The sequence below is a fragment of the Camelus bactrianus genome, chromosome 11, assembly GCF_048773025.1.
Source record: "Camelus bactrianus isolate YW-2024 breed Bactrian camel chromosome 11, ASM4877302v1, whole genome shotgun sequence".
Taxonomy (NCBI): Eukaryota; Metazoa; Chordata; class Mammalia; order Artiodactyla; family Camelidae; genus Camelus; species Camelus bactrianus.
Genome location: NC_133549.1, coordinates 58,357,384 through 58,501,562, shown reverse-complemented (window position 1 = coordinate 58,501,562; position 144,179 = coordinate 58,357,384). Strand labels below are relative to the sequence as shown.

At 41.8% G+C, this 144,179-nt stretch overlaps 1 protein-coding gene across 3 annotated transcripts; it reads left to right on the top strand.

The window, feature by feature from the left end:
• The first annotated feature begins 29,731 nt into the window (after positions 1–29,731).
• Positions 29,732–135,523, top strand: CCDC6 (coiled-coil domain containing 6). 3 transcript variants are annotated; one of them, XM_074374051.1, is made up of 9 exons: positions 29,732–30,589; positions 79,302–79,451; positions 97,232–97,360; positions 112,562–112,665; positions 114,506–114,666; positions 118,799–118,955; positions 121,361–121,461; positions 122,944–123,016; positions 130,046–130,176. In XM_074374051.1, the coding sequence occupies exons 1-8, from the start codon at positions 30,278–30,280 to the stop codon at positions 122,976–122,978; spliced, it is 1,149 nt and encodes a 382-aa protein (XP_074230152.1). In that variant the 5' UTR covers positions 29,732–30,277; the 3' UTR covers positions 122,979–123,016; positions 130,046–130,176. The 3 variants fall into 3 exon arrangements, with proteins under 3 accessions (XP_074230152.1, XP_045374706.2, XP_074230151.1); XM_045518750.2 differs by lacking the exon at positions 122,944–123,016 and adding an exon at positions 131,202–135,523 and having other exon boundaries at positions 29,774–30,589; positions 130,046–130,170; XM_074374050.1 differs by lacking the exons at positions 29,732–30,589; positions 122,944–123,016 and adding exons at positions 46,003–46,147; positions 131,202–135,523 and having other exon boundaries at positions 130,046–130,170.
• Positions 135,524–144,179: the final 8,656 nt, after the last annotated feature.

Here is a 144,179-nt window from a genome sequence, read left to right as displayed (position 1 = left end):
TCACAGAACCACAGAACAGAGGATACTAGGAGACAGGATGACTAAACACAATGTGGTATCCTGAACTGAATTCTGAAACAGGAAAAAAACAGTGGACAAATGAATGAAATTTAAATAATTCTGGAGTTTAGTTAATTGTAAGTATCAATGTTGATTTGCTAGATGTGACAAATCAACCGTGGTAATGTAAGATGTTAATGTTAGGAGACACTGGGTGAGAGATATGCAGGAACTCTGTACTATCTTTATAATTTTTCTGTAAATCTAAAGCCTCTCTAAAATTGAAAGTTTATTTTTAAACATTTCTGTTCATCAAAATACATTAAGGGAAGGAAAAGACAAACCATTAACTAGGAGAAAATATTTGTAATAAATATACCTAATAAAGAACTCAATTCTTTAAAAAAAATTCCTTTACATATATACCATATAGACATATATAAAACGTGTGTGTGTGTGTGTGTGTGTGTGTATACACATACATAAAGCTTCCCGCAGTATACCATAGATAGGGCAGTGGATAAGTCTGCCCTGGGTACAGACAATAAAATAGTGTATTATCTGAGAAGAATGTAAAAGCAGTAATAAAACTGACTAAAAGTTGGTCTGCACTTTATTACCACGCACTGGAAATATCAAACAATGTCATAATAAAACATTCATCTAGAAAAAACATCTTTTGTTGGTGTAAGTTCTGAAGTTAAAGTATGATCCACAGACCTGGAGTAACCTAAGATCCTTTCAGAGAGTCTATGGGGTAAAATGATTTCCATAGTAATATAAAACATTATTTGCCTTTTCATGGTGTTAACTATGTACCCTGATGGTCCAGAAACAATAGTGAGTAAAATTGCTGACTCCCCAGCACAAGCCATGGCAGTTGCACAAATTGTACTAGTACACTGTATCCTTTACCACTACACACTCACGATTAACAGCAATAACAAAAACCTAGCCTTACTTAAAAATATCCCCTAATGAAACAGTAAACATTTTATTAAACCCTGACCCTTGAGCACTCATCTTTTTTGTGTGATGAAATAGAAAGAAAAGCATTTCTGCTGTCTCAAGGAAAAGCACTTTAGTGATTATTTGAATTGTGAGCTGATCTAGCCACTTTTTTTAATGGAACATCATTTTTGACTCAAACAAACAACTTATTAGACTACTTATTCAGACATGGTTATGTAGCAGGCATTTTCTGAAAAATGAACAAGGTGAACCTGGCATTTCAAGGAAAACAACCTAAATATTTGCTACCTAAAATTTGAGCTTTCAAACCAAAATTGAATATTGTACACACCATGAGCCTGAAAGCTTCAGTGGGTTTACAGGCTCTTCTAAGGACGTCAGTGGTGATATTAACAAATGTAATGTTTTTGCTATTATAAAACTAAATGTGTCAACATTTAGAAAAAGCTGCATCAACTCCAGGAAATAATATTCTCCAAACCACCAAAGCATAATGCTACAAAGTCATGCATGAGTAAAAAAGATTCATTTACAATGTAAGATAGACCAACAGATTTTATTATAACTTTATAATACTAAAATTCATTTATGTGGTTTCAGAACACCATATAACCAACCTGTAAGAAACTACTTCCCTTGTCAAGTTTTGGTGTACCATCAAAGAAGAACATCTACATTATTTTTAAAGGCTATTAAAATACCCTCTCTTCTCCAACTATGTATTTGTATAAGGCCAAATTCTTTTCAGATACTTTAACTAAAACAACATACTGTAACAGATTGGATGAAGGAGCACCTATGAGACTCCAGCTGCATAAATGTAAAATGATGTCATTCTTATCATTAAATTTTCCTTTCTTTTGTTTTAGAAAATTATTTTTTATAATGTATATTATGTATGTTAATATGAAGTGGACTATGTATTCCTAAGATGAAAATTTGCTTTTAAAATAATTATCTAAATTTTTTATCAGTTTTAATTTCTAACAGGGTAAATATCAATAGATATAACTCACATAAACAAAAGCAAAAAGCTCAAAAATTTGTAAAAGTGCAATGAGGTCCTGAGACTAAAAAGTTTGAGGACTGCTGTTCTAAACAACTGCCGCTATTACTGTTGAACTTTATAAATATGGTTAAGTATCAAATTAGTGTTATTACCTTCCCTGTAATGAGCATTTTATTCTATGTGGAAGTTCATCCAAACAACTTCACTTCTGCGGTTAGCTCACTACACACAGACTCAGCCACGTGCAATCATTTCACAAAGTTCTTAACTCAGAATCATTCAAGCTTACTTCATGCATAGTTCTTATCTCCACCTCTATGGTACTATATATTCCTACTTTCAAACAGTGAATTGAAAATAGAATGATAGAACAGTGATCATAAAGACAAACAGAAAAGTTACTTCAATTCTGTAAGTCTACGTGACCACATGGAGCTTTTATCTGTGTTTAAAGTTTAAAACAATGAAACTGTGAACTGTCTAGTGTAATTTTTTTGTTAAGACTGAATTTTAATCCATATGTGAAATATTTTGCTGAATTTTAATAATATCTGTAAAACTGTAATGTATTCATTTTAAATTGTTCATTGTGTTTAACCTAAATAAAGAAAATAATTATTTTTAGTAATTAATTCATTATTATTGTTGAAAATAATTTTGTCACAGAGGAATGGTACACTAATAAATGATCCTCTTGGGGTGTCATATACACTAGGTTATCACTGCTAACACTGCACTGAATGATGAGATTGGCTGTTTTCCTCCCAAGTTCATCGTCAAGAGCTTGTTTTTTAAGGATGTCCATAGCACCTTTATTCATGTGTCCTCTTTTCTGTCTGATTTTTATCTCCCTCAAGATTATGACTATGAGATTCACCCATGTTGTTGGATGTACCAGTAGTTCAATTTTTCAGTCTTCTCAAGCTGGTGTCATTTTTCACAACTGTGATCATGTCAATTCTTAAGTGAAGCCACCTCAACTCCTTATGCAATTAGGTAATTATGTGCTCTTTCTGTGGTCTCATAACATTTTGCAAGTATGTAACTCAACTAGATCACTTATCACACTGAAGTTAATCTATCATCTCTTTTAAGTTAGAGAGCTGGGGGAACCCAACTCCTAGCTCAAGGCCTATTAGTTAGGGTTCTCCAGAGAAGCAGAACCAATAGGAACAAATCTATATCTATCTTATCTAGCAATCTACACACACACACACACACACACACCCCTGGAGACACAGAACCAATAGGAACAAATCTATATCTATCTTATCTAGCAATCTACACACACACACACACACACCTGGAGACACAGAAAAGCTGATGGTAGAGTCTAAAAGCCTAAGAAGGACGAAGACAGCCAAAGGTGTAGTTCTAGACCAAATGCCTCCAGGCTTAAAACCTAGGAAGAGCCGATGTTTCAATTTAAGACCAAAAGCAGGAAAGAACTGAAGTCCTACCTTGAAAGCAGTCAGCCAGGAGGAGTTCCCTCTTACTCAGCCTTTTTGTTCTATTCAGGTCTTCAAATGACTGGATGTGGTCCCCTCACATTAGAGAGAGCAATCTGCTTTACTCAGTTTACCATTCACTGTTAAACTCATGCAAAAACACCCTCACTGAAACACCCAAATAATGTCTGACCAACTATCTTGGCACTCTGTGGCCCAATGAAATTGACACATAAAATTAACTGTCACACTAATTAATGTTCCTTTGTGTTGGCCTTTGCCATTAATATTTAAGAAGAATAGACGTGTAAAGATCATATTTATTGAGCAGAATAAAACAGGGCTAATGAGAGGTATGAGGATTCGAGTTTCACTTCATCAAAGAGATAACTTTTTACCTGAGGACTAAGGGATGAGTAAGATTCTGATAGGAGAAAACCTGTGTGGTGGGAGCAGGATCTCACAAAGAGAGGAAGGAAGCAGCCTCAACCCAGAAGGAGCTTTACCATTTTGCATTTGGATCACATCTGTAGAGCAATCTTTGGCTAAAGAAGGTTCCTGAGATTGGTGCTCAGGTAACTAAACACATAAGCTGCTACTCAACCTGGGGAAAATCCAAAAAATTTCCAGTGCTGGAATACCCACTGTTGTTATTCTTAAGGATCAGTCTTGGCTCTGAATTAGTTACCATGGAGATCATCTTATGCTTATCCTTAATGATGTCCAAGAAAACCCAGGGAGATACCTATTCAGAAAATATCCTAATGTATGGCCTTACAGGACTAGGTCCTTTGTAGAAAACAAAAGCAATGTGTTTATGCAAGCATGTGGAAGCCAGGGTTCCTTGAAAATACAAATCTTGATAAGTAATTATAATCACAATTTATGTTTTTTTCACTTTTCTGATTTCCAAGTAAAACATACCTATTTTAGAAAACTTGAACAATACATAAAAACACAAAAGAGAAACTTAAAATCACCCTTAGTCATTTTTGTCCTTCAATGGTGGGCAAGACTATAAAGTACAAGATGAAAGCCTTTTCCTCCTCCCCTCCAGTCTCACCAACCCTTTCCCTGAGATGACCACTTTTATCAATTTGGTCCTTATCGGTCCTACTGATTTCTCTCTCGCTCATTCATTTATCGATTCAGGAAATATTTACTGAGTGGGCACTTTGGGCCAAGCGCTATTCTAAACATAGCTGTTTCATTGGTAAGTAAATCTAGTAAGATCCCTGTTCCTATGGGTCACACTGTAATGAAAGAAGACCCACAATAAGCCAGTAAACAAATGAATAAACAGAAAAATACTAGCTAGTAATAAATGTTACACAGGAAAGAAGATGGTAATATTATATGAGACTACACTGTGAAGATAAAATCAGCCCAGTGAAAACTGAGAGAAGATACAGCAAGTACAGAGAAGAGTAGGGGGGGAAAGATTTAAGGCAAACACAGAAAGGCAGACAGTGTGGCTCCAGAGGGTGCTGGGAGTGGAGGGAGAGAGGTAAGAAATGAGGTTGGAAAGGTGAGCCTGGGGCACATCATGGAGGGCTTTGTCCGGAGGACAGCGTCAAAAGAGTTTGCCTTCAAGTGACGAGTTTTACCAGGGACTGATGTGCTCTGATCTGTATGTTTTAAGTTTTCACTCTGGCTTCACTGTGGAGAATATACTAAGAGCAACGATTCCCAGTATGAGGTCCACAGACACTCCCAAGAAGTCCATAGACAAAATTCAGGGGGTTCATGATTGTGAATGGGAGAAAATTACCTGGCCCAGCCCCTTAAAGGAGTAAAAATCTCAAGACTCTTCTATTTCGTCTGTCCTCCAATTCCTCTTCCCAAAATATCAAAATGACCCTTTCTGGTTTCTGGAATGCCAGAGTGGCAGGATTCTCAACTTCATAGGAAGGCTCTTTTTCTGAGTTTGTCTTTGTTTTTGTTTTTGTTTTTTGCTTAATGTAACAGGGAAGAACAAATCTGACTCCATATTAGAGCTGTTTCTTTTACTTTAACCCTTGCATTCTATTGCTTCTGCTACAAATTAATCACTAAAGGGATGTTGCCTATAAGATTAAATTACACATAATGGCCCATCTCTGGGAACCCTGTCTCCCAGGTAATCAGAGTTAAGTTGAAATACCTTTGTTTAGCTCATAGGAAACATCCTGACAAGGCCCACCTGTGAATGCCTGCCAGAAGGAAGAAATTAACACATCCCCTCCAGAGGCTGATTCGGACCAGGAAATGTTTGACTTTACTCCCTTCCCTTTCAGTATAAAAGAAGCCTGAATTCTAACCCAGGCAAGACGGGACACTAGTCCATCATCTTCTCAATCTGCCAGCTTTCTGAATAAAGTCACTATTCCTTGCCCCAACAACTCATCTCTCAATTTACTGGCCTATTTTGCAGTGAGCAGTACGAGCCTGGACTCTGTAACATTAAGACAGTGTTTAAATCTAAATCATCTCGGAGGCCTACCAACTTAAACGGCGTAGATTTAAAGACAAACATAGACTTATGTAAAGTGATCAGATTGAGTGACTTTGGGGTCCAGGTAGAAGAGGCCCCACAACTTGAACCCAGTACTTCCCATAGTCCACCTCAACTCATCTCAGATTCTGGTTCCCTGCTGCCAACTGCAAAAGGGAAGCAGATGTTAAAAATACCTTATAATAAATAAGCCAGGAAAATGGGACATGGGAAGTACAGCTGTAGAGAAAGAATAAATCAAATAATTCTTGAAACTGTTTGCTTTAAAGTATTTCCCAAACATGGGTACTAGTTAAATATACAAATTCCTGTGCTCCATCCCAGACATGTTTTTTTCTTAATTTTTTTTGGGGGGGGGGGAATTAGGTTTTTTTTTTTTAATTTATATTTTTACTTTTTAATGGAGGTACTGGGGATTGAACTCAGGACCGTGTGCCCACTGAGCTATATACCTTCCCCTCAGACATGCTGACTCAGAGTATCTAAGAGCTGGGCCCAAAAATTACCTCATGTGATTATAATGATCAACCAGTTTGGAAAACACTATAAACATCTGTGGGGAAAAATCTAGAAGATCCATGGAACACAGTGCTTAGCAGACCCAGACTGAGAAAACACAATCTTCCTCCTTACCCCTCATACATGGTTTTGGGACACCCTTAAATAATTGTGGGCATTTTCATTGGCAGATTATTAGAAGGGTGACTAGCATATAAATAAACTATAAAATTTATATTCAATAAAACCACTGAGGTTACTGACATTGAAAAAGAGAGTGACTCAATTTATCTTTCATTGTACCCTTAAAGATGTAAAATTACTTCTTTTCATGCTTCCAGAACAAGTGGACTCTGTTTAGTGTAGCCAAAGACCACACAATTTATTAAACGACATTTGAAAGCCCTCATAAAAGTGATTAATACATGTACACTCAGAGTTCTGAGTACAGTCATTTTTCATATAGTCTATTGTTTCTACATTCGGAGAACCAACTTGTATTTGTGTGACTTCTGTAGGTGAAAGGTCTGTTTTTCAAAGGAATCACAGAATATTAGAGAATTAGAGCTGGTGATCTCATCTGGTCCTATGGGTTTAAAAGTTATCCATACAGTTCTGGTTCCAAATTCACATCTCTAGCTCTGACTTCCCCACTTAAAATCAGATTCTTATATCCAGCTGTTTACTTGAAATCTACACTTACTTTAATATGCATCTAAAACTTTACAAGACTAAAACTAGACTTCTGATCTTCCCTGGCAGCCCTCATTCTTTTCCATCTCAGTTGATAACACTTTTTTCCAGTTGCTCAATCATCCTTGATTCTTGTTTCTCACTCCACCTCCATATCCATGAACCAATCCTTTCTACTTTCCCTTACTATTATATCCAGAACCTACCCACTTCTCAACGCCTTCATTGTAACCATTCCAAGCCACCATCAGTTCTCCCCTGGGTAAGTACAGAAACCTTCTGACTGGTCCCCTTTGCTTCTACCTCTGCCCTCCTTCCATCGACTTTTAACACAGCAGCTGAAGGGTTCTTATTTGTGTGTTTCACTTCTTTATTACAGTAATTTTGTTCAAAAATACAAAGGAAAAGCATAATGAAACCCCACACCTACCCATTACCCAGCTTCAACAATTTTCAATGCATAGCCATTCTTGTTTCATCAATATACCCATCCATTTTCTCTCCATCACAATGGAACCCTTATTCAAACCCTCCTATGACATTCTTATTCAAAATAAAATCCAAAATCATTTCAGCAGCATTCAAGTGTTCTCAGTCTCCCTCATCTCTCTGCCCTCACTGTATCCTATCACATTAGTTCCTAGCTATTTCTCAAACACACCAGGATGCTCCTCTCTTGAGGCCTTTATCTGTATTTCCTCTGCCTGGAAGGCGCACTCCCCGCCCCCAATACCACCCCCCTCACCCAAGATATTCCCCCTGGCATTCATGTTTTCTGTTTTCTTCAGGTCTTTACTTATAGACAGCCTGGTTTTGCTGACTGCCTAAACAGGGGAGGATTCAAATATTCCTCTGCGATTTGAGTTTCCTACAAATTGGCAGCTGAGAGTTGAGCTTAAAAGTCTGCACTGTTCACCCCTCAGCTACTCATCCGTCTATAACTACGTATATGTGAACTTCCATACAGCAACTTTTACCTAATGAGATGCAGCTATCCCTTGTAAAAAAGGCACTACCATCCTCTCCCTGGGCTGACTAACTCCGTTGCGTGTAGGCCAAATGGTGATCAACATATGTACTTAATTAAAGAATGAATACATCCAATCGTTCCTGGAGGTCAAAGCAACTCATCTGTCGGCCACAACAACTTTGAATTTTATTCTTAGTGCTGCACTGCAGCCCGGTTAAGAGTTCAGTAAATGCTCTTTATTATTAAAATTGATTTTAACAGATAAAAATTGGTTGTAAATACACTTAACAACACTGAATTGTATGCTTTAAAGTGGTTAGAATGGTTAGGTTTTATGTCATGTGTATTTTCAAATAAAATAAAATAAGATATAAAATAAAATAAAATAAACAGTGGGCTCTTCAGGAGGCCAGAACCAGGCACGTAACCTTCACCGGGCTTGGAGACTTCCACTGCCCGGCAAATCCCACTTGTACCCCAGAGATTCAGGTGTGCGCAGAGTCAACGGCCTGAGGCCAGCCAAGTCCCTCTTCGCACCTGCCTCGGGGATGTGCCTGGACTCTGAGTGTGAGGCCTGCGTGTTTACTGACTCGTACACGCATTCATTCATGTACTGACTCACCAGTGTGTGACTCCAGCGCCCAGGGGAGAGCAGCTCAGCTACGAGGCACCAGAATATGCAGCAGGAGCAAAGGCATCCTTCCCGGCGTCCTCGAGGCCCCGGTGCCTTCTGGGACTTGTCCAGCTTGGCACTGCGCCTGCGCGGCTCGCTGCCCTGCCTCGCTCGCACCGCTGCCCCGCCTCCCTAGAACCACTGCCCCGCCTCCCTAGTACCATTGCCCGCCTCCCTAGAACCACTGCCCCGCCTCCCTAGAACCACTGCCCCGCCTCCCTAGAACCACTGCCACGCCACCCTAGTACCACTGACGCCAACCTAGAACCACTGCCCCGCCACCCTAGTACCACTGACACCTCCCTAGTACCACTGCGCCTCCTTCAGGGTCTGGGGAACCCGAAGGCCCAGCTCTGACTCTGACACCTCTCCTACTCTCCCCCTTGCATGGAGCTCTGACCTCTTTCTTATGTTGCCCAGGCCTTCTTCAGGCCCTAGGGCAGCAACGAGACTAGTCCTCTCTTTCTACAGCGTCCAAGCGCCATCTCTTAACAATGACCCTTCCTCCTCACCACTTTGGCCCCTCCTTGGATTCCGTGGCTGCTTTCCTAAAGGAGTCTTAACGTCTTTTAGAGCATTGGATGTGGCAAGCATGGCGATATGTGATTTACATGCAGTCTCATTAAATTTTTAATAGAATTTTAACTAATAAATTAGAAGTCATCTACAGTGATTTCAAAGGCAGCAACTGTGGTAATATGAGCTCAGATTTCCGGAGTACCGACAGCGGTCTTACGAAAAAGAGAGAGGGAGGGAAGGAAGGAAGAGAGAAAGGGAGGAAGGTAGGTCATTAGAGTTAATATTTTTATAAAATGTGTGTGATGAGAGGATTTCAACAGAGTGTATGACAAGTTGTATCATAATGTTGTTTTGACAAAACGATGAAGTTGTGGTTTGGATTGGGGTACAGAGCAAAGAATATATAACTCCTTGAACCAGTACACCTGGAGAATATTCACTCAATTAATGGATGGTAATTGGTTAACACTGAACACTTGCTATGGGCTAGTCACCGGACTAAATGCTTTACCTGCTTTAATCACATTTAATCCTCCCTGAGACTCTATGGGAATATTATTATTATTTCTCTGTTTTACAAATGAGGAAGCTGAGGCACACATTAGTTCAATGACTTCCAATGATTCACACAGCTAGTAATGGATAGAGAAGGGACTTGAACTCAGCAAATTCCTATCAGCGCACTTAACTGCCATGCATACTGCCTCAACAGTAACGTGACTGGAGCACTCCATCCTTATGCACTCCCAACTTTTATTATTCATTTAAAGATAATAGATGGTGTACTGATCAAATTTAAGCACAACCTGAAGCAGGGAGGAGGAGCTAAAGTATTAGAGAGATCAGAGCCAGGATTCAAAATTACCTCAACAGGCTTGTTTGGTGCTAGAACAGGTAACACCTGACATTTGCAATTTAATGCAGGGTTTTTCAAACTCAGCGCTGTACACTTTGGGCTGGATAATTGTTGCAAGAACCTATCCTGTGTACTGTAAAATGTTTAGATCCTCCCTGGCCTCTACCCACTAGATGCTACTAACAGCCTCCAGTTGTGACAACCAAAAATGTCTCCAAACACTGCCAAGTGTCACCTGGGAGGCAAAAGTACAAAAGTGGTTAAGAAGCACTCATTTGGTCTTTTGCTACATATTGTTTTTATTTAATTCCCATAATTCCGGTAAGTGACAGCTAGAATTGAAATCGAAACCAAAATCATGTGATTCTGAGAGTCATGCTCACATTAAGGTGAAATTAAGTAGAGATGAATGTAAATTCCTGCACTGAGAGCCAAACAACCAAAACATCAGCCCATGATGAGAGAACGCTGAGAGTTCAGCACATGTGGAAGGAAACATGTGTTTAAATGAGGAAGGACTAAATAATTGTAGCAAACATTTGTTGAGGGCTTACACTTTTTCAGATAGTGCTGTGTGCTATGTGCACAAGCATATTTAATCCTCACAAGTAGCCCCATGAGATAGATAATATTATTATCTCTGTTGTAAAGTATCAGGACATTGAAATTTAAAGACATAGCATAGCACAGTGGCAGTGGTAAAGTGACAATGCCATGACTGAAATTCCAGCAGTCTAACTCTAGAGTCAATGCTCTTAGCAACTAAATATACTTCTTACACACACACACACACACACACACACACACACACACACACACACACACACACACACACACACACACACACAGGAATCATCACTATCATGTGGCTGGGAGAAAAGTACTAGGGTATATTTGTTACTGAACCAAACTTGGGTCCTCTCACCTACACACAGTAAAGCCAATCTACTGAGACTGCGTTGTAGTGAAGGAAAGTGCAGCATTTATTTTAAGGTGCCAGACAAGGAGTCTGAGGCAGCTGCTCAAAAAACCCGAACCCCACAATGGGTTTCGGGAAAGAGTTTTTATAGGCAAAATTTGGAGGAAGGTCTGCAGGGTGTCAGACTTTCCTCTGATTGGTTGCTGGAGAGGTAACAGGGTGGTGCTCCAGGAATCTCAGTCATTAGCCTTCTGGCTCCAACCAGTCTGGGATCCACACACCTGTACTCAACCTGAAGTTACCATCCTCCACCTGGGTGGGGGCCTACTTCCTATAGAAGAACTCAGATTTGTGTTAGATTGTTAGGTATACCCCTCGAGAAGGATCCAGGACTCTGCCCCATGGCTGCACTAGCTGCACTATTGTTTCTTGACTGCCTTTCCCTTGTTTCTTTGTTCCCTCACTCTTCTCATCAGTAACTGAATCTGCCCTTTGGAACTCAGGGAAGGTCTAGGAGGTTAAAACTCTCTTCCTACAAAAACAAAATGAGGGGCACGGAAAGGCTTTCATGCCTGGGAGGGACCTACAGGGTCCTGCTCCGTTTCAGTCCCTGTTTTTCTTTGATACTCCTCAATCTTGAAGGGAACAAGTATTGGACAAGAAAGCGAATGATGTTCTGGATGGAAAGGTGATTCATAAATTTGGCAGAGGAACTCAGATTTAGGGGGCTTTGGTTTCCTATTAATAGGTGTCCAGAAAAAGAGAGGTTATGAGACAGGAGGGAAGGAGGCAGGGCACAATCATTGAAGGAATGACACAGCAATTGAGAACAGGACAAACTGGTTAGAACCAAGATGTCAGAAGGTTCAATTTCTAGTAGACCTTGAGCCTCAGGGAGCCAAGACAGTTCCGAGGCTGACCTTAAAAGATCAGAAAGTGGGTGCAGGGGACCCAATTCCTAGAAATCTCTGCCCCTTCCCCAAAGTAGTTGGAATAATCCTACTCATTAGCATATGAAATTCCTGAGCCCATATAAACTAACAGATGAATGCTGAAGAATTTAGAGGTAAACAGATATGTTGTCTGCAACTTCTTTTCAAATGGTTCAGCAAAAAAAAATTATATACATGTATATATATACAAACAAAAATGTAAAATATATTTTAAATGGCAAAATATTTTTGAAATTGCTGAATATAAATGATAGGTACATGGGTGATTATTGTACTATTCTTTCAATCTCCCTGCATATTTGAAATTTTTATGATAAAAACATGGGTGAAGTGAAAAAAGCTTCAATTTTTATTTCACTTAGTTAGATGTATTTCTTAAAATAAAAACAAAACTTACATAACTCAATCTCCTATGTCCATTTGGCACCTTTTCCTGTACTGCCACATTCTTTCCCAAACAGAAATATGAAGAAAGCATTCTTCATAAATTTGCTGCTGTAAGGAAATACTGTACCGATATTGCCAATGTCATATGTTGTATCTTTTTTTTTTTCCTGTGAGGAATAGGGAATTCAAGGCCTTTAAAATTTTTGATTAGTACTTTCCTGGACAACAGAAATGTATTCCTAAATGGTTAGCAATTGCAGAGAACCTTAAAAAAATTTCTTTTAAAAATTTGGGGGAAAGAGAAAGAAAAGAAAAAATAAAGTGCTCACAGTGAACAACCTGATAAATCAAAGGGTTAAAGGCAATTCTTCAGATGATTAACTTCTCCAAAGAATTCTCTTTCAGTTTTGACCACATAAGCATAATATCAAAGGCATGTTTGATTCTACCTAATTCTTTCTGACAAACAGGTAGAAATTGATTGATGCATGTACATTAAGGAAATGAGATCGAACTCCAGCCTATAGTCTTCCCTGGAGGTGAGTCTGGTGACCCACCAGACTCCCATTGCTTTCTTTTTTTTTTTTTCCAGTGCTACTTGAGGGGGAGGTGGAGATATCCTTTGCTATTCTATCAGTTTTGCTGTAACACTTTCTTTGAAAATGAGAATTTATTCTACTGCAATTGATTTATTAGGAAATGATTTGAGCATAATGCAAATTTTGGATTTGTATGCAGTTTCGTCTGTGAAAACACTAGGTGAATGTAGGAAACTGCACCCAGCCAAACTGCACTCTGAAATTACCTGTTTACACTGAGGCCATGCTTGCCGTGATCTCTTTCCGGCCAATGACTAAGTGCAGCAGAGATCTAAGGCAGGCCCATTCACCTTGGATCAAAAATTCCCCATAGAGTTTGCTGAAAGTTTCTTAAAATTACACTGAAGTCTAAGACTTTTCCTACCCAACTTTCCTCCCTCCTCCTCTCCACAAGGCCTAGACCTTGCACTGCTGTCTGGCAGTTCTCCTAGCCTTCTCCAGCTTTCTTCCCCTTTTTCCTCAGATATTTTCCCCAATAAATCTCTTGTTCATCTTATCCTGTCTTCTCCTTTATTTGTTGGAGTACTAAACCTAACACAAGAATCAATGGGGCTGTACTCAATGAGGAGAAATCCTCACTGCATATGAACCAGGAGACACAAGTAGGAATGTTCACAGCAATGTCTTGAGTGATAACCAAAAAAGTGGGAAAGGCCAAATGCCCATCATTCAGAAGAATGAATAAATAACTGCAGAATAACATACAGATCAACAGTTTATGCCTATAAAACCGAAAAACTGCAGCAACACACAGTATGGATGAATATTAGAAAGGAATACTGAGTGAAAAAAAGCAAGTCACAGAAATATAAATGTGTGAGGTATACCCTTAATAACTAAAACTAAAAAATACATTGCTTAGGCATCTGCGGGAAAAAAAAAGAAAAGGCTATAGTTTAAAAAAGAAATTGGCCATGTAATGATGATAATTGTTGAAGACAGATGATTCATCTGTCTGACCAACCACTATACTCTCAAATGAATAGGAAGTCCATTGTACAGTCCATTTGGAATCTGTGTTAAAATTTCCATAGTGAAAAGTTCAAAATGGAAGGAAGGAAGGAAGGGAGGAACAAAAGAGGGAAGGAGGGGAGGAAGAAAGCAAGGGAGGAAAAGATAGAATAAGAAACCTGGTTGAGATGGTCTCTCAGGCTCAACAGACCCTGCTTTGTGATCACTGGTTCATCATATGAGAACATCATTTGTTTTAAAAACAAATGAACTATGACGCCTTCCTTTTTGTATGTGGCCTTGAACAATACCCATTAGCACCACCCCTCATTTCTCCCTTCCTCAAGTCCTTGGAAACCACTAAAAATCTACTTTCTGTTTCTATAGATCTCCCTATTCTGGACATTTCATAGAAATGGAATCATATGGTGTGTGCCTTTTATGCCTGACTTCTTTCATCCAGCATAATGTTTCCAAGGTTCATGCATGTTGTAGCATGCCTCATTCAGTTTAATGACTGAATGATATTCATTGTATGGATAGACCACATTAATTTAACCATTCAACAGTTCATTGACATTTGGGTTGTTTCAACTCTTTGGCCATTATGAATAATAATGCTGCTATGAACATTTGCATCCAAGTTTCTGTATGAACATATATTTTCAGTTCTCCTGGGTATATACCTAGGAATGGAATTGCTGGGTGATATAGTGACTTTATGTTTTGAGAAAGTTTTTGAGAAACTTCCAACCTGTTTTCCAAACTGGCTGCTAATTTTACAATCCTACCAGCAATGCATGAAGGTTGCAATTTTTCCACCCCTTCCTCAGCACTTGATAATGTCTATTTTTGTTTGTTTGTTTGTTTTTGTCAGTGGTGTGGAGTAGTCTTTAACTTCTTTCAATAACGTTTTTATAGTTTTTAGTATAATTCTTGCACTTACTTTGTTAAATGTATTCCTAAATATGTATTCTTTTTGATGCTGTTGTAAATGGAGTTATTTTATTAGTTTTTTTAAATAATTATATTTTCATTTTTTTAATTTACTTATTTTATGGGGGGAGGGTAATTAGGTTTATTTTTAAATTTATTTTTAGAGGAGGTACTGGAGATCAAATTCGGGGCCTCCTGCGTGCTAAGCATGTACCCTACCGCTTGAGCTATACCCTGCCCCTTATTAGTTTTATTTTTGGATTATTCATTACTAGTGCACAGAAATACAACTGGTTTTCATATATTGCTCTAGAAATCTGCAAACCTACTGAACTTATTAGTTGTAATAATTTATTAGTAGATACCTTATGATTTTCTATATAAAAGACCATGTCATCTGAGAACAAACATGTTTTTATTTCTTCCTTTCCAATCCAATTGCCTTTTATTGCTTGTTCTTGCCTAACTGCTCTGGCTACAACCTCCAGAACAATGTTTCAGAATCAATCTGAGTGAGCCTATAGGTTAACTGGGAAGCAGTGCTTCAGGCTTTAGTTTGGCCTTACTTGCCAGGGTTTGGCTGGATTTGGGTGGGCTTGGCCACCTCCTAGCTCTGGATAGAGGCTCCAGACTCTAGCCAGTAAGTCGGGTTTAGGTCTATTCCACATCTCCACATTCTCTTTGAACCTGCAGCTACCAATGATTGATGGGTCACAGGAGGGCAAGAAACTAAGCCCAAATCATGAAAACACCTTTAAGCTCTCTGCTCACGTAATGGGACAGAAGTACACTCTGCTCACGGAGAGAGGGTAAGTGCAAGATAAGTAAAAAAGCGGTGGATGTATATTTTTATTAGAGGGGAATGAATAACTGGCACAAACAGGCCCCATTTAAAAAAATATATCTTGGCATAAAGATGGTTTGGGGGACAGGTTAGAAAAAGACCATTCTATCCATGGAGCATTTTTTTCCCCTATGTATGTATTTTGCATGGGCAGTTTTTTTCAGGTCTATTATTTAATCAAGTCAGTTCATTCTTTTATGTATTCATTCATTCAACAAATATTTACTGCTTTTATCAGGTTAACTGCCTTCACATAGCTGTCTTCCTACAGGTTCCAGGAATGACTCCCTTGCCCCTTCAGAGCTAGGGTGGCAGGTTCCTGCACTACTTTTTGTGTCCTTTACACTCAACCCACCTCTGTACTGTTTTTATTACACTTTCCTCAAATTATCCCAATTTGAGACAATTTATTTCTTGCTGGAACTATGACTGACAGAACTATTCATGGTTTCAAAATAATAATAATGCCAATGTAAATTCTAAAAATAAGATGACTCAGAATGGACTTTCACATTTATTGTACTTCCTTTTGTCCCAACAATACATCCTTCCAGGAATACACAGCCAAAACATCGCATTTCAAAGAGCATTACGTTTCTATGGCTGCCATAACATGTTTTCACGAATTTAGCAACTTAAAAACAACACAAATTTGTCATCTCACAATTCTGGAGGTCAGAAGTTCAGGCTGGCTTGGCTAGTTTTTCTCTTTCAGGTTTCACAAGGCCAAAGTCAAGATGCTGGCCAGGTCGGACTCTTATCTGGAGGCTCTGAGGAAGAATCCACTTTCAAGCTCATTCAGGTTGTTGCACAAATCAGTTCCTTGTGAATGTAGGATTGAAGTCCCCATGTTTTGCTGGCAGTCAGCATGGAGCCTTTGTTAGTTTCTAGAAGCCTCTCTCCAGTTCATGTACGTAGCCTCTCTAACCCAGTGTCAGCAACAGTATGTTAACTTTTGAGGGGATTAGAATCTCTCTGACTTCTCCTTCTGCTGCACATCTTCTGTTTCTAGTCAGAGGAAGTTCTCTGCCTTTAAACATTGTGTGATGAGATTGGACCACCCAGACAACTGAGGATAATCTCTCTATTAAAAGTTCATATTCTTCATTGTATCTGCGAAGTTCCTTTTGCCATTTTAACATAACATTTTCACAGGTCCAGGGACTAGAGCGAGGACATCTTTGGGGAGATACTGTCCTGCCTATCACATATAGACATTTAAAAAATTCTCTCTGCGGTTGTGCCACCAACTTAATATATAATTAGGATTCTTTATTTCAGCTATTTTTTAAAATTTTGTCTCAAAATAATTTTAGACAGACAAGAGTTGCAAAGACAGTACAAAGGATTCCTACATTCCTTTGTTTCAGTTTTTGATTTTCAGAAATTCATTTTAAAATTAATTATTATTAATTATTTTGTTTTTAATTATGCATTTACATTGTTCAAAAATCAAAAATTGTATAACCACGTACCTTCTGAGATTTGTCTTTCATACCATTTCATACTCATGTTCTTTTTCTTCCCATTAAGAAACTACTCTCCTCCTCTGTCTGATCTGCTGATACTCCTCATTGCTGATACATCATCCCTCAACCTTTTTAAACTGAGACAATTATTCTTTAGAGGTTTCCTCCCTCTTTCCTCCTGTGTCTTCTAGCAAGAGCGGGGGAAAATATTATGATGAAGCTTAATGAAATCTGCTGCCCAAGTAGGTTAGAGGCTGGCAGAGGCTTCAGATGGAACATTCAGGGCACTTCCCTATTACCAGCCACACACCCACCTCTCCTTGAAATCACTGGCTATCAATAAAGCTTATCAGAATTACTTACACTCACTGTATTCCCTATATTCTAAAACACCATCAATAGTACAACCCATCATTAGCTTAATAACATTTTGAGGGGAATAAAAAGAATGCCTCCACATTAAATGAACACATAGATTATAGGGTACATCCCAGTTTCAAAAGTGTAAAAAGTGCAATATAAACATACATCTTAGAACAGGGAAATATGGTTCAAATCATGTTGTCATTAGCTTAGATCCATCCTGAAAAGTGTCCTCTTTCTTGTATTTACATTCTTTTCTTTTCAGATTTATCAAGGAGATACCACAGCCTGTACCTATCTTGGAAATATGTGTTACAATACTTTAAATTAAATACAGTTGATTCTTGTTATTCATGGTAATTATGGTTAATGCTGTCTCTGCAAATGGTGGATAATTAGCTGTTGGGGCTCAGAGCAGGCCACCCCAAGATATACCATAATGGCACATTGATTACTTTGATTTAAAGTTACTTGAGAAACAGCTGGTGGGAAAAAAAAATTGATACAAAAAACACTCTGACTCCACTCTTCCTTCTGAATGCAGGAAATAAATTTCCCATATGAGAGATTCCTCCCTGTACCAGGAAAATAGAAAGCATCCTTACCACCAGAGGCAGGGAATCCAAAGCTAAGAAAGGTGTATAAACAAACTTAATTCTTCATTAGGTGGCTACCCTAAGAACAAGCACCTTTGTTAAATCTTCACAAATAATTGTCTAAAAGTGATATATAAATAGTCTGCTTTGGTCAGTTCAGGGACCTGAGATCTCTGTGGGTACAAATTAAGTTGGTTTTTTCTCCTTTTAATCTGTCTGTGTCAATTAATTATCAGACAAGTCAAAAGAACTCAAGGTGGGTAGGGGAGACATTTCCTCATCCCTCACCTAGCAAATAAGCAAGCATTGAATTAGGAGCTATTGCTCCCAGCGGAAATACAGATTTAGGTTCCTGTGAGCTTCTGGTCACAACTTTTCATCATCAATACATAACTTTGCTTTATGTGTATTTCTCTTTAAAGATACCTTGTTTAATATACACTGTTCATTCATTAACATTGAACTCATGGCCAACAGCACTATAACTCATGCCTGAAGGCAGAAGATCTAACACATGTTATTTCCCTCCGCCAAGGTACCACAGCCTTTTTGGATGCTTGAGGTCATTTTAAACAGTGAGATTACCAACAAAAAGCACACAAATGCAAAACATGAGGCACTAAACAGACCATGAAAAGGACACTTCTTACCCTATAAGAAGTGAAACAAAAAGGTGGATTGTTGCCTTGTTCTGCCTCACTCAGCTGGGAACATGTGTATCAAGTGACTCAAGTTTTTTGACACTGTGTATTTCTGCCAATGACCAAAACAGCACCACATGGATTGATTTTGAGAGTTACAAATAAATTTTAGAGAGTAGGCACATTCACAAATACTGTCAACTATATTTTAAACACAGAAAATTATTGATCAGCCTGGCATGCAGGATCCAACCTTACCAAATCTTAACATTTTGTAACATTTATATCTATGCTTTCTATACTTATTTTCTAAGGAAATAAAACATTACAGACACAGTTGGAGACCTCTTTATCTTCTCTCCCTTCCTAGAGGCAACCACCCTCCTGAATTTGGTGTTTACTGTTACATACGCCTTTTATAGACTTAGTATATATGTATATATTTACTACATATGGTGGTATTCACAAATGATCATTGTTTTGCCTACTTTTGAACTTTCTGTAAATTGTATCATCTGTACTATGTTTCTGCCGCTTGTTTTGTTTCCCCTTAACATGTTTTTGAGAATTACCCATGTTGATACATGTTGTACTAGAGAATTTATTTTTCTTGCTCTATAGAATGAGTTTATCTATCTGCTTTCCTGCTGAGGAACATTTATTTATTCCTAAGGATTGCTCTTTGACACAATTCTACAAAGATTCTGTGAGTGTCTCCCTGTGTTTGCATGCAATTGTTTTCTAGAATGTACACTAAAGAATGGAATTGCTGGATTATAAGAAACGTGCATTTTCAACTTTACTAGCTATTACCAAATTTTTCTCCACTTTACGTTTCTGTCAGCAGTGAGTGAGAGAAGAGAGTTTTCATTGCTTCATGTTCTCACCAACACTTGCTATTGTTAGATTTAATTTTTGTTGCCAATTTGAAAGCTCTGCAATCTCACTGTGGTATTATTTTGGATTTCACTTACTTACTAGTGAGATTGGGCATTTTGTTATTTGTTTACTCACAATTTGGTTTTGTACTTCCACTGAATTCTCTATTAATAGCTTTAGCCTTTTTTTTTTTCTTAATGGATTGTCTTTTTTCTTATCCACTTGTAGGATTGTTTATATATTCCGATATTAATCCTTTGTCAGTTATATGAGATGCAAATTTCTTATCTGCTACATGTAGTCTTTCAGGGTTTGAGGCTGATAGGGGCTCTGCCATCTTCAATTTGGATTCTTTACGGTAGCCCTGGGGTCACCATTACAGTTAGTCATAAAGGAAAAAATCATGAAGGACTGCACTTGAAATGTTTTATTCTCCAGGTGTGACAGTGGAGTCTATCACTTTCACTTATGTTCCACCCTGGAGAGTAGTGTCAGATGCCCACATCTAACTGCAAGGGAGACAGAGATAGGAACAATTTCGGTGAATAGTTAGCAGGCTAATAGCATTTAACTTTCTTTTCTTCCTTCTTTCTTGCTTGCTTGCTTTCTTTTTTTGTACTGCCCTTGTCTGGTTTTAGTGTCAGGTTTATTATTCTTATAAAATAGTTCAGGGTTATTTCCTTGTTTTTCTATTTTCTGGAACAGTTTGTAGAAGACAAGTCTTATTTGTTCTTTGATTGTTTGGTAGCATTTCCTTATAAATCTTTCAGACCTCAGGGGAGAGTTTTCTGAGGGGAACATTTTAAGCTTCTGACTCAATTTATTCAATGGTTACATTCAGATTTTCTATCTATTCTTGGCAAGCTACTTTTTTCTACCAAAAAAATGTACATTTTTTCTAAATTTTTAATTTCTTGTCATAAAATTTCTTATAGGTATTGGCCCCTTGTCTTGTTTTCCTTGCAATCTTACTGTCTGTCTGGTGTTTTGAAACTTTAGCAGCATCCCACATGTTTAATAGGTAGATTTTAAGTTATCATTATTATAAATGTCTGTTAATTTTTTATATTTAATTCACTTCTGACCCACAATTGATTTAGAAACTATTTTAAATTTCTAAATATACCTATTATTTTAGTTATATTTTATTAATAATTTCTCATTTAATGACATTATGATCAAACTTGATACTGACTCTTTGGAGAAGCAAGAGATGATGGTTGTTAAGAGTATATGCGCTATAATTAAGAATTTTATCCTCCCCTTCCAGTAGGAACTGTATACTGAGCAACCAAATAATCTCAGCTAATGAGAAAAGTCTCTTCCTTGAAAAAAAGAATGACAGCTAATATAGATGTAGAGGAAATGACAGAACTAGACAATTTGGAATCCTTAAAGATATCACTGTTCAAAACTAGATCAACCATAGATGTTGAAACCTTTGGGTCAAGTGATGATGGGAGACAAGATGACAGCATATCCATTGCCAAGATACCACCCCACCAACTATCTGCTGGGAGAAAAATGTAAACGATAGCATGGCAATGGTGGAACCCAGCTGTTACCTCTGTAACTCAGTGATCACTCTTAGCATCCATTTTTAGCCAGCAATCAGACATTATGTGCGTCCTGATGTCCTGAAAAGGGAAGCACACAGCATCATCCATGAAGGATTCTTGCTAAAAAATATTTAACCAAAATCTAAACAAGCTTTAGACCTAAATTCCTATTTACAGGACATACAAAGGGCAGAGAAAAAGATGTTAAAATAATATCTAAAGAAAATATTGGGCAAATCTAGAAGTGGGATATTGGACAATTATTTTAATGACGTGAAGAAGTGATGGGAGGGCTTTATTGAAATAAGAGACTAGAGAGACCAAAACAAAGCCCCAAAGACCAATATGTGGTCTTTGATTAGATCTTGATTTGAATGAGCCAGCTGTAAATGACATGCTAGAGGCAATTGGGAAAAATCTGATATCGATAGAGTATTGTATGATATTAAGAGAATTGCAGTTAATTTTATTAGGGATAATAATGGTATTGTATAGTGTGTATTAGGGCTAATTTTTGTATTGTGGTTATTTAGAAAGTTATTTGGAGTGAAACATTATGATGTTTCTATTTCACTTGAAGATGAACATACCACTTTCCTCCTTAGAAAGAAAAAGGCAACAGTCTGATTTATTTCCTACAGGATAAAATCCAAACTCCTTTCTCTGGCATAAAAAAATGCTTTGACTCTGGTCTCAGTTGACATCTCTAGTCACTTACTCTTACACAGTTTAAGTTCTGACCTCACTAAATTTCTCACAATTTTTTGCCTCTACCATATTTTTTTTCTGCTCAAGATGCCCTTCCCTACCTTCTCCATGTAAAACTTTTAATTGATGCCCATGTGCATGTGCACATTTGCACATATATGCTCCCGAAAACCAATGTTAAGCATTTTTAATGGTGGCAAGCATTGGTGATTATAAATATATAAAATACATATAAAACTGGAAGGACACATATCTGTTGTGGAGAGGAGGCTGGGAATCAAACTGTGAGTGGTTGTTAAGGGGACTTAGCTGAAAGGGTTCTATGTCTTTTTGAAAAAAGGAAAACACTGGAAGAAATATGACCAAATGGCAAAACTTATAAATTTAGGGTATTTAGAATGTGTACTCCTGTGTATCTTTTAAAATTTGCTCTCTCTTAAAAAAAGTGCATGTCTGCAGACTGCGTTAGTTTGAATTGCAGTCCAATTTACCAGTTGATGAACTGGGGCAATTTTATTAATTTCTTTTAGCCCAAGTTTCCTCATTTTTAACATAGGGATAATACTAGTACCTGCTCCAGTAGGGTTGTTGTGAGGGGTAAACAAGTTAATACATGTAAAACACCGAAGCATTTAGCCAGTGCCTGGCACAGAGTAAGCATCTAATAAATATGAGATACTACATGTTGAGACCTGCTTTATGACCTACTTCATTGTCAGTTTGGGTAAATTGTGTGCCTGAATAGAATGCTTGTTTCATAATTGTTAGCTGCAGGGATACACATACACACACACACACACACACACACACTCACAATTGATCAAACTTGTTAATTGTGTTCAAATCTTCCATCTTCTTTTTAATTTTTCATTTGCTTAATCTTTCAACAGAGAGATGTGCTACAACCAGATACAATGATTGTGGACTTGTCCATTTATGTTTATAATTCTATTAATTTTTAACACATATACTTGAGACTACATTGCTAGGTGCATAAAATTTTAATTGTTAAAATGTCCTTGCTATTTGTTTCTTTAGTTGTTAGGTTTCTGCTTTCTGTTACAGTTGATTTCTTTGAGGGGCTTATTTTAATATGGTTTTTTTAATTGTCTTTTGGTAACTTTTTGTGTAATATACCTTTTTTCATTCTATTACTTTTAATATTTTTAAGTCCTTAATTTTAATATCTTATAGTCTTGTAAAAATATGGCTGAGATTTTCTTTTTTTTTTCTAACCTTTTTAAACAGATTAACTCTTTTTATAGGTAGGATCAATTATAGTTATTATGCTTTCTCATATATTTGTACAAATTTCTCTTAATTTTGTGTTAAGGTGTGTGATTTCTATTTATTCTGATTTTCTCTGTTCTCTTTTCTCCTTCTATTTTTTTAACTCTCATAGTACGTTGATTAAGCATTTTCTGTTCTCTTTTATTACCCTCAACTGATTTGGAAGTTAAAAATTTCATTTCTATTCCTTTAGTAGTTTGCTTTAAAATTTTAACATGCATTATTCAACTTGACAAAAACATAAGTGAATCATTATCCCTACTCTTTTTTGAACATAACGGTTTTAGAATGCTACTAATTCTTCTCTACTAATTTCTCGTCTTCCAGTATTTTAGTTCTTCCCAAAATAGTAATTATTATTATTGTTTTTAAACTCTCATTATTCCTCATCATATTTTATATTATGTAGTCAGTGTTTGTTTAAATTTATACACTTTCTTCCAAGTTTCTTTGCTCATGGTTCCTTCCTGTATCTTGCTCCTTGCAGTAGAACATCTACAAATTCTTTCAGCTGGACTCTGTTAATGGCATTGTATTTGTCTTAAAATGTCTTTAATTGAGTCTTATTCTTAAATAGTTGGATAGCTGTGCATACAATCCTAGTACAGTTATTTCTCTTAGCATTTTGATGGTATTATTGCATTGTCTTCTCATTTCTATTGCTGCTATTAAGAAATTTGTTGACACTCTTTATAGGAAATCTCCTCTCTTTTCTCTCTCGTTTTACGTAAGATGGTTTTTAATTTTATTGCACTTGGTCTTTAGAATTTTTACCAGTATATGTGTGAAATTCTCTTTTGATATAGCTTGATTTTTGTTTATCTTATTCCATTCTCATTTTACCTCCTGAATATGACCATTCAGACTTTCTATCAATTATGGAAAGTTGTCAGCTGTTGTCACTTTAAATATCACCTCTCTATTCTTCCTCTTTGTTTTCTGATTCTTGAATACCTATTAAATGTATGTTGGACCTTGTTCTTCTATCCTCTAAGTTTCCTATGTGCTCTTATAACTTTGTATGTCCCTATGCTGCATTCTAATTTTCTCAGATTTATCTTCTACTTTGCTAATTATCTCTTCAACTATGTCAATCTGCTAAATAGTTTAATTCCTTGAGGGTTTTGAAATTTAATCACTTAAAATGAAAAACTGCTCAGGTGACAGTTCAGATATTCCTAGTTGAAAGGAGACAATGCCAACAGAGTGAAAACAACGATCAGATAAGACCCCCCTCCATCTTGGTGTTTGGAACAAAACAAAAAGGACACTCTGCATCCACAAAAATAACTAAACAAAGCACTTGACTAATATGTTGACTACTGCCTCTCTGCCAATGATAATTCTAGCTTTTCTTTAATTCTCCTGTTTTTTAGATAAAAATTATCATTACTCAATCACCAAATTTCCTCCACTTCTTGACAACATCTGATGCAGAACTGACCCCTGCTTTCTTAAACCCTGCTTAGAACCACTCAGTTCAAGCACAAATCCTATAGTAAATCCTTCCCACCATTGCTCTGGTGTACATTCTCCTTTGCTATAGCAAACTAGATAAAGCTAGCTTTTTTTTTGACTGTAGATATGTTCCTGGTCTTTGGAACAACCTTTTTAAGTTCCTAATGTCCTATTTAATAATTTTGTGATTCTGACTGTTCTATCTTCAATTCTGATTATGTTTTTTTCTGTCTTATGCTTTCTATTTCTTCTTTTATGACTCTAGTTATTTTAAATATATTCAATTTTCTCCAATCCAACTCTATCCAACACTTGTCTTAACTGAAGTTCTAGGGATACCATCTCATTTATTGTTTGCTAATTTTTTTCAAGATGGATTATTTCTCTGTGTGTTTTGTGATTTTCAGTTGTCATCCCATCTTCATTTTGAGACTGCTTCTAGAGTGAATTTGTATTTGTTTCTGCCATGTGACCTAGGGATATTACTATCCCTATGCCAACTGTTTTTCATCAGTTTATTTTTTTGGTTGGAGTTTATAGAGTACAAATACTCTTTTGAAATATGTTTGATGAGATTTGACAAATTATACATTTGTGTAACCATCACCACAGTCAAGATATAGAACATTTCCCTCACCCAAATAGTTCCTATGCTAGCCCAACTTTTAAGATACTATAATCATTTGGGGGATTTCTGGACCATGTATGTAGTAGGAGGTATACATGTGAAGCTCTGAACTCCATGAGGCTTAAGTCTAGATTATAACTCTTCCAAAGAGATTTTCTTTTAAACTCTGAATCCAGTTTAAGGCAGACGATCTTTCTTGTTATCTTCCTGTTGGCTGCTAGGAAGACTTTCCTCCTAACCCAGCCTTTCAGTGTGGTGTAGCTCTTTGACACACTGACATTTTGTAGGTGTCTTAGTGACATCTTCCTGCCTTGTATGGACCCAGGACCTCAAAATCCTGTCCCTGATGGGCATTAAACTAAAATGTCGTGATTGAGAAGACCTATAATGTTGCTGTTTCAGTTTCAGCTGCCAGATTACTACTCTAGTTTATAGTGTTCTGCCCCTCCTCTTTTTTGATTCATGCATTTTATTGAAGTATAACATACATATAGAAAAGCACACAGGTCATAAATATATAGATTAATGTCTTTTCAAAAGTGAACATACTTATGTAACAAGTACCCAGATAAAGAAAAAGAACATTACCAGAAATCTCCTAGTATCCTTTCCAAACACCATCTCTATCCAACGAGAACCATTATTCTGACTCTTAACATCATAGATTAATTTTGCCTACTTTTGAATTTTATATAAATGCAATCATACAGCATATATTCTTTTTTGAGGCTAGCTTCCTGTGCTTATCATTATCTTTGTGAGGCTCACTCATATTGCTTCATGTAGTTGTAGTTTATTCTCACTGCTCTATGTTATTTCATTGTATGAATATAACTGGATTTATACTGTAGGTGGACATTTGGGTTTTTTCCAGTTTTCCTATTTGCTTTTAGAGCCTGGGATTTCTCTTTACTTTCTTTCAAGCTCTGATGTGTATTTAGTAAGATTTAAAAAGCATTTCCTGGTCAGTAATTCTGTATGATCCGTGTTTTAGGTTTTGTGGACTGCCAAATCTTCAGACATGTAAGTTATGTATTTCATTTTTCCTGTCGGTCTTAATTTCCTAAGTTCTTGATTCTCATCTGATTTACTTGAGCTGATGATATTTCTTTAGATTGCCATTTGCAGAAATGGTTTTGATTCCTGTAAACAAATAATGAGCGAACACAAATGGGAGGACAGAGTTGAGATATGTAATTAATCTCATAGCCTTGATCTCTTGCCTGGGTCCAAGGCTACTTGGACGTTAATAAGTGTAAACTATTAAAAAGGCATATTAAAGAAGTGAGGTGGTTGAAGACAAGCAATTGTGAGACCTGGATGTGGTTGTTTGGGTCCAGGGTCTCTTGGCTAGTTGACACTGGGCATTTGAAATGAGAGGGAGCCTCTCTTAATGGCCCAGATGAATGTTATCCAGGTGTTCCTAGAAGAGTCACCCCAAAGTGGGCCTGCTTTTGCCTTGCAAAAGTAAATTTTCTAGTTCAGTGTTTCTCAAATGTGGGTAATTTTGCCTCTTATGGGGATATTTTGCAATGTCTGGAGACATTTTTGGTTGGCATGCTACTGGTATCTAGGTAGAGACTGGGAATGCTGCTAAACATCTTACAATGCACAGGAGACCCCCCTCCCCCAATGAATCATTTTCCAGCTCCAAGTGTCAATAGTGCCAAGGGTAAGAAACCCTGTACTAGACCAAAGGACTAGACTCAGCCTCTAAATCAACAACTACTTAAGTAAACACTATCAACTGCCTTTCAAGAAATGATAACACCACTCTGGCACATTCTTCTACGATACTATACAAATTCTGACACTCCATGGTAACCAGCCCATACTTGGCTCACTCTGATTCTTTTAACAATTGTGATGGTGGGTTCTGTAACTACCAAATCCACTCAGAGTTTGAATGAAATCACTTGTACCTGACATTAACATACCTAGATATATATATAGCAATTTATTTATAGCCATTAAAAATTAAACATGTAATTGACTACACTTCAATTAAAAAAATTCATCATGATGATCATAGAATAACAAAAAATTAAACAACAAAATTTTCCTATGATATATACCTTTATTTTAACTTTAGTATTGGAAGTTCCAAGGCCATAGAGTAAATCAGCTGAATGAATGGCATTAGACAAAATGATTTTGATGCTGTACTTTGCAATCAGACTACAGGTATTCTTTTCCTTTGTTATTATAGTTTTGCAGCTTGAGTTTAGGCCAAAGAGGGTAAATTTCATTATTTCTCCAATGGAAGTGATGATCTAAATTTGTCTCTTCTTCCTCTAGGCAGCTTATACTACCATTTATTCTTCTGATTCATTTCCCCCAGAAAGCTGAGAAGAAGTTTTATAATGATGTTATTGGTCTTGTAACTGGTGTTTCTATTGTAATGCTATTACTGAACCAATGTTGTGATAAATGGTCTGTTTATAAGGGGAATCACTTTTACAAGAAGTAGAAAATTAGACACGCTTCTGCTTTGCAATAACAATAAAAACCACAGTGAAAAAATATTCTCCAGTTTATTCCCATCTGTATCAGCAGGGAGGCTTTAGAAGATGGCTTTCCCCCTAAACTCTTCTAAACACTGTTATTGCCTACAAGTACCGTGTCGAAATGCAGTTTTCCTCCAAATCCTATTCAAGACCAATCCATTTTAATTTACCAGAACGTGGGCCCTTTAAGAAAGTCAGGCACTTTAAACCCCACCCATCTGCTGACTTGTAAGTCCTCTTTGAGGCAGTAAGTTGGTGATAAAGCTAGCAGAGAGCCAACTTGCCCCCTGGTTTGCTTGGAAGGACTGTTTCTATCGAAGTGAGCTCTAAAAGTGGAAGGTTTAAGATACAATGGGATACAGAACAATAGAAACTTGTGCAGTGTGGAAGCCAGACTGGCTCTTAAGATTCTATCACGGTGCTGGATAAAGTGAAAAGAATGCTGTTAAGTTTGAGTTTCCCCCTGTGGCACGACTCCCTGCTAGCTTTACTCCTCCATTTCACCTAGCAAGTGAGATTTCCAGAAACTGTTTCCAGTTTAATGAGCTCCTTGTCTGAGGTAGCAGATTCCCAAAAGGAAAAGTCAGGGAGAGAAGAAAGTTTCAGTGAAAATTAAACTGGATCACTTCTAACAAAATTATTTACATTGGCTATGTATTTCTGAGGAGCAAAGCCAACTCTTTTTCCCTGCCACACCAACAATGACTAAGTTCAGAAATCCACTAGCACTAAACTAAAAAATAATTATGAGAAATTTGGGGTTTAATTGCAGTGGGCATTTTGGAGCTGTCTGCTAGAAGCAGCCATGTTGGTAAATGATAATGTCGTTTGAAGCACTTGGATTTTTAGTTTATTCTGAGGTACGAGTTTCCATTAGCCATTGAATCATTAGGTCAAATTTAGATTAAAAGATAATGGAGGTGTTGGAATAAAAGTCATTAAAGCCACCTCTTTATCCTTCCTAACACATAAACTTTCTCAAAAACGCAAAGCAAAGGAAAAATTTTTACACCCCCCCCCCTTTTGTTTTTATCTGTTTGTTCTTCCGTTGACTAAGCTTGGATAATAGAACAGGTCTGGTCAGTTTCATTTTCTGATTTTTATACATAAGTGAAAGCTGTTTTGTGTCAACAGAGTAAAGTGTTTAGAATCATTTCACCTGCTGGGTCAATTTCCTGTAAGCCTTTGTTTGGGAAGGGAGAGGGGAAATACCAGTTGTGATTTTGAATCAAAACTTCAAAACCAGAACCCCGGATTAGGCCACATTAGAATAATTAATTAGTTTTATTTTTGACTTATTTAAGTTTTCTAGGCGTGGGCAAGATAAATAGTAAAGAATGATGGTTATGTTGTGTTCTCACTCAATCATCACTATTCGTGTAGCATAATGCTGTCTGCAGTTACCTTGGGAAACTGGCCTTTAAAGAAGTGTTTTAATCCACAAAAAGTGTTTCTCTATCTTTTCTTTTTGGATTACATAAATGTTTCTGTCTTGATCCTATTGCGAGACAGGTCCTGGCACTGTCTGCAAGATGCAGAGAGAAAAAGAAAAAAGAATTGCACATTGTTTAAACAATTGGGCGCTGTGTGGTTTATGAGATTATTAGGAGGAGGAGTAAAGAGGGCGGTGTGTCTCTTCTGCAAATTTTTTCTTAACGAGGTTAACCTGTGGCCGCAGTCTCATCGCCCCACTCGGCTCCTTGCAGGGGAACTTTCTGTTCTGTGAGCGCTATCCAAAGCTTCCCAGTCAAGCTCACCGATATTAAACTAAAAGGGCTGCGTGTATGTTTGAAACAGACAGAGGGAGACAGGAGCACACACAGTCGGCGGAAGATGGGGCCACGACTCGGGCAGGGCTGGATGTTGGAGCCAGGCTGACCTTTCCACGTGTCCCCAGCACCTGCGAGGCTAGTGGGGCATTAGGTTTCTTTTTCCCAGGAGCGGGCGCGAGCCCGGAAGAGGCTGGGCGGTCGGGGGCTTAGGTCAGGGGGCTGGGAGGCCCTTCCTCGGAACACGTGTGGCGGGCTAGCAGCTGGTGCGGAGGCTGGCCTGGCCTCTCCGCATCGCCGGGGCCCGCGCGTCCTCGGCCGGGCGGCGGACGTCAGGAGGCGGGAGGCGGGAGGCGGCGGCTGCGGCGGCGGCGGCGGCGGGCGGGTCTCGGAGCTCTCGGCCAGCTTTGCAGAGCGGCCTAGCGAGCACGCCAGGCCTGGCTGGAGAGAGCCCCAGTGCAATACTGCCCGAGCCCGGGCGGGGTCTCTGTTCTCTGGCAGAGGAGGTCCCTTGGCAGCGGGAAGCTCCCTCTCTTTCTCTCGCCGCCGCTCCGAGTCTGCGCCCTGGTGCCAGGCGCCCAGCTCGGCGCTCCCCTGTGCTCGCCCGGCGCCCACTCATTCGCAGCCCAGCCTTCGCCGCCGCCGCCTCCCTGCTCCTCCTCCTCTCCTCTCCCCAGCCCGCCGCGGCCATGGCGGACAGCGCCAGCGAGAGCGACACGGACGGGGCGGGGGGCAACAGCAGCAGCTCGGCCGCCATGCAGTCGTCTTGCTCATCGACCTCGGGCGGCGGCGGCGGCGGCGGTGGCGGCGGGGGAGGTGGCGGCGGTGGGAAGTCGGGGGGCATTGTCATCTCGCCGTTCCGCCTGGAGGAGCTCACCAACCGCCTGGCCTCGCTGCAGCAGGAGAACAAGGTGCTGAAGATCGAGCTGGAGACCTACAAACTCAAGTGCAAGGCGCTGCAGGAGGAGAACCGTGACCTGCGCAAAGCCAGCGTGACCATCGTGAGTGCCCCCCGGGGGCGCGCCGCAGCGCCAGCCTCCGCCCACCCCCGGGAGAGGCTGCACTCCCGACCCGGGCAGCCTCCTGGCACCCCGAGGCTCCCGAGAACCCACAGCGAGCACACTCCCTGCCGAGACCTGCTGGCCCCGGAGGGTGGGGGAGAGGGAGGTGCCCCTTCGAGGCCACGCGGGTCTGCCCTCCCCGGGAGGTCCAGGCCCCTTGCGGGGTGCGGGAGGAGTCTGCTGGGACCACCACCCGCGTTCCCTTTTCGCCTCTGGGGAGGAGGCCCCTCCCGGGCCGAGCTGGAAGCTGGCGGCGTGGCTTAGGGGGCGGGGAGGGACTTTTTTCGGTCCTAGCCTGCTTGAGGGGTGCGTCCAGAATCTGGGAGCTCTAGGCTGAGGGAGAGGGAGGAAGCTGAGGCCTGTTCCGGGGACCTGACTTGGGGTGCGGGGGGTTGCGCAGCTGGGCTGGGCACTTCGCTGGCATCAGGACGGCGCTGGCTGGATCGCCCGGGGAGGGGTCGGGAGAGAGTGGCCGGGAATCCGGGAAGTGGAGTTTTCTGGCCAGGATCGAGAGGGAAGGGCGGGTACCGGAGCTGATGCTCCCACCTCCGTTAGAAGTCCTTTCCCTGGGTGGGGAGGTGGCGGCGGCGTTATTCAGCGGGGAGAATGCAGCATCTTATACTGGCCTGGACAGAGTGAAGGGTATGAAGTCTGGACAGGCTGAAACCAGGGTGAAGGGTATCGACTGACTCCCTCGCTAAGCAGGATGTACGTGGGTTTGCTTCATTGGTGGTGGAGTGGCTAGAGATATTTTGCCTTGGAGTCCAGATACTTGACGGGAGAACAGGCTGTCTGTTCTGTTTCCACCTGGTCCCCAGAGGCTCCCCCAAAAAGGATAAGATTAGGTGTGTAGGTCTCCCTCTTAGTGTAGCAGGCCTTTAGAAAGGCCACTGTTAGCCGTGATGAAGCGAAACATAACTGGAAAAAGTACACTGTGTGCTCTCACCTAACATCCCTGCCAGCTAGCCACATCATTAACATGCAGAATCCCCATACAGGCAACTTTATTCAGATCAAAACAGTTTCCCAGCCAGGAGCAGGGAAGAAAATGAGAAATCGAGGGGATAAATTGCCATAGCTGCTACATATTAGCTGACTAGACTGAACCTTCAGTTGGAGAAAAAGTCATGAATTTGGGGATGGATCGAAAGTCACACTCTGGAAAGCAAATGGGGCGAGTTAGGGTGCCCCTGTGGCAGGAAAAAGTCTTCAGTGGGGGAGTGAGTGCGTGTGTAGGCTCCCCCAGTGCTAACTCACACTTGGGCATTGGATGGCATTCTGAATTTGCTTAGAAAGCAGGTTTCCACTGAAGTTTCAGTGTGATTGGCAGCCTGAATAGAAATTGATTGTTGAAAGACCCTTTGCATTCTTAAGTCCAGCCCTACTGAATGGAATTGGAGCAATATTCACATGTCCCCAGACTGTAATGTTCCCAAAGTGCCCTTTTGGTAGGAAGGGGAAAGAATGTGCAGAGGCAGCCACTTCCAAGACTCTTCTGTAGCTTTCTTGCCCAAGAGAGATGGCTTTCGTGAGTAGGGGTTTGAGAAGTGGGGGAAGTTGGTTGAAGCAGTTTATTTAAGGTTGGAGTTAGTAAATGAGAGGGTTAGTCTCTTGGAGAATATGAACCACCAAAAGTTGTAAAACTTACGTGAAACAAAATCTCTGGCCTCTTGCATAGAGTGAGCAATTCAGGCTGTATTTGTTTGTTTGGGAGGGAAGACTGGGTTGGGGGTGGAGATAACTATGAAAGGGTTATCTGTTTGACACTTGACCATACTATAAGTAGGTCTGTAAATTGTACATAAACACGTTGGCTTTGCATGGACAAACACGTTCATTCCTGGTGTTTAAGATCAGAGACCTCTGAACACTTACTTGGCTTGAAGGGTGTGTTAAAGTGGTGGCTTTCTTAGCACTTACCGTCAACTAAAACTGACAACCATCCCAATGTACTTTGTGAAATGCTCTGTGGCCTCACTGAGTCAAATTTTAAAGTTGTTTTAGATGACTGCCTGTGTGTACCGGAAGCCTCTCAGTTCTTCTTTAATCTCTGATTAATATATTCAGGGAAGCAAATAAAAGTGCTTGTGGTTTACTTAGTTCCTCAGTACTTGGCAGGTGTTACTAAGGCAAACACAGAGGAGAGATTCCTCTAAGCTTTTGAGAGTTTTGTTAAAGTTAACTAACTGACCTAGGACCCACATTGTGTTGAAGAGGGTGTCATCTCTGAGACATGTCATTTGGGAGGAGAAATGTGTGTGACTACATGAAATGGGTCTATGGATATAAGGGCTCCATAGAACAACACTGTGTCATAGGTGTGTGTCAAGGTGAAGCTGCACAGCCTGACAGTTCTAACTGAAACATAGAACCCTTGCTGGTAGCTGCCCAGGAAGTTTGGGACAAGGGCTAGATACACAGTTCTGTGAAGGCCTTGCTAGATTTTTCACTATTGTTGTTTATTTGAAGAGAAGATCGTACCATAATCCTATTACGACTTGCCTTCCTGGCTCTTCAGTTCTTCTAATTATAATATTAACCTTCATGTTTTTGAGCACTAAAGGTGATTATGGATGTCCTTCCTTTTCCTTGACCGAGTTCAGGAAGGTACATTGTTAATCAGCCATGCCCTGGGAAGAGAGAGGCGCCCTTTTATTTTTTTTTTAAACAGACTATATTTTAGAGTAGTTTCAGGTTGACAGTAAAATTAAGCAGAAGGTACAGAGATTTCCCCAATACTCCCTCCCTTTCCTCCCCTCCTCTGTTATCAACATGGCCCACCTGAGTGGTACATTTGTTACAATTGATGATCCAACATTGAAACATCACCGTCACCCATAGTCTCTGGTTTGCATTAGGGTTCACTCTTGGTGTTGTATATTTTATGGGTTTGGACAATTGTGTGATGACATGTGTCCATGATTATAGTGTACAGAGCTGATGCAGGGCCCTACAGTCCCCTATGCTCTGCCTTTTCATCCCTCCCTGACCCCTGGCCTCCACTGATCTTCTTAATGTCTCCATAGTTTTGTCTTTTCTGGGATGCCATATAGTGTAGCCTTTACAGGTTGGCTTCCTTCACATTTACATTTCCTCCATGTTTTTTTCATAGCTTGATAGTTCATTTCTTTTTAGCCTTGAATAATATTCCACTGTTTGGCTGTGCCACAGCTTGCTTATCCATTTACTTACTGAACAACTTGGTTGCTTCCAAATTTTGGCAGTTACGAATAAAGCTGCAGTCAACATCTGTGTGCAGGTTTTTATATGGATGCAAGATTTCAGCTCATTTGGGTAAATACCAAGGAGTGCAATTACTGAATAGTATGGTAAGAGTATTTTAGTTTTGCTAAGAAACTGCCAAAACGTCTTTGAAGTGGCCGTACCAGTTTGCATTCCTGCCAGCAGTGAATGAGAGTTCCTGTTGCTCCACATCCTTGTTAGCATTTGGTGCTGTCAGTGCTTTGGATTGCGTCCATTCTGATACGTGTGTGGTGATATCTCATTATTGTGCCCTCTTTTTTTAAGCCAAGTCCAAAAGCCGATAGAAGTTCTTAACCAATGGTCATTCTTGTCTCTTTTGGTATGTGGGTATTTACTGTGGTCAAGCAACCCATTTAATAAAAGACTGGTTTCATGGGTCTGTGTTCTCAGTACCTGTATGACAGAGGTTAACATCAGCTATGGGGAAGAAACAATTGTACGAGGCCTTTCATGTCTGTAAGTGTCCGGTGTTACAGCTTGCCCCTGGTGTGTTTTGTTTGGGTTAGAGGTGGAATGGAATGTTTTGAGTGATTATCCAGTTTCTCCTACTAAATCATCAGTGGAACCAGGCTGCTGATTATAGATCATAATTTCTTCTTTGGAGTGGAGAAAATAAACAAAAAACAAATAGTCACACTGTTAAGTAGCTTTGAGATTATTAGGCTAGTTCTATCTGACTTGTACTGTGGGTTAAAATGTAATTAGAGATGATCTGATTCAATGTCGTGGGAGGTGTCCAGGGGTTGTGGTCTCTGAGAAGGTGAGGAATTGTATTGGTGGGCTGTAATTGAATGGCTTCTAAGTTCTGGACTAGTTTCTCAGGGTAAAAGCAGAGTCTCATACCTGGCGTGGCTAGTTCTCTAAGATATGTTTTCTGTACTGGTTCAGACCTTGAGCATGTGTGTAGTTCAAAACTAAAGGCCTATAATAAATCTTTAGAATGTAAGTCTCTTTCTATCTGTAAAATTAGTCCTTCATTATAGAAATTTATGAAAATGCAGATATATAAAAGTGTTTTGAAGTTACAGTAGAAAAACATGTTGGTATGGCATGGTTAGAAAACCTGGCTATTTTAAACATCAGCAGTGTAATGATTTCATTAACCAGTAAAAGCCACCAGATAGTTAATGTTGTGGATTTTGGATTATTTGCTCTGAAAGCCTAATACACTATTTTCCATTTTTTAAGACTTCGTTTTGGCAGACTCTATGAAGTGATCAGATTGACATTGCCCTTGTAAAAAAGGTATCCCCTGTTTAAAACAATAAAATTCTTAAGATTCTTATGGAAACACCAAACTTTAGACACGACTTTGAGAAAAGTATGACCTCACATACAGGTCTAATTAGACACAAGTCCAGTCTTCTTGAAGAGGCTATTAGATTTCTTCTGTGTGTTTTGTATTATCTGATTAAAAAAGGCATAAAACCCTAAAGGAAGTTGGGGCAGCCTTTTATAGTGCTTTTATTTATTTTGCTGAGGATGAGTAATAGTTCAGAGAATCACCGTATCTAGATTGTGGTGACTCTTGTTCAAGACCAAAGACACTGGTCTCAAGCAAAAATCTGAAGTAGTCATTGCTCTTCAGAAACTGCAGTGGCTCCCAGCGCCCCTGGATGCAGGTAAACGTTCTGGGCTGTCCCAGGTTCTGCACAATCTGGCCCCAGCTCACTCCGCTCACGTTCTCGAAGCTCTCAATCAGCCGAATGGCTAACTTTTTGGAGTTTGTATAGGTTTCTCTGGTTCCTCTAGGATGCACCTCCTGCCCTCAGTTGTTCTTCCCTACTCCTCCCCACCTTCTGTCTTGTAAATCCAAGTAGATCGCGCTTCCTCTTGAGCCCAGTGTGCACTAGGTACTGCCTCTCCGCCAGCCACACACTGGGCTATGTGCCCATTTGTGAGACCTCCCCAGCTTTGACCTCTTGTCACATAGGTCTCCCCTTTGGAAGATGGGAGAGCTGTAAATTCCTTTAGGGGCAGAATGTGCCTTGTTCACATCCATCCCTCAGTGACTGGCATGCAGTAGACACTCAAGGGTATGTTTGGTTGACCCCAGACCCCATTGGGTGATGAGGTGTTTTTATTTTTTTACTGGGTGAGAATGGCTGTACTGTCTCCTGACCATATACTCATAGAGCCACTCTCCTGCATGTGTCCTGAACAACAGCAGACACCATCTTCACCATAGTTGGATGGTTGAGTGGATACACTGTATACTTTGGGGGACCACTACAATAATGTGTCCCATGCCTTTGCCTTCTAGCTAGGGGTGATGTTGTAGGCTACCTTGTAGCATATACCTAGGCATTTATGATACATTTCACCACTAGAAGGGGACAAAGTGTCTTTGGGTTCACCTTTTCAAGGGCTTTTGAGCAAGACTTAGGGGAAAAAAGGTGGTGTGGCTCTGTTGGAAGTGTTCAGATTTGCCAGCTCAGTTTTGGTGATGGTGACAGATCACTCCATGTGTTTCTTACAACTTTCTGTAACATTGAAATGCCCCACAGCCGCTTCTGGGAAACCACTCTGAACCATCATGGGTCGGGGGATGCACCAGTGCAAGTACCAGGCATCTGCAGGTACCAGACATCTGAATCTCCAGCAGGGGAAGTATCTGCAAACAGGGTTGGGAGACTTGCTGCATCCTTGTAGATACCCACATGTGGCTTGCAGAGGGGAGACTAGGGGTTTGATACAGTGTCACATACAGTATCAAACGGTCCCCCCCCCCGCCTTTCTTTAAATCACATCTTACAGAGATAATTGCACTTAAGCCTACAAATGCTAATCTGAGCTTTTAAATTTATCCAGCCAGGCTGAGCAAGGAATAACAGTCATCCTCCTTGTTCCCTCACATACTTTTCCCCTCAGTGGGTAGGTGTTGCTTTTTGTTTTCAATCACAGCGCAGTTGCTTTTAGATAGAGGGAACGATTGTCAAATCTGGTGAAGTAAATGTTCACAGGTTCGGTGTGTTCTGCTTGGTGGTGGTTGAAATTTTCCTGACAGGGAAATGAATGCTCTGGAAAATGTTTCTAATCATCAGGATCTTGGAGTGGTATTAGCTTGCAGACTCTTCCTACTTCCCCGAGGCTGTCAGATTTTCTTATCTTTTATGGATGTCAAGCCCACAGCTGTGGACTCTATCCCAGTGCTCCTACCAGTAAATTGCAAACATCACTTTGAGTAGGTGTTTTCTTTTAGGGAAAAGAATACTTAAAAAAAAAAAAAAGAGTTAATAATTTGATTAATGGTTACTTAGAATTTACTACCCACTTACTTAATATTGGTCCCTAGATTTGACGCATGGGGTGCAGTTTAGTGATTAAAATTCATTTTAATACTCGTTAAACGCTGGGAAATTTTCTGTGATTTCCCTCCACTCCCCTTGCCTCTTCAGTCAAGCACCGAATGACTGACGTGTGATAAATACAGCCTGAAACAGGCAGAATTCAACCTACAAGCGCTTGTGAACGGCCCACTGTGTGCCACATCCTCTGAAATACGCAGAAGGAATGTAAGGGCTTCTCCAGCAGCCTTGGGAGGATTACACTGTGATTCAGCTTGGCCCTGGCTGCGTGCTGTAGGGAATTCCAAGCAGAGAGAATGGTCCTTCCTTCTCCAGCACTTCTCAGCCCAGAGAGCTGTGAAATGCAGAAATAAACCCAAGTGGAAGCAAGAGAGGGAGTGGTGCAGGGGGTCCAGGGAGGCTGGTACCCTCCACCTTCCTAAATGCAGTTGGTCTCTCTCCTGAATACCTTTAAGGGAAACAATGTGTCATGTTCCCTCCCACAGTTTAATTAGCTTGTAGTCTGTTTTGTAAGACAGGGATGGGGAGAGCTGTTGCTCAATTGGTCTGTGTCCAGGTGGCACGAAAGGCTTTTTGTTTGTTTTTAGTTTTCTTTTTTATGTGGTGATGATTGGAAAGAAAGGTCATTGATGTTTTTAATTTCATAATTTACATCTGTCTGTAGATCCAAATTATCCAGGTTTTTTTTCCTCTATTCCTGTGACACTCTGAGGTCCACCCATGTTCCTTTAACGGACATTGTTGGCTGGAACAAATTTCTTAAGTCTTTAACCCAAAACTATGTGAAAGCAAAGTCTCTTTCGTTAAAGTTAGAGATATGAGTTTAGGGGCAATTTCAAACTCCTGTTTTTTAAAAAACCAGCGTTGATTGACGGGATAATCCTCGGTGCATCTGTTCCAGATCAAACCAGCCTCTGTGGGTGCCAGGTGTGTGTCCTGAGTGAGCTGGTTAATACCCTCCGGGGCATCTCGGGGCACTTGGGATCAAATGAGGCCAATCGGTACTGAGGAGGTTGGGATATTTAGCCAGACAGACCTAGGTCATAATTCAAAAAAGTTTTCCATAGAAGGAAAGAGGAGAGTGAAAGAATGAAAGCAGCATGGAGTATGGGTGAGCTAAGGAAAGTTCTTAGAAATCTAATGCCGGCATTAAACCTTTCATGTGTTTCATTAGTGAACAGTCTGGTGCTAGGAAGGTTTTTGAGATTGAATTAGAAGTGCTAAAATAGTCCTGAGAGAAAAAGAATTTATTTAGTGTTTAATTATAGAAAGAGCATCTCAACTCATGAAATTATTTGCATGTAAGCTTTTTTTTTTCAATTATCCTAATATACCAACTCAAATAATAACTTACTCTATTGAGATTTTTGTTTTTGTTTGGGCTTTTTTTTTTCTTTTTCTTTTTGGTTCTTTACTAGACAGGCCTTAATTTATTTAAACAAAGACATTTGGTGGGAGTCAAAAACATTGTATCTCTGCTTCGTTTAGTAGCTCCTGATTATAGAAACACTTAAATTTGAGGGGAAAAAATCGGCTGGATGTTTTTAATGTCTTTGTTAACCAAAGAGTACAATTTTAAGTATATATGCCATAAAGTAGAGGTTTGGACTTCAGTTTCAAATCACTACCTGGTAAAGTGCCATGTTTTTTGAAAAGTATATTAACTCTTTCATATCATTTTAAGCCTTGAATGCATATAGCTTATTATCAAGAAATACCTTAGGTACCCAGAGAAGAGGGCTGGTGACTTTTTTTGCCTTTTTTTGTTTGGTGGTGGTAATATGTTCATGACATAAAAGTTACCATTTTCACTTTTATTTAAGTGTACAGTTCAGTGGCATTGGTTACAGTGTTGTGCACCCATCACCACTGTCCATTTCCAGAACTTTTCATCATGTCAAGCAGAAACCCTGTGTCCATTAAACAGTAACTCTCCATTTCCCCCACCTCCAGCCCCTGGTCACCTCTATTCCTAGTGACTTTCAAACATTTTTATTTTTTTTTAAAAGGAAAAGTTTACTCTGATCTACAAAAGCAGCTGGCTGCTTTATACTACCTGGTGTTGAAGTTATGAGTTTGGACCTAAAGCATTTTAACTAAAGTGCTGTTAATATCTTGCTCCAGCTTCAATTTTTCTTGCCTGTTGGCTGCCCCACATGTGGTTCTTTTCTGTCCAATTCAATGAACATCTCTCGCACCCCAGCCCTGGGCTCCGACCATTTGTCCTAATTTGTCTTTAGAGTAAGCACCCAGATGTGGAGAACTTTGGGAGGGACTAAGCCACAGTGAGAGCCTGTTTTCTGGAAAAGAGAAAGGACTTTGCCCTAGCACCTCCTAGGTGATGGTTGCTACTGCTGCTTTTTTTTTTTTTTAATGAAATCTTGAGTTTAATTTCCTTGATAGCCTTTCAAATAAACCATAACTTAAGAGAGTCGGAAAAAGAAAAAGCTTGAGGAAATGAGTAACAGTTCTGACTTACCAGCATTACTCTCCTTGCAGATCATTGTGTTGCTGTGGTAACAGGTGATGTTCATCCAGTGCTTACTCTGGGAGAGGTACTGTTGGGAGGGGTTTGCATGCGTCCTCTTACTCAATCCTCATCACTGTCCTGTTTGGTGTACTACTGTTATGCATAGCCTACGAACTTGAAAATTTAGGCCCAGAGAAGTTGTGTAGCTTGTCTTAGGACGCATGGCCATCACGGGGGCTGGAACTTGAACTTGGGTCTGGCCTCAGAGTTTAAGTGCAAGGCTTACATGTACATTAATTTATGAGCAGCTTTATCTTTGTCTTGTTGCGGGCATTTTCCTCTTGGTTGTTCTGACACTGTTCTGTTCGTTCAGTTAGAGAAGTCAGGGCTACCCCATTACCACAGCAAATTCCCAGGATGCCAGCCCAGGCCTAAGGGAGTGTTACCAGGGTAGCAAACTCCCTGCTTTGGAAAAGAAACAACGATAAAGAGGGTGCCTTCAGCACATGGGGGGCGGTCTGTGTGCCCCTTTCTGGCTTTGTCATCCTCCTTGGTCTATTTTCCCCTGTGCCCTGTCCAGTGTTCCCCAGTAGGTGCCACTTCTGCTGACAGCACAGCCATCTGGGCCCCTCTCCCCTACATCCCAGTCTGGAGCCAGTCTCTTTGTACTTATGTTATAACCTCCACTGTCTGACTACGGCAGTTAAGAGTGGGTTTTTTTTCCAACAGATCTATCATTTACCTGCTGTATGCCAGGCACTGTGTGGACCCTGGACACAAGTCAGGAGGAGGGACCATAGTCAAGGACGAGATTCTCTTGGGAGGTGGTGTTTAAGCTAAAACCTGAAGAATAAATGGAAGTTGATCTAGAGGTGGGGGCCGGGTGGTGGCAGGAGGAGGCGTTCCTGCCGTGACGGTGGGGAAGGAAACTGGGAAAGAAACAAAGTCCAGGGTGGTGGGCTGTGTTCCTGGGTCGCCTCCAGGGCTTAACTACAGGAGCAGGGAGATGGGGGAACAGTAGGAGCGTTTCTGCACTTCCATAATCCTCTCTGGCTGCTTAGTGCGGACATTTGTATTTTCCTTTTAAACTCTTGGGAGACAGGTACTTGACATTTGTCATCTTTAAGATGATCTGTCTTACTCCATGATAATAATAGCTACGTATTACATCTTACTCTGTGCCCGGTGCAGTTCTAAACACCTTACGTTCAGGGGCTTGCTTCAGTCTCACAGCAACCCTTTGCGGTCTCCCTGTGGCAGGTAAAGAAATGAGGTGTAGGAGCCCCAGCACCCCTGCCAAGGTGGCAGTGAGCAGTAGAATGGGGATTTGGACCAGGCAAGGAGGGGCCTTGTGTGATGAGTGGCTCATGAAGCCCTGCCCTTTGAAAGATCATTTGCATTTTTCCACAATCTTAGTATAGTAGCTGCTCCATAAAGATGGGGGAATTTACTTTGGGGGGGTGCCCAGGTTTACTTTTTATAGACTCTGTAATGGAGTATAACACATGGTAAAGTACAGAAGCTGTGAATGCACAAATTTATGGAGAAGTGCTCAGTGAATTTACAATTGAACTGACCAGTGTAAATCATTACCCCGCTCAAGATGCATGCAAGTATCAGCACCCCTGAAGCTCCCCAGCGTTCTGTTCCAGTCATCACCCCCACCAAAGTAACCTCGCTTTGTCTTCTGTCACTGTAAATTCGCTTTGCTTGTTTTTGAATGTCATGTTATCAAGGGCTTCGCTCAGAATGTGTGTGTGTAGATGCTTTGATTTCTTATCCTAGTTCCTACATTGACTGGTATTAAACAGCATCTGTGTTACCTGTAGCGCCGGTTCTCTGTTACCGCCAGGCAGCGTTCACCGCATGAGTATGTGTGGAATTGTTTTCAGTTTTAGCTCTGCCCCCTGGGTGGCCCCACTTCCTTCCCTTAGTGTGGATCGCTGGACATCAGGACCACATGGAAAGAGTGGCACAGCAGGGGACACAGGGCCCTAGAGAACGTGGGTTCCAGTTGAAATTCTAGCTACCTTGCTAGTTAATGTTCTGTTGCCCTCAGAGCCTTTGAGCCTCGGTGGACTTTACCTGGTAAAACTATAGTTTTGAGGGTTAATATCAGTCTCACTTCCACCCACTGTTGTTAGGAGAATCAGACGAAACAGTATACATCCAAGTGTTTTGGTAACTTGTGAATTGTTACTCTTGTAGAAAACGATAGTAAGGATTATTAGGAATCATGCCCCTCCACAGACATACTTTTTATTGTTCTCCAAAATGTGTTTCAAGATCAAAACTGTTCTTGATAATCCTGACTATAATATGATGGTGCAAAACAACGTCTAAGAAGCTGAGAGTGGGTGGTAGAGGCAGCAGGCACCAGGCTCCGGGGAGAACTCCGGCTGCAGCCTGGCTTCTCAGGGCCCGTGTTTTTCTGGCACTTGGGGATGCCTGGGAACTCGGCCGATTTCCTAGGGTTTGGTGAGTCAGGATAAAACCAGCCTGTGCGGCTGTGTAAAAGTAACAGGACAGCAGGAGGCAAACGCATTTCCTAAAAGATCCATTTTTTTTCTTGTAGGTTGGTTGTAGGGGGCTCTTTCCATTATTTCTTGAAAAAAGACCCAACGTGAGTCTTTCCCCAGTTTTCTGTGTTTAGCGCTGTGGGCAGCAGGTAGTCAGCCTGCTTCTCTGTCTTGTGACTTTTGACCCTGTTTCATGGGCGTATGGATTCCGGAGGGTGGACTTTGATGGCTGAAATGCAAGTGCCACTCCTGCTTATCTGTGGGTCTAAAGAACAGAAACCAAAACATGACTCTCTTTGAAACTGCCTGACTTCACAGGCTTGCAGTCCCCAAATGATGGGCGGACCACCCCACTGGTGAATCAGGAGCAGGTCTGTGGGAGGCCCGCAGTTTGCTCTGTTTGCAGGGCACTCCTCAAGGGACTGGTTTACCTTTTGTTGCCTCCGGCTCTCTCTCTAGTGGTAGAAATGGTAGCCTGGGGACTTTTTGAAAGTTGAAGGAGCATGCTTTTCACCAGGGCGCTCTTGGGGTTTTATTGTCCTGGTGTGGAGGCTTTTGGTGTGATGAGGGGAGGGCAAGGGGGACAGACAGACGGTATAATTCAGGGACTCTGCTGGCATTGTAAAGTAAACAGGTTAAAGCTAGCTGGCTAGAACCCAGGAATGCAAGGGCTGAGTTCCTCTTTTGCTGCCATCTGTCAGCTCTCGCCAAGGCTAATGGAGTCTTTTGGTTTCTTCTGCCTCCTTCTCCTTGAACTCTTTCTGGTGAGGGAGATCAGCACTGATGACTGGAATCCCGGATTTGGTTGATTCTTACTTGGCCCCGGGCCATGCACCTCTGGATCATTGGTACCTGATGGGTGATGTGGAAAGGCACCTGGAATCCACTGTCAGCCCACACATGAAAACAAGTAGGCTGTGCTGCTTCTCATGAGTACAGTGTCTTCCTTTCCGTGGGTCCCACTGCTCACCTTTTGGGTTCTTAATGCTTTAACTTTATGGGTTGTCGATCAGCATTCTCCATGAGGCCGTCTGTGTGAATCGTCCCTCCTTTCCTCTTATTCATTAACTCCTTTCTGTTTTCCCACCCCAGGCTCCTGGAGAGAGCTTGGTATAATGGGGAGAGACTTGGAAACCAGATAGGGTTGCCAGATTCAGCAAATACAAACATAGGATGAGGAGCCGTATTTAAATTTCAGGTAAACAAGGAATAGTTTTTTAGTATACGTATGTCCCCAATGTGGCATGGAACATATGTGTACCAAAAAGTTATTTGCTGTGTATCTAAAAGCAGATTTAACCAGGCATCCATATTTTATCTGGCAATCCTAAAATCCATAGTATTAAAAAAAAATTTCAGTTTTGCTCTTTCCCCCTTCTGTGATCATATGGCATCTCACTTGACCCCTAAGCCACCACACCTTCTCTAGAAAGGGATTATGTTGTCTGAGCGCTTAGGTTTTGGGGACACATGGTGAGACTCATGAAAGCCTGCAGGACACACTCAGTATGTATCTTCCTTTTCCCTCTTGAGTGGTAATCATGGATTTGCTTCCTGCCATCTTCCTTTGCCTCCTCTCCTCTTTGTGAAGCCAACCCAGTGTCCTCTCCTTTAGTGTGGCTCTTGGGGGGTCTTCTCAGGACGTCACCTCCTCTTCTTCATCAAGCTATTTGCTTTCACTTTTTTGGTCCTTCCATCACCATCTTCCTTTGTCTCCCTCCCTGGAAACTGTCTTTGACTCTAGTCTCAGGTGTCTCTCTTTATTTGGCCACATGTTCCCAACCCGCTGGTTTCATTTCTCCTTTCCTTTTGAGCCTAGAGCGGCACGTGGAGAACGGGGCCTACTGGCCTCTCAGGGTGGCGGGGAGGGGGGGGGGGCAGGCATCAATCACTTCTCCTTTTGGGGCCTCCGTTTTCTCCTCCCTTCACTGAGGAGGGTTGTTGAGAATTCAAGGATTACAAACCGGCAGCCCGAAATTTGGCCTGCAGGTGAATGGTCTGGTGTCAGAGTTTTGAAAGCCCTTTGAAAGAGAGGTCTAGGGAGAGGCATGGATGCCCCGGCATTCACAGGCTGATTGACTTCCCATCCCGACGGCAGGTGGGTTTGAGACCCCGGGAGCTGTGTTGCAGGTAGTGACTAATGAAGCCAGAGTGCACTGCTTGATTTAGCTTTTGAAGCAAAACCACAGGGCACAGTTACTGCAGTTTTACAGATGGAGAGAGCTGAGGTGCAGAGAAGTTAACTTGCCAGAGTCTGTGGATGGGCAGCCTGGCTCTGCAGCCCCTGCTCTTAACCACTGTGTTGTATTTCTGTGACCACTTGGAGCTGTGAGGTTCTGTAAGCGTTCTTGTAGTGAGTAGAGTAGTTTTGTTTGTTACTTAAATTCATAATCTGTAGTCTTTGCTCTATCGTCTGGACAGTTGCTCTAATTCTTGGGTGGTGAATCCTTATACTCAGTTTCCTTTCAAGTATCCTTCTGTCCCTTTGTTACCTGAAAACTGGGCTCGCCTCTTAGTGGGTGTTGAGCCAAAAGACACAAACAAGCCAAAGACTGGGAGAAGGAAGGATTTATTACTAGCAGCAAGTAAGGAGAACACAGGGATCTTTTCCAAAACAGTGTCTCCCCAACAGCAAAATTGGGGAGGTTTTAAGCTAAGGGTACATGCATATTCATGAAGGGGCTTGGGCAGAAAATAATGTAGCATAGAATTGGGGCAAAGGTCTACACAGTCTGAGCTGTAGTTGATGGAATTCACTAGGGCCAGAAAAGGTCAACGTCATTCCATCCTCTACCTGGTAGGGTCTTCACTTCTGAAGAACTCAAAGACATGTATCCGATTGTGACATACATCCCTGGAGGAGGAGCTACGACTCTGTTTTATTGCTGAACTATTGTTTTTCTGACTGCTTTTCCTTTGTTCCTGCGTTCCCTCCCTTCCATTAAGATCTTTAATTACTGAGACCTGTTCAAGGACAAGCAGTTGTGGCCAGACTTAGATCACAAAGTGGCTTAGCCTAAAAATGGCTTCTCACATGTCAAGAAAGCCATGCCTGGTTCTCTTTCTCCAAGGACCCCCAACCCTATCTGCTTATATCTTAAGGATGTTTCTAAGAGTTTTTTTCCCTCTTCCTGTGGCCTTCTCTATCTTTTATAGATGATAAGTGATCCTTGGTGGCATTTAACTCAGTTTAGTTTTTGGACACCTACTAAGTGCCAGCTATATGCCTGAGATGTCCTTTTAGGAGCGAGGCAGGATGTGAGTCATAACCGAGTGCCTTGCCTAGGGCTACGGGCATCCAAAGCCCGAGGCAGGGGAGAAAGCAGTGACGCAGCATGGCTGAAAGAAGATGGTGTGTTGACCATCTAGGGTTCACACAGGAAAACAAACCATGCAGAGTAGGAGGGAGAGAAGGTAATTCCAGGAATTGGTTATCCCAGTGGTAGACGTACTGAGAATACAGCTAGCTCACTGTGGGGAGGTGCAGTGAGACCACCCAGGGGTTTGAAACAGCTAGGGCACCACTCCCTCACCTCCTCTGAAGGACAAAGGGTGGAGGTGCTGTTACCAGAGTCCAGGAGCAGGGGTCACTCACGGAGAGCTGGAACCATGGTGAACCTGGAGACAGGAAATGCTGCCCAGGGTGGAGAGGAGAGGGGAGAGACACCCCCATCCTCCCTCCTTCCAGCCCTTCAGTCTCTTGCCTGTGCTTCTCATTGGCAGAATCCAGCTGGAAGTTGGCTGCCTTCCGGGAGCTGGGAGATGCAGCCTGCAGAGCAGGAGAAGGGCAATGCGGTGATCTTGGCCCAGACAGACCCAGGACTGGCTCAGGCAGAAATGAAAATGCAGTGACTCGGTTTGGCCTGGGCAGTTGCTGACTGCTTCACGGATGAGAGAATGTTGGAGGACTTGTAGGCTTTCATTCCCTCCAGAGGAGGTGAGTGAAGGGCACTGCAGGGAGGAGGGACGGCCCGGACAAAGTCACGGCACACTTGAACAGCAGGGGCCACTCATAGCCTCACATGCAGCTCCGAATGGCTGAATTGGTACCTGAGATCTTTCCCGTCCCTCTTTCTTCTGCCTCTGAAGCCCAGTTCATAGAACACTTTCTCGAGTGTCCATGCAGTCTTTTCAGCCGACACGAGTTTTCTCACAGGGGAGTGCCAGGTGGGGAGTGCTGCACCCTGGGTATCCTCAAGGCCAGCTGCATCCTTCATGGAGCATGTGTTGTTTACTTGGTCGAGAGCTGGGGGCCTCACCAGCACAGGCAGGGAGTTCCTGGCCAGTGCCTGTTACCGCCGTGCCTGGGTCCCATCATGGCCCAGGGCTCTGATGAGGATGCTGACGCCTTGGGAGGAGACATAGCTGCTCAAGTTAGTGACTTTTAGGGGCTTGCCTCCTAGTCCTGAACATCTGGTACTTGATCATGCTGTTAGGATACATTTCTCACAGCCTCCTGCTGTGAAATTTGTTTTATGATGATAGAGGGTTTTGTTTAAACTTCTTTTGTGATGAATAATTTTCAAGTGTATATACCAGAGTAGATTGAATGTACAAACCACCCAGCTTCACTCATTATCAACACATGGTCACTCTTAAAGTGGTTTTGCCCTGAAATAGTTCCGTTTCCATCTCTGATAAGGGTTTTATAACTACCATACCATTACCACATTTAAAAAAAAATAGTAATGCTTCCCCTAGTAAATTTGTATTTGAAAGATGAACAGCAGAGGCTTTTCTGGAATCAAATGTTAACATCCTTGCTTCCTCTCTGCTTTAAGGCTTTACCCTTGTGCCCTGAGACTGCAGGCCCCAGATGGAAATCTCTTCTTCCCTAGGGTGTTAACTACAGGCTCTGGGACCTTTTACCTGCTGCCCTGTTTCTTGGTACTAGTCCCCCAAGCATCTCAGTCATGCTGGATCTTCCCTCAGGAAGGTGCTTGGACTGGCTTCCCAGCCCCTGTGGCACACAGTGGTACAACTCTCACTTCCCCACCTTGTGCATGTGGGGCAAGAATCTTGGCATTTGCAGCTCTGCTGCAAGGAAATCTCCTTTGCAGTCTTCCTGAAAGCTTTTAGCTGGGAAGGTCTGCTGAGCATCCTGGAGGAATCATGTCGTAGCAAGATGGGCAGGCCTCCTAGGGCTTCTAGAAAGTCTGGCACAGTGTTGTGTGCGAAGCCATGCTGGGCTGGAGAGCATCAGACAGGAAGCTGCGGGCAGTGTGTGCAGTCACACGTCTTCTGGACAGGTAGAAAACCAGCATCTTGGCACAGAACCTCCAGCTCTGCAATCTGCAGCTTGTGCAGCATTCACAGAATGTTTCCAACTCAGTTATTTCATCTGAATCTCACAGCAAGTCTGTGGGGTGGGTAGGAGGAGCCTCACCTTGAAAACCAAGGATCTGGGGCTCAGGTGAAATGCTATTAAATTAGGTGCATGGCAGAGTGGGATAGCAAGGCAGATGGCCTGACTCCCAGGCCAGCATTTTTTCCACTCTGTCAGCGCCTCAGCAGAAAAGGAAAAAAGGGATCTGGTAGTTCCATGCTTAGAAACAAAGGGGACTTTGACAGTACTTCACGAAGGAGAGTGAGGTGACAAGTACCAAGTGTCCTTTTACCAGAAGTTGTCCAAATACTTACCGGGCCTCTGCTAGATGGGGCCAGTGCATGTGGGTAACGCAGCCTCAGCGGGGCTGGGGCAGGATGGCCAAGCCCTTCACTTACATATGCGGCTAGGGAAGGAGACTTGTGGGCCCTGGCTGTTGACATGCCTTCCAAGGGCGGGCCCAGATGATTTTACTTCGCCCTCATGTGTCTGCATCAGCTAGTGTCTGAAGTGAGCCGCTGACCTGGGGGCTTGGGCCCAGGGTTATTTTTGGAGCCATTACTTTTTGTGAGAATAATTTGACCTCTGTAGCCAGTGGCCTTTTACCTTTTCTGTCTGAAGTCTGTGCTTCCCAGACTTTGCTGTCCATCTGAATCACCTGGAGAACTTCAGAAGTCATGATACCTGGGGTCACATCCTTCAAAGTCTGGGGGTAGGAGCCAGGCACTAGTATCTTTTGAAAGATTCCCAGGTAATTCCACCATTGCTTTTGACCCAGCAATGAAGTTTAGGACCCATGGGTCTATACATTTGTGAGTACGTATTAATTTCAACTGAGGCTTGAAAAAAATACTGCCCCTTTAAAATGTTCTTTTTTTTTTTTTCCCATTAGTTATTTTTTCCCAGCTTTCTGGAGATGACATAACACACTGTGTTAGTTGAAGGTGTATCCTGTGTTGATTTGATGGGCTTTTATATTGCAAAATGGTTACTACCATAGCATCAGTAACCACGTGCTTCACATCGCGTAACTACCTTAAATGTTCTTTTATTTATTCACTGCATTTTTTGAATAGCAGAGACACCTCATGATAGGCTTTCCCTCCCCTTTTACATAGAAGGTGGAGTAGATGATTCTTTGTTCTGTGCCTTTTTCCTCTCTCACTTAATTATATTTTGGAGATTTTTCCGTAAGTACATTGATTGCTTCCTCATTCTTTTTCACAGATGCATAGTAATTCATTGTATTCCTGGCTCTTACCATTGGGCATCTAATTTGTTTTCAGTTTTCAGTCTTAAAAACAAGATGACAGTAACCTTGTACAAGGATCATTTTGTATGTGGGTGAGTGTACCTCAGGGATACACTGCAGTTGTTAATGCTGACCTAGTCCATGTTATGTACTGGCCACCCTCTTAAACCACTTCCTTATGTTGGCTCAGTCCTCACATTAGTTGGTGAGGTAGCCAGTATTATTCTCTCCATTTTACAGATGATACTCAGAGAGGCTTGGGTGACTTGCCCAAAGTCATACTCCAGACAATGGCAGAGCCGGAATTCACACCTAGGCATGTTGATTCTGGAGGAATTCTTTGACTTTGAGATACTGCTTTTCTGGGTAAATTCCCAGAAGTGACATTGTGGGGTCAGATGCACTATGCATGTGTAACTTGAATAGATGTCGCCAGATTGCGCTCGACAGGGCTTGTCCTAATTTATTTTCACATGCATGTGCAGGATATGAGGGAGAGTGTGTATGGTCCCGTACCACTTTTTTTTATCAGAACTGGGTTTTGCCAGTCTTGTAGATGACATGTGACATCTTGGATAGTCTTTGCATTTCTCTTGGAGTAGATAAGTATCATTTCATATGTGAGTAAGGGCCTTCGGATTTCCTTTTCCGTAAATGCCTAGTTCACAGTCTTTCTCATCTGTCTATTGGGACGTTGCTCTTTATCCATTTTTCTCAGTAGTCTATATATTACAGAGAATTGCCCTTTTTTCTAATTTTGAGTTGCAAAAAAATTTCCCACTTGTCATTTGTCTTTTGACTTGGCTTTTGGTGGGTTTTTTTGTTGTTGTTAGCCACAATAAAGTTTCTTTATGCCTTCTTAATGTCATTTAGAATCTACAGGAAATACTGTTACGATGTTATGGTTAAATTACTTTACATTTACACTTTTCAGAAAAATGAAGGGCAGATTACTGTTTCCTTTTTGTTTAAGTAATAAACAGTGCATTTTTAAGAGTGATTCAGAAGAAATCATAGAAGTAGCGACGGCTGGATCCTCTTTTAACTTGCATTAAACTACTTGAATTCATAGCTGAGTAATAGAGGCACATCTCCCCGTGTCTTTCCCCCTCGTCCTTCTCTACAGGATCACTTAATATTTCATAGAGGATCTTGAATTAGGATAAATATTCTCCTGGGATGAACCGATCAATCCCTGAACACTGTGCATTTTGGGTCTACTACTGTAGCCTTTTCCTCTCTCTGGAACCTTCTTAAATGGCCTTAAGTTTCATTGGCATTATTTCTCTCTCCCGGTCAGTTTCAGACTCTGTTTATCTGATGGTTTTATTTTACTCTGCAGTATTTTCCATTTCCCCTGCTTAAAGAAATGTTTAAAGCTCTGGACCTTAAATTTAATTTTCTTCCATGTTGACCAATTAGCCAGTCATCTCTGTTCCTCTCACGAATATTTCTGAAGCTATTCTGTGTGCCAGGTACTGTGTGAGGCTGTAGAGGGCAATCCCTGCCTGTTGGGGCTTATATTCCAGAGGGGTTGGGGGACTAGACATGAGACAATTACTTTCAAGTTACAGAATTAAAATTGTGACAGATGCTTTGAAAGATATGCATGTGGTTCTCAGAGGATATGATAGGGGAACTGAACTAGTCTGAGGCAGCCAAGGAGAGCGGCACATAGGCTGCCATCATCTGAGTGAGGAATAAAAAGTTAACTGCACAGAGGGTTGGTGAAAACGTGTCCTGGGCCCAGATAACAGGCCATGCAAAAATCCTGAAAGCAACAGAAGCATGGCAAGTTTGAGGAACTGAAAGATGAGTGTGGTCAGAGTACCATCTGGATGTGGCCTGAGGAAGGATCTGGAAGTAGGTGGGGCCCCTTTTGACAGGGTTGATAGCCTGTCTTCTGGCACTGCTGAGTTTTCCTTTGAATAACCCTTGAACCATTTGCGAAATATGTAAGACATCCATTTGAAGGGAAGGGACCTACTCATTAGCTTTATCTCCTGCTGTCTTCGAATTTCTGAGCTGCCTTGAATGTTGCTTATGGCTGGGCTGATGCTCACTTCTATCAGATGACAGACCAGGGAAATCAAATGACTATCATGAGTCTACGCTGGGAGCCAGTGGCAGAACTTGAACCTAGATCTCTGGTTTGCAGACAGTGTTCTTTGTACTCTGTACTTTCTCTTCCCTCAGAAAACATGTGTTCTGTGTACAAACGAAAAGGTGCTTTGTTTTTTAACTTTTTTTTTTATTTTGGGGGGAGGTAATTACATTTACTTATTTATTTTAATGGAGGTACTGGGAATCGAATCCAGGACCTCATCATGCATGCTAGGCATGCACTCTACCACTGAGCTATACCCTCTCCTGGAAATGTGTATTGATGTATGTTTTTTTCCTGATTTGTAAGAGAAATCTTATGAAGGTATTAAAAATGAAATCATTGAAGAATTTTCTGGAGTAGCATTAAAAATGCCACACAAAAGGGGAGACTGCCTTCTGGAAGGTGGAATCTGCTGAGACCACGTCCCCGCTCCTAATCCCGCAGCTTCTGTATGCCCTGTAGTATCTACAGCATCTGACTCCAGGGGCAATGCTGGCGTTATGTGTCTTTTAAATTAGGAATAGGTGTTTATTCCAGTGCCTGTGCAATCTAGAACTTTCTTCAGATGAATAAATTTGGCCTGTGGAAATGGCATTTTAATCCATCCTTTTTTTAGTTTTTCTTTGGGATGTGTTTTTGCCAAGAGTCTTCATGTTTTAAAACCCATATGTGGCAAAAAGATTTCCTGCTTGTTAAGCAAACCTCCTCACTTGGCTGGGGGATTGAAGATGGAGTAAAGATGGGAGGACTGTCGATAGATAGTAAATGTATCCATAATGGGTTTCTCCCGTCCTCCCTGCGGTTCATGCTTTATTCTGTGCCCATTCTAAGTGAAAGATGAGTAGCCCACTCTGTGCTTGCTTTATACAAGGGAAGGAAAAACGGGGAGATGGTCGAGGATATGTTCTTCTTGCATCTGTTAGAGTCTTAGATCCTTCGGTGGTGGAAGGCTCTTGCCTGTCTTCAGTGGGACTTCCTGGTGTCTTGCTAATGGGTTTGAGGAGTCCTTTTATCTTGCACATGGAGTGAGTCTGAGACCCTAGACCTTCCCTCATGGGAGCCTGTACATTTTTGTGCTGTAGTTATCTCTGCAGTGTCTGATGTGCACATTTCAGATCTTGGCTGCTTATGTAGGGGATGGAAAAGGAGCCTGGATGAAAAGGCGGATTCAGTGGTACTATCCACGAGGTGGGCCAGAGGCTGGGGCCAAAGGGGAGGTTAAGGTGAGTGGGGAGGAACAGTTAGTTTTCAGGTCTTAGGTGGGCAGGGGTCAGATGTAGGAAGGTTCCCTCTGCCTGGGGAGGTGAATGGAGAAGAATCGGGTTATTTTGGGGGTGGTCTGGTCAGCAGAGGGCATCAGGAGCCTGAATAAGACTTGTTTGCTTAGCAGGTTGGTAAGCCGGAGAGCTCTCCAGTGTTTCCTGCCCAAGGCTGTTACGTCTCTTTGCTTATTGGTGAGTTTAAGTCTATAGATGAAGACAGGCAGGAATATCCTACTGGCATTTTCCCATTCTGTGTTCTGTGTTCTTTCTGTATGCCATTCCGTCATTAAATCCTATTAACTGCCCATGTCTTGTCCCGGGGCTGAGCCCTCCACTGTCACTTTGCAGAGATCGTCTGGGACTTCTGTTTCACTGATACAGAATGCATAGGCTCCAGGTTTAAACTAGGGGGAAAAAGTTTTATATGTTTAGGAGAGGTAAGTTTAAAAAATTAAGTAACTGGTGCCTTTGGAATTCATGTCACATAAAAATGAAAGGTAAGTCTTGTCCTGGACCCTGCTTTGTCTTCATAGGCATAACTGCTGTCACTCGTTTCTTAGGCAGATTCTTAAGTGTTTTCCTGGGTAAATTTTATGCAGACGCAAGTGTGGGCCTCTGCTGTCCCCCTTAAGACATACACAGAAACGAGAGCACACTGTACATGCTCTTCTATCTCTTGCTTTTCACTGACTGTCATGAGTTCATCCCTGGCAGGGGCATAGAGCTGCCTTTTTCTTATCAAGGGCTCCCTAGAGAGCATCCCATGAAATGGGAGCACAGATTTATGACTCTTCCTCTATTGATTGTTTCCAGTCTTTTGTTTTTTTACAAACAAAGCCACAGTAAACATTCTTTAAAAAAAATTCTAGCGTGAATTTTAGCGATGGTTTGTGAGTATTATCAATAGGATGAATATCTTGGAGTATAATTGCTGATTCAGTGTGTGTTTTTAAATGTTCTTGTTTCTGTTCATTTGGGCAGCATGAGTCATGTTTTGCTTATTGTCATTTCTCTCTGCACTTGGAATCCTTTCTTCTTTTTACTCTCTTGTCTGTTCTGGCCTTTTCTTTGTCCTTCAGGTAGAAATATCTTTCATTCTTTATTGAATTTTGAAGGGATTGGTGTTTTCTCAGAAAAAAGTTGCCATGTTGCTTAACTTTTTTTTTCCTGGAATTTAGTCAACTTTCTTAACATGGAAAACTTTTCTTTTGTCTAAATAACCTAAAAGTCGATGAGAAAACAAATAAGAATCTGCAAATTGATAGATACTGGGAGTTCAAAACCATTTTTTGGAGTACCACGACAGACCTGTCTTTCACAAGCATGGTTTACCGGCTCAGGTCACATAAGAGGGTGATGATCTTTGTGAAATGCTACAGAGTGTTAGGAAATTTGTTCAAAGTTTGGGGCTCTGAGGGTTTTGAACCCTGACAACAACACATTAAACTTTATCCAGTGTATACTGTGTACAAAGTCTGTAGACTCAGTTCCGTAAAACAGGCTCTACCCTGGTCACCATCGGTTCACTATCGTGATAGGAATCTTAGCCTCATGCTCTCAACTATATTTTAGGGAGTTTTAGAGTAAAGTGGATTTCCTCATTAAGTACATAATCAGTTGAATTCATTCTAATCTGTGTAAGTCCAACTGATAAAGGGAACTCAAGCTTTTAATATTATGTTCAGTTGGGCAGGATTTATAATATGAGCAACCTTCTAATAAAACTGACTAATTAATTAGGTAGTTAATGATAGTTTTCTTATCATTAACCCGTGCTTTCATGGGTTCAGTCGATAGAACAGGAAAGTACAAAGAGATGAGAAAGGAAAGCCTGGATTTCCAAGTCCAGAGCCACAGGAGGTGATGGCGCCCGTGGAAGGTACTAGCGCTGCTTCTGGTGTCACTTGTAGCGGTTGGGTTGTGGCTACAACTGAGTGCGTCTCAGTTTTTGACTCTTTCATCCTTTGCAAGGTATTGATGCCGTCATCTCCCTTGGAAGTCACAGAAGGGTGTGTTAATTTCCCTTCCTAGTTCCCAGTCCCCTAGGTCCACTCTCACATTTCCTTCATTGCTAAACTCATCTTTTGCAGAAGTGGTCTGTTGTATGGCTGTTGCAAAGACACGTGGTGTTTGAACTCGAAGACTAGGTTTCTGAGGGCTGTTGCTAGTACAGAGGAATGGAGAGCATGATGACAGCGGGCAGGGAACCCAGCTGATTGATTACTTTCCTTGATATGACCCGGCAGCATCCCTGTTACTCACTGGTGCTTTGCAGGTAACAATATATCCCCTTTTCCTTCTTTTTCTGATGAGTTAAATATGTTTTTCAATTTCAATTTTCAGACAGATCAGTACAGTGAACACCCTTATACTCCTCACTTAAATTCACTTTACTTATTTATTTATTTTTTGCATCCCTGGGTGGGCACAAGTACATTCACCAGTATTTAACACCATGCCACTCCCACCTCACACACATCTCTCCTTCCCTCCCTCCTTCTCTCTCTCTCTCCTTTTGCGCAGTCATCTGAAAATAGGTTTCAAATATCAGGTTCACTTCATTCCTAAGTATTCAGCGTGCATCTCCCAGGAACAGGGACCATGCGGGTGAGAAGATTTTTGAAGTTGCCATCCACCCGGTCATTCGGTGTCCCCTTTATGGAGCCTTACAGAAAAAATTGTCTTCCTGGGTCTTAATACCAAGTAAAGCTCATCAGTTTTGGGGCAACAAAAACTGCTAGGCTGCTAGGACACTCAGAACTAAATTTTCAAAATGCATAGGACCTGTTGACTAGCAAATGTAACTTTTAGCTTTATTTGGCTGTTAGACTTTTTTCCTTCCCTGTGACCATTCATACATCCTTCCCTTTTAAAATCTTAAGTATTTATGCAGAGCATCCCCGTGAGCTTCAGAATGAATTGGTGTGTAAAAATGAACTCCAGGTGAATCTGAAGTTGTGGTCAGTCCTCAGCGGACCCCTCAGAGGGGGATGGGTTGCCGCGGTCTAGCCTCAGTGTGCCCCTTCTGGGACACCAAGACAAAGACTGGAGTTCTTCCCACCTCAAGCCCCACTACTTTCCTTTTCCTTCTGAGTGCACTGTCTTGATGTTTATCTTAAAGGCATTCTCATCCTAAGTCTTAGAGGACCTGTCACACTCTGGTGCATGCCCACTTCTCACAGAAGTCCCCAGGCCTCCCCTTCACTTCAGGATAACTCAGACCTGGGGTGGCTGTTGGTACCAGGGGCCCCAGACATGGTGGGAGTGAGCACTCCTTCAGTGGTTACATCTGTGAGAACAAAGTGAGGACAGTAGAACGGGTCTTGACTGGCCCAGACCACTCTGTGCAGTTTGGAGAATGGAGGTGGGGATTATCTGCACTAGTAGAGGTTGTGGAGATGGTCAGACTAGGGGAGCCTGGTGAGACCTGCTGGTTAGGACCAGAGGCTCTGGTCGGGGAAGGAGGAGGTGAAGGGAGTGCAAATGGGGTCAGTCAGATGTCGATCCACTCTGTGCCATCTCCCCGGATCAGGCCAGAGATGACCACCCCTCTTGAACTATAGAGAGGAGACCCTGGGCAGAGACTGGATGGCAGGACATCCAGCTGGTCGAACTAGCATGTTCTGTGCACCAGGCTCCAGGCTGTGTACCTTTATCATGTCACCCTCAAAAGAAGCCTATGAACTATAAGCAGTTACCTTCATTTACTAATGGAAAACAAAGCCCAGAGAGGCTAAGAAACTGGCCTCCATTAAATGTGGACATGTGCTACCTCCAGACTTCAGTGGAGGCTGCTCTGTGACCTGCTGCTACTCCAGCCCTCCCTTTTTCTAAAACAGTTTTTGAGGTAGAACTTACATAATAAACACATATGCTAAATGTACAGCTTGATGAATTTTCACAGATTGAAGGCGCTTGTATAAAACTTGTATCCAGATCAAGACACAGAACATTACTAACACCCTGGACCCTGCTTTGTCCCCTTCAGACATTATTGCCCCAGGAGTAACCCCTGTCCTGAGTTTGGACTCTGTTTAACTGGAATATTATAATAGGTCTTCTTCAGTGTGTGACTTGTTTCTCCCGGTGTTAAGTCTGTGGGGCTGACCTGTGTTGTTGATCTCTTCCTTTTTCAGATTGAGTCTCAGGGCCCAGAGTGTCTAGAAAAACCATTTATACCCTAGGGCTGTAAAATCCTCCTGGTGTCCAGTTGGTATTTTCAAAACTTGTCAATTTGGAAAATGTAGTCAGTGCAACGTCGTCAAGCTTGCCATGTTGAACCTTAGAGGGAAAAAGCTGTCTGGATTTTCAGGGTCCCTGATATAAAGGATTCTCTCTATAGTAACAGGGAAATGCCTTTTTGTATTTTTAAAAGAATAGAGTAAAAATCTTGATGCATTCAGAGCCTTTGCCAGAGACATTTTGTCTCACAGGTAGAACGTGCTTTTATGCAGTAGGTATGCATTCTGAACAGTTTGTTTGTAAATGAGATAAAATTTGATTTTATCAAAATGTAAGCATATGTGGGATCTTGAAGGGGGGAAGAAATTGGAAATTTGCAAAGTGACAGTTGTGCCCCTTTGCAGAAGACCACCAGGAACGTACCTGTCATTGAACAAATTGAGTATATTTCTCATTGCCGTGAAGGAGAACACTGGCTAGAGAGTAAGAAGGTGTTGCTAGAAAGCACCTTCTCTAGGATTGGGGTTTGGGTTGGCTCATCTTGGGAGAGTCTACAAAAGCCCAGGTTCCCTCTAGATTGGATGTTTTCAAAAAGCAGGGGCAGGTCCATATTTTAAATGGATTGATTGTTTGGTTGTTTGCTTTTTAATTGAAGTACAGTTGGTTTAAAATGTATTAGTTTCTGGTGTGCAGCATGGATGGACTTGAGGGCATTATGCTAAGTGAAAAAAGTCAGACAGAGAAAGACAAATATTGTAAGATATCAGTTACATGTGGAGTCTAAAAAAATACAACAAACTAGTGAATATAACACAAAAGAAACAGACTCAGATGTAGAGAAGGAACTAGTGGTTACCAGTGGGGAGAGGGGAGGGGGAGGGGCAAGATGGAGGTGGAGGATTAAGAGGTACAAACTATCAGGTGTAAAATAAGCTACAAGGATGTGCTGAACAACATGGGGGAATAGAGCCAATATTTTATATTAACTATAAATGGAGTGTAACCTTTAAAAATTGTGAATTACTGTATTGCATACCTGTAACATAATATTGTACAACTGTGCTTTAATTTAAAAAATATGATACTGTAAAGTAAATACATAAATAAAAAGAAGGGGCAGGTCTATGACTGGGTATCTCCCTAAATCTTACCTAGAGAGGGCAGAATCGAGTCCAATGGAAGCTGTAATTGGTTAATTGGTAAAGCAGCAGCAGTCACTCATGTTAGCCAGGAGGATGGGTGTTTGGTATCTTTGTGGGTTTCACAGTGATCTTGTTTTGTCTCATTTTGTCATGGTCTCAGAGTGAGCTTGTTTGATGTGGATGCTCTGTGAGAGGGTTTATATCCCACAGGAGGACATCCTGCGTCAGATGAGCTTGTAATGTGGAGCTTTAGCTGTGAGCCTCAGACCAGCTCCTTGGTGTCAGGGGCTGCTGCTGTTTGTTTTTTTCTTTTTCCTTCTCAAGGAAAACTTGTAGGCTGTTTTTTTCCCCATAAATCTATGTATGCTTTATAATATGGGTGTTCTTAAAATAGGATTGACCTTTAGTAGATACTTATGCCTTAAGATACTAAATAAGAATTATGAACAGAAAGTATATTTAGAACATTACCCTTTAGATCCTTGTTTTCAGGCTTCTTAAGTGACTGGGTTGCCCCGTGTGGACTGGTTTTTAGAGGTTTTAGATAATTCTTGTGAAGTCAAGTGGGCTTTTGGCAATCCTCATCCACACTAGACCCTTCTTTCCTTACTTGTTGAGGGAGAGTAGTTATAACGGTGACCCAAATTTCTTAATGACCCCTTGTGATGTAATGGTTCGACCTCACAGTGAGAGTTGACATCTGCTAATTTATACTGCACCTGCTTCTGAGAAGATTTCAAGGTGGCCGAGATGGTGTGCCTTCCCTCTGAGCAGTCCCAGAACGTCTTTTCCTTTTTTTCATTCCTTTCCCTCATGGCCTGTCCTAAATGAGCATTCACGGTTGTGAGACAACTTCCTGCCCACCAAGAAAAAAATTTTCTGAAAGGGGGGTTCTTTAAAAAAACTACATCTAAGAATGCCCCATGGAGGTACTGAAATATCTCATTGTGATTGCTTTAAAATTTTTTCATAATTTTTTAAACTTAAAAACAATTGAGGTATATAGTTGGCTTACAATATTATGTAAGTTTCGGGTATACAGCATAGTGGTTCACTGTGTTGCCTGGCTTCTGGTTACACTGCTGGACAATTCCTGGCTGGTTCTCTTGGACTTCCTAGGCGGATGATGACATCTGGAATGACTGATTTGTGTTCCCTCCTTTCTGGCACCTTCTAATGTCTTACCATTGAATTGGGTCATACATTTAACTTGCCATGTTCAGCTATTTATACTTAGTAAACAGAAGAGGTACTGATTTCAGCAGTGTTGGCTCCTCCTCTCACTGACTCCATGAGCGCTTGTAGGCCCGGGTCAGTCTCTCCTTCCCTAAGTTGGCTGCTGATGTTCCCATATCCTTTCTAGTGGTGCTTTTTTTTTCCCTTAAAAGCAGAACAGGATTCCCTACCCCTATCCCAACCATATCATAATCAAAGGAAGACTTGACTTCATGCCATTTCCCACTCAAGCTGACCTTGGAAGCTAACCCAAACACAAGAGGCGCCTCCACCATGCTTCCTGTTTATTGTGTGAAGACATTCTGTGCAGTGTGAGTGGTGTGGATGACAGCAGGCGTCCTCCTCCCGCTCCCGACTTGGATGGGAGGGCTTCTAGTGACTGATGCAGAAATACTGGCCAGAGCTTTCGATAGAAGCCTGGACTTAGGATTTCGCTTTGATTTGTTTTCTGTCACCAGTGAGTGTAGTTTTTGCCAAATGCTTTCTATCTGTTGATATTTTAAAAATCTTAATGTAATGAAATACAATAATACATCATCTAATATTGAACTATCCACTTATCCTTGAGATAAACCCTGCTAGGTAATATTTTCTATTTTAGTACATTGCTGTATTTATATTCATTCTGCTAATGTTTTTTCAAGATTTCTGTACATTTATTACACACAAGTGGCCTTTGGCTTTTTTTGTTACACAGCTTTGGAAGCAGGGCCACTTTCGGGTAGCGCCTCTTGATTTTTTTTTTTTTTTTTTGATTAACAAGTATAGTTTATATAACATGGCAGTTACCCTTATCTTAAAAGTTTGGTGAAACTTCTGTAAAAATCATCTGGGGTGGTATCCTTTCTACATAGAGGAGGCATTAAAAAATGTTGGAAGCTTTCGTGGTGGGAGAATTAGTGGCAGCAAGTCACCCGTTTCGTGAGGCAGCTGGGCATGTCACACATCAGTAAGGTTTTTTTTAAAAAATACGACAGATGTGTAGACACATTCGTGTCTGCGTGCATGCACGTTGCTCACACATATGCTTGTGGTCGTGAAATTCCTCTTCAAGAATTTAGCAACCATGATTTTTTCAGGACTGCAGAATTTACTTTAGTATTTTGGTAGGAGTATGTAGTACCAAATTACGTCCGCATATCAACGCTCTTTGCATAATGTCGTCAAATACACTTAGAACACCATGTGGTAGGCTTGGGAGGGTCAGAGCTTTTGGCTTGGTCAATTTCAGCCAGTTCGGTGCCTGTGTAGGTCTTAAAACATCAAACTGAGTACCGGGGTTTCTGCCCTAACGTGATACATGTGTCCTGAGGAAAAAAAGAGTCCTCACATGGCCTCATTGTGACCTCCTCTCTGCCTCCATTTCCATTTTAAAGAACCGCTGTGATTACATCAAGCCCACTTTGAAGCTTTGCCACCCAATGAATGCAGATCAGGCTGGGGCTTGGTGCCTGCCACATGGCTGCAACTTCTGGGGTTTGGAATCTCTTGGATCAGAGTTTTGTTTAAAGGATCGAAGACCTGTACTAGGTTTTCTCTTTGATCCCTAACGGCGGATGAGTGAGCTTTCCTGGAAGTTCTGTCAGGGGAGAGTACTACACATGTACTATCTGATGTTGTTACCTTCTTTTTCTTTTTTCTCTATCCGTGACTGGTTGCCCCAGGTATCAAGGATGTGATGTAGTTTGACCACCATATCCTTATGTCCCACCAGAATAGAAAGTTTATGCTGAAAGTTAAATCCTTACTAGATGTTAAACCTTCTCTCCCTCCTCCCTCACAGAAAAAGGCTCCATTCGCCAACAGCCACAAAGCCAGCCTTCCATTTAACCGAAGTTTTATGCCTTTCCCCTCTTTAGAAGGGTTGGCTTCCACAGAGGGTCAGTGTAGAAGCCAAACCTCTGGACACCTTGAAGGAGCAAGCAGATGATGGAGTAATTTGGCTACCACCTTCTCGCCTGTGGCCGCACAGGAACCAGGCACAGCTTTGTCGCTGCAAATTAGGAAGCAGTTTGCTTAAATCCCCATATCTCAACTGCCAACCGAAATCCAAGGCTGGAGAACCTGCTGGAAGGAACATCCAGTGAGTCAAGTGTCAGCATTGTTCAAGCATGTTCATTGTAACAGCCCTGACTGCAGAAGTATTGGGAACATCTGGAAAGTCAGGGAGATGGTTTGGGCCCATCAGTGAGATAGGACATTTGTGATGTCAAAAATCTAAAACTTTTAATTACGGAGAATATTTACAGTCTAATAAGTGAGGTGAAGGGATAACTGTACCTAATGATGTGAATCAGTTTCATCAGAGGTGTAAGCGCAGGGTCTAGAAGGGACGGATGACAATACCAGCCGTGCTTTTCATAATAGACTGCTTACTTGCCTTCTGTTTGTCAGTTTTCTACTTTTCTGTAATCTGTTCTTTTTCTTTTCTCTTTTCCCTCGCTTCCTCCCCTCTAAGTGCCTTGGTCCAGGGCCTGTTACTTTTGGGGGGAGAGTTGTATTCTCTTCTATTTCATCAAAAGTACTGCCCTCTTTTACTGCTAATTATCAACTGAGTTTGGGGGATACTTCGTAGGAGTTAATGTTCAGAGCAGGGCATGGTGCCCACTGCCCCCAGGGCAGGATGGTGAGGACGGAGAAGCCCTGGGTGGGGAACAGGGATATTTGGCTCTAGTTCTCGTTTCCCTACTAACCAGCTGAATTCCCTGGCTTCGGTGTCCCCTGATGACAACAGGTTTCCTTCATGAGTATGTGATTTTTCTTAGCTGTGGTGTCATAAGGGACTCTCTCCCATTTTACAGAGGGAGAGACGTAGGCTTAGGGAAGGAGGAAGCTTGCTGAGGTTCATCAGGAGTTAATGACCGTGAAGCCAGGACCAGAGCTGAGGTCTCCCGATGGCCGGTGCGGTGTCTGTTCATCTACTTCTGGTTTGCCAGCTGGACTGCTCATCGGGCCCTCCGGCCCCACCCCTCAGAGCTGGCCTGGTGTGTTATGGGAGGGGCTGGGCATCAGTAGCTTTAACCCCCCTCCCCTTTTTAAAATGAGTATCAGGTGATGCTAATAAAATCTTGGGCTTCGTGAATCCTTTGCCTACAAGGCAGTCCCACCCAGGTGTGTGTGTGTGCGCACACCTACAAATGCTAGGTGAATATTCATTTTTACAGTCACCAAGTGCTTAGTACATACAAGGCAGTGTTCTCAGCCTTGTGGATGTTGTACAGCAGGTTAATCACTTAACAACTCCTGAGGCACTGTTAACATTTCTTGGGTGCAGTTCTGTTCACTTTCAAAATATTTACAATGGTTTAGATACATGATATTTATATATACTTTTATAAAAGCTTATTCTATTTTGTATTTTTATTAAGCAAATGCATTTTCTATATCGTTGTTAAGTCAAACTTTATTCATGCGCTCACAATACTCATGCTCTAGCCTTTTGCCTTTTTAGTTTACTATATCGTAGGGGAGCTTTTCATTTCTTACTTAGATCTGCCTCTCCTCTCATACTGATGAGTGCCCGTTTCAGGAATTGCATCAGTTAGGGTAGATGCTGCACTGCTGAAAGGGAGACCCAGAAATCTGACTTTGCAGGGAGAACTCACAGGGCTCAGTACTAGTCATCCTCGTGGCTAAGATTTATTATAGCGGAAAGCTACAACGCAAAATCAGCACAGGAAAAAGGTGCGTGGAGTGAGGTCCAGAGGAAACTGGGCACAAACTTCCAAGAGTTCTCTCCTGGTAGAGTCATTCAGGATGTACTTAATTCCCCCAGCAACAAATTGGGACAACACATGTGAGAAGGTGTGTACCAGGGGAACTCATTAGAGACCCAGCACCCAGGCGTTTCACTGGGGGCTGGCCCTGTAGGCATCCTCTGCTTAACAGGTACCAAAATCCCAGCCTCCTAAAGGAGAGCAGGTGTTCGTCACAAACCATTCTGTTCATAAAGTTTTGACACAGTGAGCCACTTTTTTCAGGAGGTGGGAACCCTCCCCAAATCTAAGTTCTCTGTCACCAGCAAAGGGCTGCCTTGTGAGCAGCCTTTCAGAGGAGAGCAGTTAGGCCTTTTACGTTAACTCTTTTGTGCATAATAAAGAGTGTGACTCTTCTCATTCTGCAATTTTTCTTTACAGACTTGAATCCCTATCCTCACTGACCTGCTTAAGGCTGACCTGTCCCGCAGTCTCTTTGACATGTCTTCCCTCATCCCCAACAGCTGCACCTTTAATCACTGTCTGAAAGAGGAGGGGACAAAAGCATGTGGAGTTAAAGTGAAATTAGCAGAGCTTGCTGTCGACACACGGAAACGATACATACTCATACACGTGATGTTTGTGCCGTCAGGAAATATATGTCGTCTCCTACCTGCACCAGCAATGGTAGCAGTAGCAACAAGTGGCTCTTTTGCAGTTCTTAAAGATTACCTGTCACTCACCTAACGCTGAGTTACTTTGTTCAGGTGAGGAAATTACAGGGTATCTCCTCCCAAAGATGAACTGCTTTGTGATGCTCAGGCACTGGGTGATAGCACAAATACTGTTGGCTTTGGTAGCAAGTTAGTGAGCTTGGCTTCTGGAGCATGATGCTGCGTCCCTTGAACCAGTGGAAGACGTTGTTCCTGGATGATGAGGTAGACCACAGGAGGACTGGGAGCTCTGGAGCCAGGTCAGGGTTTAGGTCTGAATGGTAGCCCTGATACTTAGGTACTTGGATCCCTGGGCAAGTAGCTTGACCGTTCTCAGCTCCTGTTTCCCCAGGGATGATGTGGGGCTGCAATGTGCGGATTAAATGAGGGAATGTATGGAAGAGCCTGCTACAGTGCCAGAAATACAATCAATACTTAAACATGGACTGCCATTATCATTTGTTATGGGAAGAGAGTCCATAGAGTTAAGTATTCATTTGTAAATACACACACATATATGTATATAACTATTCAGGTGTCTATATGCATATACATACACACATGTATATAATATAAAGTTTGTGTATTTGTGTAAGTTTATGCTTCTCATTATTCAGCAGGTGTCTGAGTGCTTATGTGCTGAGCTATTTCTTTTATTACTGTAGTGGATAAAATAGTTAGCTTTTTCTTCTGTGCAGCTTAATCTCATTTTTAAAAATTAAAAATTATTTTTTTGGAGTGGAAGAATTTTTTTTATATTGCTTTTTTTTCTTTTTTTAAAGAATTTTATTTTTTAGTTTTTGTGGGGTTTTTTTGGTGGGGGGAGATAATTAGGTTTATTTATTTATTATTTTTAGAGGAGGTACTGGGGATTGAACCCGGGGACCTTGTGCATGCTAAGCATGCAGTCTACCACTTGAGCTATACCTTCCCCCGCTTAATCTCATTTTAAATCCTTTGGTTCTTCCGGCTGTTTTATAGAGCCAAGATCATCCCAAGGCCAATTGCTAAATGTATGGATTAATGATGTTCCTTTCCTTTAATTGCTGGAAGAGTTATACACCCTTTCAGGGCAAGGACAGTATCTGTGGCAATCACTGCCGTGTCCACACCGCACATGCTGTGTGTGTAGGAGATGCTGTGTCATGTGTGTTGAATTAAATTTAAAAAATCTAATGTCCATAGTTTGCCTCTAGTTGTCAGCGGTTCTGGTTGGGAACTTATTATGGGGTGGGTCATAGGAGGGACACCTCTGGGAGTAGTGCTGAGGCTCGCCCTTGCCCACGTCAGCAGCAGTGGGGATATGATTAGAAATAGCGTCCCTGGTGTAGGGGAGCTTCGAGTTAGGCATCCGGCCAGTGGTGTGGCCAATATTCAATCTAGAATAATCCTCATTTGCATTCAGCTTTACCTCCAGGGTGCAATTGACTGCCAGTAAGTTTATTCTTCACTCAAAATTTTGTTCTGTTTTGTTGTTTTTAATTTCCTTCACAATTTCTCTGTCTTTGCTTGTGTTGGGGGAAGAGAGGGAGGTTTTGTCTGAATTGGCCTGCCTTCCTGTTGTGTGGGGATCACTCTCCCACAGCTCCCCCTGTTGATTCTTTGGAGTAGTGCTTGCTCACTCCTCTGCACAGGTGGCACCTGAGAAGCAACACTCATTTTCTAAGAATGTAGAGTTGTAGACATTTCATGTCCATGTTCTCCAGACCTCAGTCACTGCTCCAGCACCATGTTGGGAAACCTCGAGGTGTCTGGGGATAGGGAGAGGTACAGAGGGTGTGGCACGCATGCTGGTCTTGTGAAAAAAAAAAATGACAGAGACCTCAGTTTTAAGAACATGTCTTGCAAGAGCAATAGATAACAACCCCTACAGTTTGTGAGCCAAAGTAAACCATAGAGATTCATCAATATGAAGAACATGGATATAAATTAATTAGTGATGTGAATCAAACATCACAGATGTGGTCCTTTCTACTTTTGTGTTTCTGTCTATATCTCTTTATCTGTCAGGTTTGTGACCCCTGTTCTCACAGATGTGTATGGCTTGAGACTGTTAGGCACAGACATTTTTTTTGGTCTGATCTCTTTTTTATATATTGCGTATAGACCTGAGATTACCCATCATAATCCTGCAGGATCAGTTCCTGTGTTAATAATTGGGAAAATGGTTTGTGACTTCACTGTGAGACTGCATTCTCTAGTACTGTCAACAAGTTAAGAGGAAATGAGTTTAGCAGTACATTATTTTGTTGTAAGATTACAAAGGAAAAAGCTTCTGACTGTGCTTAATTTGGTCATTACCAATGTAGGTAGTCCTCTCAGTTACATCTGACTTCACGTACGAGCCAAATTCTAGAGCTGCTCCTCTCCCACGCTGATCAGTTATGGAAAAACCTCAAGAGATTTTAGGAAATCTGTGTCTTCAAAAGAAGGGAAGAAGCTTTGAAAAGGGGAAGTATCCTGGTTGAGTGTGGTCCGTTGAAAATCAGCAGCACGGTATTTCACTGCTCCTCCCATTAAGAGAAGGAATCTATTTGAATCCATTTCCTACCCTTTGGTCTGGGATCATCTAGCTCAGCTCCACCTCCAGCCTCATGAGTTAGCTCAAAGAAACCAACCAAGGAACCACCCATCAACCCATAGAATAATGACAAGTAATACCTATGTTTTGGGATAGTTTTTACATAGTAGTAGATAACTGATGGAATGAACTTGTTCTGGATGAAAATACTCAGGCAGGGATCCTGTTATGCCCTCCTGTCCTCTTAAAAAAAGAAAAATTAGGGTTAGGAAGAAGGTCTTTCACATTTTAGTATAAATTAGATCAGTCTGATTGCTTTCTTCTTAGTCACCTGCTGAAAGGGCTGCCAGGTGCTCACAGCTTTGTTCTGTGATGGAAGGAAGGAAGGTGGCTGATTTGGGGGCATGATTCATTTGGGGGAAAGGATTGTTTGGGAGTTACACTGGAGTAGGGACTTCAGCAGTTTGAGTATACTACGGAGCTGGTAAGTGTTTCAGTAAGAGATAAAGAATTTTGAGAGGAAAAAATGAAAAAATACCAAAGAAACCCATTCAAGGCACCATACTTAAAGAGGGCAAAAAATCTTCCTTTATTCTACTTATTTCATATGGGATCTCTTTGCTTTTAGAACTCAGATTCTGACTACCTCTTTTTTGTTACATCATGGCATGAATGTGTTTTTGAAAGCTGGCTTTGGGAATTGAACCACAATTTATGTTGTTGGAATATAAAATGTTAACTTGTAAATTAGAGCATTTATAACTTCAGAGCACTGGTAAGTTGGGGCCTGCCTAACCATGGTAGAGCTAGAGCTGATATTTGAAGAATAGGCCAGCTGTTTTTCTGAATTTATCAAAATGACAAATATTAGACTTGTCTAATAATTACTTTTCAAGTCACGGAACTGTTACAGTGATGTAAATTTAGGGCTTTTTCATATTTTATTATGTTTTAGATTTGTTTCTATGTCTTTTTCTGTTTCATTTCTGTCTAAGGCCATTTAACATTTTTACATTCCACCGATATTTCTGATATAAATGAAAAACATACCTGCTGGAAGGCTTTTTAAAAACCGACTTTGTTAATATATAATTTATATACTGCAAAGGTCATCCATCTAAAGTGTACAATTCGCTGGTTTTTAGTATGTTTTCAGAGTTGTACAATCATTACTGTAATCTCATTGTAGAACATTTTCATCACCACAGAGGAAACTTTGCACCCATTGGCAGTTACTTCCCATTCTGCCCTTGTACCTGCCTACCCCAGCCCCAAGCCTATGAAGCCACATATCCGTCTGTCTCTATAAATTTGCCTGTTCTGGACATTTCATATAAATGGGACCATATAGTGTGGTCTTTTGTGTCGGGCTTCTATCAATTACCATAATGTTTTTGAGGTTTATCCATGTTTTAGCATGTAGCATACTAAGAAGGATAATGATTTATCCATCATGGAGATAATAACCATTGCTTAACATTGTTATTGTATAATATTTTATTCAAGCAAAAGTGATAAATGGACCATGTAACACATGTAAGTCATACAGTATGACAAAGTGAACATCTGAATTCCCACCACTCAAGAGTAAGAATGGTACTGAGACCATTGCATCTACCCAGGAATTCCTTTCCTATCCTGTTCCCTCACCTCTTATCTCACAAATGTATCCCTACACAGTACATCATTTATTTTGCTTGTTTTTTTAGTCAAATAAAAATAAATGTGTATTTCTGCAGTTTCTTTTTTCCCCTGACTCAATATTATATTTCTTAGATTCCTTTGTGTTGTGTTTAGCTGTATGTCTTTTGTTTATTTGTGGGGGGGAGGTAATTAGGTTTATTTTTTTGTTTAAATGGAGGTAGTGAGGATTGAACCCAAGGACCTCGTACATGCTAGGCACGCACTCTACCACTGAGCTACACCCTCCCCGCCTTAGCTGTATGTACTTCTTTGATTTCACTGCTTTTTTTTTTTTTTTTTTTTTTTTTTTTGTGAACGCAGTCCCCTACTACCACAAATTATGCAGTTGAGTTTCCCACATTGGGGGAAATTGCAGGGGTCAGCACATCTGGAGTGCAATGGATTGATTTCATTGCTTTTTTCGTTTTCTGTGTGAAAGTACTATTTCTCTTAATAGATACTTGGAGTACTTCTAGTATTTTACTTACTAAGAATGAGAATACAATGAATATTTTTGAACTGCCTCCTTCTGCTCACAGAAGGTTTTCTCTAGGGCATATTCCTAGCAGTAGAATTGGTACACAGTAGATTATAAGAATATTTAATTTTTCAAAATACCGTGCCAGTTCACACTTCCATCTGCATTAAGTGAGAATTCTCAGTGATCCACATCCTTATGAACACTTGATATTCTCAGACTTCTCAATTTTTGCTAGTCTAGCCGGGGTATAGATAATGGTGATCTTAATTTGTACCTTTTTGATTACTTATGAGGTTGTTTATGCAAGTTTTTGAATTGCCATTCAAATTTTTATTTTTCTAAACTTCCTTCTCATGTCATTTTTCTATTAGAGGCTGTATTTTTCCCGTAGTAGTTGTTTGTATATTCCGGTTACTCTTCATCTGTTTGTTACATGTACTGCAGGTCCCCTTCAAATTGAGCACTGCCTTTTACTCCTTTTTTGTGAAGTTCTTTTCTCTGGCTGCCTTCAAGATTTTCTTCTTCTCTTTAGTCTTTCAGCAGTTCGTGATTATTAGGCGTACGTGTCTGTTTTCTGTTGTTTTGTACTTACCCTGATGGGGGTTCTCTGAGCTCCTTGGATTTATGGTTTGTTGTCTTTCATTAATTTTGGAAAATTCTTTGCCGATATCTTTGAAAATAATTCTGTCTGTTTCTCTTTTCTTTTGAGACTTTATTTACACTATTAATTAGACTCTTTGAAATTGTTCTCTGGATTGTCTGCCTGCTTTCCCCTTCCATTCTTTTTTTTTCCCCTTCAACTTTTATTTCACTTTGGATAATTTCTGTTGACTTATTTTTAATGAATCTTCCCTAAGCCATGCCAAGTTTACTGATGATCCCACTGAAGGGGGATTCTTAATTCTAATACCCTGTTTTTAAAATTCCCGGCATTTCCGTATTACTCATCTGGCTACTGTCTCCATGTATTCAAGTGTGTTGCCCATCTTTTCCTTGAAATCCTTTAAGCATTTTAATCATAGTTACTTAAAAATATTTGTATGATAATCCTACATCTAGGTTATCTCTTGAGTCTATTCTGTTGATCACTTTGTCTTTTGAATAATAGACTTTTCTGTTTGTACAGTTTTATGATTTTGTAATTTTTGATCAACTAGAGAAATTGTATGTGGAAGATTGATAAATAGTGTTTCAGCTCAGAAATGAGCATGTCTCTTCTTCTGTTAAGCTGTTAGTGTAGGATTGAGTCAATCTAATCAGTAGTGGACCTGGGTTTTGTTGTTAGTTTCTGTGGTCACCATACCACAGGCTTTAAATTCCTGCAGTGGTGGGCTGCTGCTGCCTGACCTTAGAGTTGGGTCTGTGGTGCCTCACTGTGCTCAGTGTTCTTGCTCCACTGTCTCAGGTGCTTGAATATGTAGTGTTTGAATGACCCTCATGCCTCTACCCCTTCTTAAGTAGCCGGCTGTGGGTAGTTTCTCGTTTCCAGGCTCCTCATAGTGGAAAGGGGTGGTTCTCAGTGTCTGGTCTAGTGTCAGGTAGTTTGCTTTGCTTTGTGTGCCTGGGCTGGGCAGATATGCTGTCTTCTCAGCGTTCTTCCTCTGCAGCCAAACTCTGACTTTAAGCTGCTGCGGGTGCTGGGCAGGGGGAGTTTCTTCCCTTCCCCAGAGGTGGTGGCTCTTTGCCCCTGTCCTGGGGAGGAGGGTTCCCCCTCCCTGCTCCACATGCACATAGGCTTTGCTTCTCCCTCCTCCTGAAGCTGGATCTCTTTGCCTGGGTCCTGGGGACTAGAGGGTTTGCAGTCTCTCCCAGAGTGGCTTCAGGCTCTCCCTTTTTTTTCCAATTGAGATCTAATTCACATACGGTAACATTCATCTTTTCCGTAACAGTTACCCCTTAAAAATGTACAGTTCAGTAGTTTTTAGTAGAATTATGCAACCATCACCACTGTTTAATTGCAGAACATTTTCATCACCCCAAAAAGAAATGCCAAACCCTCCAGTGGTCACTGCTCATTTTCTCCCACCTTCAGCCCAAGTCACTCTAATCTGCTTTCTGCCCCTTTGGATTTGCCTCTTCTGGAAATTTAGTAAAAATGGAATCATATAATATGTGGCCTTGTTTGTCTGGTTTCTTTTACTTAGCGTGAAGTTTTCAAGATTCATCCATGTTGTAGTTTCAGGTACTTAATTCTTATGGCCACATTTTGCCTAACTATTCATCAATTGATGGACATTTAGGTTGTTTCCTTTTCCTTTTTTTTTTTTTTTTGCTATTATAAATAATGCTTCTGTGAAAACTTGTATAAGTTTTTGCAAGAAAATAGGTCTTCAGTATTCTTGGATATATACCTAGGAGTGGAATTAAGTCATACAGTAACTCTCGGTTTACTTTTGAGAAATTGCCAGACGGTTTTGCAAAGTGGTTTCAGCATTTTACATTCTCAGCAGCAGTGTATGAGGTAATAGCTGTAGTTTTATACTAAGTTTTTATCTGTGGTAGGGCAAGTTTCTGCCTGATAGTCTTTTTCAGGAATCTTGCTTCTTTTTGGCCTTTGTACTTTCATGTGAATTTTAGAATCAGCTTGTTTAGTTTCTCCAAAAGCCCTGTTGATATTTTGATTAAATTACATTGAATTTATGGACTGTTTGAGGAAGAACTGACATCTTTACAGTAGTAAATTTTGTATATCTGTTCACGTATTTTCATTTATTATTAAGTATATTTCAGTCAAAACTTACTTTCTTCATATACATCCTTGACTTTTGATTAAATTTATTCTTAGATGCCTTAAATTTTTTGTGGCTGGTATAGATGGAATGCTGTGGTCTTTGTCTTTTTTCCTAATTATTTGGTTTTTTGATACAGCGTTACAGTTTTTAAATCATGCAGCTGATAATACCAGCTTGTTTCTTCCTTGCCAGTCTTTATACTGCTTATTTATATATATTTTTTTTCCTGTGCTGGCTAGAAATTCCTAAAAATGTATTTCATCTTAAAGCCTATTTAAGATGGATATTAGTATAACTACCCTCTCCTGTGGGGGAGAAGTTTGCTGTGTGGTGTATCGTTTTGGGGTTTTTTTTACTTCTTTATTTTCAACCCTTTTATCCATTTGTTTTAGGTATCGCTTGTTTTCTTCCCCTTCTATATCTCACAATCTGGTTAGTCTACTTGTGTTTGTTTATTGTGATTACCGATTTATTTTTCTTATTTCTGCCACCTTTTTCTTCTTTTTTCTACCTTTTTAAACTAAATTATTCTTCTGCTGCTTTAGAAGTCCTTCATTTCTATTCTTTGACTAGTTATCCTTGAAGTTTTACCTTGCAAATTTAAAGCTAGTATGTTAGATCTTTTCTTGAAAAAAATGTAAGGACCTTAAAATATTTTAATTCTCATCATTCCCCTTGACTTACACTGCTGTTGTTTGGTATTTTATTCTAACCTCACAGATTAGATTTTATCTGTGTTAGATCTTCCTACGTTTTTCCCATTTTCTTTGCTCACCACTCCTTTGTGTACTGTAGACCTGTCTTCTGGGATAAGTCCGTCCTGTAGAAGCCCTCTTAGTGTAGGTTTGTGGGCGGTCAGCTCTTTCAGTCTGGGTGCATATTGGAAATGTGGGTTTTGTATCTTTCTTGAAAGGCAGGTTTTCTTGATATCCTAGTACCTGTACTTTGCCAGTTGTTTTCCCTTAGCATTTTGAGAATATTTCACTGTCTCCTTTCCTTCTTTTCTTTTTTTTTTAAATTGAGGTATAGTCAGTTTACAATATGTCAATTTCTGTTGTACAGCATAATGTTTCAGTCATACATATACATACACATATTCTTTTTCATTATAGGTTACTGTAAGATATTGGATGTAGTTTCATGTGCTATACAGAAGAAACTTGTTTATCTATTTGATATATAGTAGTTAGTATCTGCAAATCTCAAACTCTCAATTTATCCCCTCCCACTCCCTTTCCCTCAGGTAACCATAAGTTTGTTTACTATGTCTATGAGTCTCTTTTTATAGTTTTGTAAATAAGTTCATTTATGTATTTTTTTTTAATTCCACATATGAGTGATATAATATGATATTTTTCTTTCTTTTTCTGGCTTACTTCACTAGAATGATGATCTCCAGATTCATCCATGTTGCTGCAAATGGCATTATTTTGTTCTTTTTTATGGCTGAATAGTGTTCCATTCTATAAATGTACCACAACTTCTTTATCCAGTCATCTGTCATTGGACATTTAGGTTGTTTTCATGTCTTGGCTATTGTGAATAGTGCTGCTATGAATTCTGGGGTTGCATATATCTTTTTGAATTTGAGTTCCTTCTGAATATATGCCCAGGAATGGGATTGCTGGGTCATATGGTAAGTCTGTTTTTAGTTTTTTTAGGAATCTCCATATTGTTTTCCATAATAGATGCACCAAACTACATCCTAACCAACAGTGTAGGAGGGTTCCCTTTTCTCCACAGCCTTTCCAGCATTTATTGTTTAAAGATTTTTCACTGATGGCCATTCTGATGGGTGTGAGGTGATACCTCATTGTAGTTTTGACTTGCATTTCTCTGATAATTAGTGATGTTGAACATCTTTTCATGTGCCTGTTGGCCATTTGTATGTTTTCATTGGAGAATTGCTTTCTTAGGTCTTCTGCCCATTTTTGGATTGGGTTCCTTTCCCTCTTGACGTTTAGAAGTGATTGTTAGTTGCTTGTTTCTTAGTAGACCATCTTTTAGTCTTTTCTTTTAGGATTTTAAAAAGATTTTTGTCTTAATGTTGTACAGTTGGATTGAAATGTGTCTAGGCACAGATATCCTTCCCTCCACTCCCTGCCCCCCAGCAATTCTTTGCTTCCTGTACCTATAGATTCAAGTCTTTCATTAGTTATATGATATTCTCAGATTGTATGTTTGTAGAGTTAAAGCCATCATCTCTTCAAATATTCTCCCTCTCTTTTTTTTCTCCTTACTATTCATCCTAGTCTTTTGTTAGATGTGTGTTAAATCTTTTCATTTTCCTTCCTGTATCTATGTCTTGCACATTTTCCATCTTGCTTCTTTGTGCTACATTTTGGTTTAATTCTTAGATCTTTCAGCCTTTCCTTTGCTTGGTTAGCTATGTCGAATTTGCTGTTGAAATACAGAATGTGAGATGAATTTCAACATTTATTTCAAGTTCATTTTTCTTTTTTAAACCTGCCTGATCTGTTTGTTAGTCTCTTGCTACTCATTCACTGTATTTTGTCTTTGTAATGTTTTAGGAAAAATTATTTCATAGTTTATGAGAATTTGAATGTCTGAAGCCTTTGCTTATTGTCAGGATAAAGCAGTGAGTGTCTGTGTGTGGAGTTATGAACAGATAGTTTCTGTTAATTTATTCATAGTGGTTTGTGTCCTTCATGTGTGGTTTTTATTTGGGAGTTCAGTGTGGGGCCCTTCCACCTTCATCTTTCCTGTTTCACTCAACTGTTTGTTGCTAGATTTCTTTTCATGACAGTACATACACAAACCATATTTAAAAAAAAAAAATGGTTCCAGTGTATTTTTTTCCTATGGATGTGCCATAATTCTGTTCATTTCTCCTTTTAGCCAAGTGAAGCAAGATTCCATAAGATTTCAATGTTTTCTCATGAATCATCCTGTACATGCCCCTTCCCCAAGCTTTTTAATAAATACCTCTTGAGTTCTTACTCATGCAAGGTACTGTGATAAACTCTTTATGTGAATAATTATGTGAATTTTTCTTTGTAGCCAACCCAGAGGGTGGTGCCATTATTTTCACTTTACAGAGGAGAAAGCAGTGGCCCAGAGAGGTCATCTGACTCCCCTGGGGTCACACAGCTGGAGGTGGGAATGGGCACCTTGTAAACCAGAGGACTCCAGAGTCTGATGGTGTATATGAACCTCCCCTCCAAGCCAGTGCTTTCAGAATTTGGCCTGTGGACTGGTACTCTGTTACCGGCCCTAGGGGAGATAAATTCTTAATCCATCATCCCGCATAAACATTTAGCAACTTGTCCAGCAATTTCTCATTGCTCTGTATCCAAGCAAGTGACCAGCACATTTATCTTCTTGAACTGCGTGTGGACCAGTATGGGTGTTGTTGAATTCACATGGCGAGGTATGTACGTGGAGCTGCGTCCTGCTCAGGTCTACTGGGACGTGCCCAGAGGGATGTGGTGTCCACTGCAGACGTGTGGTGAGGACTGGCTTTCACTAAAGCTGGTTTGAGAGGCACTGCAGCTTGATAAAACTTGGTAACCATTAGGATTCTTTTTAACACCAAGGCTCTGTGAGCTCTTCTTGTCCTGAAAATCACTCTTTGTTGCTGTTTTTCCTCTTGTCCGGCAGTCCTGTAACAATGGCCTAAGCATAGTATCTGGGGCAGAATGGCACAGTTGGGAGGGCTCATAATGATTCTGCTCTGATCCCTGTGTATTTAGTGATTGGCTGGCAATACTGGATTGAAATAAATAAGTGCTTTCATCTATCAGCTGTTAATTGCTTTTACAGCGAGCTGGTGTGCAGTGTGTGGAGGAAGCAGAAAATAACATAATGCTTCCACAGACTAAATAGAGAGTCTTTCTCAGGCATGTAATTGAAATCAGCTCCCTAGTTCTTCTAATAGAAGAAACATAAGTATGAGCTTTGGGCCTGACGTATGCATCTCCTGCCACCCACCCCTGCAGTGCTGGCCCTTAGAATGGGAGGCAGTGCAGGGCCACTGCAGGATAGTGGTTTGCGTTGGTAAACCCACTGGTATGACTGATATTTGAGTGAGGCCTCTGACAGGTGCAGCCATCAGTCACCTGTTCTGCCGAGCGCTGAACCTCTCCCAGAACCGTTGACGTGGGCGGTGGTGCACCTAATAGATGACAGTGGAGAGAGAACAGGGTGTTACTCAGTTGCCTTGCTTTGTGTTGAATGGTTTCTGCTATCCTAACAATTTGATTTCAGATCCTATTTCAAACTGAGATGTTCAGATCGTTAAAATTTGGATTGTAAGTGACTTGGCAACAGAATGGTAAATTTAAATAATTAGAACAACACATTTAAATAGATTCATAAATCTAAAGAATATAAATAATCAAAATAATAAAAAGAGCCTGTCTGGATTCTTAGGCGTTAGAGCTTCAGGGTATGTTAGTATTAGGATTTTTTGTTATTAAAGCAAGCCAGCATTCAACTTAAATTTTTTTCCTTTTTTAAACAAATGCAAATGTGTTATCTTGGTAGGCATTTGAACTTCCTCTTGATTCTGTCCTTTACTGTTGGCTGCTTCCAGATAGATACTGCCTGTATTTCTTGCTTTGGAAAACTGTCCTTTATCTTACTCTTGACAGATCATGAGTTGCATCATCTTACATAATTTTGGTTTTGGCACTTGGATTTTCTCGTCAGCAGTGAGTGCTGTTGTTGTGAGTTTTTGAATTCTACTTTCTGTACTAACCCTTGATCTCCAAAACATGACTGATAAAGAACAGAAGCACTAAGTAATCACATTTGAATCTCCTATCAGGTTTGTGCCCTTGTCAGAATAGCAGTGGGTCAGAACAAACTGTGATTTCCTTATTAGCAGAAGATTGTACTCACCTGCAGTATGTTTGCCTAGACATGTGGTGACTCCGGAGAAACTAATTTTTTCTAAGGACGTGTGTACGTGTGTGTGTGTGTGTGTGTGTGTGTGTGTATTTTTCCCAGAGGACTTAGTCAGTTGCTCCTGTTTCTCCCCTACACCTCCCTTTCTCTTTTTGTTTCCTTTTTTTTTTAATTGGACTTTTGTAGGATGGGGAAAGAATGATGAAGACTTCCTTTGTGCTCTAGTCCTCACATCAGCAGTCGTCACCAGCAGTGGTCACTGCTGGGTGAGGGAAAAAAGAGCAGACACTGATAAATGAATAAGGTGATTTCAAAATTCACTCTATTTCTGAACATAGCAGTGAGAACCATATTGAACAGGAAAATATAGTCACAGATTTTTTTTTATCTCCCCCAGATTTCCATCTTCAAAGCTACAAACGTAGGCAGAACAAAGAGATCCCAATTTTTGGGTTCATACTTCCTTTTGAGAGTTTATTGAGTTATAAGCAAACTTTAATTAATTAATTTAGCCTTGGAAACAGTTTTATTTTTGAATTTGGGTGTGTTTCAGTATGCTGAGATTTTCAATCATTTCAGATTAAAAAAGGAGAAATATATTGATAAAACTGAGATTTCATAAGTCAGGCTGTCTTATCTCTGCACTGTCCAACTGTCCGACCCCTAGTGCCTTGCAAATGACTCTGGGGGCTGTCTATTTGCTCCCAGGCCCCTGTCTACCTAACCCTTGCTTCTTTGGAGCAAATACATTGGAAAGGTAATTTGTTTTATGGCCTGTTTTGAAATGAGGGGAAGAAAAAGCCAGGATTTAAGATGAAGATGAAGAAGATTATGTGCAAAGAATGGGGAGGAAGCTGCAGGGAGAAATCGGAACAGTTGCTTGGTGCTTGCTGGGGTGCCTGGCTCAGACTCTGATGACCTTGCCTCCCTGTGCGTGTCAGTAACACTAGATCTGAATTTTTTTGAACAGTTTTCTCTGTGGTTGTATTGGATACAGCACCTTGCCTTTTGTTCTCATTTATGTGTTAATTCCTAAAAGCTCTGTGGCCAGTTGGAAAAAGAGTGTGCTAGGGTTTTATGTTTTGGGGACCTGGGATCTCCCCCTCCAGTTGGATAGTTTTTCTCTAGGTGTTCAGATGCTGTGGGAGGTAGAGTAACAGTCCCCTCGGAGAAGTGGCCAAAACTCTGCTAAGGGAGGCCTTTCGCACAATCTGTGTTGGGCCTGGGTAACCCCTCGTTAAGTTAGACAGGCTTTACTCAGCTTCCCTGGAACAGTTTCTCATGTTATTCATGGGTCTTGAGAGTGACATTTTCTATTCGTGGGCTTTGCCTAGAAATAAGTGGCTGTTCTAAAATGGTGAATAATTTGTTTGCTAGGCCTGGCCTCTCACGACTGTCACTGACTTTGGAAGGCACTTTTAGAGCAGATCTAGTTCTAACATCTCCCTCCCCCAATCCTTTTTAAGTTTGCTACTTTGCCTGGGAAGAATTGGACATGTGCTCTGTGAAACGCAGACCCTGCTAATTATCAGGGTTTTTTCCCCCCTCTTAATTGATTTACAATTCACATACCATAAAATTCACCCTTTTAAACTACAGTTCAGTGGTTTTTAGTGTGTTCACCAGGTTATGTAAACTGTTAACACTAATTCTACAACATATTCGTCACCTCCAAAAGAAACCCTGTACTCATAAGCAGTCACTCCCCATTTACCCACCTCCACTGCCAGCTCCTGGCAACCACTAATCAATTTCTCATTCAAACTTCTGTTTTATATTCCACTGAAATCTGTTGTCCCTGTAAATTAATGGTTAGATGAAATGTTGCAGGGGCAGAGGGGTGGAAGCTACGTAGATCAGCTCTTAGGGGCTGGCCTCTTACATTCAGCTTCTCACTTCTAGGCCCCAAAGGGGAAGGCGGTCTGCTGAGCCTGGAGTCTGTCACTGTTGGTGGGAAACTGACCAGTCATCTACAGTAGGGAAGGTCTGGTAAGGGCAAGGAGTTGAGTCTGACCAGATAATGAAACGAGTTGATGGCAGACACCCTTTTGAATTCCATGTGCAGTCACCTTCCAAGACATTACAGTTCCTCACCACCTTGTTGTTCTATAGCTTTTAGAATAATCAGAATTCAAATCATACAGAACTTTGTCAGTCAAAACCAGAAAAACAGGTAGCTCAAACAGATTGCGGGCCTGGATATATGCGTCAAATATGCTTTAAATAAATGCTTTGGATTCCTGCCTGTTGTGCTGGTAGGAGATCGCAAAGTATGCAAGTTTTGAAACCACGTGGGGGTTAATTTAAAGGGAGGGGAAGTGCCAGTCCTCAGCAGTGTTCACCTTGGCCATCAAGGAAAGGATACGACCTTGAGCAGTACTGGTGAATTACAGGGTGTGTAAGGGAGCCCCAGGGAACCAGGGCCTGCTTACCCGTGCTCTTGGATGCTAATAAAACCTTATTAGCTGAGTGATGTTTTCTTTGTTGCTCAACTCTCCCAGCCTGTCCCAAATGGTGTCTTAAAGAACTGGAGTGCCAGACCTCCTTCCAAAATTTCCACTTTCTCAATCACTCTGTTTTTCATTCTAAGTACTACATGTGGCTCTCGTTTGTAGATTTGCTTGGCAGGCAGTTCCAGGCCCTGGCGTACTTCCTGTAGGCGGCTGTGATGGAGGACAGGGAGAATGGACTCCCCAGAAACCACGGCTCTAGGGTGTGGGTGTTCGGGAAGCAGGGACATACGCACAGAAATCTAAGCCACCCGCGCTGGGAGTGGTTGTTCCTGTACAATAAAAGGCCGTGATTGTTGAGGGGAGGTACCCTTTTGTCTCCTGCCCCCTGGCTCTTGTATAGATGACAGGTGCTGGAAGCTTGGAATTGGTGCAGCTCTCCCTCCTCCGAAGTGGTAGTTTCCCGTTCAGGAATGCATAGTTTGGGATGAGTGCATCAAAACGTCGCAGTTGAAAAAGTGCTTTGAATAGAGTTGGGTCCATTTGAAACAGTACCCTCTTTCTGAAAAGATTAATTTCCCTCAAGGATGGTTAGGTTTTTCTATTTATTCTGCTAAAACATAGGTGAGGGGAGGGATCTAGAGAAGAATACTTTCTTCTCCCTTGAATTATATCTGACCCCCTCTTCTGTTTTTAATATTCAGTAGTGCCTGTCCTTTCCCTCACCTCCAAAAAATTCCTAGTAGGGAAATAAATAAGTGGAAAATGAAACTTCTCTCATCCACCCTTCCCCTTCACCCCATGGATTCTCGCTGCTCTGCATTAACTACTTTTTAGGCATTTGCTATATTCCCTTCCAGTAACTATTCAATAAACGTGTAAATTAATCTATCTGTATATCTGTATTGCTTTTTAAATTGCATATCCAAACCCTTTCAGTAACAGCTTAAGGAAGTGACATGATTGTACTTCTAAGCAAGCTAAACGTCTCTGCTTCAGTAAAAAATGTTGCCTAGATATTTTCACTATAAACCTTTGAGGTGTGGAGACTTGCAGAGTGTTATCATGAACTGATGCACATACCCCAGAATTGGACCTGCCTGCCACCTGCGAAGGAGCTTCCTGTATTCTGGTGATTGGTTTAGGATTGGTTGTAAAAATTGCAAATCTGTCTTTGTTAATTTCCTCGGAATATCACTTTAAGAAGAGGGGCCATGTACAGTACAGGGTGTCCCTTTGGGGTGACAGATTGGCTTTTATGGTTGCTGCTGAATTCTTCTGTTTTGTCCTTCTTGGGGGGTCTATTGGTTCACAGTCAAAAGTAGAGCTTTAATGAAAATGGGCACCCTCTCTGGAAATAAGAACTATTATTTCAACTAGTGAATTCCTGCTTCCTTAACATATTTTTTTTCTCTTTTAATTTTTTAAAAATTTTAACAGCAAGCCAGGGCTGAACAGGAAGAAGAATTCATCAGTAACACTTTATTCAAGAAAATCCAGGCTTTACAGAAGGAGAAAGAAACCCTTGCTGTCAACTATGAGAAGGAAGAGGAGTTTCTCACTAATGAGCTCTCCAGAAAACTGATGCAGGTAAATTACCTTTTCTCCCCACTCCTTTTGCCCGTTTTCCTCTCAAGGTAAAAATAACTTTGATAAAGCATTTGGCTTGAAACATTTGCTGCTGAGGTTGTAGGTGAAATTCTTGGGAGATTAAAAATACTGAGTAAAGGTGGCAGCAGCGTAATACTCAAGACTATGTTCCTAGCTCATCTGCTTAGGTAAGGTAAGATTTTTCATACCTTGACTTTTCAAAAAATTTCTGATGAGCTTAAGGCCTTAGCACAGGAGTAAACACTGTATATATTTAGCATTTTGGAAATAAGAGAATTAATACCAAATGTGAGATTTCTTTCTCCTTTTATGTTGAATCTGTAGTGAATACAGAAACATTTCTGGCCATCAGAAATGGCTCTTTTGCACTAATATATGCGAACACCAAGTGAAATGTCACTGTGGGGGAAGAAAAATAAATGTATCCGTGAAAGTTAAAATTATACACAATCAGGTGTGTTCAAATGGGTGAGTAATATGTTACTGAACAAATCAGACTTCTATTGAAACTTAACATTAATCACCAATAGTGTATAGAAGACACCACACAAAACATAATAGAAATTCTGATTTTTCTAGTTCACAGGTTCTCCCCCTCCCCCTCATTTATTTTCCCCTTGAACGTCACTAGTAAAGCACAGAAATTAGATTGTTACTGAACCAAAACTTGGGTCTGCTCATACAGTAAAGCCAATCCACCAACACCAGGCTGTAGTGAAGGAAAGAGCAGCATTTATTGTAAGGCGCTGCAGAAGGCGTCGGGGACACCTAATGCTCAAGAAGCCCGAACTCCCGTAAGGTTTTTGGGGGAAGAAGTTTTCACAGGCAAAATTTGGTGTAGAGGGGCCGTAACCCTCCTCTGGTTAGTTGGTGGTGAGGTGACTGGGTGGTGCTCCAGGAATCTCAGTCATCAGCCTTCTGGTTCCAACCAGTCTGGGGTCCATGAGCTTATGCTCAGCCTGAAGTTACTGTCCCTGGGTGAGGGCCTCAGTGCCTGCAGAAGAACTCAGAGATCTGTATCGAATTGTCATGCACATCCCCTGAGGAGGAACCAGGCCAGGCCCGTGTTGTGCTATTGTTCTTTCTGCATTCCCTCACCCTCTAATTACTGACTATTTGAAACTGCCCTGTGGAACTCAGAGAAGGTCTAGGAGACTGAAACCTTCTTCCTACAAACAAGAGATGAGGGACACAGAATGGCCTTTGTACTGGTAAGGGCTCCATAGAGTTGCCCATGGTGTCAAAATTTGTTTAGGGCAAATATTTTGTGGGGTTTTTTTGGTATGAACTTCAGAATAAGTAGGACATTGAGTTTTCATTATTTAACATGGCATGTCTAAAACAGTAGCGGGTTTAAAAGTATCCCAGGAGGGCCATTATTACCATTTGGTCAGATGGCTGTGAAAAGTAGAAACACTTTCTTGTATTTTCTATTTACTGGCATCACCAACAATTTCATTAATTTGATTAAAATATGTATCTTAGTGAGGCTGTAATAAAAGGATATTTTTCTTACCTTCCAACATAGGGAATGTTTGCAGAGGAGACCAGAAGCTTTGGTATAGAGAGTTTAGGGTTAAGACCATGCAATGGTCCAGGCAGCTTTTACCCAATCTTTCTTGAAGTCTGATTTTGCTACCTAACTACTGAATAAAGATATCATTATAGTCTTGCACAAAGTTTGATTTATATGGTAGCTGTTGGGATGTGAAGGGTATAGGTACCCAGGCATTATTGTCTAGCAGAGATTTATGGCAGAATTTCTGCATTGAAACGTCTTGTTTATTCCTGCACACTCTCATTCAGAGAAAAAATGATGGAGAAGGTTAGTTTCACCCTTGACTCTCTCACCTTGGCAGCGTTAGACAACTGAATCTGTATGTTGCTTTCAGAACTATAGGGATGCAATTAAGATTTGCTTTTCTGAGTTTAGTGTGTAATCAAGTGCTCTAATTTTTAACACTGCAAGGAACATTTTTTGTTTTCAACTTGCATAGTTGTTAGTATTTGGAGTCTTTTACTAAAATACATTATAAAATAGTCAAAACGAGCCAGATCATGCTCCTTTTATCTGTAAAGACTCATTTTCATCGTGAGCGGTTCTGGAGTGTGTAGTTGATAACCAGCCTCTCATTCAGTTATTATCGTGACATACCTGCTTTCCGAGGACATTGATATCCCTTAAAATAAGCTACGAAAGAAAAGGGAAAGCATAAGAGCCATGTGCAGCAGAGAAGGAGGTTAAGTATAGCAATGCACTTGGCATAAGACGGTGGATTTTGTTTGTTTGTCTTGGCATAAGAAGGTTTGAACTTAAAACTTAAGTGCTGATCATCCTATAAATAAAGCCATAATCTGGAGAAATGTGAATTTTTTCATAAGTCTTACATCAAAAAAAGTTTTACTTGGTCAGGAGAAAAAAATTTTCATATATTAAAAACTTACTTTTTTGAGGGTCATGGATCTTTTTAAAGAGACTGAATAATACAGAAACTGAACAATGCAAGAAACTCTTCCTGCCAAAAGTAGTCGGTAATGTGTCGCACTGGTCTTCAAGTGACCAAGTCTTGTGTTTGCCCTCAGTCACAACATTGCATCCGGTGCAAAATGTGAGTCTGTTTGAGGGGCTTGAGGTGGGTCTGTAGCTTGTTAGTCATCTCCCTGGAGAATCTGGACAGATGGATGATCAGCATGTCTCTGAGGCAATCACTTCTGAATCCAGCTTGGTTCTTAGGCTTTTAAAATATATATTTAGTGGTAAAATACGCATAACATAAAATCTGCCATTTCAACCATTTCTGAGTGTATAATTCAGTGGCATTAAGTATATTCACATTGTTGTGCAACCATCACCACCATCCTTTCCCGGAACTTTTTCAAAATGAAACTCTGAACCCATTAAAAGAAGTCACCCCTCAGCCCCCACTCCTGATTCTTACTTAGACTTTTGAAAGGACTTGGGTGGCAGGTAGTTTGAGGTTGAGGTCTCTGGGAAGTTCCAGAGCTAGCTTTATTCCGTGACATGGTAGGTGACCTCTCACTTTAGACATCAGGGGTCACATCATGCCATTTTGTGCCAAGTATCCGAGAGTTCCTCTGTCACTGGCCAGTTGGAAGGATCTCATATAGCTGTGGGGAGGAAATCCCCTAGGCTTTCCTTAAGGATTTCAGTCAGTCCTTTGTTGAAGGCTCACATTTTCTGCCACCCAGTGTGGAAGAACTGATCTTCATCTGGAAGATTTTTAGAGTAATTGGTACCGATAGGCTTTTCCAAGTGTGTAATTACTTTAATATGACTCTCTAGGATGTTTGCTCCTGGATAAGACTTTATTATGATAGCCTACGAAGAGAAACTGTGCTGCAGGTGGCACTGATAGACAAATGAGTAACTTGACCTGTGCACCAGAGATGTGTTTAGCATTTTTCACCCAAAGGCCACTTAAAGGCTATTTATAGAACAATCTTGGTTTTGTCACAGTGCTATGGCTGTTGTCTCCGAGAGTGATTGAACCATGCTTTTATGCGCAGTTCAAAGGAATTCTTTTATCCTGAGAATAAAATGATATTACTGCCATAGAGGAGATACCTTACTTCCCATCTGCCATGGCAGTGGTGGTACCTAATATCTTTAAAAACTGAATCAAGTTTATTTAAGTATAGATGAGTGGAAGTCCCTTTGCCCTTTTAGAAGATCAGGCTTTGGAGATAGCAAAACAGAGCATGCAGCTTTTCTCCATTGTTTTTGTGTATATCCACTAGGTAGACAGGGATCAGGTAGACCTTGATTTTGTGAAAACACTTGTCTGAAAAATCTGCATCCTTTTGAGCCCAGACCATGGGATGGATGACCTGACTGGTGAGAACTGTCCTAAAAAGAACCTTCTGCTACATTTGCTGAGTCCAACCCAAGCCTGGCATCGGAACTAAATTCATCTCTAGAATACCTTGAAAAGAGAGGTTGTAGTTTCATCAAATTTGAAATTAAAATTTATAAGAAATGTTTTGTGAGCAAACTCTTCATCAGAATTTGATGTATAATATCTATGTTAGAAAAAAAAAAAAAAGCCTAAAAGACAGTTCCCTGAAATGTTAGCTGTAATTATACTTGGGTGCTGAGCTTACAGGTTATGTTAATTTTCTGGTGCCCTATTCCTTCCTTCTCATTTTATAAAAGGAACATGCATTACTTTTGGAATTGGAAAGTGTCTTATTTCCTGAAAAAGAAATGTAAAAATTCTGATGCCTGTTTTGTCTTTATCTTTTGAAACCTCCTGTGTCACCGACTTTGAGAGCTCACAGCCCTCCTATTGTTAGTGAACCAAACGTGGGCCTGTTAACCTGACACGCAGCAAAGCCAGTCTACTGATACCAGGTTGTGGTGAAGGAAGGTTCAGTGTTTACTGCAGACCAGGCAAGGAGAACAGGCAGCTCATGCTCAAAAAACTCGAACTCCTCAGTGGCTTTTAGGGAAGGATTTAGTGTGAGGGAGAGGGTCTCAGGGTGCCTGATCAGCTGGTGTACAGTTCTCTGATTGGTTGCTAGTAACAGGGTGGTGTTTCAGAAGTCTCAGTCATCAATCTTCTGCTTCCAGCCAGTCTACGGTCTCCATGCTGGTGGTCAGCATCCAGCCAACTTCCACCTGGGTGGGTTTTAGTATCTGCAAAACAGCTCAGGGATATGGCTCAGAATAGTATCTACAGTCCTTGAGGGGGAACTAAAGGTTCTTGACTTTGTTTTATTGCTAAACTGTTACTATTTTGTCTTTCTTCACTCTTTTCCCACTTCTCTGATTAAATTTGCTCTTTGGAACTTGGGGAAGGCCTAGGAGGCTATAGCTTTTCTACAAACAAGAGACAGGGACACCTGGGTGGGGGCGGCTGGGGGGTGTCTGTTCCCAGGAAGGTTCCTTGGGGTCCTGCTTGGTTTCAGTATCATAGTTGCATCTGTTTGTCGTGGACAGCAATGCCCTGGAGCCCTCTGCAGAGTTAGGCTCATTTGCAGTGTTAGAAGATTCCAGACTGCCCAGATTATTAAGAACTAGCATTAACAGAACGCTCTTCTGTCCTGTCAGTCTTGATATGATTCCTTCCACTGGCCCTCAGTCTTAAAACTTTTTTAAAATCCCTAATTCTCCTGGCTAACTGTGAACCAGCAACCATGAATGACCAGTGCCAACTGGAAGACCTGCCCTTGCTGAGACTGCTAATGGTTTTAGTAACTGTGCATTTTCTCACTTGCTTGTGTGTAAGCCCAGGCCACCAGGTTCACGTCCTGCTCTCTGGGAAGCCCTGTTCAGTGGCTACCCACACTCTTCTTAATCGTTACCACTGCCAGAAGTTAATGAATACTTTTTTTTTAAACCCTGGAACAGGACTGAGATAAGAGTACCGGCTATGACATACAGCTCTGAATCTTTCCCCTCTAGTCCGATTTTCAAATTTGAGGCCTTAAAATAACCAATAGGTTTGTAATTTTGTACTTTTGATTCACATCTGAAATTGGATCTGGTCCTCAGAAAATAATGCCACTCTAGCTATAATAGAAATTATGGTACTCATTTCCTTACCGGGGAGGCACATTCTTATTGATGAATTGAAAGCACTTAAGAACAAAAGTGTTCTGGATCTCCTGTTAAGTGGCATGGCTTGTCCCTGAGGTGAGACTGCCTCCTGGAATGAAAAGCCGTTGAAGTTTCCTAGCATCTATGGAAAGATGATATATGGAGGAAAGGAAGGAAGTTGCGGGCAGAAACCACTGCCGAAGCTGCTGCTGCCAAAGGGCTCATAGCTGAGTAGTTCAGAAGGCTGTCGTGCCGCAGCGTTATCCTCCCATCTCTGTTTGCACAGGAATAAAACTGAGAGGAAGGATTTCAGTAAGTCCTCAAGTCTCCTGTTCATCTAGACAAAGGCTCACCTTTGTTTACTTTCTCCTCCTCCCCTTGGTTCTGGAGAAGTCGTGTCTCCTTCCAGTACCATCTGAGTGACTTCTGTTTTTTTTCTGGAGCATTCCCTTCCCTAACCCCTGCGAAGCTGTCTCTGGGTGGCAGGTGTGTCTGCAGGCCTTAGAAGTGGGCACAGTCTCCCAGTTCCCTTCTCCAGCCCGTACACCTTTTTCACCCCATCCAAGTCACTAAGATGGCAGTGATGTGCTCTCATTTGTGCAGGCAGCAGAATCACATCAGGGCAATAAACACGTAGGAAATTCTGTTTAGTTAATTTTAAAGGCACCAAGGCGAACATTGCCATTGCATCCATTCCAGTGAAAACTCGTTTTCCCTTGACAGGAGGGAAGAGACCTTGAAATATGTTCTTCATTAAGGTGGCTCGACCACGGGCCCCCTTGGCTTTTAGCTTTAGGGGGCTGTTCATGCTGATCAGAAAAATTTGCTATTAATCTAAGAGCTTACAGAACATTTGGGGCAAAGTTGGTGGGGTTTTTTGTTGTTGTTGTTTTTCATTCCAAGTGATCTGAACCTCAGCTTTGTGTGTTCTTTGTTTCTTTTCATGAAGCAAGGGGCTTACGATACATCTGCAGAGGGCTTCTGGGATGTTGTTAATGCATTTCAAATGCTGCAACCACCAGAGGCCAAATTGGAAGCCAGAATTTTCCTGTTAGTAGTGTGCCAGAGATCTCTCAGTCCAACATAATTTGCATTGTGATTAGAATATACAATAAACGACGCCATTCTTTAGTGGTAAGAAATCGCTGAGTTTCTTTCACTGTGTTTGTGTGTGTGGTGTGTGTGTGTGTGTTGCCACAGCTCGAGCCGACACATCAGCCTGGACTGCCCACAATGTAAGGGCAAGACTAAGCGCTTAGAAGCTTCCCAAGCTGACTTGTTTCACAAAATATGGAAACATGCAGGTGGAAAGTAAAGGTAGAAGGAAAAGGAAATTAAAAAGAATGAGATGAAGCTGGAGTGAGAGGTTGCTTTATTCACCAGCACAGGGGTAAGCGTTGTTATTTCTAGTTGAAAAGGTGAATCTTGGTGTTGAAGGACACTTGGCCTCCCTGTAGATGGGCTTGAGCTATCACTGGAAATGCTTTTTCAAATGATTTAAAAACTTTGCAGGTATAAATGTTGCAATGCTTTGCATTCCTTGGGTAGGTTCTTTGTTTTTTTTTTTTTTTTTTTCCTTTTCAAAACAGTTTACTGTCAGCCTGGTTAGTAGTTAGTAATTACCTTAAAATACAGAGTTACATCCTGCTGCTAATTATGTTTACTTTCCTGTTTCCTCTTTATTCATAAACTGGTTAGGAAGGATGTGACTTTTAATTTTAATTGACAGTAAGGTCTCAGCTTAGAATGAATTCTTTCTTTGGGCTAAACACTCTGTTCTTCAAAGGAGAAACTGCTAGTTTTTACAAAATGGAATTTTTTTTTTTTTTTTTTTTTTTTTGGCAGGTTGACTCTAGAGTCTAAAGGACTTTTTAAATCTTGCTTGTGGAACATCTTTTTTAAACCTTCTTCCTAACCAGATGTCCTTAAAGGTGTTAATGCTTTAAGCAACATCATGCTATTGGAAATCTAGGAAATGCAAGCTTAGCCCCTATTTTGAGTGGATGGGAAGCCTGTTGTACTGGGGTGCTTGCCTCGTCGGGGAGAGCATTCTGGTGTTGAGGATGCTGACAAGAAAATAACATTTAAAACATAAGTGTTTTTCTGGAAGGGCCTACCTGTTTTTTTCCCTTGCAAAGAAGTTGTATGTGCCTTTCTTCTTAGAAAATGACAGATATGGTAACTATGACAAACCTCACTGAGGATAAATAAAAGAACAGACAAGACCGTGAGCAGCTGTGTGGCCAAGGTCTGGGGAGGACGGGACTTCCACGGAGACCCAGCACTCAAGGCTCCTTTTTGTCCTGAGAGCATTTGCTCTTCCTTACAGAGCAGCCGAGAAACTGAGCTGTGCTTCTGGTAGTTGTGGGGAGCTGGGCTTGCAGAGGTCAGAGCTCAGGACCGGCCAGAGGCGGGGAGGGCGACATCACCCCCACTTCAAGCTGCAGTCGTGAAGAGCTGCACCTTCAGGGTAAGAGTGAGCCCGTTTTCCGTCACCTGGTGAACCAGGGAACACGAAGCTGTGGTTTTGGATTAAAGTAGATCCAGATGTAGGGTGCCTGGCAGAAGAAAATGGAATTTTCTCAAGGAAGATATCATCATCCTAGGCCACAAGTTTCACCCACAAATAAAATTTCATTGGCTCCTGGGTGCATTTTGAAGGAATATTCTCTAGGATTTTGGGGTGGATTTGAAGTGAATGTGAGCAAAAGACAAGATCATGGAAGTTTGCTTCTGGCCTCAATGACTGGAAGACTAGAATTAGCATCTTTTAAGATGGGAAAGACAGCAAGTGGAATAGACTTGGAGTGGGGAGGTCAGAAGTTCAGCTGAGATGTCTAAACATCCAGTTAATAACAAATAGGGCAGCTGGACAGGTTCTCTCAACAGAGCAGTCTAGGCTAGAGTTATAAATTTGGGAGTGTTGTCATTAATTAGTGTCTAGAGAAAAAAGACCAAAGACATAACATAGAAAATCATGTTCAGAGAATGCAAGGACAAGCCACAGAGGAAGAAGATATTCTTAACATATGTAACCAACCCCCAACTACAGATAAGTAAGAAAAACGGACAACCCCAAAGAGAAAATGGCTGTAGACTTGAACTAGCTCTTCATATAAGCAGATAGCCAAATGGCCAGGGACCAAATGAAAAAACACAACCCCATGAGTAATCAGGAAAGGCAAAATAAACTAGAGAGATGTTATTAGAGAGAATTCTCATGCTCGCTGTCAGGGAATGGAAGTAGCTTCAACCATTTAAAAAGTAATTTGACATTACCTAATGAAGTTGGAAATATTCATCGTCTTTAACCTAGCAGTTCCATTCCTGGATATATTTTATAATGTTTGCACATGTGCACCAGATGTGTAGAAGAATGTTCTTTGTGGCATTGTTCATGACAATAAAAAAACTAGAAGTCACCTAAATAGCCATCATCCGTAGAGTGGACAGATTGTGATATACTCATCCAGTGGAATAATTTAAGGCAGTAAAAACACACACCACATTTAGACTCAATAACAGGGGTGAATGAAATCATAATTTCATTTAGCAGAAGATGCCAGCCAAACAAGAATACAAAACCAAGCAAAACTAAAGTTTCGGAATAAGTACATAGGCAATACAATCTTTTAAGAAAAAAGATGCAAGGGAATGAATGCCAAAAGAATTAGGAGAGTGATGACCTCCAGGGGATAGAGGGCTGAGATCTGGAAGGGACACATTAGGGAGATGGCACTGTTAACATTTCATAATTTGGGTGATGGTCACCTGAGTACTCTACATATGCTGGTGGTATCTTTCACACTTGCCTGGTTGTTTTGTTTATCCTGAGGCATAATCTAGGGGCAGAGAGTCCATAGGAAATGAGGTCATTACCATTGATCCAGTCAGTACTTGCATAGGTAAGGCATTTTCTAGATGCCCTGGAGGAGAATTAAGTCCTGGTCCCTCCTGCTCGTAGAGCTTGCCGTGCTGTATGGGTGATTGAGAAAGTACCCAGGGTGGCAGCACACGTCAAGGATGAAGACAGAGACTTTGAAGCCAGAACCCTGTGTTTTAACCGAGGATCTACCCCTGACCAGCTGTGCGACTCTGGGCAGGTTCCCTGATTTCTGTAAGCTGTGGTGTTGTCACTGTAAAATGCAGATGGTGGTACCTACCATAGAGATGGGACAATGTGCATAAAGTGCTTGGTGCGTAGTAACTAGTGCCTTGAAGTGTTGGCTGCTATTAGAACTAGTAGGAAGGATATGAAAACCATGGTGAATGAGGCATGAAGATGCAGACGTGAAGATGCACGAGAGCTACACTGTGCTCATCCCAGCCTAAAGCGGGAGGAGCATATGCTGTGCTGCGGGCCTGTGGGAGGACCTTTTTAGTCATCCCCCAGGTTCAGTAAGTTGGGGGGAGGGATTGAGGTACTGTAGGCAGAGGGCACAGTGTGACCGGAGTGTGAACTTGGGATGTGCGGCGGCTTGTGTTAGAGTGGCCCTGTGTTGTGACTGGCAGGGCTTGCCGTCTGAATCCCCTGGACCAGAGTGGTCTCCAGACACATTTGCTTGGCATGATGGGTTTCATTTAAAATGTGCCTTTTCAGAAGAAGATCTTTTAGAAAAAGACACAAGCTGTTCCTTTAAAGGCAGTTAGCACTGCTCTCTGTGCTCAGACCCATCATTCTTTGTTTGCCAGACGCCTGGGCCCTGAAGGCATTTATGTTTGCAAACCTTAAACTGTTACTTGGGCTGAGTGTGAAGGTAGCATGAGGAAAGCAAGGGAGACTTGCATGGGGACTGGTTTGTTGAAGGGCTTGAATGTCTTGCCAACAAATTTGGACTTCCTCTGCAAGTAGTAAGGGGCCATTAAAAGGTTTTGAGCAGGGTATTGAAATAATAGGGTTTTTCTGCTAGCATGATCTGCACTGGACCTGGGGAGACCCATTAGGAGCCCTTGGCTGCGGCCCAGTGAAGAAGAAAAGACCTGAGCTAGACTGGGGCGGTGAGCACAGAAAGAACAGGGTGTGTTTGACAGCGGTTATGGGGGCTGACTTAATGCCACCTGGTGACTGATGAAATGTGAGGTGCTGGCTGAGGACAATGGTACCAGTAACGGAAGGGGGAAGGAGGTGGGAGTAAGTGTGGGCCCAAGAGGCGTTTAGTGGTGATGCACTGAGTTCGGGGTGGGAGGCTGACTTTCTGCTCAGGCTTCTCCGCAGAGCAGTTAAAAAGTTGGTTAAGAGACTCAGTGTTGTGAGAGAGAGTTCTGAACTTTTTTTCAAAGCCCATGTTAACTACATGGTAACTGTTTCTGACAATCCAGTGATTTAATGTAGTTGCTGAACTATGGTGGCCTATACTTAGGCCAGTGCAGGTGACTCTGGTCCTTGGCAGTCGTCAGCAAACAGGGGTGTTGGTTGCAGAACCGTGGGCAGTACACAGAGGGAGTTACTAGTGTTGACAAGTGAAAACAGAGGTGGGGGCATCTTGGGTTTATTCTCAAGCTGCACTGAGAAAGCGGGGCCCTGGGGCAGGTGGCCAGAAGGTGTGCCTCACTTGGCACTGGCTGGATTGACAACAGGCCCAGACTTGCAAACACACTTCGCTTGGCCTGGGATTTGCCAAACCTGCTGTGTGCCGGGTGGGCGGCCTGGTTCGACAGCCAACTTCTGTGTGCACCTGTGGTGTTTCTCTCAGGTGAACGGCTCTCAGGCCCTCTACCTGCTGGAGAGAGTGTTACCCTGAATAAAACTCATTCAGTGAAGAGTCCTTGAATCTCTTTTGTGGGAAGCCTGGTTCACTGAAGTGGCTCCAGAAAGCTTTTGTAAATCATGAGGAAGACAATAATTATTGGTAATTCAATGATGCTTAAGGCTAGCCTGTTTTAGATCAAATTAATGCTACACTTGTATTTTTTAATGGACTGGAAATTTGCTTTGGGACTTCGTATGTGAGTGGATACAATAAGAAAATGCTCAAGTTTTAGTACTTTGAATTTTACAGGTTTATAGTTATATCTTTGCTTATGGCTTTTCCACTTATGTTAGTATGTTTTTCATGGTGATTCCTAAGGAGCAGACATTTATTTTTATAACCCTAATTCCACTGACAGTGTTGTATACCATAAATGCCATTCTACTAGGGTTTTTTGTTTGGTGGTTTATGTTAGCGGTATATTGCACAGATAAGGGTAATCTTTGAGACTGAGTTTTTTGGGTTTTTGAGGGGGATTAATTAGGTTTACTTACTTATTTTTTAATGGAGGTACTTGGAATTGAACCCAAGACCTATGCATGCTAAGCACACACTCTACCACTGAGCTATAGCTTCCCCCCAAGATTGACTTTATAAGAGGTGTATTTATAGAAAATTCTGATTTTTAAAACAAATTTTAATCTGCCTAAGCATTTTGCTTTAGATATATTTAAGGCAGACACATAAGTTTATTTCAAACACATTAATAGAATTTGCTTGACTATTTACTTCTTAGTTGAATGATTTTTGTTCTTGTTCAGGATCTCTCAATTTATTAGAAGATAAAAAATCACCCAAAGTTTTAAGACCTTTGATGAGAAATTTAAAATCATGTCTTGAATTTTGTGCCCATATTGAAGATGCTACTCAGAGATGAAACTGGAGTTCATTGCTTCTGATAGCTAGTCCTGGATCAGCCTAAACTGTGCTTCCTTTTAGGGTTTTTGTGTATGGTGTCATGGGTTAATACAGCTTTAAAATAGGCAGGTGAGTAGGGGAGGGTATAACTCAGTGGTAGAGTATGTGCATAGCATGCATGAGGTCCTGGGTTCAATCCCCAGTATCTCCATTAAAAAACTTAATAAATAAGTAAACCTAATTACCTCCCCCTACTCCCTCAAAATCAGTGCATTTAAAATAAGCAGGTGGATTCAGGGTGTTGGTTTAAGCTCCACTGGGGCCAAATGGCTTGAATTTACATGGTATCTGTTTAAAACAGAAACAATTTCTGAATTTTTCTCAAACTGTTAACGAGGCAAACTCTATGGCTGTTGGTTTCTCGAGACGCCTTCCCCTGCTCTGCGCCCTTCTCCTTGCTCCTCTTAACTCTCACCTCATGATTGTTTTGGGGGCGTGGTTATTTCTGTATTTCTCACCATGTTTCTCTTTTTATTGGAGGTTTCTTTGTTCTAAGGAAGAAACGTATTTTCTGTTTCTTGTGTTCTGTTGGGAAACTCCATGCCCTGCCCCTAGATTGCCTGTCACCTGAGAGATGGCAGAACAAAGCAGCAGCAGAGCTGTTTGTTTCAGGTCTGTCCTTTGGGGACGATGAGAACTGTGAATCTTGGGCAGAGTTACATCTCACAATGGCTTGATATTTTCCAAATGAGTTAGCGTAACCCAGGGACCTCACTTGAGTTCTGGTAATGACAGCTTAACCATCAAATTTTCCTTAGGGTACTGCTCTTGAGAGGAAAAAAGTCCCTTAAAATTGAGAGCTTTTGTGGATTTCATTACTAATTTAGTCTATATTCTTAAAGGAAATACCTAATCAGATATTGACAGTGTTGGACCATCTGCTTGTATATGAGTATTTCTCTCTAAGCCAATGAGAACCTTACATTTTCTCAGATTAATATTCTGTGACAAATGCTGCTTGGGGGGCAAGAGAGTTTTCAGCATTAGATTGCATCCTTTATTGTTTTAATTTACCTCAAGGCAGAAACATAACGCTAAAAAAAGGAGGAAGGGGGCTCTTTCAAATAAAAATGGCAACAACTGCAAACATATTGGAGGAGAACACAGCTAATATAAAAAATATGCAAATAGTTTAAAGATTTTAAGACTAAAGTTCATTTTTCTAAAACCAGTAGATATCATTTAAGCTTAGTGTTCATAAACTATTTTAGGGCGAGGATAATATCTTAGCTGTAGATTTTACTGCCTCTAACATAGTACATGCAGATAGAAGACATCTCGTGTTTACAGAATGTAAGTGTTAGACTAAGATGCAAATGTTTGGCTATTTTTTCCTCCTAAGTGTTACCTGTTCCATTGGGGTCTTTTGTGGCATAAATGCTGGGAACTCTTCTCATTCTCTGTCTGTTCCTCTTGGTTCTTTTAATTACTGCTTGGTCTTGCAGAACCTGAGTTTTAAAGAGCTAGCTAAAAATAGACTTGTCACTGTAAGCACCTCTTTGCATCTGATTTTTTTTTCCCTGGGTCCCTGCAAGGTTGACCAGCTTTTTTCAGAGTTGCACATCAAAAACAGTTGGAGGAAAAACAGCATCTGTTTAGTCAACATTTCCAGTGTTGGAAGACAATGTCAGATTTTAAGTTTTTTTAAAAAAAAATTTAAACCAAGTATGGTGCTTTCAGAGCAGTGGAAATTGTCTCAAATGTGGAGACGGTTAGATGTAGCCATTTTGAGGTTGAGCAGGCCCAGCTGAGCTTTCTCTCCTGTCCATCCTCCCCTATGCCAGGTTTGCAGAGAGACGTGACATCCCCTGGGCAAGCACGTGTGCCTTCTTGTTTGCCATGTTTAATCACTTGACCTTCCAGACGGCGAGGGTGCACTAGGCACTCGGGGATGGAGGAGTCTGAAGTCAGCCCCTGAGGTTTGCTCCAGATCTGGTGGGAGAACTCTGGCTTAGAGTTCAGAGCAGGATTTAGGCCCCAAGCTCTGCCGCTCTCCAGCTGAATGACCTTGGTCCAGTACCTTGTTATGTCACATATGAAATGGGGGGTGATCATACCTGCCTCATGCATGTGTCAGGCCTGGGACGCAGTGCCTGGCTGAAGAAGGGATTTTGAAGTTTGAGTTAGGGAGTGGTGTCATCTTGGACCCCCGAATCAAACTATGTGTGCTTCATTGCTTTTAATAGCTTTTACCTTAATCTCCCCTTGGTTCTGAAAACACCGGGTCCTGTGGCTATCATTCCTTTCATCCCCTCCTGTGAATCCACAACCCCTCCCAGTTGAGAATGTTTGGAAATAATGCATGGTTATTACTGAGAGCCCCTGCTGTCGTGTGTCCACTCAGTTTCTCTCATTTCCTTATGGTTTTGAAGGTTGGAGTACGTTTAAACGTTTTTTTCTTTTGCAACGACACCATAACCTTATCTTTTAATTGCATAAATCAGTGGCCTTCCCTCTTGGTTTTTAGGGAAAAGGTAGGAGGTGTGATGTTTGGTCAAATTACAGAAAGTTAATTATTCATACTGATTCTTGCAGAGCCTGCTTGCTAGTACACTGGGAAATAGCATTCAGAATAACTTACTAAGTATGTTTCGTGATGGTAACATCTCTTCCCCCTCTACACGCACTGTATAAATGCAAGTAAGAAGTTTAATGAAAACTGACAGTTGCAAAATTCCAATTTCTTTAACCTAGTAATTTTTATGCCCATGGTATAAAAATTTTAAAGTACCAAGGGTTATATATATATATGCTGAAAAGTAAGTTTCCTTCCTTACCTCATCCCTAATTCTTCCCTACAGAGACAACCACTTATATATACATATTTTTTTTAACATTTTTTATTGATTTATAATCATTTTACAATGTGTCAAATTCCAGTGTTCAGCACAATTTTTCAGTCATTCATGGACATATACACACTCATTGTCACATTTTTTTCTCTGTGAGTTATCATAACATTTTGTGTATATTTCCCTGTGCTATACAGTGTAATCTTGTTTATCTATTCTACAATTTTGAAATCCCAGGCTATCCCTTCCCACCCTCCACCCACCGGTAACCACAAGTCTGTATTCTCTGTCTGTGAGTCTATTTCTGTCCTGTATTTACGCTTTGTTTTTGTTTGTTTGTTTGTTTGTGTTTTTGTTTTTTAGATTCCACATATGAGCGATCTCATATGGTATTTTTCTTTCTCTTTCTGGCTTACTTCACTTAGAATGACATTCTCCAGGAGCATCCATGTTGCTGCAAATGGCATTATGTTGTCGGTTTTTATGGCTGAGTAGTATTCCATTGTATAAATATACCACATCTTCTTTATCCAGTCACCTGTTGATGGACATTTAGGCTGTTTCCATGTTTTGGCTATTGTAAATAGTGCTGCTATGAACATTGGGGTGCAGGTGTCATCCTGAAGTAGATTTCCTTCTGGATACAAGCCCAGGAGTGGGATTCCTGGGTCATAGGGTAAGTCTATTCCTAGTCTTTTGAGGAATCTCCACACTGTTTTGCATAGTGGCTGCACCAAACTGCATTCCCACCAGCAGTGTAGGAGGGTTCCCCTTTCTCCACAGCCTCTCCAGCATTTGTCATTTGTGGATTTTTGAATGACGGCCATTCTGACTGGTGTGAGGTGATACCTCATTGTAGTTTTGATTTGCATTTCTCTGATAATTAGTGATATTGAGCATTTTTTCATGTGCTTTTTGATCATTTGTATGTCTTCCTTGGAGAATTGCTTGTTTAGGTCTTCTGCCCATTTTTGGATTGGGTTGTTTATTTTTTTCTTATTGAGTCGTATGAGCTGCTTATATATTCTGGAGATCAAGCCTTTGTCGGTTTCACTTGCAAAAATTTTCTCCCATTCCGTAGGTTTTCTTCTTGTTTTACTTCTGGTTTCCTTTGCTGTGCAGAAGCTTGTAAGTTTCATTAGGTCCCATTTGTTTATTCTTGCTTTTATTTCTTCTAGGAGAAAATTTTTGAGATGTATGTCAGATAATGTTTTGCCTATGTTTTCCTCTAGGAGGTTTATTGTATCTTGTCTTATGTTTAAGTCTTTAATCCATTTTGAGTTGATTTTTGTATATGGTGTAAGGGAGTGTTCTAGCTTCATTGTTTTACATGCTGCTGTCCAGTTTTCCCAACACCATTTGCTGAAGAGACTGTCTTTATTCCATTGTATATTCTTGCCTCCTTTGTCGAAGATGAGTTGACCAAAAGTTTGTGGGTTCATTTCTGGGCTCTCTATTCTGTTCCATTGGTCTATATGTCTGTTTTGGTACCAATACCATGCTGTCTTGATGACTGTAGCTCTATAGTATTGTCTGAAGTCTGGGAGAGTTATTCCTCCAGCCTCTTTCTTTCTCTTCAGTAATGCTTTGGCAATTCTAGGTCTTTGATGGTTCCATATAAATTTTATTATGATTTGTTCTAGTTCTGTGAAATATGTCCTGGGTAATTGGATAGGGATTGCATTAAATCTGTAGATTGCCTTGGGCAGTGTGACCATTTTAACAATATTGATTCTTCCAATCCAAGAGCATGGAATATCTTTCCATTTTTTAAAGTCTTCTTTAATTTCCTTCATCAGTGGTTTATAGTTTTCTGTGTATAATTCTTTCACCTCCTTGGTTAGATTTATTCCCAGATATTTTATTACTTTGGGTGCTATTTTAAAGGGGATTGTTTCTTTACTTTCTTCTTCTGTTGATTTATCGTTAGTGTAAAGAAATGCAACTGATTTTTGAACGTTAATTTTGTAACCTGCTACCTTGCTGAATTCTTCAATCAGCTCTAGTAGCTTTTGTGTGGACCTTTTAGGGTTTTCTATATATAGTAACATGTCATCAGCATATAATGACACTTTTACGTCTTCTTTTCCAATTTGGATCCCTTTTATTTGTTTCTCTTGCCTGACTGCTGTGGCTAGGACTTCCAGGACTATGTTGAATAGGAGTGGTGATAGTGGGCATCCTTGTCTTGTCCCAGATTTTAGTGGGAAGCTTTTGAGTTTTTCACCGTTGAGTACTATGCTGGCTGTAGGTTTGTCATATATAGCTTTTATTATGTTGAGATATGTTCCCTCTATACCCACTTTGGTGAGAGTTTTTATCATAAATGGGTGTTGAATTTTATCAAATGCTTTTTCTGCATCGATTGAGATGATCATGTGGTTTTTGTCCTTTCTCTTGTTGATGGTGATGTATTACATTGATTGATCCACTTATATATTTTTAAAAATTGAGATTGGTGATTGATCATGGTTTGATGCTCAGATATATTTGCCCTATCATTTCTCGGCCTTTGGGCTAAGATCAAGTGCCTATGTCTTTACACTACAGTTTTTGGTTATATGTTAGAGGAGTCAGTTAGGAGCAGGTTCCTGGGTGTACGTTTGGATACATGAACAGAAGTGAGTCATGTCACTTGGCTGATGCTCTCTCACTCAGTTTAACCAGCTTTTGGAGCCAGTGTGTCCATGGCTTTTGAATGTCGTGGTTTCCACATCTGTGTTCTTTTCATTTTTCCAGCTGCAGCATGAGAAAGCTGAACTAGAACAGCATCTCGAACAGGAGCAGGAATTCCAGGTCAACAAACTGATGAAGAAAATTAAAAAACTGGAGAATGATACCATTTCTAAGCAGCTTACATTAGAACAGGTAAGAATATGTAGGCGTTTTTTGTTTGTTCGGTCTCATTTCATCAACTGTTCTTTCAAGCTTTAAGATGTCCTGAGGAATACCAGTGAAAAACATTTTCCAACTTTCTCTTCCCCCGTGGAGACTTCGTTTCTAAAGTACACACTGGCAGATCTGCATAGCACCTGCTCACTCTCTCACACTTTCTCTTTCTTTAACCACAGTTAATCAAGTTTCAGGAGATATGTTGTGATGTGCTGATTTACAGGCAGGAAATGTTAGGTTCCTGCTGCAAAGGGGAAGAATGTTTTTTTAACCACAGGATCATTTCTGTGGTAGTTCCTGAGACAGTGTGGCTGTGGAACTAAAACTTTTCTTTCAAGGGTTCTTCAGAACAAGGAGTTAACACTTTCCTTCTTTGAATTATTAGCAATCTTATATGAACCCTGTCTTTTCTCATCTAGATTTCCCAGATACAGCGTCACAGACTCAGTTGTTTATCCTGATTCAGCCACTGACTAATTGTATGATTTTGCATTAGCTGTGTCAACTTCTCTGGGCTCAAGTTTTCCATTTGTAAACAGAGAAGCACAAACTAAACTCAGGAGTGGCAAGCTTAAAAAGATACACAAGGTGGAGGATAAGAGCACACAGTCCGCTTGGACATTTCCCTTGGTAGACGTTGGGATTTGAGCCCGGGCCCCGCCTTAAGAGTCCCAGCTGGTCGTTGTACTCCAACACACAGCATGAGGACAGCCGTCATCAGTCCATCCAGGCTGCTGTGCCAGACAGAAGTGCCTGTTGGCTCTGGCCTAGATGCTCCCTGATACTTTACCCCACGCTCATTTATTTTCCCTTGGCCATAGCCTACTGCTACCTGGTTTCCATGTAAAATTCAGAATACTGATTAACATCTTCCAGCTCTTTGGAATTTGGATCCCAGTTGCCATTTTCATGACTTGGCCAATTCTTTCATGTAAAGTTGTCTGATTTATCCCGATTTTAGGGTCTTTCTGTGCATCTTAGTTCCTGCCGACTGCTCTTATTTCATCACTGTATCTGAGAATGGAACTATGATGGGAAGGTCAGGTTTGAGAGGAAGTCAGGGTTTGTTTTAAACTAATCTAACTGACTTTTGTGTGTGTGTTATTCTTGTATCTACCAGTATCAAAGGGTGGGATGTCACTGTTTTTTCCAAGACTGAATAATGGCCCTAAAATTTTTTTCATTCCTTCCAGGTAAGAGAACAAAAAAATTCAGTTGCCAAGGGTTGACTGTTTATTATTCATATCCACAGTAATCTATTCTTACCATTCACCTTTGGAATTCAGATGCAATTTCTAAATTTAGAAGACTCCTCCACTCCCTACGGTTTAAAAACATTTTTTCCTGAAGTTCACCTGTTTAATTTCCAGGATAGGCCGTGGCCAGTTCTGTTCAGGTTAAAACTCTGAAGATTCTTGTATAAGTCCCTGACACCAAGTAATTGCTGTTGATATGAGTTAACACTTAAGAGTTAACCAGGTGACCAAGTGAAATTCTCACAATGGTTGGTGTTGTGAGAATGTCGCTTGATCAAGACCTCTGCAGTGATGACTGTCAGTGATTTAAACAGCTTCTTCCCTGTATTTGTTCCCAGGCTCTAAGGAGACTTTGGAGCTGGGACTGGGACCCCTATCGTTTAGCTGCGGCCACAAGGTGGAGGTAGTGGCCTAGAATCAGAAAAGGACAGTCTGGTCCTACAGTCCGTGAGAGGATGCACTGCTGTAGGATCTTAAGACTCTTTGGAAAGTTTAGTAACTGAGCCCCCCTTTAAAATGAGGTCCAAGGCGTACGTTCTCCCCCAGGTTAATGATTTAGTATACTGGAAGGCTTATTTCAGACCTCAGCACTAAAGGAACGGATTTCTACAGTGGAATATGTGCATTGCAAAGCCCTAGCCTAGAAATAAACCTCAGATCTGGGATGTCAAGTCCCTATTTAAGATAGAAAAATTGAACATCATCATAAGACTTTCCCCACTTTGTTTTGGGTGTGTCCAGGATGATTAAATGTTGAGGATTTTACTCTATATTTTGTTTCACTAGAAATAATTTTAGTCTGTGTTTAGGGGAACGTTTGGGTTTTTCTTCTAGTAGAAATAAATCTCTGTGTTTCCATGGATGTGATCTGACCCTCTCTTATGGCCATCCTTTGGAATTATTATCTATATCATAATATATACTGTATGTCATAGTTGATATAATATATCCTACACTACAGGTTGTTATCAGAAGAGCCAAGGCATATACTACACTATGCATTATAACTGTATGTATATATGGAGTGCAGGCCTCGTCTCTTCTATCTAACAACAGGTCTATTTTTAAACCTAGAAGCTATTTGAAGGCATGTTTCCTGTGTGTCTCATGCTCCACCACTGCTTTGTTGGAAGAGCTTTAAGTGTAGATTTGGGCAGGTGGCTGGAGAGCTGTCGTTTGCACTTTGGAAAGCAGCACAGTGTAGAGACAGAGCCTGGGCACTAGACTTGATTGGAGCCAGATGTGAACCTGTTTCCTTTGCTTAATGTCTTAGTTCACTTCAAAAAAAATTTTTTGGTAGTAGCTTTATGGAGTAATAATTCACACACCATACAAATCACCCATTTAAGGTATACAAATTCAGTGGATTTTAGCATATTTAGGGTTGTATAACCGTAGTCAATTTTAGAAGATCTTCATCACCTCAAAAAAGAAACCCTGTATTCTTCAGCGGTCACTCAATCTCCTGTTTCCCTTAAGCAACCACTACTCTTCTTTCTGTCTCTGAGTGTTTGCTTACTCTGGACACTTCATATAAATAGAATCGTGCAGTGTGTGGCCTTTTGTGACTGGCTTCCTTCACTTAGCATCGTATTTTTGCCTATGGTGTAGCATGCATCAGTATTACATTCCTTTTCCTGGGCCAAGTAATATTCCATTATAGGGATATAACACATTTTGTTTTTCTATTCAGCATTTATTAGACATTTGGGTTGTTTCTACCTTTTGGTTGTTATGAGTAATGCTGCTGTGAACATTTGTGTACAGTTTTTTGTGTAGACATGTGTTTTAATTTTTTCTCGGATATATACCTAGGAGTGGAATTGCAGGAGCACACGTGAACCCTATGTTTACCTTTGGGAGGAACTGCCAGACAGTTTTCCCAAGTGGCTGCATGATGTTGTTGGAGCCGTTCTGGTGGCTGTGAGGCATTGCCTCTTGTGGTTTTATGTTCCCAGTGGCTAATGATGTTGAGTATCTTTCCAGGTGCTTATTGGCCATTTGTATGTCTTCTTTGGGAAAATGTCTATTCAAGGTCTTTTTATTGTTGAATTGTTAAGAGTTCCTTATATATTCTAGATACAGGTCCCTTATCAGATACATCATGTGCAAGTCTTCTCTCCCATTTCGTGGATGTTCTTTTCACTTTCTAGATAATGTCCTTTGGAGCATAGAGGTTTTTAATTCTGGTGAAGAGCAGTTATTTTTTTTCTTTTGTTGCTTGTGCTTTTGTGTCCTATCTTAGAATCTGAGGTCACAAAGATTTGCCTTTGTTTTCTTTTGGCTCCTAGGTCTTTAGGTCTTTGATTCATTTCGAGTTAATTTTTATATAAGGTGTGAGATAGGGTTCAAATTTATTCTTTTGCATGTGGCTGTCCAGTTGTCTCAACTAGTTCATTTCTGAGCCTCAGTTTCTTTATCTGTAAAATGGCAAGAATAGCAAACCCGTGTCAGGGTATGATGAATGAGAGAGAGTGAAAGGTGATTTGCATGATGCCTGCTACAAGCACTCAGCATGAGGTAGCTGTTGCTATTAATTTTAAAATTATCCACGTGTTGAACCTAATGGGTTGAACCTGCAGAAAGGATATTGGAAGGCCTTCTGCCAGAGATTTGTGTTGGCTAAAACATGTTTGTTTTCCAGGTGTGGCTTGGGTTGTAATGGTTTTTAAGAAGGCACCTGCCTGTTCTCTGTAAAGCAGAAGTTAGCTGGGTTTGAGACTAAGTCTTGGGCTCCTTTCACAGTGGGCCCCAATTAACTCACATGCCAGGGGCCCTCATTATAAGATTGTCTCACCACAAGTCAGGCCTTTGGCATGAACACTTGACTCAGTCAGATAGCGTTTGTTCTTCTCTTAGACCCAGAATCTGGGATCCTTTCATTCTTTTTAAAAGAGAACGTTAACAGCTTGATCTTCAGGGTCTTTGGGATATAATTGGTTCCTTTGGTGTTCTGCGGTATGTGAATTCATAGAATTTTAATTCATAGAGCTGGAGGGCCGCCTTATGGGGAAGACTACCTTTGTCATTACCTTTATCCCCAGACTCCCATGGGGACATGAGGCAGTGGGGACATCATGAAGAAATCCGAAGGCAGGGGCTCCAGATCTGCTCCAGGATTTGGAATCACAGCCACCTGCACCTGCTTCCTCTCCCTGCAGAACTCGGGAAGGAGGAGGCTCGGGAGAGTGACAGACCAGTTTGCCCTGTCGGTGGCCCAGCCTGCTCATCCTGCTCCCACTTTTTCACAACTTAGCATTCTAGATGCATAAGCAGATGTAAAAAAGCATGTTCAGGAAAATGTAAAACTGTGCGGTCTTTGCAGCACTAGTGGTTAATATTAGTCTCATAAACTGGGCTCGTCAACATGACTTCAGCACTATTAGGGATTCTTTTTAACAAACACTGGTGGGCACTGCCTATACACCCTTGTTTGAAGGTTTTTTTTCAAATGTGTGGCCCACAGACATCTGTTTCTAAAGGTTGGGTTTATGGTTGGAATGGTTAATCTCTTTTGTTAATCTCTTATTTGGTATGCACATTTTTTAGGTGATGGTAAGAACATTTAGAATCAAGTATTTTCTTAGTGCCAAGAACTCTTGATCTGAATGAATGTTTTCTGCCAACGAGGAAGAATTTTCCTTCTCTGGAGGATAACTAGCATTAAAAGTTTAATTTATTTATTAAGTGAGGTTCAGCTTAGCAGATATGATGAACAGGACTGTCATGTACTAGACATCTTGCTCTTTTCTCCTGTAGTTGGCCCAGTAAAGTTTTCTCAGTTATTCCTGGAATTTGGGGTGTATTTTCTTATCTGAGAAGTCTTTTCCTCCTAAAGCACAGACATCCATTTCTAATCCATTTAGGATTGGAATGGTAATTTTATTCATTGGCCTCCATTTATAATTACAAGCTCATAGCCTGTCTAGTTCAGGAAAACTTCCTTAGGCTGAAATCCCCCTTCTGTCTGAAGAAGCTGTGTGACTTCAGGCAAGCAGTTTGACGTCTTTTGTGAAACAGACACGATATCTAACTTGCAGGTTTGCTGGGAGGATTAATCTTCCATTCTGCCCCTCCTCACACTCCATCCGTATTGAAGTTCTTTTCGTTTCTCTTGTCAGGGAAGAAGAAATTTTCCTCGACCTTTCTACGTTCTTCTGGCTGGTCTAAGAATCAAACTGACATGAGAAAGATTAACAGGAAAAGATCAGACAACAATAACAAAAACTTAATAATATATATACGTGGGAGAAACCCAGGAAAAAATTCACCAAAACGGTCGAAACCCTCACTTTAAATACTGTCGTCAGCGCTAGAGACCAGAGATAGTGTTGGGAGTAGGGGTTGTGACTTTCAAGGAAGGGGAGGAAGGCAGGTGACACGGAGAAGGGAACGCAGATGTTTGATAAACACACATTTGCTGGGCCTGCAGAGACCGTGGGACCCAGTGTGGCATTTTAACAGACTTTGCCAGGTCCCTCCCTGTCTACACACCTACTTCACACCGTCACTACCTATGGTGATAGTTCTTTCCTGAAGCACGTCCTCTGTCTACATTCCTTCAGACATTTAGGGGAAGGGTCAAAGGTTCTTCCTTTGGGACCTTAAAAATAATCAGCCTCAATTAATCCTCACGCCAAAGAGATGCATTTTGGGGAGGCAAATTTTGTGCCCCTACACTCTGATACAGAGTTGTTCCCATGTGGGCTGCGCAGCAGGAAGTAAGTTTGCATGGTAACCCAGCACACGGACGTTTCTGTAACCGTGTGAATGACTGGGACAGGTTTCGTCAAACAACACTTGTGTGCTTTGCACTGATTTTCTCTTCAGTCTTATTTCATTTTTAGCAAATGTAGGTCACAGCTGACGAGTAATTTCACAACCCAGTAATGGGTCATGATCTGCAGTTTGAATGAAAATCATGCTCTGATGTGCCCAGGGCTCTCCTGTCCTCAGATCTTCATGGATATGTTTCCTCTGCCTGAACCACTTTTTCCCTCCCCTGGCCCATCCCTGTTTAATAGTTACTGACCTCCCTCCTCTAGCCAGTGAGGGTTCTGTGCTATACAGTGTTTCTGTAGTGTTCAGTCCTTCTCCTGTAACACTTGCTACACAGACAGCAATTAGCAGTTAAACAGATCGTTTCCTCCCCGTAAGTTCCCTGTAAGGTAAAAGAGGGAAGGCACAATGTTGACCTTACCTCTGTATCCCTGGTGACTCACGTAGAGTAAGCTCTCCAAAAATTGTATCTGCTGCCTTTAATCGTCAAAGTTTCCATCTAGTTTCTGTGGTCCTTTGCCCTACCCATTTTCAAGGAAAATGAGCATGCGTATTATTTGAGCCTCAAATGTCTCACCGCCTTCCATGACCTGGTTATGCATCTGTTTGAATCACAGGTCTTTGTGACTTCCGTTTTTGCCCATGCTGCAGTTGATGCTCTGGTGTGGCACACGTCCTCCGTTAATTAAACATACCTTTATTACATGCTGCTGTCTGCCATGGACTCTAAGAAAGATGATGTTAGGTCCCTGGCCTCATGCAGCCTGGTCCCAGAGGCCAGTGGGCCTGTGGACAGTGATGTGGGATGCTCTGTGCAGTGCTCTGGTGGAGGGGACTAGTGTTACTACTGCAGCAGGACCCTCCCCTCCCCCCACCCAAACAAGCTCCTTGGCACTTGGTTTGTTTGTTAACTGACACACATGGACTGGATAAATCTAAGTCCAGCCTTCTTGCAGAGAAACAGGGACGTGAGGGGGACAGGAATGGGAGAGAAGACAGGCAGTAAAAAGTGGATGCAGGTACTGCAGGGAGAAGAGATGCTGAGAGAAGAAAAGAGAGCTCATGAAGAATCATGAAGTTGTGTCCGTCTTCTTTTTACCAGGCAGGGAGAAAGAAGGGGTCTGGCAGTACATCTGCTGTGTGTTGTCCCTGAGGGCATAAGCTCGTCTGTATAGTGAGTGTCTTGGAGAGGGCAGCCACGTCGCTGCACCAGGGCTCCTGCAGCCTCAGTGCTGACGTGCCCAGGGGTTACCTTCAGCCACTAGACGACATCAGGTGACTGCAGAGGTTTGACAAGACCCCAGCCTCCAGGGACCTTGTGGAGGTGACATCCACTTCTCCCGGTGTCCCTTAGCGACTGTAACTGTGGCAAATCACAGAGGTTGGGATTTCAAATGAATTTCAATCCTCAGCACAAGATTTATTTTTTTGTCCAATTTAAAAAAGTGAAACGGAGCATTTAATACATTTTAAGTTTTGCGAAGAAGAAAGGGAGATTTTAGGTTTCCAGCTCTTTGAACAGTGGTCCTGAGTTAAGGATCCAAGATGGCCTTTCCACCTTACTTGTCTAAAAAGTAATACAGACCATCTGACGTCACCATCCGTCCACATGCAGTTCTGATGCTACTTATTTTAGTAGCTACGACAACTAACTCTAGTAACGTAGACCTTCCTTGTGTCTTTGTGACTCAGCAGTGAATCGAGTGTCCAGTGGCTCATGTTCAGGTTTGCATCCTTGACTGATTTTTTTTTTTTAATTGGAATAAGGTCTACCTTTAAATCGCAGGTAGTGTGCCCATTCTGGGTATTGTGAAAATTTCGTTCGAGCTCCAGCTGCCCTTGCAGTCTGGCTGTGGGAGGAGGCTGTTGCAGTAGCTCCGGGAGCCCCTGCTCATCTCAGAGAATGACTGTGTTCCCTGAGGGATCCTTTGGTGTAGGAGATTGAATTTAGTGGCCACTGTACACCCGTTGAAGCTTGATTTCAAATGCTAATCGCAAATTTATGGAAGTCTTGAAAACTTGTAAACATTTGCATTATACAAGTACTCCATGGCTCTTTCAAGAAAATTTAGAAAACATAAACATAGAAGTACAAAATAAAAGAACATTACCAAGACTGCAATTCCCCCACTTCCCACAAACAACTTCTGTTCATGTTTTTTCCTTCATCCTCTCCCTCTTTCTCCACTTTGTGTTCCTTTGTACTCCTGAATAATAGTGCATTATAACTTGCTGCCCTGTGCTTATTTTTTTTAAATAAAGCATTATAACCTATGGCTGCACATTTAGACAAGCTATATTGGGGCACAGCTAGATACCATCATGGTAAATCCTGAAGTCAGCTTGGTGCGAATTTGATGTAGCAAATCCTGGAGGAGATGTGGGTCACTTGAAGCTTGACTACAAACATCCTACCTACTGCTTACTGGGGAGTGGAGAGGAAAGCCTCAGAGCATAGCTGAAAATAAGTGGGATTTTGTGCCTTGGTAGTAGGCACACCAGGGGCAATAGGTGGTACTCAGGGAGGCTCCAGCAGGCTCTTTTCAGTTGATTTGTAACCCAGGAACTGTCAGGATCTCATGAAGCCAGTTGAGATCTCACATCCAGACCTGCGAGAGCAGACGCTGCGCTCAGTCAGGGGCACAGACAGGTCTTTCTGCAGAATGTGAAACACAAATCCCCCAGAATTCCTTCCTTGGGCTCCATTTCAGTTAAGTACAAAACTATGTTCCGTCTTACCAGACTTTATTTTGAAGCATTGGATAATACTCGGCATGTGGATCAGTTTGTACAGATGTCACATGATGGCAGGGTCAGAATTAAAAGTGGGTTTCCTGTGTAAAGAAAGAGGCACCTCATCGTGACCCAGCAGTGTGTGTTTCTGGTCATGCACTGCGGGGAAAGACTGCCCATTAAATTACAGGGCATTGATCTGCTACATACAATAAGGGCAATAAAATCCAGAGATACTGTACTGAGACTTACTAGTTGCTTATAATTTTGAAATGCACGAAGTCCATGTCTTTATGACCAGAACAAGGATTCAGTTGATGACTGAGGAAAGGTGTTTTCCTTAGCTGAACATACAGGGTAAATGAGTGAATGGCAGACAAACCCTACATCTCTCTGTAAGGAAGTAGGATGGATGTGGTAATGACTAGAAAGAAATGATTTCTTTTATCGAGGAAACTTCCTTTTAAGAGAAAGCTTATCAAGAGAAGTTTCCCTAACATTGTTTTCTTAAGGAGGTATATATTGTAGATAATGAGCTGATGGTAGCTACTGATGGGATGGTGTATTTGCAACATACACTGTGATCTGAGTTCTTTCCCCAGGATTTCTCTGCTGCACTCTTGATGTATCAAAAGAATGCACACCCAAGACTTTGGAACCTGCTTTTCCACAAATGGTAATTATTTGGTAAAAGAGTCCCCTAGAATTAGGAACCCATTATGCAAATTTGCATAATGTTGTGCTGATGTCAAAGTGACGAAAACTTAAGCCCAGAAACTGGATAAATCTGACTAATTATATGTGTATCTATTTTATAAAACGCTTTCATTTCTCAACGTCATTGAGCTGGTAAACTATGAAACAGTGTCATTTTTCACATATTAATGGGGTTTTAATATTATCCTGAAGTTCTTCCTCAGTTTTTGAGAAGAAAAAAGTTGTAAGCTGTGGTAGAGGTTAACTCTGGGCTGTCTGGAAAATTCCCAGTCTTCCAGATAGCAAAGCCTTGACTATCATTTATCCTTTGAGAATTTATTGGTTCATTCCATATTTTATATGTATAAATTAATATTCTAAATTAATGGATGTACTATTAGGAAACTTAATTTTTAAAATTCAGTATCTTTATAGTTTTTCTTATAAAAATAATAAATAAAAATTGGGTGGGACAAAAAAATGTAGGAAGACAAATTAATAACAATATTACTTTCACCCAAGATCCAACCTTACTTATCTTGCTATGTAGTTCTTTATATTTAGCATCTCTTTTTTTTTTCCTCTAGCAGTAGAGATATCTAGTGCACATAGATAAATTTCTTTTCAACTGTAATTTTTGACCCCCTAGACTTGGAAGTGGTCATCCTTTCTCCATTTCTCTTGCTCTTCACTGATGAACTTTTATTGGTTCTTTCTGGGCTCAGCTTTGCAGGAGCCAGTGGCGATGACCTAGAACTTTTCAAAAATTGTGAAACCAGCTGCAGCTTGATTAACCAAGTAGGTACCTCAGGGGCTGTGTGGTCTGTGAACACCTGCCTTAACTCATCTCTAACACAAATCTGCTGCTTGATTTCTTTAAAAAATTTTTTTTTGTTTTTCTTTCTTCAAGAAGACAAGAGGGTAGATGTCTTCCAGCCTAGGAGGAGAATTGCCAGGGCCGGGCAAAATTCCACTGATTGCCCAAACAGACACCAGCAGAGGCCGTGTGTACGTTTACTTTACTTGTCTCTGTTGCTTTAATTTGTGAGGGCGTTGCCAGGGAGCGGGGACCATTGTGCACGGTTCTCAGCTCTTCCTGTGTCATCTGCACACAGTATGTTTTAACAGTCCCTTTGTGAGGGACTATACTAGCCACTCCATCGGTACGTGGAAGTAAAACCTTGATTGACTCAGATGTATTGGCAAAGTAGGGTGATGAAATGAGGGATGATCCTTTACTGGCTCTGCTCTTAACAGTCGAAACAAAACTGTCTTAGCCCATTTGGGCTATTTTAACAAATAACCCAGACTGGCTTATAAACAGCAAGAATTTTTTTCTACAGTTCTGGAGGCTGGAGGTCCGGGATCAGGGTGCCAGCTTGATGGTGTTCTGGTGAGGGCCCTCTTCTGGATTGCAGACTGCTAACTTCTTACGTCCTGAACTGGTAGAGAGCAGAGAGCAGCTAGTTGCAAGGTGGCTCATGATTCTTAGGAAGGACACTAATCCATCCAGGGGAGGAGAGGGGGAGGTCCAACAACCCCCACGACATCAACTAAACCTAATTATGTCCCAAAGGCCCCATCTGCAAATACCATCACACTGGGGGGTTAGGCATGTGAATTTTAGACACAGACATTCAGTCCAATGCAAAAACTGTGTTCATTTTCTGACTATGATTTAGTCATTTTCTGAGTATTGTACTTTTTATTTTCCCAGGTGATTCTGATGTACCTCCAGGGTCCCCACTTTGAACATCTATGGTATTTTGTAATGAACTGGTAGGAAATTGGGCTGAACTGTTAATGGCCCTTGGATGCTACCTAACTTGGAAGGATTTTGGGATTTGTGTTATCCCCAGCACCCCCTTGTTTTCTTAGAATTTGCCCTTCTCTCTTTAAAACAAACAATCAAACATTTAGCCAACTAACAAGAGTTTGGTCAATGTAGGTCTTAGAGCACTCATTCTGCCATTTCTTGTTTTAAACATCAGGTCTACTTCTTGTGTCATAATTATTCTAAGGGCTTTTTACCATATGTTGTAACAAGCTTTGTATGTGTGTTGTATATATGGTAATCCTTATTTCATGGGCTTTTCTCTGTTTATTATCTTGGATTAGTTGTCATGGGCTGCCTTCCAAAATTTGTTTTTTAAATCAGATGTTTGGGTTTCAAAATATATTCTCCCAAAGAAATGGTGATAATATGGTAGGTAGACTCAAATTCCTCAAAGTAGATTGAGAAGATCCACTAAAACCTTTGGAATGAATTCTATAGTTGAGCACAGTGGTTATGCTGAAGTTCTCATCAGGCTTTTTTGCCAAGTATTCCTTTCCCCTACCTCCACCTGCACCCCAGCGCCATGGTTCTCTGTAAGTGGGAAATTGCTACAGTGAGAAAGAAATGTGGTGGTGGTGGGAGCTGTCCCTTGGCTGCCCCCACTTTGTCTGCTGTTTTGGTGATGAGTGTCTGCCCACTGAGAAGACACAGCTAGGATGGGCTGTGAATTCAAATGAGTCAGCCCTGTTCTCAGACACTAAGTTTATCCATTGAAGAAGTTCTGTATTTATTCTGGGAACATAATAAGAACTCTTGGTGTGACGTTAATTAACTTATAATGGGAAAGGGAGCTACTGAAGAGAAGTAAAGAGTTTGGCTGGCAGCCCATTGACCTGACTTAATTACAAAGCAGCTTTCAAATGAATAGTCTACAAGTCAGCTCTATCCATTAGTGCTGTGTGCTCACAGGAGCCGCAGTCAGAAGGGGCTTGGGTTAGCTGGAGAGTTTGATGCTTGATGATAGAAGAGTGGGTGCCTGTTGCATGGACACCGAATTTAAAAAGCCATCAGATATGATTAGGAAGGAGACAGGGGAGAGCATTACCGATAGAGACCAGCACAGGGAAAGCAGTGCGTCACTGGGCTGCTGATTCCATTCCAGCAAGGATTTCTGACTTTGTACCCTGTAAACTTGAAATAAACTGTCACCCTTGAGGATTATGTATAGCAGGGCAGTGCGAGCACTGGAAATCTACTCCTGTCTGAATTGGTAGAGCTGGTGTGTACGCCGTGGCTGTGAATACATAGTTGTGGAATTAGATGAGCAGGAGATGGAGGGGCAGCTCTGATAAAGAACTTCAGGGGGAATTAATCATAATCATAACTAGTCGTAATCATTATGAGTACAATTTCCTCTAACTTCTCTGGCCTTTAATGTCACTAAGTGCTCCTCAGCAATGCTGAAGAGTTAAGGTTTTTTTTAACTGAAAAAAAAAAGACTGAAAACCCTGTTCTTTCTAAGGCTAAAGAAACCATGGACCCCAGGGCACTGCCATCCTGTGTGATGAAACACCCAAATCTAAGCTGCTGAACTGGGGCCTCCTGGGTGGCCTGCTTCATGGGAGCAAATGAGCACAACAAATTAGTGCAGCAGACCTAAGTCTCACCCCCAGGAAGTACTGGTTCGCTGAAGTGGGCAGTAAATTGATAGCTTGTAGCTCTACCAACAGATGCCCCAAAGAAGCTGCGGTCCATGTTTGTTTTCAACTCCTGTTTTTCCTGCTCTCTCCTCTGTTTCTGCATACTCTCAGACTCACTAAGCTACCCCCAAGAATTTGCTGGATAATTTACCCCAAACCCTGCTTTCCCCACAAGATCCCCTATAATTGCTGGTTGGATGGGACGCAGCTCTTCTGGCCACTGTGGTGATTGACACCCATTCCTCTCCTGGCAGTACCACTTTTCCTGAATCACACCATCTCCCAGCTCTGAAAGGTGGATTTCGATGATTTCTCTTACTGCTTCTAGCTCTAAAAGTCTCTAGTGAGCTAGCCCAGACTAAAGACAGCTGCCATCTTGACTGACAGAAAATGATAGAGTGGGTGGCCCTGGAAGGGACATCAGATGTCATCTAGGCCAACCTTCTCACTGCATAGATGAGGATGTTGGGACTCAGAGCCATGAGTACCTGCTCAAAGCCACACATCCAGTCAGTTACACACGCATAAAGACAGCTTTGTCTTGATTTTGCTTTTCAGAATTGATTAACATGATGCATGATGACTCTGAAATTAAGTGTTTAGTGGACGTAAGTCTCTTTACCAGGCATCTCTACTACAAAGTGATGCCTTGCTTGAATTTTTTCCTTACCTACCGAGTACCCCCCTATTATGTTTTAGTTAAACATGGGAATAGAATCCTTAAAGGGTAAATGCCTTGGAATTTTGTTTCTTTAAATAAATGGCTAAGAATTGTGCTTCAGAGCTTGTCCCAAAATGTGGTCAGCACAGAGAATCACAAAGTTTCTTAGGCGTTCCACGAGGTCTTCCCAGGATGCTCCTTGCCGCGGGTACGAGCAGTTTCACGTCTTGAGGAGCGTTTGTTCATCAGCCCGCTCCCAACTTCACAGCACAAAATGCATCTGACTTACTCTGAGCCCTCTCGCTTCTCCATGCAAAGAAAAAAATGTCTTTAAACTGTACTCTGAATTGCCTGTGTGATCTTGGTTTACTTACTTGTTCGGTAAGGTCTCCGGTGGGTGCTGTAAGACTGTTTTCTCCATGGGATTGGTGTCACTTTACTGTATATACAGGAATCTTTGATTGGTGAGGAGCTTGCCTCTGTGACCTGCTAAAGGAACATAAAATCTGCTACCTTGACATCTCTGCAGCTGTGCAATCAAAAATAATTTGTTGAGTCAATGGTTGAAAAGGTAACTCGCTGTTGGTTGACGAGACAGCATAGGGGCAGTAACCTAGTCTTTTTCTCTTAAAAAAAAAAGGAAAGATTCCTGTTAAAATTACTTAGTTTCTCCAATGTGTAGACAAGTACAAAGAATGATATAACACATTCCCTCTGCCCATCACCATGAAGTCTAGTTACTAGTGCACTTTCTGTCACCCTCACCAGCCCTCTTTTTCTTCCTGTCGCTTTCACCCTCTACCAAAGTAGGTGATGTATTTGTTTCATTTACTGTGTTGACTCACTAAGATGTAAGTTCCCTGAGGGCAGACATTTCTGATCTGTGCTTCCCTGCGACCCCCCCAGTTACCCAGTGTCTGGCATTGTTCTTGTATTTGCACACTGCTCTATATCAATCGAGGAAATGAGTTTTTCCGCATTTTCTTTTTATGAAGTAGAATGCAGTTCGGGGTGCCCTGCACAACTGCCTACCTTCCCCCAAATCAAATTTCCCTTCTTCCCTACCTCTCCCGAGGTGACCAGTATTGTGAATTTTGGTGTTAATCCTTCCTGTGCTTGTTTTTATATCTAAGGATGTGTGTACCTATTAACCACTGTGTAGAACTGTCTTTTAGGTGTTTGGGTCATTTTTGTAAATGGTAATACAACCTTTCTGGTTTAGCACTGAACTGCATGCAGGACTGGGGGACAAACCCAATAAGTTCTGGGATGACTGGTAAGCGGGACTCCTCAAACCCTCTTTAAGGAAGACTTTCCATGTGCCTTGAATAAATGCTGAAACGAATGTGATTCATGCACCAGACAGCAATTAAGCTTTAACGACAAAGAGTGAACCTGTCTGGGTTTTCTCAATTAAAGTTTAAGAACTAGATGCGCTTAATGTGCCTGCGCCAGAAAATTGGCCATTTCTTTACAGTTTTCTCCATTAAAGGGGTCCTAATGGTCCAATTGGAAAATCTAATTAAGAGTTTAAGTGGCCTACAGTTCTCAGTGAAACTTTCTTCCTTCCTTTAGTTGAGGCGAGAGAAGATCGACCTTGAAAATACTTTGGAACAAGAACAAGAAGCCCTAGTTAATCGTCTCTGGAAAAGGATGGATAAACTTGAAGCCGAAAAGCGGTTTGTTTAGTTGTGCTGTTCACTTATGGTGGGGGGGCAGGGGGGTGTCTGGGGCACTGTACCTGGCATGACTGAGGCGTAACAGTGGGACAGTTTAATTCCTTGGTTGCTGCATGTCATTTTAATTTGACAAGCGGAAACAGTTTTGAAAGCCTTTGAACTATCCTCATGTCAGTCACTTCTTTATAGTTCTCTCTCACTGTCCCAGCAGAATTTCTTTCACTTGGTGTTAAAGGCTATGAAGAAATTAGTTAAGGAGCTATGAGCTAAGGAACCTTTGGCTTGTTCTGGTAGATGGTTGTAGTTTCAGGTTTTGAACATGTTGGCCTCCCCAGCTGTTCTCTGAAGTTCTCGGGTTTATCGCACATCTCTAGAATGGACTTCGTTAGGAAGGCTGAGATTTTAATAGAAAAATTACCGTCTATGTATTTTAAGACTTGCTATAAGGATATATTTGTACATTTTAAGGTTCTGGTTCTAAATGTTAAATATATGTACATGGATGTGAAATATTCAACAGCACGTATGTCTTGAACCTCTTTGTGCAAGATCCAGCCAGGCCCTTATGTTTAAATATTGTGTACTTTGGGGTATATGGAGCAGGGCTCCAAGAACGGCAGGGAGGTTCTGTAGGTGGGGGCGTTGGGGTGGTGCAGTAAGAAAGTTTCTTTAAAATGTTCATCCGTCTTCTTCACCAGGATATTTTGTTTGCTAACCAGAGGCGTTTTGCCATGAGTGTTTGGTTTGGATGAACATCCATAAATAAAATAATTTGTTCATCTCAAGATTTGCAGCATTTTCATACCGTGAAAATGATTCAAGCTGTGGGTGAACCAGCTGTTTTGTATTATTGTCGGGGTAGTAATAAATTGAATCATGAAAAGTTATGTAATATAATAAATGTAGGGAACCATTATAATATTTATCATACTAGTTTTCTCAACAAGGCCAGGCTTGAGGGTAATCCACAGCTTGCACTTGGGCAGACTTAAAGGTAAAAAGTTAAAAACCAAACTAAACCGAAAACTTCCCGACAGTTTATAAGAGGGGGCTTAGCGATCTGTTGCCAGTCTGTTTTCCTCTGCAGAAAGCAATTGGAGGTGTTAGATATATATATTTTTATATATATATAATATATCTAAGTACCAAATTATTGCATTGAATAATATGAAATTGTCATTTTGTAGAATATATTTGAATATTAGCATTTTATGTGCTTCAAACTAATAATAATTTGTAGAAAAGGTGGGACCCCCAATTTTTAACCCACTAAGTTTTGGTTTTGGTTGTTTTAAATCTCTTTACCTTTGCTGAGGCCAGAAGCAAAGGGTCTTCAGTCTAGTTAGCAATGCCCTCAGGGCTGGTTTTTCAGGAGGTAAGTTTAGAAGTAAGTCTCTTTATGGAATGCCACCCTCCAAGGAGATGTATAGTGTGCAGTTCATAAGTTTCAAGTGGAAAGCAGTGAGAGAGTAAAATTCCTTCAGTATCTCCATTCCCTCAAACCCAGCATGTGGACCATTTAGTCAGCAGATCATTCTGATTGCCTAGTGTATACCAGACACCCTCACTGGAGATTTATTAGTAATACTTAATTACCCGTGGTCATTTAAAAGGAAAAAAAGAAAGTGGATTCTTCAGCTCTGCCCTTTGACCTAAATAAATACCAGGTAAGGGCAGCGAAGAAGTTGATAGAAAATGGGCAGAGGGGTTAAACAGTTTGGTAGATTCTGGCGATTAACGGGCGCTTGCTATTAAAACAAACCTTCCTGGCTAGAATCTGGGGCCTTGTCTTTTAAAAGCAAACTGTTTTTCATTGTTGGAATTTTTCTTTGCAACAAAGAATCCTGCAGGAGAAATTAGACCAGCCGGTCTCTGCTCCCCCATCGCCTAGGGACATCTCCATGGAGATCGACTCTCCGGAAAACATGATGCGGCACATCAGGTTTTTAAAGAATGAAGTGGAGAGGCTGAAGAAGCAACTGAGAGCCGCCCAGTTACAGCGTATGTAGCCTTGGCTTTGCTGGTGGTGTGTCTGCAGAATTCATCCACTTAATACAGGATTTTACTTACACTTTGAACGTGTGTAAATCACATTCATAATGTATTTCATTGTCAGTACATACTTCTGTAAGTCTGTCATCCTGGAGTAGATTATTTTTAAAAATATTGTAGTAGGGCAGGGCAAGTAGTTTAGAATTCTTCTGGGAAATAATTCACGTAATTTCAGGAGGGCCCAGAATCACAGAAACTATTTCTAACTTTCTCCCTGGTGTTCGTCTCTCCGATTATGCTAACAGAAGCAGGGCGGGCGACCTCCGTGTGCTTCGGGGACATTAAGGCAGAGAATAGTGTTTATCTACGCTACTACCAAAATTCCGTCTCAGCTAACCCTTGTTCATGGTACTTTTGGAATTTACCCTTTTTATTTTTGGAAATCAAAGCTGCACCCACAGTAAACATCTCTATATACAAATATAGTTTGATCCCTGTGCAAGAACACCCCGAGGATAAATTCCAGAATGTGGATTTGCTGAGTCAGATGAACTGTGCATGTAAAATTTTAGTGATTCTTATCTTATGTTTTTGAATCTTGAAGTTCATTGCAAGTTCTGTTCAGTCGTGCATCTGGGTGGGTACATGAAGATCAGACTGGGAGCTCCTACTGCTGCTGTAACAGATGAGCACAAACTTAGTGATTTGCAACAACACAGATTTATTTTATTACAGTTTTTGGAGGTCTGAGGTTCAAAATAGGTCTCATTGTGCTAAAATCAAGGTGTTAGCAGGGCTGGTTCCTTGTAAAAGGCTCTAAGGGAGAATCTGTTCCCTTGCTTCTGGAGGCTGTCTACAGCCCTTGGCGCATGGCTCCTTCTTATAATCGGTGTCACTCCCACCTCTGCTTCCTTGTCTCACCTTTTCACTCTGACCCTCCTGTCTTCCCCTTTTAAGGACCCTGTGATTACAATGGGCCCAGCCACACAATCCAGGATGAGTTCCTCACTCAAGGCCCTTCATCACATCTGCAAAGTCCCTTTGCCACGTAAGGCCACTTGTACACAGGCTTCAGAGATTAGGCTGTGGACATATTTGGGGGTCCAGTATTCTGTCTAACCCAATACAGGTTTCTGGGCTTACTCTAGTGGGGGAGCCTGGTCCTCTGTATTTTTTTAAATAGAGGTGATTCTGATAGGTACCCGGGGTTGAGAACACTATGTATGTGGGTTCTGTGAAAACAAATCAAGTTCTCAAATGCTGGTTGTCTTAGGTGAGGCTATGTTTTGAGTTTCTGTGGTGTTGGACAGACAGAAGTCTTTCAGCACCGTTTGAACTTCTTTCGGTGCTGTCAGTTGACATTTCACTTCCTGGTGCAGACTTGCCTCGTGCTCCAGACACAGTTTTTAGAAGACATTTGGGGAGAATTTTTCATTCTCACTGCTTCCTTCCTACTTCACTATTTGGTCTTCGGAGAGACTGCAGATACCAAGAGAGGCATTGATGGGTGCGACTGCAATTTGGTGAGGACAGGGGTGCTGACCCGGAGCTGCAGCATGCGGCATGGAGCCGCTCACAGTTGTCTGGGTTGGGTTTAGAGGTTGAGTTCATGACTTGTCCTCCTCCACCTGCCTCAGCCTCGTTAGGTCAGATAACCTGGCCTCCTTTGAAAGCTCCTGGGGCACTTGGCCCCTCCCCACCAAGTCCAGCTGTGTCTGAACTTGAACCCTCCTCTCTGAATAGGTTCTCAGCTCTGGTTGAACATAAGAATCCCCTGGGGAGTTTTTGCTGTACTACTGGAGAGGTGTCATCCTGAGGGATTCTGATTTAATTGATTTGGCGTGGGGCCTGGGCATCCGTATTTTCTAACTACACACTTGAAAGGGAAGGCAAAATGTCCAGGCCACCTTTGGATCATACGGGAACCAACTCTTTGGAGCTGTCTGGAAGCCACCCTCAGTTGACGCTGTCTTTGAATGTTGTGAGATGGCTGAAGACGGAGGAGATGGAAGCACGGCCCCTAGTGTGCGAGTGGAGGGAGGAAGATGACTCAGGGGTGTAAATCCAGGTGCCAGCAGGGGGCACCCAAGGCATGCCATGGTGTCCGCCCTGCGCCTGGGTCTCTAGCACCTGGAGGCTTTGGGGCTGGTGCCTGCTCTATGCCTCTGGCTTCTGGGCTAATAGCTGAACAACCAGGAAGTCTTCCAGCCGCCACTCCTGGTGACTGATGTTCTTGGCTATAGATCCTTGTCCAGGGATCGCCGCTGCTGGTTCCCCTAGATGCTAAAGGATTGCCATTTTCTTTGAAAGCCAGTGTTTCCTCTTGAGCAATTATTCTTGAAGCCTCATGAATCCTCAGTTCTGTGAAGCTTCCCTATTTATGGAGAAGAAAGGCAACCTTCTCTGACAGCCCCTTCTACTTCTAGAAACAGTAAATACTCCGGGAGGCCAATCTCTTGCCTCCTGTAGAGCAAGTGAAAAATTCTGCACGTGTGCATATTTGAGATGAAATAATTTAAATCGTTTATATTAAAAGTGTGCTTTGTAAATATTTTCCCAGCATGCCTTCAATTAAAGAGATTTTTGCATCTGGATTAGACAGCAGGGTTTCTGGTTATGTTGAAAACAGCCAAAAAGGATTTAGTGTTTAGTGCACATAATAGTGCTTAATAATTTTGGTATTTTCATTTGAATTTCTAAAATAAGAATACTCAAGAACTCATTGATTCTGTGACGGTGCTATCTTGGATATCACTGAACACTTATCCAAAGTCATTATTTGCTAAGAATGCCAGACCTCCATAGAGTTGCTTAAAAATGAAACTAATTCAGTGGGCTTGGGAGTTGAAGTAGGGTCAGTTTGTGGGAGAGAAATGGTCAGTGTGGCATTGAGTGCCTTCCTTTCTACAGTATGAAACAGTGTCCTGTGGGACTGTCTCTTTGACGTGGTCATGGCCACTCTGAACTTGTAGTTGTTTTTCAGAAAAGAGAAGTAGATGGAGATTTCACCTTTTCCAAGTTCATTGGCTGAGACGGAAAAGGGGAGGACACGAGAAGATGGGTAGACGCTGAGTTTTGTATTCAGGTTATTTTGGTTACTTAGTAACAACATTCTGTCTAAGGTAGACCAGTTAGGGGTGGGGTAGGGAGGAATGTCTTGTTACCTTTATTGCCAGAGTGTGTTTGTGCCACAGAACCCTGCATGGAGTAACTCAGATGGGCAGGGGTTACAGCAGCTCTAGGTGACTCAGCAGGAGATTCCAGGGCTTCGTGAAGATGTCAGTTCTGCATTCAGATTCCTGGGAAAGATAATCTGGCTGGCTTAGCCTGGGTCCAGCGCTGACCCCGGGACCCGTCAGCTCTGGCCTGGAGGCCAGTGCTGCAGCAGAGACCTCTACTTGCAGGGCAGCTCCCGTGGAAGGGGTATCTGTCATAAAGAAGATGCCACCCCAAGAACCTGGCTATGTACAGGTCTTTACGTGCTGTCGGACTCAGAAAGACCATGCATAAGTCTGGGAAACAGAAACATACACGAGAAATTAGACTTCATTGAAATACTGATCTAAGTTGTTCACTATGTCAGTTTCTAGTTTGATGAAAAGGTTTATAACCGTTACCCAGCGCATTGAGTACACTGGTTCTGTGGCTCCTCTACAGTGCCCTGGGGGTGCGCTAGCAAGTGTGGCCGATGGGTGTGCTCCTGTGGGTGACCTACCCCACTGTGTCTGCAGCAGATTAGGTGCCAGGAGGGCAGCCTGTGGGCTGAGCCTGTTTCACCAGCGGACTCCCTCCCCTCTCAGCTCCCATGGTGTAGAGAGAGCCCTGGTAGCTGCTCAGTCCAGATTTGGCTGCAGCTCCACCATTTCCTCCTCTATGCAAAGCACCAGAGAAGGCGAGGAAGTAGTGAAGATGCCTGATCTCCCAGCACTGCTTTTCATATTTTTTTCTGAATGCAGATTGTTGGTAAACCTCAGTACTTGGAATGGACTTTAAATCCAGGTCTCAGCTGTTTGTGGGAGAGTGAGAATGACTCTCTCCAAACACTTCTCTGTCTGTACCACAGGGGCTGGACGGCTGTCTTTTTAAAGAGAGGAGTCTGATGGCCCGGACTGTGGTTTAATTGAGAACTCTGGCTTTTCAGATTCCGAGAAGATGGCCCAGTATCTGGAGGAGGAACGTCACATGAGGGAGGAGAACTTGAGGCTGCAGAGGAAGCTGCAGAGGGAGATGGAGAGAAGAGAGGCCCTCTGCCGCCAGCTCTCCGAGAGCGAGTCCAGCTTAGAGATGGATGATGAGAGGTGCGTGTGTGTCTAACGAGCGTTGGGGAAGCACTAACAAGAGCCCAGCCTCTGGCCTCGCTTCACGTCCATTAGACGTCAACAGAGGTGGCTGAAACGTTGATTTTTCGTAGTGGTGAATGCTGTCGCGTCCAAGTGGATGCCAAGAATGGGATAAATGAAGATTGACCCTTCTCCTTAAACACAAAACGATGGAAAAAAATTGCTTTTCCGAAATTACTTGGTGGGAGAGAAATGGAGGCGAGTGTTGTATAGAGGCAGTGTTTACGTGTGTTGTGGAATTCACCTAATCCTGCCCTGTTTAGGGCATGGGAGCGTCTTAATTCATAGATCTGGTGAGCAGGCGGTGGGAAGCCTGAGGAAGCACTTGCCTACGCAGGGTGATGGCTCTGCAGGAGGCAGGTGGGGGCTGTTGAAAGCCGGAGCCTTTGCTTTTGTGCACTTGGGAACGTTGGAGCTTTCTGCCACTACTTTTCCATAGTAAAACTAATGCAATGAGTTTATGTGCTCAAGCCTCAACATCAAGTCCCCTCATTGTCCCGCTGAGAAATGGGCTGAATAAGGGAACCATCCTTTAGTTAACTAGAGAAAATGTCTCTGTTTCTTCCTCGTCCAGATTTTCCTCTCCTTCACCACCCACCCTCCTCCCCTGTGCTTGGGAGCGAGGTGAGTGTTAGGATTCAACATCCCATGGGACTGGGCAGCCAGTGTCTCGGACCGGGTCTGCCGATGGCCGTGATGACTGGTACTGGCTATTGAAACTTGAGACCACGTGAGCAGTATCAGCTGATCCGCACTCAGGCTCTCTTATGAAATAGATCCAAAAGGCCAACAGGGCTTTTGATTAACTTTCTGTGGACAGTGGTAATATCATTTCATGAAAAATGGAAGATTTTCTATAATGAAGATCTACTTTTATAATTTAAAAGAATTGTTTTATAAAAACAGACTAACAGATCATACTATTTTAAATTTCTTCCTCATTTGAAAAGAATAAAGATGATTCTTTTTCTCGAAAGTTTATGTTACAAAACTATCCTCCTTAACTCTGAATTTCACTCATCTGTTTCTGATGGTGTTTCTCTGAAATTCTTCCCTCTAAAAACAGTTGTACTAAAAACATCAGCTAGAATAATACATAGCTTATTAACTACCTTAAGGCACGGAGCAGACCGTTGGTTGGCACACACAGCACGTGGTGCTGGGTTTTTAGAAAGACACCCTGAGGTCACACTTCTCACTGGGGTGACAGTAGCTAAAGCTACTTTAGGTTTGCAGACAAATATTTTTTTTTTCAGATCTGGTATTCACTCCAGAAGCTTTGCCTTACCTTTTTAGATCAGATTATCCCAAGTAGGGTACAGCTGCCCCATAAAGACTTCTCTGCCCTCCTTGCTGGGAATGATGATGTCTTAAGTGAGAGAAGAAAAATAGACACCTGAGACATCTGTGGGTGTGTTTAATTCCTTGAAGATCGGAGGCTGTCTTAGCTGTGTAGCTGGCTGGAGAGTACCAGAAGTCCGCCCTGGTGGCACCATGGTGGCCTGCACCGGGGAGGGCGGGAAGAGTGAGTGGGAGTAACCCGAGAAGTGCAGGCCCAGCTCGGGGTCGGTTTCCTTGGAGGGGGAATAATGCAGCGTAGAAACGACACTGACAGAACATCAGGGCTGAGATCGTCCCTGGGGTGGAAATGCCTGTGCACGTGGCCATTCCTTCCTTTGGCCATGCGGCCTGTGCAGGGTCGCTCATTAGGGAGTCTCTCGAGCAGAACTTGCTGCTCGTCCGCTCTGTGCTTGTCACAAAGTCAGGTCCGATATGACTTCCGGATCCAGGAAGGAGACAGACACGGCACGGGGCTACCTGCAGTAAGTAGGTGCTTGGCCCATGCATCTTTTATTACATCCTGCATTCTGACGCGTGAATGTTTGTTCAGCAAGGCCTGCCTTGTAAACGATTGGCATGCGGTTCACAGGATCACATACCTTTAAGCTTTAATTTGATGACATAAATATCAGAGGGCTTGTTCGTGTTTGCCTTTCGGGTCACAGTTTAAATGTAGCCACTAGAACATGGATGTGTCTGTGGTTCCTGGGACGGTGGAGGTGAATTTCTATGTAGCTGTTGTGTGATGGCGGGAAGCCTGGTCCTCTCTGTTGCACGGTGCAGCTCTATCAGCAGGAAACACCCCAGATTTCCTGACCTATAGCCCTGGGAGAGAGCTCTGCCCCGCAGTGGAGCAGTGTGACCCTGCAGGCTGTTGTTTCGGGTCTCCTAGCTACAGCAATCACATTCTAAACACTCAGGACTTTGACCTCAAGATGTGAACCCCAAACATTTTCTCACAGGAGCTTTGTTCAGAGCTGTTGGAATGCAGGCTGTTCTAACCATGCCTCCCCTCCTCTTAGGTATTTTAATGAGATGTCTGCACAAGGATTAAGACCTCGCACTGTGTCCAGCCCAATCCCTTACACGCCTTCTCCGAGCTCAAGCAGGCCGATATCACCCGGTGAGTACGTGCTCTGGCCTCCTTCTGTGGCGGGTTTCTGCTGCATGTAACAGGCATCGCTGAGTGTGCTACAGGGAACATACAAAAATCTTGTGAACAGATTGGTCATATGTTCTCCAGAAACATCAGAAACAATCAATACTATCATGAATGAGTGATAGTATTAGCTTGAAATGTTTAAGCATAAATGTTACAGTGCCAACTGGTTTTCTTTTTCTTTTTTTCTTTTTCTTTTTTCCTTTTTTTTTTTTTTTTTGTAACCAAAGTAATTTAACTCTACAAAACCTTTTCAGAAAGACTGTCGTTGACTATGAGGTCAAGTGCCAGTGGAGCGACAAAAACCTTGAGTAGATTCCTAAGATGCATGAAAACAAATCTTATGGATTCTCGCATTATATTCTATATACATTATCTCAATTTTAGCTTCAGAATAATTAACCCAGGCATCATGTTAAAAATGAGGAAGCAGTAGATGGCTGCTCTCTGTCTATGGAGTGTGTGTCTACTTTTAGTTTGAACTAAACACCCAACCCTGCACCTTTTGGCCTTTCTTTCCTTCTGAGACAGCCTGCACTCGGTCTATGGAGTGTACATCTTTCTAAATAAATCTACTTTTACTCAAAAAAAAAAAATGGGGAAGCAGTGGTTCAGAGATTCAGTAGCCACGGGTCCCGTGGCTGGGAGCGGGCAAGGCAGGGCGTGCCTTGTTTCCAGAGCCTGTGCTCTCTGGAGCATGAGCAGCCTCCTAACACTTGCAGCGATGGGTGAGGAGGCTTGGCCGTAGGAGGCCGGCCGTGCAAGAAGGAGCTGGCTTTGCTTCTGCATCTGGCTTTGCTCTGAGCTCAGAAGCCTTTCCCTCAAAGGCATGCTTGTCTTCCTCTGACCCCGAAAACTCTCTCCCCAGGGTCTCTGGCTTGGTACCAGCACAGCGTGGGCCTTTTGGGCCAGGAGGGCAAGTAAATGATCCAGCAGGGAAGAAAGAGGAAGCGGGGGTGGGCGCTGGCGAGTGGAGTGAGGGGAGGAAAGATGAGGTAGCTGGCCAGCGGACTGTGTCTTGTGACCCAAGTGACGAGACTGATCTTCTTGTGCTCGCTGGTAAACAGACTTTCAACAGAATTGGGGGGGAAAGTGGGGGGGGCAGGGCGGGAGGCAGAGGGGCAGTTTCACAGCAGAAAAAGTGGGGTGATGGCATGGAAGGGTGGCAGCAATCAAGGTTTTGTGGTTTTGGACAGGAATGCAGCTTCCTATTAGGTGACATCTCATTTCGTCTTTGGTAATAATGAGACCAGGGGAATGCCCTTCAGGTGGACGGAGAAATGGGGCAGTGGTGCCAGCGGCTGCAGAGAGTGGGACGTAGAGATGGCGTGCTTTTATGAGTTTAGGGTCCAGCCCAGCATGAGCTGCTGTGACTTTTTGGTTTTTAAGAAGAGAAATTAAAAAAAAAAAATCCAACTCAAAGTGTGCAGCTTTTGTCCACTTCAGGCCAGCATGCTCCCCAGCATCGCAGGGCGGAGTGAAGAGGTTGGCCGTTTGCCAACGAAGAGGACTTTCTCTGGTGGGTCAACAGCATGATCATCACTCTTCTTCTTGCCTGAAGGATGTTTCTGAATGCTTCTCCTACTCTGCAGTGGCCGTTAGGTCTCTCCAGAAGCTTCTCTTCCTCGCTGCTTCTCAGTTCTCCCCAAATAGTGCTTGGGTTTCATTACCAGGATAAAGGTCATCTTTGCCTTCTGATTTATGCGTGTAGAAGGAAGTCATGAGTTAGGAAGGAGCAAGATGGGGGGTGGCTTTTGCAGTCGGTAGTGATGCTGATTCATATGAAGTATAGTTTAATGTTGTTTGATTTGTTTAAACCTAAAGAACTCTATAGAGGTTTGTAATTTTCAGTTCGTTAAATATAATGTTGTGGTCACTGAAGAAAGAAAAACGAAAGTCAGACCGTGGTTGGGAGTATTAACTTCTATGGTAATAAATACTCGGCATCTTACTCCTTGTACAGAATTTTGGCTTTTACTGCCCTGGTCCCTGTAGTGTGGGCTTGCTTGTATAGGCAGGCTATTTGGTTTTCCCTTAAACTACATCATAATAGGTAACACTTAGGGGTTTTTTTTCTTCTTTCAGCCAGCCTAGGTGAGAACATTTGTGTCCTGTTTTAAGTTCTGTAATATCATCAGAGTAGATTTTAATCTCCTATTTGGCAGTGGAATTACTCCTATTTTAATCTAGTCCATTGCTGTCTTATACATAATACACATTAGCAAAATCTTCTTTTCACATTAGTTTTTATTGGAAGAAGTTGTGGTTCTCAGCATTAAGAATTTCTACTCACTTCCTTAGTGGAATGATGCTGTTTAGGTCGTTTTCATTTCCATTTTAAGCATTTCGACTCTTCTTCCTCCCTTATCATTTCTGCTCGACGTTGGCAGTCTTGCATTCTCAGCAGCTTACTGGGATATTTTAAGTGCTGTCTCACAATTTGATTGAGAGGTATGATTCCTAGAATTTATGAATGGTCCGCTTCTTGACTGTATGTGGACTTAGGGAGACGTGTGTAGGTTATAGATGGGGACAGTATTACTTTTCAACAATTGTTTTTCAGATTGTTCACTGTCCTATACAGTCTGAGTTGTGTATGTAGTCCCAGTTGGTGTGCCTACATCAGGCATGGGGAATAATGAAGTTTTTAAAAGGGGTCTACACCCTACTAGCAACAAGCATACCTATCGCCCAGATCTTGGTTTCTAATTGCATTCTCCACTGAGAAGAACTGGGGCTCCATGTAGCAATGGCTGTTCCTAGGGCCTGGGGCAGGGAATGCACGAGATGAACCTGGACAATCTGGCAATGCCAGAAAGTAAGTAGGAGCTCAGAAACAGGTTGAGGGTTGTGTCCAAGAGACCCAGGAGCTGAGAGAGCTCCCAGCGGCCAAAATGGGAACAACTGGAGCTATAAAATAAACAATGTAAAATAAACAATGTAATATTAGATGATAACCCAAACATAGAACAAATATCCATCAGTTCACACTGATTATTAAATAAGTGACTGAATAAGTAAATAAATGAGGGAGAAGAGATAAATCTCCCATATAGAAGAATTTCAAATAATTTGCATAGATTCTCTATCCTCAAGGCAGTGAAATAGCTCCCCACCCTAAGTGTGGACAGAACATAGGGAATTCTTTCCAAAGAATACAGTATGAAAGGGAGGGAAAAGAGGGCCTTCACAATGGAAAGTCTCGGCGGACACTGCCCCAGCCTGGTGGGCAAGGTCATCTTCCACAGTGGTCAGTCATGTCGGTGATGCGTTCCCTTGATAAGTGATGAGGAGGGCACTCTACCTCTGTGGTCTTCCTCCCCCAAACCCACAACCTCAGTCTACCCACGTGGAAAACATCAGACAATTGAGGGACATTCTGTTTGTAACAAACTGGTCAATATACCTTAAAACTGACAAGGTCATCTAGAAAGAGGAATATTGAAGACCTGTCTCCGCCAGGAGGTGCCTCAGGAGACATGACAGCTAACTCTAACATGACATCCTAAGTGGGTTCCTAGAACAGGACCAGGACACTAGGTAAAACCTCGGTATGGACCTGAGTTAATAATAAGGCATCAATATTGGTTTATTGGTTATGATGAAGGTACCATACTAGCATGAAAGGTTAATAATAGAGAATCCGAGTATGTGACATGCAGGAACTCTCTGTATTGTTTTTGCCCCTTTTTGTAAACCTAAAACTGTTACAAAAAAATTAAAAATTTATTTTAAAAAAAGCTACTGAAACAGATGAGATCACTTAGTCATGGAAGATAGAGGGAGAAGAGAAAAAACCCTCCCATCTGCTCCTGAAGTGACTCTAATATTTAAAGGTCAAGTACAGGAGGAAACCTGGCAAAGGAAATGGGACATTGCCACCAGGGAAGGGGAAGGAAAGTAGGTGTACGATGTCCCTGGAGTTAAGACACAGCATTTCAGTGAGGGGGGTGGTCAGCCCTGTCCGTCATTGCTCTGAGGTCAGGTGAATTGAGGAGTGGAGAATAGCAGTGCGGCTGGCAGCACGGGAACGCCGCTGACCTTGGCAGGAGCAGCCTCGATGGAGCGATGGAGACAGAGCCAGATGGGGAGCGTTAACGAGGAAGTCGTATCTCTAGGGTATGAAGGTTTATAGGGGTGGTGCTTTCATGTGTGACTTATCAAACTAAAATATCTTCCAGGGAAAAAAAGGTGCCTGCCTTCAGTTGGTTCTACATTGTTTTGTTTTTTGTTTTTAGCAAAGATTTGTTAGAGGAAATTTGGAGGCAGTCAGACAGGCATCAAGAAGCAGAAGTCAAGTCACCCAGAATCCTTTTATCCAAGGGCAGTGTTAATAGTTCAGTGTTGTTTTCAAGTGTGCCCTCTCCCTGTCCCCCACTCCTCTTACAGGTTTCCTTTAGGTAGTTGGTTTTCTATGGATGGTACATGTCTGTCTCTTGCTTCATTTTGCTTGGTGTTTTTTGGTCATGAATTGCTTTAGTGAATCATTTTGAAAATTTGCAGTCTTGAGCTTGTGGACAATGAAATAAATCTTAAATAAATTTTTACTTAATGCACTTCTGCATTTCTGTATCAGAGCAAGAGCAGTTTATTCCAGCACTAGCTTCACAGAACCATCGTGTTCTATTCAGGAGGTGTTTTCAACCTAGGTTTTGGGGGGATTCTTATCTTTTATTATACTCCTGGGCCAGAGGATCAGATGCATGATGATTAGAACTTAAAGGAAAACAAAACTTAGTAAGACACGATCTCTGGCAATTTTATGTATTTTATATAACTAAAAAGTTAAGTAGTCGTACCGCCACTCAATCACAGGTTACCCAGCAATAAAAAGAAATTAGCTTAATACGCATAGTAACTTGGATGGATCCCAGGGGTGTTTTGATGAATGAAAAACTAACCTCAAGGGGTTATAGACTACGTGATTTCATTTCTGTAACGTTCTCAAAGTAACAAAGTGACAGTGATGGAGAATAGATCAGTCGCTGCCAGAGGTTAGGGTTAGAGGGAAGGTGTGACTGTTAAAAGGACTAACACAGGGGAGTTTCTTTGTGGTGATGTGATAGTTCTGTATCCTGATTGTGGTGGTAATTACTTGCCTCTACACATGCGGTGAAATTACATTGAACTGTACACATGCGCGCACACACGCACACACACGTGTGCGCGCACACACACACACAGTACGTTAGAAACTAATGAAATCCCAATACAGCCTGCACCTTAGTCACTAGTATGAGACCAATGTCAATTTCCTGGCTTTTGACCATATGCTGTGGCTCTGTAAGCTGTCGCTGGGGGAATCTGGGTGAAGGGTATGCAGGGACCCTGTAATATTTTTGCAACTTCTTGTGAATCATAAACGATTTCAAAATAAAAGGTTATGATAAAATTAAGTTACAATGTTTAAAAGGCTAAATAATTTTAAAAAGAGACTCAAAGAAGAAAGCCGTGCCAGCTGGGAGAGCTTTTGAGCTGGGCCTTGAAGGAGCAGTTTAGCGAGCTGGAACTTACTGAGCCCTCACTTTGTGCCAGGCCCTCATTTTATCCTCACAGCAACTTAGGAGGGCACTGTGATAATCCCGTTTTACAGTTGAGGGGTCTTCTGTCCACTGTCACTCAGCGCCATGAGGTAAAACTAGAGTCCGAGATGACGTGACAGTCAGCTCTAGATTCTGGGCTCTTTACTCCTTCAAAGGCTGAGTGAGGTCCTGGTGGACAGGGGAGAAGGAGGGACCAGGTCCTGTGATAAAGAGAAGACAACAGGCAAAGGGCAGAATCAAGATCGGTAAGTTTACTATGGTTCTTCTCCCCGCCCAGGAGCCCTGCTCCCCATAGATCTCATTCATCTGATTTGGGGTCAGGCGAGGGCTTTGATACGCGGTACTGCGAACAACTAATCTAGACCAAACCCAGATAGTTTGGAGCCAAATGCAAGCCTTTCTAATAGCCCAAGAGGGATTTTTTTTTTTTTAATTTAGGTCGGCAATAGGAAGTCTTTGAAGATTCTTGATTAGCAGTTTAACACATTCATAATTAGCCTTGTAATTTTGGACAATAGGCTTAATTTTATTATTGCTTTTTAAAATTACAGATTGAACCCCGTGAGCTTCTCTATCTGGGGATAAGGATTCACTTTCAAAGCCTTTCTCCTAAATGTCATCATTTTCATAAGAAATGAAATTAGGGTTGTATTCCCCTAAGGCTGTTTAAAGAAAATCTCTTCTCTCCCCCGGCTGAACAAAGTCCTTGTGATACAAACAAAAATCACAGTAAATGACCACTTAGCTCCCAAAGACTTGTGTTTTACCCTGGACCTCCATTTCGTAAATGGGAACCCAAAATCCACAGTTGGAAATGGAAATAGGTCAGATAGAAAGCAGCTCTAGGTGACAGTCAAACCAAGAAATAGAGGGGAGAGTGTAGCTCAGTGGTAGAGTGCATGCTTGGCATGCACAAGGTCCTGGGTTCGATCCTCGGGACTGCCACTAAAAAAAAATAAATAAATAAAAATAAACTTAATTGCCTCCCCCACCCTAAAAAAAAAAAAACTTAAACTGCAAAAAAACAAGAAATAAAATCCTTAACATGAGCTGTTGAGGGCACAGACAAGTTCTGGGACAGGACAACTGAAGGTAGAAGGGGCACTTGTGGCATATATGTGGCTTTTGTTTCCTTCATTGAATATCCTGAAGTTGCCAGGTTCTCACTGGTGCTTTTTATTTGCCTTTGTGGCTGCTAAACACACACACACACACACCCCCAGACACACAGTGGTTGTGTCTCATTATTACCACTGTATCTTTTCACACTTTCCCTTTTCTTCCATCTGATTTTTACTTCTTTACTCTATTTTTTCCACTTTATTCTCATTTCTTCTCACGTCTTCTGCTGCTTTTGTACATCTCAGTTGGACTCTTGTCACGGCTTGACTTTGTTTTTTTTGTTTTGTTTTGTTTTAAGTTGAGATAAGAACGCTTAGCATGAGATCTACCGTCGTAACAAACTGTTAACCACAATTCAGCATTGTTAAGTAGGCCCAGTGTTGTGCAGCAGATCTCTAGAACTTACTCTCATATAATTGAACCTCTGTGCCCATTGAACAGCAATCCCCTGTTTCCTCCCCTCCAGCCCCTGGCAGCTACCATTATGCTCTCTGCTTTTGTGTGTTTGACCGAGACACCTCATGTAAGCGGTATCATGCAGTATTTGTCCTTCGGGGACTGGCTTCTGTTAATTAGCATGAATTCATCCGTGTTCTCTTTGAAAAGAATTTTCTTCTTTTTAGAGGTCAAATAATGTTCCATTGCATGTATATACCATGTTTTCTTCATCCACTCATCTGTTGATGAGCATTTAGGTTGTTTCTACATCTTGGTTATTGTGGATTATGTTTCAGTGAACATGTGGGTACAGATTTCTTTTCAAGATCCTGATTTCAGTTCTTTTGGATAAATATCCAGAAGTGGGATTGCTGGATCATATGGTAATTCTACTTTTAATTTTTTGAGGAACTTCCATACTGTTTTCCACAGTCGCTGCACCAATTTGCATTCCCACCGGCAGAGCACGGGGTTCCCATTTCTCTGCATCCTCATCAACACTTACCTTTTCTTTTCCCTGATGAGTAGTTGATTAGTGATGTTGAACATCTTTTCTTGTACATATTGGCTGTTTGTATGTCTTTAGAGAAATACCCTTTTTTTAAAAGTTTTTTTGGGGGGGTAATTAGGCTTATATATTTATTTTTTTTAATGGCGGTACTGGGGATTGAACCTAGGACCTTGTGCGTGCTAAGCATGTACTCTACCACTGTGCTATACCCTCCCCCCTGGAGAAATGTCTATTTAAGTCCTTTTAAAATTAGATTCTTTGTTTATTTGCTGTTGAGTTGTAGGGGTTCCTTATATGTTTTGGATACTAAGCCCTTTTCTGATATGTGGTCTGTAAATATTTTCTCCCATTCCATAGGTTACCTTTCTGTTGATTCTTTCCTTTGCTGAGCAGAAGCTTCTCAGTATGATGTAATCCCGCTTGTCTGTTTTTGCTCTTGTACCTGTGCTTTTGGTGTCCTATCTAAGAAATCATTGCCAAGACCAATGTCATAAATGTCCCCTGTGCTTCCTTCTAGGAGTTTTAAGGTTTCAGGTCTTATGTTTAGGTCTTTAATCCATTTTGAGTTGATGTTTGTGTGTGGTGTAAGATAGGAGTCCAGTTTCACTCTTTTGCATGTGGATCTCCAGTTTTCCCAGCACCATTTGTTGAAGAGACTGTCCTTTCCCTGTTGCGTATTCTTGGCACCTTCATTGAAGACCATTTGACCATTTGTGTGAGGGCTTATTTCTGGGCTGTCTATTTGTTCCAGGGCTTGGCTGTTCCATCCCTTGTTATCCATCCAGCAGGCCATTGGGTGAGCCTACTGCTTCTCTCATCTGTTTTCATTTTTGTGGGTAACTAAGAACTTCTGCATTTTACAGCCTCCTAGATGCTTGAAGACTCCAGATGATTGAGTTTGAAATAATACATACAAATTGTTGTTCTATTTCAGGTCTCTCGTATGCAAGTCACACAGTTGGTTTCACACCACCAACTTCACTGACTAGAGCTGGAATGTCTTATTACAATTCTCCAGGTCTTCACGTGCAGCATATGGGAGCATCCCATGGTATCACAGTGAGTATCCCCAGGGCAGGAAGCAGCACTGATGGTGGCAGCAACCGGTCCTCCGTGGGAGGCCAGCATTGATGTCCTTGGACATGCACCTTTCTTCCCTCCTGCTGTCATTTCACCTTAAACTTCTAGACACCTCCCAGCAGTCTGATACTGCATTCTGGTGCTGAAACTAAAATCCTTCCCAGGACGCAGAACTTCACCTTCACTTTCTGTGAAAAATTGCCCTTTGTGAAACATAATTTGAACTCTGGCCAATGCCTCAACTGAACTCTGCCCAGCTCCTTGCCATAATGAATTATTGTTGGTTGCCATAATGTCTAAAATATTTATTGTCTGCACCTTCACAGTTCACTGACCCTAAATATTCTTCCTGAAATTAGACTTATTTGAAGTTTAACTCAGAATTTTCTTTCCTGGAATTAGAAGGAATCTTAAGAGCATCTGGTTAAAACTCTGTTCAGGGGAGTGTTTTCTGTAGAGCTGGTTGTTTAGTTGACTTACCGAGCAATTGGACTTGTAGCTTATAGGGGTTTGAGTGCAGGGTAGAATTGAGGTAGAATTGATGAGGGAATCTTGAAAAGAACTCTCCTGTAAAAGCACGGAAGCAAAAGGAAGATATTTCTGAAGTAGTTTCGCTGGTTTGATGAGCTTTACGTAAAAGTGGGAACATTTTTGGTTGAGCTACAGCTTTCAGGATGTTGAACACTTGTTTGAGTGATAGAAGGAACTGGGGGTATAAAATGGACAGAAGAGATTTAAGGGGAGGACGTGACCGTGGTTTTTTAATTTTAGGATGGTCTCGTTAAGGGTTTGGTCAATGCCAGTTTCATAGCTCTTTCTAGGTGTAAGTGTAAACTCTGCCTCGTCTAAGTTTTCATTACCAGCTCGGAAACTCGCAGTGGCGGACAAGCGCATCGCCAGCGTTGTGTCTTTGCTGGTCCGCGCCGCCCCAGCCGCTGCTCCGGCACAGGCTGCGGGCGAAGCGAGCCGTCTGCACGCAGACTGACCTGCTGTTCCTGTCCTCTCTGCAGAGGCCTTCACCGCGGAGAAGCAACAGCCCTGACAAATTCAAACGGCCCACGCCGCCTCCGTCTCCCAACACACAGACCCCGGTCCAGCCACCGCCGCCTCCACCGCCGCCGCCCATGCAGCCCACGGTCCCCTCGGCAGCCACCTCGCAGCCCGCCCCCTCGCAACATTCGGTGCACCCCTCCTCCCAGCCTTAATGCATGTGCTTGGTCCGACTCTCGCATTGGGACTCGTGCAGTGGAGCCGTCTCCTCTACGCCAAAGGCTTCCTCCCCTGGCATATTTGGATCTGACTTATTTGCACTGAGGTTACCTAGGCTTCACTCTTCATTGTGTTGTAAACGTTTGTCGGAGACGCAGCCAGTGTTGTGGGTCTACAACACTAACCAGACGACTCTTTCCATCGGTGTTTTACTTGAATCTACATGTACGTCCATTCCCTGGCTGGAACATCGGCTATCCTGTATTTGGTAGTTCAGCAGCAGTGTGCAATTTTCGCTTGGCCCCAGAGCTTCATTTTCCTGGCTTTTAGGTTTGTGAAATAAAAAGGGATATCTTTTTTTATATTTTTTCCCATGAATTTGCAGAAAATTACGGAGCTGTTATTGCCCTCTCCCCCATTATAATGGTGTTTACCAAACATACCAGTAATTCAGCACTACAGTTCAGACCTTTGAAAATCGAGCTTTCAGTGTAGAATGGGAAGTCAGAGGGGTCAGTGCCCAAGACAGTATATTGTTTAATAGAGCTTTCTGCAGATACACTTTGTATAGATTATTTTCAGTGTATATCGACATCCATGCCTCTGGTAAAACAGCCCAAGGCAATGGATCACGTGGCTGTACCTTTTCCACATACATGGGGCGGATGATGATTGTATATCAAGGTGTGAGTCTCTCTTTATCCTGGATTTAATCTACCAGACTGGCCCCTCTCACGTGAGTCGATAAATGTTGGCCTGCCCACCAGTGGTTGCGGTGGCTGATGAGAACGTGCTGTTTGATTTCTGCTTGCAGAAGGCAATGTGTTGTAACAAAAACAGCTATTTTCCCTTTCCGGTGTTTATTTGTGTTCCCCTAAAATAGAGTTCAGACAAATATTTTAAAGGTGCAAAATACTATTTGAAACGAACATTATAGGAATATCTTGGCATAATGGCCAACAAAATACTTTATTGCTTGGCAGAAAAGAGAAGAGGTGTAGAGGAAAGTAGCACATTAGCATTGAGGACTGCTTATTTCGCCCAGTAAAAGCAAGTGCAGTGTACAAAGAAGTATATTCTGAATACATTATTTCCATTCATTTAGCACAAATAAATCATTTGGTTTCACTTTAAAGTGGAACATGGTGAGTCACTCTTTTCTTAACTCTCGCAACATCTTTATTTTTGCTTTTCAGCAGTTGCTGTTTTGTACTTTGGTAGTAAAGTGATTTTTACCACCTGTGTTTGCATATTTATATATGCTGTGGACAAAAAAATAACTTACTAGAGAATGTATATTTTATGATGAGAATGTGTATCTGTTGGATATAATCAGAGAACTGAAAATTAATTTATCCTTCACTTTTAAGAGTCCCTGTTTTGTGACAACCATCTCCAACAGCTAGCTTTTTACTGAACACACTCCTAAGCATAAGGAACCATGACATTGTAGATATTTAATGTTGTACAGTAGAGGAACCTCCATTTTTTGCCTTCAAGTGCATATTTAAGAGTTACAGAATGAAGAGAAGGCTTGTTGGGTAATAGTGTTGGACTAGCATCTCAAGAACTTGAGAGTAAAAGCAGCAGTAGGAGTGTTCACCCCTTGCAGCTTACACCCCCGAACTGAGAACATCTCTCCTCAATTGTTGGGAAGAAATTGTAGATCTATATCAATGTTTATTTATAATGTGTAATATACATAATCATAGTACAGTTCTCAAATACAGGGAAGAGGTTTGGCATTTAATTATTGAGGCTTGAGGTTTTTAATTTGAGCAGACAGGGTCATATCCAACCTGGGGATTTTACCAACAGCTCACTGTCTCCCTCCACCCACCCCCTTGGTACATGGCCATTCTGAGGAATTCTGAGAGCAGGCAGACAGACAGATGTTGCCTTCACGGTACAGTTCTCAGTTTTCCTTACAGGAGAAATATGGTATATGTTTACAAGAATCTTAGGAGATTGTAGATTTCAGTGCTTTTAGATAGTGTCTTACACTCACCCAAGTGATGTAACCATCATCCCTCCGCTTGCTGGCTATTTAGTTACTTCCCGAAAGCATAAAAGTCAAAACATTGCCATATGGTGGTGACTGAAAAAGCACTTGGAGTGAGCAAACAGTTCCTGATAAACGCCTTTTAGAGACAGGTTTTTGACATCCGGACTTCTGCAGAAATGTAGTGCTGGTTTCCCTAGACTAGTCATTTCATTTCAAAATAAAACACAGCTCCTTCAAACAGCACTTTGTCGCCATAAATCCAGTTGCCTCTCCCGGCCGACATTTGGAATTGATAGAACAAACACTACTATTTTGAATTGCAGCTGTCTCACGTCCTGTTAGTTTTATGACCCCGTGTGGAGCCTGTCACACTTGGGCTGTCCCTGCTAGAGCAGTTTCTTGGCAATTGTTTAGCCCCCAGGGACCTCTTAGGTTCAGATCCCAAACCCACAGGGGCTCTTACCCATAGAAGCTGATTTACCTTGGGCGCTTCTCCTGGGCCTAAATGTGGTTCCTGCTGTTTGCATTGCCCACCCGCCAAGGGTAGCCCTGGACTGACTCCCAGAGGCCCCCGAAGGCAGGTGGGAGCAACAGCAGGTTCAGTGGCTTCATTTTCCTGTCTGGCTGACAGAGACCCTCAGCTACCACTGTGCTGCTAATAGGATAAATACGCCAGATCACCACGCCTTTATACAAAACCAGATTACTTTCCCTGATACCTGACGCCTCTCTGGGCTCTGATTGCTCTCTCTCATCAAGCATGCTGGCATTCTAGACAGAATTATAGAAATTTGGCAGATGGCAGAATTATTTAAGATTTAATTGGACTCGATCCTCTGTTAACTGAAAGGAGTTTCAAATTCTGAGCTCCTGAGAGACTGACCACAATCATGAAATGAATGTGCGACCAGAACGTGGCTTTGACACCAAGTGCTGCTGACCCTTTGTAATTGGCTTCTGATTTGACCGGAGAGAATTCATAATGTGAATGTCTTGTTAACTGTTCCACTGTAGGAAAATAGACTACGTATCGCCCTTTGTTAGGTAGACATGAACTTCTCCTGCACGAAGCCTTGCTTGTAGAGGACGCCCCCAGTAAGGCAAGAAAAAGCATAGTAACTTGTGCTTTGAGAGCTCAATATTTTTATCTCATCAGTACAGAAGAAATATTTCTATGTAACTTGATCTTCTGTCTAGTACTTATAGATAACCAACACTGAAAACTTTGTAGTGATGACTACCAAAGAAATACATAGTAAAACAACCATTTATTTCCAAATTATTAAAGAGCCAGCCATTGACGCTGCTACGTGAGTTCCATGCTCAAGAGCCATTATAAGAGATTAAGGGGTTTTTAGGTTTTGGGGTTTTTTTTGTTTGTTTATTTGGGTTTTTTTTTTTTCCAGTTTTTTTTCTTTTCTCTTTACTTTTTTTTTTTTTTTTGGTAAAACATACACACACAGCTGTTTGCATAAAATTATGGGGAGCATTTTTCTGAATGCTCAGCAGTCGTGGTTAACTGCCAAGCCCTGGTTGCCTCTTGTAGGCAATGAAAGGAATCCTATGTTCATGATAGTGTGGGTGCTGTGTGTGTGCACGTGTGTGTGTGTGTGCATTCATGCCTTAACTCGGGTTACTGCTCAACTTCAGTTCTTGACTTAGTCTGCACTGTCATCTGGATTGTATTGTACATCTCGATCTGAACTTCATCCTGGCAAAAACAAAGTTGCAGGCACAACAGTGTAAGAATGCCTTCCTCCAGAAGAGGATTGGATCAGGTTGACCCTGAGCCTTCTTTGGACTTTATTTGGAACTAGGCATGGAAAGCAAAAGTGGACTGTCACGTGGAAGGACGCCAGCGAGGAAGAGAGGAGAGCCGAGTGCTAGCGTGTCTTTTGCCTCCACATATCTGTGCACACTGTACGTCGTTCATGATAGCTTGTCTACAACTTGACTAGGTTGGAGTTCTGGTAATAGTGGCAATCTTGACATTCTTGGTCAGAGTTTAGAGAGATGTAAGACTTCCAATTCATGTCTTATTTACTTCTTTATGTTGATTAGTCTTTGATACGTGTGCTGAATCAGAAACCTAAATAAAGATAATTTTTTAAAATGAAACTCTTGAGCCTTAAACCCTCTCTCTTTCCTTCTGATCTTTGAGTTGGAAAATGAACATTGTTTCCAGTTGCTTCTGACAGACGTACAACTGAATCCTAAAGGCTGCCTTAGAAAGGGAACTTAAGAAGTGGACCCCAAAGGGGCTGGTACTGCTCTGTTTCTTCATCAGGATGCTGTTACATGGATGTATCGAGTTTTTAAAAATTCCTGGCACTGTATGTTTATGATTGGCACACCGTTTCAAAGCTGTGTTGTGTTTCTATTGAAAACCATAAAAATAGAATATTGTGAAAAGGAAAGGAAAATCACACTCCTTGCTAAAATGTTACATATAAACAGATACACGTGTATATGCACGCACACACGTGTGTAGTCAGGCTTTGGAAATTGTTTGGTGTGTTAGCTTATTCTTACATCTTTACTATCTGTATGATCTTCCCTTCCTACCTGTAGGAAGCATGTTTTTAGAATCAGTTTTCAGTTTGAGTACCAGTTCCTTCACTGGCTCAGTGACTTAACCTCCCTGGAACTCAAGTTCCTTAGCTGTAAAAGTAATATATACTTTGCTAAGATGAGAAAATTGAGATGAAACCTCTAGTGCAGTCCTTCACACACCCAGTAAGACACAGACACATCCTTTCCATGTCTCTTCATCTAGGAAGAAAGTTACAATGAATATTTGGAGTGTTGTTTTATACATGTTTGGGAGGATGTAGCTTAGCCAGCTGTATTTTAGTAAGCCCCCAGCAGTCAGTCCACATTCTGGAGGGAAGAGCACAGAACTTAAAGCCGGATCTTGTCTTGGTGGCATAGTTTTCAAGAACCTGGCTGCAGTACCATCTTAGGAGAACACACTATTGAAATCTAGGTCCTTTTATGTATGAAAGTACTAAATAAACCTTGAGTGAGTCTTGACTCACTCTGGCTTAAGCAAGATCTCATATTAACTACTAGTTAATGAAAAGAGCTTTTAATTTGGTTCATCATTTGGTGAATTGACCAAAATCTCAAAATGCCTCTTTCCTTATGCCTGTGAAGTTTTAGTTGTAATTTGATGAAAATGTTGACTAAGAAATTACCCAGGACCTCTGAATTCAGGGCTTGTCTTCATCTGCCAGTTTCAATCTGTGTAATGGGGATAGCCATTCTTATTTCAGGTAGAATTTGAAGAAAACGGTATTTAAAACAAAGTGCTTTAACAATGTGTAAGTTGTAAAGATTTAAGGGGCATGTGCCCTACTTTTTTTTCTTTTAATACTTTTAGGGGCTGTGCATCCAATGATGCTTCTACAGTTGAAACAGTTGGCTCAGAATTGTTTTATGTTTATGTAAAACTCAGGTAAATCTGGGTCCTTGTTTTAACATACAGACTGTTGAAAAATACCTGGGGAGATGCAGTCGTATTCAGTCACTAATGTCTAAGTAAGACCCAGCCTTTTTAACATTGTTTTTAGAAATAGAGGAAGAAGTCAGTTCGTAGTAAATTATGGTTCGTGTCAAATGTTTATGCCAACATGAAAGACTGAATTCCTGCCCCTCAAAGTTTGATTATTCTGTCTTACATATGGCTTCTCATTCCATAGCACATTGAATGCTATTGAACTAAATGTATTTAGATCTTTTTCTAAAGATCTTATTTTCTGATACACTACTAATGATGAAGTGCAGCTTTGGTTACTAATTATCTCAAAAAGAGATTTTAGTAATTAATCTGAAAATTTTTCATCTTAAAATCAAAAAAAGGAAAAGCCAGACTCAGAAGTTAAACAGATGATAGAATTACTAGACAAGGATGCGAAAACAGCCGTTAGACATTCTCTGTGTGTTCAAGAAGGCAGGACACATGGGTATGATGAGAAAAATGAAACATAAGAAAGACCCCAGTTGAACTTCTAGAAACAAAACATGCAATATCTGAACTATGTAAAACAAAAAACTCATTTTCAGTCTTTTGTGGATTTATATTTGTGCTCCTTAATAAAATGTTCCTTTGACAGGCCACTCCTGAAATTCAGGTTAAGCCCAGTTAGCATACATTTCTCCCACCCGCTCTCCCCGGGGATAGCTTTATCTGGGTTCTGATGAACTGCTGCTGGGAGGTTATTAACCTTGGGGACAGACTGACTACTCTAATTCATCACTTTAATGTTGGACAGGAAGCCTCAAGTTTCAAGTAGCCAGGGACAGTAGTAAGTGTCCTGTGTGTTCAGGGCTGGTCTAAGTCCAGTTTTCTGGGCTTCAGTTTCCTTACCTATAAAATAAGAATGAGAACGTGTTGAGTCCAAGCTCATTCTGCTCGCTGCATGACAGGCCAATAAATCAAGAGACGAGATGCTGGGGCAAGAAACAGTGATTTTATTCAGAAATCCAGCATGTTGAGAGGATGGTGAACTAATGTCCCAGAGAACATCTTACCTGAGGTAGAAGTCAGGCTTCTTTATACTAAAAGGGAAAGGAGGGTGGTTGGTTGGTGCAAACTTTTTAGTGCAGGAATCCTTTGTTCTTACAGCTATCCGTGTAGGTCTAGTCACAATATTACTGTAAACCTCCAACAAGACAAATGTTATTCTCTCTTCTGCACCCTTTTTGTCTCTATATGAATGGAAAAGTGTTACACCTTTAAAGGTCAGAGCCTTGAGAATGGGCTATATGTGTGTTTCAGACCGTAGACAGCATTCTTTTTACAAAAGGTGCAGAGCCAGCATGACTCAGCACAGGCAAGAGCCCACAAGGGTTAGAGCTAAAGGAACAGACTTGACTCCGACATGGAGTCAGGTTTGTTCTCTGTGGCAAATGGGGTTGTTGGGATCCAGTGAACGCTGTTAAAATTTAGAGAGTGTAAGATTCTTCATATTGTATCTTCTTAACTATTTCTAATGTCACTTCTTTCATTCTACAAATATTTTAAAAATACGAATTGTGTATGGCACAGGGAAGGCAGTGGAGGACAAGAATCCCGCAGTTCCTTCTCTTTTGGCTTTTCCTGTTTACAAGTGTGGTAGTGCTGTGACCGGGGAAACAGCACAGTGGCATCCCACAGCACTGGAAGAGAGGAAGGGTCAGAGAAGACTTCCCAAGGAACGTGGGAACTGGGTGAAGAGTGGGACAGAAGAAACAGCACATGCGGGAACCTGGCGGTAAGAGTGTGATCTGAGTGGTAACTGCTTAGGTCCCCTGAAAGCAAACTGAGACAAGAACTTGGGTGCTTTTACTTGGGAGGTGAGTCCAGGAAGCGGAATGAGAAATAGGGACCAGTGTAGAGAGTGTGGATAAACCTGTTAGTACTGCGGGCAGTTGGTATTCAGTTGGGCTGGGTCTCCCCAAGGACTGATGTAGAATGTGTCTCAGTATTGTCTCATCAGAGGACAGGAATGCTGTCCTGTTCACCAACTTTTCTCACCTATGAGGTGAAGGTGCCCCTGGAGGGAATGACTCCCACATTTGGATTTTCTGGATTATGCCTCAGGCTTCCTGGAAAGCCTGAGACATTAAAGCCAAGAGTGGCTGCTTCATGGTTGTGTTTGTTTGTTTAGCACTTAATCTGCAGTTCTGAAAATCCTGTCTGAGAATGGGTGTGCTTATATCATGGTGCTGAAATGGTGACGTTTTGAAATTCAGAAGTAATGTTACATCCGAGTGGAATGCTTATTTATAAACTCCCGGTGCTTAATAATCAGGATGCAGGGATATGTACATGTACAACCAACACATAAGGGAGAAAATTTACATCAGCAATAACAAGTGTCTAAAAACCTGCTCCAGCCCCCGAATAACCGTAGGATTCCATTCACACCAGTTGTTTCGATCAAACTTCTTCGTCAGGTCACCTTGTAGGCAGTGGTATGTTCAGACACTGAGACACGTTCAGATACCGCTGTCCAGGATCTTGTGATCAGAACTGTAACAGAATAGACAGCTGCTTGTGTGATGTGACTTAATATATTGGACAGGTTCCCTCAATCAAAAGTATCCGGTCCTCACTCCCCCTGACCCCATCCCCCACCTCCTAGGTGCTGGAATTCCTATAGTCTACCATAATCATTTCCAGGCGGGTTTGTTTGGGGCCATGGTAAATAGCTGGGATGTACTTCAATTAGAAGGATTCTTTAATGAGGCAGAATCTGTCAGTTACAAATTCTATGGAAAGTCCCAGTCGTGTAAGACCACACGTCGCCCCCCCAAAATAGAACACTGATATTGAACACGTAACACTCTCTGTAAAACATGGCAATGCTTTCTGCTTAGGGGAACCATATTTTAATCCACTTAAGGCCTTCTGCGGGTATTGAAGAACCAGAGCTCAGCCTGCAGGGTATTCTCAGTTCTCTTCAATGTCTTGTGTTCACCAACTCCTCACTGATGTCCTAAAGGACATAGAAAAGAAACTTGTACCATTTGTTGAAACCAAAACCTGGGCAGATGACCTTGTTTCTCAAGACAACAGAACTGTGCCCCATGCTCAAAATGACCTTCCTGCGATGTCCTTTTGTCCCTGAATTTTCACACCATCACCCAAGCCCCAGTAATAGTTTCCTCTTTAACCTATTGAGTATTTTCATCACCCACAATGAATGAGTTTCGTCATTCTCTTTTGTATCCAGGCACCTCCCTCCACCTCCACTGGGTAGCCACTGATCTGTTCACTGTCCCTGTGGTGGCCATCCCGTTTTCGATGAGGGATGCTGACAAGGTGGGTGAGTGTTTGAGGTGGAATTAGGTGGGCCAAGGGGGTGTGATGTGTCAGATTTTCTACATGTGGCCTGGGGACCAGACACCTTTCACCATCATTTGGTTTGGTCTGAAGTAGTCATGAAAAAAATTTTTTCCCAAAGGTGGACAAATGTAATGTGTTTTATTTTCCTTTTTCTTTTCCCCCAGCTTTATTGAGAAATAACTGACATAACATGGTATAAGTTTAGGATGTACAATATACACACACACACACGTATGTATGTGTATCGAAATGATTACCACGATAAGGTTAATACATCCATCACCTCACACAGTTACAATTTATGAAAATTTGAAATAACTTTTAATTTAAAATAATGGAGATTTTTAATTCTAAAAAATCCAGATTTCTAATTTCTCTTAAAAAAAAGTCTCAGCAAGGCATCGCCCCTCCATTGCTCAGTCAGCCGGGTCCTGGCAGTAGCTGTGCCGGGGAGCAGAGGACACCTGCCCACTGTCAGAGCTGCAGTGGTCCCGCTGCCCAGCACACAAGTTCCTACAGTGTGGTCCCTGCAGGCCTGTGAGTCTGTGAACCCCTGGCATCGGGTACTTGAGGAATGAAGGAAGTTTGAGACGGCTGGAGCTTGTGTGCGTGCAGGAGAGAGAGAGAAGGGGGAAAAGGTAGGAGAGTGAGTGAGAGGTGACAGCTGAAGGCCTGTTAGGAGAGGGGCCTACCCCAGGAGCTCCCACACGTCCAGCTTGTGAGAAGAAGGTGGTCTGCAGACACACAAGGGACTGTGGGAAATCAGTCTTTCTCGTGAGCCTCTTGGGGAAGGTCGGCCAAGAGTTGAGGTGGGATTAAAGTGCCCCTGAATTCTCCGAGCTGTGGTGCCGCCTGACTTGCCCCTTGCCCTCCCCAGAGTCAACAGACCGCATGGTCTCAGCAGGCTGAGAGGAGGACGTGCCCGCGGGGTGACAGTTGGAGGCGAGATGAGTCAGACAGGAGTGCGGATAAGCACTTAACAGTCTGCTCTCTGGGAGAATAAGCCTTGGTTTGTCCTGCTCACCAATTTTCATGGTGGAAATACTCCCCACCTTGGCCAATTTCAAGCCACCGATGTGAAGTCCCTGAACTTGGAGAGAAAGGGGCAGCAGTGACAGCGCTATACGGCGTTTCTACCACACAGACACATCAGGTGTACGTGGCCTTGAATACATAATTGGAGTAAAATGTAGTAAAATAATTAGGAAGAGGGGTGGTTTGAGTATTTATTACCCGTGTTTTTAACATAATCACTTGTTATTTTATATAATTAGATTTTTATAGTATCCATACTTAACAACCAGCTCACAAAATTCCTGGAAATGTAACAGTCGACTCCCTTGAGCTTTTTGACCTTGTTCTAGGATACTTCTGGGCCAAGGGTCAGTGGAGGCTCCTGTTTCAGGGCCCCTGGTGTTTACATGTCCCACTGCAAAGGCGGTGGTGACAGAAGGGAAAGTGATTTATCTGGGGGCCCTCAAACCCCAAGCGCAGGTGCAGGCTCCCAGCAAGGCTGGGTCTGGACTTGGCAGAGGACAAAGGGTTGAGGATGGGACTCCGTCAGGACTCTCAAGGCAGCTGAGGCAGCAGCCCTGGAAGGAAGGGTCCCGTGACTGCTGCTCTGACCCAGACACGCCTCGGGCCTGCTCAGGCGTCACAGTCCCTGCGATCACAGTTACTACACCCGACTCGACCTTTACCTCCCCTCCCCAGCATCCTAGTTTCAGCCAGGATGGAAAGTCAGAACTTCATTCTGCAGAAGCAGGGGCGTTACCGGGGGGCTGAGAAGCTCTGCAGTGGGGTGGTTTCTCCCTTGAGTGTCCTTGATGGTAGGCAGTCTGCACTAGACTGGCTGCCCCTAGTCCCCATTCCTCTTTGTCTGGGTCGGGACTGTAAACTGAGTAAGACTCATAAAGTTTAAGTAACTTGCCCAGAATCACACAGTAAGTGGCCGGGCCAGACCGTCTGGCTCCAGAATGTGCTCTTAACTACTTGGGGGGAAAGAAATGTGGTTACAGGGTGGATGTATCACCGGGGGGCAGGCCTCACAGACTTAGGGAATTCCAGCACAGTGGTCATTGGCAGCAGCCACAAAGTCCTTGGGAAGATGCTGGGGATATAGTGGCATAGAAGGAGGGCGGGTGGTTCAGCTTGGAGGGAAGGGAAGCCTGTGAGCATTTGGAGAGGTGCCCAGTTCATCTGCATGTTCACGTGGGTGTTGGCAGACTGTGCTCTCAGAAGCAAAGAGACCTCCTCTCTCTGCACCCAGTCCAGCACCAGAGACCAGGGCCACCTGGATCAAAGAGGAAATGGATGCAACACCCTCTGGACAGTTGCTGTTAAAGAATTACTGTTCATTTCTTTCCAGCTATGATAATGGTATTATGTGGCTATTTCCTTTTTTTTTTTAAATGGTTTTAATTTTAGCCAAAATCTATTTGCCTGAGAACCTGGGCCCCAGATCCATGAGAAATACCAGGACCCTGGAATGAAAGTGCTGGAGAAGGCCACAGAGAGGAAAATCCATCCCGGGAAGATTCCAGGTTTACCTTGAGACCTTTCTCATCACTTTAGGCAGATTACGTAGTTAGGGGAGCTTTGCCCTTAAACATGAGTTCAGAGGCTTACTCAGCAGAGCCATTAGGGATAGGGTTTCCTGAGAGGTCACAAGTTATGGCTGCAGAAGGGCAGAATTCCAAACAGTAGAAAATGCAGGAAATAGACTAACTTGCCTGGTTCATGACTTTATGGAAGTTCCTAAATCTCTAATTGTCCTTTTCTTTCCTTTCTATTTTTTTTTATTGATATATAAGATGCATTCAGTCTGTTTCTTATCTGTAAATAAAAATATTTCTAAAAGATCTGTATCTTTTAGACATTCATAAGTAAAATACTTAATGGTACAATGGTGTCTCTTCAGCAAGTGGTGTTGGGAAAACTGGACAGCCGCATGTAAATCAATGAAATTAGAACACTCCCTCACACCATACACAAAAATTAACTCAAAATGGCTTAAATACTCAAACATAAGACAGGACACCATAAATCTCCTAGAACAGAACATAGGCAAAACATTCTCTGACATAAATCGTAGTGACATTTTCCTAGGTCAGTCTCCCAAGGCAATAGAAATAAAAGGAAAAATAAACAAATGGGACCTAATTAAACTTACAAGCTTTTGCACAGCGAAGGAAACCATAAACAAAACAAAAAGACAACCTATGGACTAGGAGAAAATATTTGCAAATGATATAATTGTTAAAGACTTAACTTCCAGAATATACAAACAGCCTATACAACTCAATAACAACAATAACAACAACAAAAAAAACCCAGTGAAAAAATTTGCAGAAGACCTAAACAGACATTTCTCCAATGAAGACGTACAAATGGCCAACAGGCACATGAAAAGATGCTCAATATCACTAATTATCAGAGAAATGCAAATCAAAACTGCAATGAGGTATCAACTCACACCTATCAGAACGGCCATCATTAAGAAGTTCAGAAACAGTAAATACTGGAAAGGGTGTGGAGAAAAGGGAACCCTCCTACACTGTTGGTGGGAATATAGTTTGGTGCAGCCATTATGGGAAACAGTATGGAGATTCCTCAAAAGACTGAAAATAGACTTACCATATGATCCAGCAATCCTATTCCAGGGTATATATCTGGAGAAAGCTCTAATTTGAAAAGATATGTGCACCCCGATGTTCATAGCAGCACTATTTAAAATAGCCAAGACACGGAAGCAACCTAAATGTCTATTGACAGATGATTGGATAAGGAAGATGTGGTATATATACCATGGAACACTACTCAGCCATAAAAAAGAATAAAATAATGCCATTGGCAGCAACACAGATGGAACAAAAGATCGTCATTCTAAGTGAAGTAAGCCAGAAAGAGAAAGAAAAAGATCATATGATATTACTTATACAT

Bases quoted from the DNA above. Each gene is read 5' to 3' on its own strand.
- CCDC6 (XM_045518750.2), top strand. From the start codon at position 30,278: ATGGCGGACAGCGCCAGCGAGAGCGACACGGACGGGGCGGGGGGCAAC. The intron at 118,956-121,360 runs GTGCGTGTGTGT...CCCTCCTCTTAG, and splicing joins TTAGAGATGGATGATGAGAG to GTATTTTAATGAGATGTCTG. The intron at 130,171-131,201 runs GTGAGTATCCCC...TCCTCTCTGCAG, and splicing joins GAGCATCCCATGGTATCACA to AGGCCTTCACCGCGGAGAAG.